This window comes from Plecotus auritus (genome assembly GCF_963455305.1).
Source record: "Plecotus auritus genome assembly, chromosome: 5".
NCBI lineage: Eukaryota > Metazoa > Chordata > Mammalia > Chiroptera > Vespertilionidae > Plecotus > Plecotus auritus.
In genome coordinates, this window is record NC_137776.1 from 172329911 (window position 1) to 172474089 (window position 144179).

Below are 144179 nucleotides of genomic sequence, written 5' to 3' on the forward strand. Positions count from 1 at the left end.
AGATCTGATATGAGAGCATTCATATTTTTTTTTTGTAATCCTCACGAGAGGATATGGTTATTGATTTTAGAGAGGGGGAAAGGGAGAGAGAGAGAAGCATCAATTGGTTGCCTTCCATATATGCCCTAACCAGAGACTGAATCCGCAATATAGGTATGCATCCTGATCAGGAATCAAACCTGCAACCTTTTGGTGTATGGGACATGGGACGGCGCTCCAACCAACTGAGCCATACCAGCTGGAGTGAGCAATCATATCTTGATGTGATGACATGAGGATCTGACTTCATGGAAACTGAGACATCTGTGGTCAACCTTGAAGAACTGGCAGCTATTGAACATGACAGTATGAGAAGACATCGCTTTAGGCTAAGGGAACAACCTAAGAGGAGCTATGGGAACAGAAATGTACGAAGGCTCCTGAGAGTTTGGAGAGGGCAGCGACCTGACACACAGCCCTGGCATTTCTTTGTAAACTGGACTGCAAGAAGAAGCCTTGTTCAAACCTATTCTTCTGAGTCTTCATGCATATTTCTTCCCATCCTGAGGCAAAGGCTCCATGGGGGAATTTTGAGGAAGATTTCCTATTACTGAATTACATGAACATCTTAAAAAACACACAAAAAAACAGCTGTATCTTTATCAAAAAAACAACATAACATTAATTTCTCACTGGTCTCGGGAACTCATGTAAAATGCATGTGATGATTTTTAATTTTCTTTAGTGCAGGTGGCATGCTGCAGTGGGGGGTGGGGTGTGGAGGGGAGGGAATTTGTAGCAGAATTAGTTAAGTCACGCAGACCCATGCGTGGAATGACCTTGCTTGCATGCCAAACTTCAGGCGGAACAATAATGAGAAGGTAGCAGAACTAATCAATTTGGAACGGGGCCCATTCCTTCCATCACTCGGGCCACTTAGAATGCAGGCGGTGTCCTGAGTCTTTCCTCAGGCTTGCCCTCTGAACACAAATACTATGCTTTGTCTTACGCAACTCCACAGAAAATGTAGGTTTGCCACTGAAAGTAGAAGCAGAACGAGTCTCCATGCTAATGTAACTGTTTGTCCTTTTGATACCCTTTTCTCTTCTTCAAAGTCTCCCCCTTTTCCAGACCTTATGGAAGATTTAGGGCATCTTACTAAACCTAACCGTGTCCCCTTGGTGGACCCCATTACCCAAGAGTGCTTCAGAGTCCTTCCCATAGAACATTGGTTCGCTCTCTCTGAATGAGTACTGAATTTCCCTGAGCCTCATCTTACTCTTCTGTGAGACGAAAACAGAAGTGCTAGGGTTTCTGTGAAGATTAAAGGGGGGAATGTGTACAACGCACTTACCCATGTTTTATGACCATCCTCTCCCCAGACGTAGCTGTTTTTGAAATGTAACTTTAGCACATGTTCATCTTAGGCAAGTTTTTTAATCTTTCTAAACCTCAATTTTGTCCTTTTATACAATAAAAATAAGTGTCTATCTTGTGAAGTGATTGTGAAGATTAACTGTGAAATAATATTCATGATATAAATATTTAGTCCGTTGTTACTCATCCCTGTAATTTCCACAGCTTTTTACAGAGTACATATTACTTGTACAATTTGAGAATCTTAGGGATTGAAAAAAAAAATCAATAATCATAAATCCAGGCAACAGGTCTGGAGTCTGGTAGCTTTTTTTAATATACACTGTTTCATCTGTGTTGTTGTTGAAGGCGCTTATCACTCACAGGGGTGCTTCGTCACCAGTCCCAAGGACAGACAGGGGACCCTGCTTTCCTGAATTGCTGGAACCAGGAGGTTTAAGAGGCTCCTAATCCCTGGCAGTTAAATGGCATCCAATAGTTCCAGTCAGTGCACTACACAGAGAGCTATTGCGATGAACATGAGTGCCCACAAGATCTGCTAAGAATGTGAATTAGGTTATAGAGAGAGGAGCTTCTCTACTTTGAGACTCTTAATCCATAACATTTCTAGATAGGAACAAAGTTGTGCATCAAATAAAAACACGAAGTGCCTCTGTTCGCCACTAACAGTGGCCTCTACTGTGTCAAAAGACTGGGCTGGGAACAAAAGAATGTTACAACAGCCTGTTAGAGCATAACACAGTTTTTCATAAGGGGGTTTCAGTACCTGTAAATTCTCTAGAACACACACACACACACACACACACACACACACACACACGCACGCACTTTCTGGATTATGTTAGTAATGTCATGTCTCCATCATGAACAAATAACAAGATGCTTTTTTACTACCTGTGCTTTTCTGAAAATTTTAGGAATACTGTTGAGGTTGAAGAGGCTGAGAAGCCTCCTAAATACTAACACAGTAGTAAGTCTGGGGACAGATGAATCACCAAGTCCAGTTGCTTCAGGAGAAAGAAACCAGTACCCACTGAGCTTCTATTCTGTTTTAGGTTATATGTCAGGTTTTTGTTTTTCATACTTATATGATCCTCATATAACAATTTTATATTTTATATGATCCTCACAACGCCATGAGGTCAGAATCGTTGGGGGCATCTTATAAATTAATTTTCAGATGCTCAAAACACGGGTTGATAATGATTTGGCTCCTTGGGATTTGTAGCCGAGCATAAAGAGGCAATGTGCACAAGATGCGTTTTCTAAAGATGGCATTTCTGCTAATTGGAAGACCCTTTGCTTAGCTCAACAACTGTGATAACTGTGGTTGGGTAAGTATTGTTGGAAGGAGGAGCTAGTTCTGAGCTGAATTATGGTGTCTCAAATTCAAAATGCTTAGAGAAAAATACTGGAGAAAAGAGCTCTAAGTCAATTAAAAAGGTTTTTTTTTCATGCATTAAGAGGAAGAAAATGGAATCCCCAGTGACAGAGGGCCAAGGGATTTTAGAGAAGTTATATCTTTATATGGGAGGACTGCTAAATTGCTTGCTTAGGGATGTGTGATATATTCTCCTCTCTGTCTTTTTCCCCTATGATGATTTAAATAAAATATGTGTTGCTTACCAAACCTCTGGTGCAAGTGAATTAGTCAAAGGATTTTAAAGAGGAATATATGTCTGAATTTAGCTGGATGCAGGAAGAGCCACAGAAAAGCAATTGCACTCATGGAATGCACAATGAACCATGAGAGAAAACTCACATTTATGTCTCAGAACTGACATGTGGCCTTCACATGGGGGACCTATTCTTAACGTCCGGCATATGATTAAGAAAAAAAATAATAAAACCGATCAAAATATATTGAGTTGAATGGAATGGAAAGGAAGAAAGAAACTGTAGGTTGCAAAGAAAAGTCAAGAATTCAATCCATGAACAGAGAGGACATTTAAACACCATCAGAGTTTTTGCTTTCTTCATCAGCAAAATGAGATTTTTGGATAATATACTTTCAAAGACTTCATTCAGTTTCTGCATCCTTTATTTCTATGGCCACTTCAATTTGTTTCAGCCATGGGCAATGCCACTAATCTTAAGGTCCTTTCCATTGTGGTAAACAAAACGCTAGAATCCCCTAATCTGTAGAAGCCCTTGTGCTCAATATTTCTAGTATGAGTCAGAATTCGTGTCTTGGTAGATCAATTTCTTGGTTCCTGAGACTTTTGAACAGAAGGACCCAATTATACTCTATAACATTAGTATCAAAAAATAAGCTGTAGCCCTGACCGGTTTGGCTCAGTGGATAGAGCATCAGCCTGTGGACTGAAGGGTCCCAGGTTCGATTCTGGTCAAGGACATGTATCTTGGTTGCAGACACATCCCCAGTGGGAGGTGCTCAGGAGGCAGCTGATCGATGTTTCTCTCTCATCAATGTTTCTAACTCTCTGTTCCTCTCCCTTCCCCTCTGTAAAAAGTCAATTATATATACATTTTTTTAAAAGATAAGCTTTATACCCAGAACTTCTTCCATATCTTTTCTTGGCTTTCAGAAGTGTTGCCACAGAATAGTGAGACCCATGAGTAGAGTTTTAGCATGAGAAATAATACCCAAAGTTCTGTCTGCAAAAAAAGTCTTGCTATTTTAACTGACTACATTCTATCTAATCATTCAGCAAATATATTTGGAGAAAATACTATAAGCCAGGTTTTATGTGAAATGCCTGAACTACAAGAATGAAGGGGGCATACATTACTTTTGCCCTTTTATTGCATAAGTCTAGTGGTAGAGATAGGCAAGAAATCAAACAATTGCCCTAGCTGGTTTGGCTAAGTAGATAGAGCATTGGCCTGAGGACTGAAGGGTCCCAGATTGGATTCTGGTCAAGGGCACATGCCTGGGTTGCAGGCTTGTTCCCCAGTAAGGGGTGTGCAGGAGGACCACCGATGAATGATTTTCTCATCATTGATGTTTCTATCTCTCCTTCCCTCTCCCTTCCTCTCTGAAATCTATAAAAAATATATTTTTAAAAGAATCAAACAAAATCAAACAATTGCAATTCACACTATGGAAAGTCATATTATGGGCAAGTGCAACGTGGTATGAGACCACAGAGAAGAGAACCAAGACCAAATTTAGGGATCAGAGAGTCCTTGCTAGAGGATATGAAGTCTAAGTAGAGACCTAAAAGATAACTAGGACTTAGCCAGACATAGAGAGCAGAGAAAACACCTCCACACAGAGAAATCACCTTCCAGTTGTCTAAAGGAAAGGTGGCAGCACTAGGCAATGTAAAGGAGATCAGTCAGAGAGAATACAGAGCTGGTGAGAAGTCCTGAGAGATGAAACGAAACTAGAGCAGTGGCCAGTGGCCAACTCTTTTAGTCTCTGGGAGCCACTTTAAGATTTTGGACCAATTCCTATGCTCCACAGGGAGTAATTGAGGGGTTTAAGCAATGGAAGAGATAATCAAATTGACATTTTTAAAGACTCACCCTTCCTGGACATTGGAAAAAAAATGTTTTGAATGGGAGCAAGAGTAAAAAAACAGCGCAAGGAGAGATGATGGCACACAGGCCAGCATGGTGGTTGTGAGAATGGAGAGAAATGAACACTTGAGGTTTAGAAAGGACGTCCATTATGAATGAGATTTAATCTTTTTAATTCTTCTTTTGATACTATTTTTCTGATTTGTTCTGTATTTTCTGGATTGCACTTTTTAAATAAACGACATGTTACTAACCAAGAAGAGGATAACATCTGCCAATGATTTCTCAATGCCAAATATTACTTACCTCTCCTATCCCAATAGTTTAATTGATGTGTTGATATTTTCATCCATTCTTTCATTTCTTTATTCAAAGGTATCTTTGTTGAGTACCTACTATATGCTAGGCATGGATCCAGACATAGGAGACTCAATACTGAAGTGATAAAGACCTTAGTCTCAAGGAGCTTACAGTCCATGAGTATTGCAGATAAAGTACATGCATAAAAGAAAAAATGTAGCCTCAGATACTGCTATCTCACCTTCTGTGGTGAGATAGAGTAACTAGAAGTGGCTACTTCACATTGGAGGATTAGGAAATGTCACTCCTGAAAGGTGACACTTCAGCTGAGACTTGAATTCTGAGAAACTCATGTCAATATCTGGGTGAAGGGTGTTCTGAGAAAGAAAGCAGGAAGAGGAAATGCCTTACCCGGAGACATCTCTCCTGACCACCTCATGTAATGTCACAACCTATCATTTCCTGCCACTTAATCCTGACCCCATTATACTTTCTCTCTCTCTCTCTCTCTCTCTCTCTCTCTCTCTCTCTCTCTCTCTCTCTCTTTGTAAAGGACTTGTCACTACCTAAATGCTATACATCTTACATTTTCATTTTCTTTATCATTGGTTGTCTATCTTTCCTGATTGGAATGTAAGTTTCAAGATGTCAGGGAGATTTGTATTTTGTTCACTGGTATATCCCAAAATACTTAGAAGAGCTCGTGGCATATACCTAGCGCCCATATATATATATATATTTTATTTTTAAAGGTAGATTATTTATTTTTTTCATTTCTGATTCTTTTGTTTCTTTTCAATTTTTTTATTGATTAAGGTATTACATATGTGTCCGTATCACCCCATTGCCCCCCCACCCCACTCCCATACATGCGCTCAAATATTTTTGAGCAAATGTATGAAAGAGTGGCTATTTAGTGGATAGGAGCAGAAATAGAACAGTGTGACTGAAGCATCATGAATGTAGGGAAGTAAGGCATGATGGGAAATAGGTATGGGGAAATAAATCACGCAGAGCTGTGTGGACCAGAGCAAAGAGTCTCGTTCTTATTTTCAAAACGCTCTACCAGAGGGTTTCAAGTAGAGAAATGAGGAGATTGGATTTGCATTTTTAACAGATCACTTTGGGTGCTGTGTGAAAAATGAATTTTCGGGAGCGAGGAGAAAGTAGAAGCAGAGAGATCTGCTAGGGAGCGCAGACTTCAGTGACTCATAAGCCCATTTCCTCAGCCTTAATGGATTGCTCAGGGTTCACTATCCTTCAAGTACAGTTTGCATTCACTTTACAGTAATGCGTTATGGGGAACCTGCCAACTTCCCTTCTTCTGGCGTGGCCAGAGGTAACAACAGCCTGGAGCCGGGTGCAGAGTTAATCTGAGGGAGCATCTTTTATGCCAAGAAAGCATAAACATACTTCGGAGATGCAGCCTTGATTAAAAATACATGGACACTCTGTGGATCTTAGCTGAAGACATATGGCCTTTGATTGCCTGGTATTTTCAATTCATACAAGAACATTATGGTGCTGCATTATGGATGAGAAGACACATTCCACTCTTTTAAATGGAGGGACGTTATGTGCTTTTTTCCTTCCCCTCCCCATCCTCCATCACTCCCCCACCCCCACCCCTTAGTCAGAGATTGAACTGTTCAATTAGGTCCTGATTAACTGTACCGGCAATTTTGTCACAGGAGCGCTTTCCATGCCTGAGAGCTAGCTGTGTCCCAAAGATGAGGAAGGCTCCATGCCCCCAACTCTCCTGGCTGGCAAGTTTCCTGCCTTTCATGACCTACCTTCTGCCGCAGCTCTCACACCAGCACGCCAATCTTGAGCAGGTGAATTAACCAACTTTTGTAGGAAGCATCTTCCACATGAAATTTCTGTATTTTTCACTTAAGTTTCACTGAAATATTCTGATGCCTTCCTCAGCATGTGAAGCAGGACTACATAATGGTGAAGAAATACGCTCCATCATAAAATGAATAAACCAACAAACCAGCCAACAGACCTAGATCTGAATCCAGAAACTAGGTGTGAGATCCTGGAACAAGTTAATTGATGCCTTTGATCCTAAATTTATTTTCTGTGACCGGGATCATTATGGTATTCTGTTAGGTGGGAATCATGAAACCATGCCAGGAGGTGATACTATATCAAGTGCTTAGCACAGTGCCACTGATAAAGTAACTGCCCCAACAATTCTGGCTACTAGCATTGCTTCAATATTTCTTTATGTGGTTTACACATATTAGGTGCTCAATTAATGTTTCCCTTCAATAAACCACTTATGGGCAGTCATGATGCATGAAAAGCTATAAGTGCCAGTTCAATTCCCCCTCTTTGTCCCTAGCAGTCTTGTGGATCACATCAAGCTAGACCATGGTTCCTCTGTCCTCCTTTAACTTGCATTTATGCATCCCTTGTGCATTCATTTAGTATGGCATAGGAATGATACCAGTGCTGTTGGAGTCAATTTGCCTGTGTTTACATTTGGGCCAAAATACATGCTAGCGGTGAGACCTTGCAGAAGTCACAAAAGCTGCTTGAACTCTAGTTTCTTCACTTAGAAAATGAGAATAATGGTGCCACTCACCCTACAGGTTGCTATGAATATTAAATGGATAATATACATAACCACTTAGCACAGAAACTGGATTAATGTAAGTGATCAGCAAGTATCATCATCACCATCATCATCATCATCATCACCATCATCATCATCATCAAGTTATTTTGCTCTCTGATACATAGACTTGAAGACAAGTGGCCTATTTTATATACATTTGTAATTCCTCTTAAAGTCCCCTGTACAGTGCCAGGGACAAAGTACTTGCCTCAAAAATTCTGGCTACTAGCATTGTTACACATTTCTAATATGTGTAACATTCTTGAGGTAACACTAGGCATGCTCTGTTAGCCATGACTGGCTAAGTCAGGCTTAGGGTGACTAGCCATGATAGATTCCCTGGGACTGTCCTAGAATTAGAACTATAAAACCTGTATGGTGCAAAATACCTCAATCTTGAGCAAACTAAATTAGTTAGTCACCCTGGGAGACTAGAGAAGATTAGAGCTTACAAACTGACCTGTTAAAGGACGGGACATGGGAGGACAGTGGCAATTAGAGTTGAATGTAGAAAAGATGATAAGCTTTATCTATTAGGAAAGCAGGATGTGTAAGGGTTATGATAATACCAAACCATATACTAGGCAAAATCTTGATCCTAGAAATATAAAGTAGATCATCAGATTTGTCCTTGAAAAGGCAGGGGAATATGGGTACTAATACTTACTAAACATTGCATCCTTATGTATGTGAAAGTATGTCCTCATTTCTATAAACCTATCAAACCAAACCAATAAAAATTTTAATTTAATGTATATCATGTGTCAAGTTTCTTCTGCACACTTTACATGACTCATTTATTTTCTTTTAAGAAACAATATTATACTTGCTAGAATATCTGCTTTGTAGACCAAAATCTCTGGATTTAAGACCTGAAGTATCAGTTTCTTTTAAAACTCCCTCAGTGATTCCAATATGTGCTTGGCTCTAATTCTAATTTAATTGATCTGGGGTGAAATTTTTAAAATATTTAGAGGTATAATAGGCTGAATAGCATCCTTCCACAATTTATGACCTCCCCTGGAATCCCAGAATGTGACCTTTCTTGGAAATAAGGTCTTCACAGGTGAAAAGTTAAGATGCAGGTGTTTTGACCTGCCAATGTTAAGATGAGACTGTATTGGATTAGGCGTGCTCTAAATCCAATGACTGGCATCTTTGTAAGAAGAGAGGACACACAGACAACGGAGCCCAGGATTGCCAACATCCCCAGAAGCTAAGCAGAGACAAGTAAGAAATTTGTCCTAGTCTTCAGAGGGAGCATGGCCTTGACATGGCATGGCATGACTTTGAACTGAAACTTTTAGCCTCCAGAATTGTTAGAAAATATATTTTTCATTGTTTTAAGATACCCAATTTGTGGAAAGTGGTTATGCAAACTAATATAACAGGTAAATTCTAATATGCAGCCACATTTGAGAACTACTGTTCTAGGAAGTTTAACCCCAAATCACATTAAGTCATCTTGTCTTGGACTCTTCATTCAGGTCATGGATATTCTTTCTAATCTCTCTCACAGTTGCCCTCAAAAAGGTAGAATTCTTACACTACAATGAAAGGAAACAGAGGTTTCTAGGTTGCATTATTCTACATTAGTAACTTTTTAAAGATCTCATGTGACCCTCATAGGACAATATGGACACTCACACTTTGAAAGTCATGTACCCAATCCAGGTCTGTCTCTATAGGCTTATTCCCCTCTCTTTAAAAATACTCCCTCTATGAGAATTCCAAAGAGAAGATTTTCAAACAGAAAAGCACAATCACTAGAGTTGAGAAACTGCTCTTGAAGCTTAGTAGCTCGTGACTCATACCTCTGAAAGGAGCTAATACCTTAATTTCATATTTCTCTGCTCAAATGCAGACCAAGGCGTAAACTGAAATGAAACTTTACACTAATGGCTTCTTAATTATACCCATCTAAAAGCAATTACCTGAGTTTTAGCAGATACAAAGTTAGGGTTGATGGGACCAGCAGATGAGAAATACCACGAAAGGTCATCTACAGAAAAAGATCAGCAAAGAGAAGATAAAACACAATGAGGAGAGGGGGTGGGGGGTGGGGATTCCAGAGATAAGTAAAGGTTGATAAATTCCTAATAATAGTGCTTGCCTGGTTTCTAAAACAAGGTCTCCCCTTTCTCCCCTAACTGTTAGAAGTGAAGCCAAAAAAAGAAATGTTTTATTTTAAGATCGACACTGACTAGATGTGATGCTTTGATACCTGAATACAATTACTTTATGCCATATGTGGAGCCAAAATGTACTAAATTGTAGAAACAGGATTCTAAGGCAAAAGTGATTAAATAAACATATTCATATGTTGTCCATTTACAAGTAGCATAATAACATGAGTTCAGTTTGCAAAATCACACAGTATTGTGTGTGCACACGTGTGTGCCTGTGTGTACATGTGTGTGCATAGACAGAGGATATTCAGCACATGCTCAGATGTCCTCTTTGAGTGAGAGAGCTTGAGGGCCTTCTACTTTACTTCATATGCCTTTCTGATTTGTTTGGATTATTTTCAATTAGCTTATTTTCATTATGGATAAAAGAAAAATACTAGAAATAAAAATGAACCAACTAGTGTGGAAAAGGGCATGTTAACTTGATTGTTTTTATCTCCATTAAAACCTGAGCTTACATGCATTCTAGGAGCGGGCTTGACACGCTTCTCAACATAGATCAAGGTCTCAAACTGAGACCCACATCCCATGGTGAGTATGTTTTATTTGGGTCTGTATGAACATTAAACCTCTTAAAATGTGACTGCCTTTAGACATATTCAATTTAAATTGCTACATTCTTCCTCCTTTCTCTCTCTCTCTCTCTCTCTCTCTCTCTCACACACACACACACACACACACACACACACAGGGCCTATTTCACTTATTCCTTTTAATTTGCCTAATGCTTGGCACTTGGGTTTGCCACCCCCCTCTGCACAGGCAGAGTATTATTGTTTAATCTCCTCTTGGAGAATGGAGTGAATATATATATAAAGCAGTTTTGATGACAGTGAGTGATTAAGAATCCAAGTCCTCAAAGATTTCCTTACTTTTTATCTCATTCCTCAATCATCTGAATCACCTACTGGCTTAGAATCCCCCTTTTCCCCAAAGGCTGATATCATATGTTCTCCATGGCCAGGAACTAGTTTTAGATTAAGCATCATGAGCGCAATTCCAGTCATTGACGTCCATTCAGAAATCTCCCTTTTTTGCAATGTTCCTACTAGATTCAGCATAAGGAGGAAGAGTTGGTATCCCATCAGATAAAATTCCATGTCCAATTACACTATTTACACTCATTTTCATTTTTTGTGAGCATATTCAAAAGGCAATGAAACTTTTCTATCAACAACAAAATTAAAAACAAAGCTAACACATTAGTTGTTCCCTATATTCCCTGCTCTGTTGGCTGCTGTAAGAATCCTTTGCAGTGTCTTATAGAAAAGGACACTGACAGTCATTGAGATAAATAAATTTCTGAAGATTGCAACTTTATTATTTTTTAAATATATTTTCATTGGTTTCAGAGAGAAAGGGAGAGAGAGATAGAAACATCAATGATGAGAGAGAATCATTGATCGGCTGCATCCTGCACACCCCCAATGGGCACCAGGGGGGAAATTGAGCCCAAAACCCTAGCATGTGCCCTTGACCAGAATAGAACCTGGGACCCTTCAGTCCACTGAGCCAAACCGGGTAGGGCAAGATTGCAGCTTTAAGTGCTAGCAACAAATGGACAACCTGAGTTAGTCTGATAGCAAAGCATGACCATTTCCCTAGATAGATTTCTGAAACAGATCCCCTGTCCATGGTGTGCCAGAGCTGGCTGGCACTGGCTTGGGAGAAATGATTGTGTGCACTCCTCAGTTCAGGTATGTCATGTTCCTAGCTTGAAGTCAGCCACGGTGGAAGTATTTACACACTGGAAATTGACACCTGCTAAAATCAGGGCTTTTTATTGTCCAAGGAAAGTCACTAGTTAAATGTTTATTGGCATATCCCCACTCCTAAACTAGACTGGAGTTCCTCTCATTCTTCTGGTTTTTATCGAGGCCACACTATTTTTTGGCATGTGATTGGCACCATAGAGAAATATGGTACTAAGGTGATCCTCAACCTCAGAAATCAAATGATTAGTAAAATTTGGCATGGAATGACACCCAAGATCACAATATCGAACAAATATCAAAGCAACAAGGGAAAAATCACCCCACTGTACAAGAAAGGAAAGACTGGGGATTTTATAAGTAAGTTACAATTAGGAGGTAATATTCTAATAATTATTCAATGGGATCCTCCTTATTTAATTCTCTAACTTTAAAGTTAAAGGAAATACAACTCAAATGGACATAAGCAATAAAAGCTTTTTCTATAGTTGCTTTTTGGTCTTTGTTCGTTTGTTTGTTACCATGATATGTAGTAATGCACTCCCGTTTCCCTTTGTCTGAAATGATTATTTTCCTCCCTTATAGTCATACCTAGTCTTTTCATTCCATTTTATCTGTTAATTCTGAGTAAATGGTACCTCCTCAGAAATACATTTCATGATCAAGATACCCCTAAAGTGATCCCTAATCCCATGTGACTCCCCTCCCCAAAAAATGTTGGCCAAGTCTGAACCCCCAGTGCCTCAGATTGTGAATTTATTTGGATATAGGGATTTGCAGATATAACTAGTTAAGTTAATATAAGGTCATTAGAGTGGGCTCTAATTCAATATAACTGTTATCCTGATGGAAAGAAGTGTGGACATAGAGAAGATACATACACAGAGAAGACAATGTGAAGATACAGGAGTGAACGCCATGTGCAGATGAAGGCAGAAATTGTGGTTATGTGTCTACAATGGTACTATCCCTAATGCTGGTGATGGATTGCCAGCAAACCACCAGAATCTAGGCAAGAGACACGGAACAGCCCTCAGAAGGCACCCTTCCTGCTGACCGCTTGCTCTGGGACTTCTACTGTCCAGAACTGGGAGACAATAAATGTCTGGGATTTATGACCGCCCCCCCCCCCCCCAGTTGGTGGTTTCTTAATTATGCCAACCTTAGGAAATGAATCCATGATTTCAGTTTATCATTCTATCTTCCTGTTTACTTATTCATTAGTTTTACTCTATTTGTCCTCACACTGGAATCCTGGGGCCTCTTGTTCAAAGTTGTCCCTGGTTCTAGATCATTGGCTGCCAAATAATAAATACTCAGCACATGTTTTTGGAAACAATAAAGGGAAGATTCCTGACTCACATAGCTTAAGAAAAAGCTAAAAGTATAACTTCAAGTGACATTTGATCAAGCAATTTGATAAAGTCACCAACATCTATATCTCTTCTCTCCCTTTCTGATTGTGGGTTAGCTTCATTCTATGTCCAAATTCTCTAGAAGAAACGGAATTATCTTAGTCATCCCATACTTCTTCAGTCAGGATTTTTAGTTGTAAGCAAACATGATTAACACTGAAAGAAATCACCTAAAATAAGAAAGGATTTCAAATGATTCTGGGTGGAAAGATAGACATTTGCTCCTCAGGGCCTCATGTGCCCCATTTAAATACAGCAGGAGAGAGAGCATAGACTTTGCTGACACAGAGGAAGATGTGGAACTGAGTCTCATTTGCCTTCATTGAATTGAATTGGTGGGTCATGAGCTTGTCCCAGGCCCAATGACCTCATTACTGTGACTAGGAACTAAGGGTGGTAAGGTTACACCAATGAATGGAAGCCATGGAAATGGAGGGTGGGGGTCACTGTTACCCAAAACTCAAGTACTTCTTAGGGAGGAGAAATGGGTAGTTAGAGATCGAAGACACAACCAAGCATGCCCAACACACTCTCCAAATACAGAAAAAGCATTTTTAAACTGGCCTCCATCAGCATTAGATAGGCCAAACAAACAATCATCTGAATGGATGTCTTTTTGTTGTTCTTCTCTTTCAGTTTCATTGCCTTGTTTACTCTGCATAACTCAAATTCAAATTAAACGGACACTTGCATCACTTACATTCTTTTTCTTTTTTTCAAAATGGGATGACTCATTGAATGGATTTGAATGGCTTCCAAAAATTTTCCATACCACAAGAGCACCCAACTGACCCTTTAAAGATAGGAAGCCCCATTTAAAAATGGACAGATTCCTGAAAACAGGTCTTACTATGTAAACCGATCAGTAAGTATGGCACTATCTATAATCCAGAAAGAGAGAAGGCAGAACATTGCTTCAAATTTATTTTTTGTTATTGCTGTGAAGGGAGAGTTATTCCCTTTACCAATTGGTTTCATGTTTTTTAGTTTTCTTGATTGATGCTCTGGGTAAAAGCTTCAAATGAACAAAATTTCTGCTAAAAGCTGTACTTATGTGATTCTCTCCAACCGCTAGCATTTAAAGGCTAGAATGCACTGGTTTCTAGGGTATAGAATAAAAGGATTTAAGAACACAATTAGTAACTTGTTCCAGCAATTAGATCTGAGTTTAATTACAAACTAACCTCTTGATAGACCATTTGACAGTCAGCGTGAAGTGAGAAAAAGAGATCGGAAAAGTGCTGGAAGCAGCAGCAAAAGAACTTTCCCACATATTTGTTTTTGTGCACACTATTTTCAGGCCTGGTGCTGCTTTTGTGAGGGAAAAGGTAACAGATTTTGTTCTTTACAATGGTTTATTTTTTAACTTGGCAACAGGGTTTTATTTTTGCATGCTTTCTCATCCAACTATCTGAGAAGCAACTTAGGATCCTGGACTTCCTGCTCATCTGGCATTAATTGTACTCGATGTGTTTCCTCTCCATCCCCGGAGACATGTCTGTCTTCTTAGAGGGGAGGAGGGAACTCAGTGTGCTCAACACCTAACATGTTAAAGCATAAAGGGGCTTAGCATCCATCTGATCCAAATCATGCATGTTTCAAACATGCACACCTGAGTTCTGGAGAGGCTGTAAGTCCCTCAATGTCACAGAACTGGGCTGGGGCTGAGATCTCAACCTGGGATTCAATAGGTTAAGTGGAACCAAGTTCACTCTTGGGAACAAAGGGAAGGTGCATACTTCCTGTGGTTGTATTGGAGTAATTTATTTCCTTCCTGTTAGCATTTCCAAAAATGTAGCCCTTGTAAAGATAAATAGGAGGCCGTTCTTTCAACGCTGCATTTTTCTTCCTTAAGTACCAGGACTCAGATCCATTTAGTGGGTGTGTTACACTGATAGGGCTTTATGCTGGCCCTGTGCACAGAGCCAATTACATTAGAGGCAGGACCGAGCTGGGTGGGAGAAAGCATGTGGTTAAGAATTAGGAGAATGGAACTAATGCCCTATTCTTCTGTCTACTAGCCATAGGCAGGCCTTCTCCCCTCAGCTATTTTACTTTCCTTGACTTCTAAATGGGAAACATAATGACTTATCCAATGTTGCTTTTACTCAGCAAACATTATTGAGTCCCTATTATGTGCCAGAAACCTTACTAGGTTCTAGAAATAAGGTGGAAACCAAAGCACCTGCTCTCACAGCATTTACTACCTGGGAGGGCCTCTCTCAAGGTGGATATTTGATCAGAGAGATGAAGAAAGTGAGGGGGTGTGTCGTGTCAAAACCCAGAAGAGAAGCATTTGATGCTAAGGGATGGACCCCTATGAAGTTCCTGAGGCAGGTCAAATGCAGAGCAAGAAAGCCATGATTTATACATGGTTCAAATGCTTGGTGTCTGAAATAACAATGAAAAAGTTGTGAAAAATCTGTGCTAATAATGTACTGTTACTTTCATGAATGGGACCATGTTCTGTTATGATTATATCTGAGTGATTCATAGTTATCTGAATTTTCCCCAATTTTCTAAAGTAAATGCATAAATCTTTAATAATTTATTTCTTTAAAAAAAGTCATCCCATATAATAAAAGGCTAATATGCAAATTGTTTTGACCAGGGGGTGGGGCTGGATGGCCAACTGCCCGTGGCCCCTCCCCCCGGCTGGCCCTGTCCCCAATCAGCCCCCAACACCCTGATTGGGGAGGGCTGGGGGGACCCCACATGTGCACGAATTCATGCACTGGGCCTCTAGTTTAAAATATAAGCTTGGATCCAGTAAACACTGTGTTTGAGAGAGTAGACTCTTGAGTCTAACTGACTCTTGAGTTTGAATCAGGGTTCCACCATTTGCTACCTCTGCATTTTAGACTAGTTTTGATTTAAACCTTGAAAATATATCCTGAAGGGTTTTCTGAGGATTTAGTGATGTAATGAAAGTCAAGAACATAGCACAGTGTACATTCGCGGGAAGGGCTCTGTAAAGGTTAGCTCTCATAATAGTATAATCAGGGTAGTATGTTCATTTGTCCCCATTTCTCCTGTAAAAGCGTACTCCACTCCCATAGAAAAAATTTCCTTAAGCAAAGAAGTCATTAAAATAACCACCACCCACAGCCTGCTTTCTAAAAAAAATAAAATAAAATGCAAAAACAGGTTCAATTCAGGAGACAGGTTTGAAGTGAGCAGCCGTCCAGTCCCTGCTTCTGTGTGTAATTTGAAAGACTGTATAAAATTGCCATTTTTATGGCTTACTTCTAATCTTTGTTAAATTTGAGTTTCTTTAATTCTTTTCTCACTCTGGAAATACTTACTTTGAAATTTGAAATGATTTTAATGAAGATGATACAATTTTTATTTTTACCCAAAAGAGGACACAGATTGCAGGAAGATAGAGACTTTGTTCTAAGGGCAACATCATTATCTTTGTCCCAGATCTGATTGACTTGATTATAAGCCTCTCCTCTTCCCCTTTGCCCTCAGGGAATTCTGTTTCCAAGCTGGACCACTAGGACCCTATAGGAAAACAACCTGCCTCTGATAGCAACAGTGTCTTCAGGTCTGTTGGAGCTTCTATCTTGGTTCTTGACTGTTTTGGGTACTGGAGTTTGGAATGAGCAAGGTAGACAGCACCACAGCCAATAACAATCTGGTTAAAATGTGCCATTATTGGATTTCTATGGTCCAAGTGGACACAGCATCAGTTTTCTTATTTGGTAAAAAATATGGAATGATACTACCAATCAGATTTGTCATTCAGCACGTGGCTACTCATCCCTTTGTACAGGTATTTTTATTCAAGAATTGATTTAAGGGCTGAGCTATTGGTCTGAATTACATTTTGTTCTTCATCATCTATGTAAATAAGCTATGCATTATTATTTGCATAATCCCTAAAACAGTAGGTATTTTCTTCTATCTGTGTAAAGTATAAATGCACATTTGTCCTAAGACTATCTCTTCCCAATATGTTAAACTTATTTTCAAGAGGGCCAGTGATGGGGACTATTAGCAAATATATTTTACTTACTTTCTGGTAGAGCTTAAATTGTCCCTTCTAACAGTGTCCTGTGGTTATCATACACTTGAGACTGTATGGAAATAAACACCATTTTTCCTAAGTTTACAGCACCTCTTAAGGTTTATTTAGAAATATGGGTTGTATCACTGGGAATGGCATGCCTGTCATTTCTTTACTAGATTTAACGTTCATTTGGGGACAGAGAAATGGTTGTTGAACTACTTATTTCCTTATCCCAAGCCATGTGCCATGGGGCTCAGTGTTGGTTCCCTGGTGATGATAATTATACTCGCTTATTCACACCCTGCATTGTCTTATTAATTTGACTTTTATCCTCCCTTTTGCTCTTCTCAAAATGTACAGGCCATATTTGCTTTCTGGATCAGGAAGGGAGGGGTGAAATAAATTAACATGACAAATCAGCTAAGCCTAGTGAACCATGTAAAATGCTTGTGGTCATGCTTTTTATGGAATAAGGGAATGGGATGGTTAACATAGAGTCTGGAACCTCACTGCCTGGACTTGAAAGTTAACCCAACCACGTATTTGCTGTGTGGCCTTGTCAAATAATTTAACCTGTCTGCACCTCTCTCTTCCCGTCTGTGAAATGAGGCACAATAATGCCTGTTTCATCTCTAGTTAGAAGTGTTAAAGAAAATAAACCAATGTCACCCCAATACATCTAATTAATATATATATATATATATATATATATATATATATATATATATATATATATATATTCTAGTGTTATTTTGTCTGAATGGAATATCATGAGTACAATGTTTCTAGCTTGATACCATTTTCAAAGGATAGAACCAAACTAAGGCTCATCACGGAAGCAGTTAACAAGTGATATGACCAGTGTTTAAACTCAGTTCTAGAGGTTGCTAATAAAAATGACAGGTATGATGGAGGAAGAATGGAGAATAACCACAAGCACCCATTGGTGTGCTGAAAGCTCTGGGAGACTATCTCATTTACCTGCAACAGCAAAATGAAGTGCTTTCTGTCACAGTCCGCATTTTATTAATGGTGACTTCTGGTCTCAGAGAGTAAATATAACCTGTCAAGTTAGTGGTGGAGCTAGGAACTAAGGCAGACAGGTGTGCCTGATCTCAAAGCCCACTACTTTGTTTCAGCTCAACCAAGATGCTAGAAATCCATTTCTTGACCTAAGAAAAGGCAAAGGGTTCAAAAAGTAGTGTGTGGGGGAGGATAGGGAACGGGGGAAGAGCTGATAAAAGAATGAATATAAACAGCATTTTGAAAGAGAGCCATTTATAAGCAAGATTATAGAATCTGTTTGAAGATTCCCCCAGAGGACACATTATAAAGATGACTTGCACGCAACTTAATGAGAGGTTAGATGAAACGCATCAGGCTCTGTGTAGGCGGGATGCACACGGAAAATTAAATCCATGCTGGAAATGTTAATAAATGCATACACATGTTCTTGTTTGTAATGTGCTCCTTGTTTTTCTCATTTTCTCCATGTTAGAACAGTGAGGACATCTCCGTTGCGTCTCCTGGGACCTGCTATTTCCCCTTCTGGTTGTTTTGCTTTCTTTCTCTATCTCCTCCCCACCCCACCCCTATGCCCTTTGCATGTGATTTCATAGCCTGAAGATTCCCAGGGCCCAGGGGTGTGACTATGCACAGAGAATGAAGAATGAGGAGAGAAGACTCTTGGGGCTTCCTGACCATGCATCTCACGGTAGCCATAGTGATGTTAAAACCAATAGCCTTGTGTCACTCCCTCATTAAAGATTTGAGGGTTTCCTTTGGCGCACCATACAATGAAGTCCAGACACCTCTGCAGGATGTTTAAGCACCTAGTGTGATGGCCGCTCTCCAGTGCCACCTGGCCATGGTGACTTTTCAAGCCCTCTACCTTTTACCAGACATGCCCATTCCCACTGAAAACCTCCTTCATTCATTCTTCATATGCAATCCAAACATGATCTTTGTGAAGTCTTTTTCCTTGCAATTCCCCATAGAAAGGCGGAGGCTCTTGGTTTCCCTAGTACCTTACACTCACCCTTTCCACACCCTTAATATTCTTAATAACAAATAGTGGCCATTTATTAAATGCTTAACATGTAAAGAACTGGGCTAAATATCTTACGTGAATTTTCCACTTTAATTCGCCTAATAAATGCATTAGACATGATCTATCCCCACCTAACAATGAGAACTCAAAGACATTTAGGACATGTTTTAGAACATGCCAAAAGGTAGAAGAGCCAGGATTAATGCTCTGACCCTTCTAACTTGAATACCTGTGCAATGATCAATTACCCTGGCTCATTGTTTTATATTCACGCATAACGGTTACTCACATATGAGACTCATTTCACTACCTCTACTTGATAGATTTAAAGGCAGAAATGTTTGCTTCGTCTTCTGAAGAACGCAGGGTAGTGTAAGGTAGAGAGCACCTACTTTACAGTTATGGGACCTCCTTGGGATCCCAGTTCATTTATTCGTGTGTGCAACTTTGGACAAATTACTGAATCTGTGAAAATCAATCTCTACCTCTTTATAATGGGCATAGCAGTGTCTATGTTTCAGTGCTGTGAAGGAAAAAGGTTACAGATCTATCATTCTGAAGATATTGCAGCCACTCAGTAGAGGCTGGATCCTTTTTATTTTCTTTTGGCATGTCTGCCCAAGATCCTAACCCAGCATGGAAACCCAATGAAGTAACTGTTTTGTTTTTTTAAAAATAAAATAAAACAAAAGGTAACTTTAAACTCAAGACTATGACCAGGGAAAAACATGGCCCATCCTCATAATAATTGATTTATCAGCTGAGTTCTCCAAAAGCCCTGGCAGACTGACAGCTTTGCCACTCAAGGAAGGGGTTGAGAGGGGGTATGAAATGGGAATCTTTTGAATAGGATATGGGAAGAACTCAGCACAGATGGAAAGGAAGGCAGAAAAGCACTCCTCAGGGAAAGGAGGGACTTCAAACATTCCCAGAAAGCCATTTTTATTGTTCAGTTCCAAGAGTTTCGTCAAAAAGACTCTGGAGTTAAGCCTGGCTCAGTGGTTGAGCATTGACCTATGAATCAGGAGGTCATGATTTGATTCCCAGTCAAGACTCTTGCCCAGGTTGCTGGCTCGATCCCCAGTGGGACTCCTACAGGAGGCAACCGATCAATGATTATCTCTCATCATTGATGTATCTATCTCTCCCTCTCTGAAATCAATAAAAATATATATTTTTGAAAAGAGCCTGGAGTTAAGATCTGGATACCGGCATGTTACCATTATGCAAAAGACAAAGAGGAGGAAGCAAGTATGCACTATATTTCCAGCCCTGCGATGAGATAGAGTACAGGGTAGAATCTTTAGGTCCCAGATGTCAATCCTATCTTCTTCTAGCTAGTTTCCAGAATTGACATCACTCCCCCCACCCCCGAAAAAGGAAAAAGTAATATACACCTTGGCACATTCAAATGCAAAACAAAAGAAACACAAACATTTTATCATATAGGACTTACATATAATGGACACTTATTCAATAGATATTATATGTGTTTGGTTTGGTTTTTCCTACATGCCTCACTTTCTTACTGAAAGAAAGAAATGCATTTACAGTTCTATTTGAAATTTAGTCAATTGCTAAAATGTTTTTTGACCTTAAGCTTTGATATGAAGCTTTCAGGAGCTGTGGACAAGTTCAAGTTACCACTATCCTCCCAAATGATAGAAAGAGCAAGTCCAGCTTGTTTCCCATCGCTGTTCCCTTAGGTCCGTGGTTGGCAAACTGTGGCTCGTGAGCCACATGCAGCTCTTTGGCCCCTTGAGTGTGGCTCTTCCACAAAATACCACGGCCTGGGTGAGTCTATTTTGAAGAAGTGGCGTTAGAAGAAGTTTAAGTTTAAAAAATGTGGCTCTCAAAAGAAATTTCAATCTTTGTACTGTTGATATTTGGCTCTGTTGACTAATGAGTTTGCCGACCACTGCCTTAGGTCACCACCAGACATCCAAGCCCCTTGGGTCATCAGCCAGGCAGGTATCATTCACAGCAGATAACCAGAGAACAAGGATAGAGAGACAGATCAGCACTGCGACATATGCACTGAGCAACATTTATCTGGTCATTCTTTTATTCATCCATAGAACCCACTCAGTGATAGACTGCATTGGAGCTTGTGGAGAAAGAAAACCCAAAACCCATTTTTTTTGCTCTTACAGTAAAATTTGACTATACTCAGCTCACAACCTTTTTCTTAGCTTCTGAAATAACCTTCTCTTTCTGTCTTTATATGCTTCATTTTTTCTCATTTGTAAAATGTGGGGAAATAGTATGTACCTCATATGTATGATGAGAAGATTAAATAAAGAAAAATTGAAAAAGTTGTTAGAGTTGCTAGCACACAAGAGTATTTAATAAATGACAGTTGTAATACCAATGGTGATGGCAAAAGCAACAGCAACAAAAGTAGTTGTTCTAGTGGAAAAAGAGATTATCATTATTATTTTCCCCCATGTCCACTGCTAATTTTAAGCCCTCTTTTCTGGAACTAGCAAGGGGACAAGGAGCCTACTGCTCAATAACATCACAGAAGAGACCGGCAAGGGAGTTGACATATAGGAAAGTCCTTCCTTGAGAAAACAGAGGCCATCAGAAAGAAACCTCCACATTGCTCACTAACAAATCCACAGCCCATGTACTTCTGTACCCACCTTCTCCTATCAAAAGTCAGTCCCTCTATATAAGCTCCAGATCTTAGCAACTCTCATCTTTTCAAGGGTTTTCCCTCTATATGTATTTCCTTTTCCCTCTCGGCATCATCAATCTCTCCCTTCGTACTGAGTCATTCCCATCAGTATACATGATGCAGCTTTGCCTATTAGATAAAAGTAACCCTCTCTTGACCTCACATCCCCCTCCACCTACTGTCTCATCCTACCCCCTGGCCAGCTCAACTTCCATTCATTCTTCAAACCACTCCATTTAGGTTTCTGTCACGATCATGCTAGAATACTCTATGTGGTCAAAGTCACCAATAACCTCCATGTTCAAAACCAACAGATATATTTGTCAGTATTCTCCTTAGTACCTTTTAGCAGTCAGCGATTCTCCTTTATGCACACTATCCCCTCTCCTTTCCACAGGTCTCTCAAACTGAACAGAACTAAATAAGTTTTCTTCCAAAACTTTCCCCCCCTCGAGTATCCACTGTTGGGAAATGAGTCCAACATAGACCTGGGTGCTCAAGCCAGAAATAGAATCTCTGTGATACTCATTTCCTCTCCCTCTCTCCTCCTCTTTCCATTTTTCTGCTTCTCTCTTATCACTTACATCCAACCCACTATCAATCCATCAGTAAGTAGAATTTCTTCTAAAAATGAATCCTGAGTCTATTATTGTTATATGTTTATCTTTACTGCCACTATCCTTACCTGGGCCATCTTCAACTCTCCTTAGAATATAACACTTCTTAACCATTCTCCTCTTCTCCGCTTCTTCATTAGTCTCTTTCTTCCACTGTCTATGCTAACTCATATCTCTCTAAGCATGACTGGATCTTTCTTTTGCTTGATGTCATTTGAAGGACACCCATTAGCCAGAACACAAGTCCAAGCTCCTTAAAATGACATTGATGGGTATTCATAGCCTGCCCCCCAGACTAACACTTCAGTTTCTTCTGACACTTTTCATTCCCTAGTTTATGTTCAGGCAACATGGGTAAGCCTAAGGTGCTAGCTATGTTCTCCCGTTTTTCCTCATTAAATCAAATTTAGCTCCTCTCCCAAGAAATCTTTTGAGACCCTCTTCAAAAGGAGAGTTCATTATTAATTTGTCTCTACAACTTCTGTATCTTGTGTACATTTCTGTTATTAGTTATTTTTAATATACTTGTGTCCTCTAATATAGCGGTTCTCTAATTTGGATTCATCACAGAAGTTTAAAAACAAAAACCCAAAACCAATGCTTGGGTCCCTTACCTAGAGCTTCTGATTGAATTGGTATGAGCGCCACCTGAGAATCAGGAATTTTCACACATCTCCCCGCAAGTCTGATGTTCAGTTAATTTGGAGACCCCTTGAGGCTTGGGATGCTCTATTTTATTTTTATCCCTGTATTTTAGGTATCCTACATTCTGTCTGGCACATAGCTGAAATTCAATTTATGTTGTTAAGAAAGTACTTAACAATGAATGAAAAGTTTAGGATATAATATGATATATAATTCCCAAGTGAAACAGGTAAAGCTAAGTTAAGGAAGGTGAATTTTCAGCAAGATCTGGAAAATGCTTAAATGCTTGCGATAGACTAGCAATAGCCCAGTAGTAGTGTTAAAATCTGAAAAGGGCAAAGAAAAGCTAATGAAACCGTACATAGGGATAGTCATAGTTGAGACTAGAGAAGCCTGAGGCCACATGCTAAGCGAATGGAAGGAAATGGAGAGGGAAACTTTGATGGCAAGACTTTACAAGTATGCAGATAATCGTAAGGGGTCAAGATGGGTATCCAGGGTGGTTTTCTTAGAAAAGGTGGTGCTGAATTGACATAAGGATTTATGGAAAGACACATTGAAATGATGCGGCCGGCCCACTTTCCAACTGTGAGTGGGGATTTGCATTCAAGTGAACAGAATATTGTTTTGTAACCAACTATTAGCAGTGGTTATGATAATCTCATAGCTAAGAAGGTGGTGAAAAACATGAACTTAAGAGAAATATTCTATGGTTTTGCCAGCTAACCGTGATTTGGCAAATCACTTAACCTCTGTGACTCAGTCTCCACATACTTAAAGGGAGGATAATAATTATGCCTTTCTCGGAGAAACTATGAGAAATAAACATGTTAAGGAGGGTTGGCCCACTACTTGGGCAAAGTCAAGGTTTCCATATGAGAGTGTTAAAAAGGAAAGGAGAGATTGAGTTTATTTCAATTATGAGTATAAAATCTGATTTTCATTGTGTAACTAGATATATAGATATGTATAAAGATGTGTTTGATCTCACTCAGACACACACACGCATACACATACCACTTTATAATTGTAGTAAAATCACCAAATTAGTGAACATTTTAAATGATTTTCTCTAAGCTCTTAATTATTATTGAATTTACAGATAATCTCTACATAGACTAACCAACTGTTGCCTAGGAGAGGTCATTAAGGTTCCACTGATTAGATAAAAATAATTTGCAATTAGCATAGAAATTGTTAGCATGAAAACCGGCCCATCTAAATTTCTTGAGTGCTCTTGAAACTACTGTTCTCTTAAGTACTCTAAACACTCATATAATCCGATTGACATGGCTAATTAATTTGATTAGAAATTTTAAGTCCCCAAGTTTTTTTTGTGTGTTTTTTTTTAAATATCAAAACTTTTCTGTTCAAATGATCACAAAGTATTCCTAAAAGAGGACAAAATTATAGACAGGCTTAAACTTTTCTATAAGCCTCAAGATTTCACTAAGGCCCGGCCAGTGTGGCTCAGCAGTTGAGTGTCAACCCAGAAACCAAGGGGTCACCAGTTGGATTCTGGATCAGGGTCCATGCCCAGGTTTCTGGCTCCATCCCCAGTAGGTAGCAGAAGGCAGCCGATCAATGACTCTCTCTCATCATTGATGTTTCTATCTCTCAATTCCTCTCTCTCCCTCTCTCTCTAAAAATCAATAAAAACATTTTTTAAAGATTCCTCTAAGTACATCAAATTAGTAGAGGCAACACACGTTATTTATTGTTACCCAAGTCCTTCTTGTGGCTCTGTATCTCTGCCAATCTGCGTTAAGGCTCCCCCTCTGTGATGCCCAGGAAGTTTCTACCCTGCGGATCTTCAGAAGCCCGCAGAAGTCTGAGTCCTAGTTCAGTTACAGAAGGAAATAATGGAATCTACCCTAGTCCTGCAGACAGACCTTTGGTGAAATGCCTTTTGGTCATACACTACGTGGTAATGGAATTCTCTCAGAACCAGAGACCACCCCCCCCCCCCCCCCCTGCATCTTGAAATACTAACAATTAGAGTTCCTAGCTGGAGGCTTCCTGTGAGGGTCACCTGAGGTCATTCCTGGAATAGATGATAGGAGCAATATATGATAATCATTATTAGCTCTTATCATACAATTGTTGATTTTAGACTTTAAACTTTGTTTCTGCTGATACATTGCAGGCATTTTGAGGGAAGAACAAGTTATTTTTTCTGAGCAGGGGTCTTCTCTTATTCTCCTAGTTCCTGGATTGAAGCACATGATTGACAAATATATCTTGATTCTGCTAAAGTTTCTAGTCTGAATATGTTCCTGTAGGTAATGCACTTTTCCAACATAACAAACACTGTATATTTTATGTAGGCTATGTAGAAAATGTGTGGGGCTGATATATATATATATATATATATATATATATATATATATGTATATATATATATATATAATTTATAAAATACATTTATGTTTATATACAAGACATATACATAGATATACATGCACATCAGATTCTGAAAACAGATACACAGATGAAATATACAAAGAGATGCTTTATCTTGGCTAAGTGTTATTAAGGTCTAAGTTTTAGTGTACCTATTTTATAATTGTATAGGAAGGTTTTTATAATGACTACACACACATACTGAGTTAAAATATCATTTTAGACTCCCCTATCTGCAACTGTGTCGCTATTTTTACCCCCGACCTTGTGAGTGAACCCCCACCCTCACCACAGATAACGTGCTGCAGTCAATTTGGACCAGCTCACGGCAGAATCATACATTTTCAGTTTTGCAAGCCAGGAGTGAAACAGAACCATTAGTAAAAATTAAATTATATAAAGTTTAATTTTAAAATAATAAATTGTATTAAAAGCTAATACATCCTCAAAACTCAACACCTCTTTTTTCTACATTTCATTGGCATCTAAGCTCCTGGTGTTATTTATGTCTACTTTCTGTGTAGGGTGTGGTGCAAAAATACTACACATCAGCATGTTCTAGTCCATCTGTGCCCAGTGATGTCTTGTTGGCAGCTCAGAATGAGAGTATTTATACCACAGAAACTGGCCATTGCTTAGGTCAGTGCCTTTTATTTTTCCTGGAGGGTCAGATGGTAAATATTTGCCATCCCACCCCTAAAAGGGTCTTTTCTCCTGTGTGTTGCATATTCTTCTTGGAGCCATGAGGGCTCGTCGCTATATAGGTAGTTTTGAAAGAAAACAGCATTGGTGCATGGATATATATGAAAAAATATCCACCCAAACCTAGTTAAATTACATCCAATAAAGAAAGTACAGAGTGGAAGGGGGAGATTTCCCTGGAAACTGTCATAGAGCACACGCACATGCTTTTGAAGAATGAATTTAATTTCCAAGCTTCACAGAAAGCTCTTTCCTGCCTTGACTCCCCTCTAACCTTCCCTGTCAGCCTTTCCCTCACCCCTCTACCTGAACTTCTCAAAGAGCTGTAATTCCATCCTGTTACCTCCCTCTCTATTATTCCACTAATCTGCTTCCGCCCACATAATTAAGGCAATCACCGCCTTCTGCCTCCCACAGAGCAGATCTAATGGTCCCTCAGTACTCTGGCATAGCGACCTTCAGCCTACAGGAGCTGGGTAACAATCTTAGAGGCCCTTACCACCTCTCTCTGCCTGCCCACCTCTCTCTGCCCTCCTGGGTCTGCCCCTCAGTCTGCCCACCTCTCTTCCCTCCCGGTCTGTGCAGGCCACTTCAGCTGCTTAGAAACCATTCTCCAACTTCATAGTTGTTCTCCACCCACTAAGGTGTTTATCACCTTTGATCAGAAAATCAAATTTCTTTCCACCTATATTTTTCTCTAATTACTTCCTCCAGTCCTCTCCCGGGCTCCCGGGAGACTGAATTAATCTCATTAAAAAATCGTGTGAGAAGCTGAGTTGGTTGGAGTGACTTCCCACTGTCCCCTACACCAAAAAGTTGTGGGTTTGATTCTGGTCAGGGCACATACATAGGCTGTGGTTCCAACCCCAGGACGGGGCACGTAAGGGAAGCAACTGATCGATGTTTCTCTCTCCCTCTCTCTCTCCCTTTTTCCCTCTCTCCCTCTCCCTTCCTTTGTCTCTAAAATCAATAGAAACCAAGGATTAGAAAAGAAATCATTTGAGGAACTGTTGCAGGAGTTGTGGGTGTTAGTCCAGGTTACCTCACTCTCAATTCTTACTAGTAAATACCCCCTAGGAGGGAGCAAGCGTGTTCTATGAAGCCCTGGAAGAAAGAACCAGGGACCATAGATAAAAAGGGGAAAGAATAAGTTTTCAGGTCTAAGTAAGAACTGACACCCCATGGTGATCTAACCACCCCAGAGCTGACCCGCCAGGATGCTGAGGGAGGGGACTCCGAGACTGGCGGTTCTTTAAGAGCCATGGCAGAAATAATTGCAGCGTGAAGCAGGAGCTTAGGTGGAAGCTTCTGCAAAGCCCCTTCCACTCCGAAATCACCCCCTTCCACGAATCTCTGAGTTGTAGTCTGAAACACCAGCCGTGGGACCCATAGTTTTGACTTAGCATTCATCTCCCACTTCTCCCCGCCCCCGCTCCCCCCCGCCATGCCTCCTGTAATTTACAGCATAATTTTGTATCCCTGCTTGAAAACAAAGTGGGGCTTCTTTATTATTGGGTCCCCACTGGATTTTGGTTGGTTCATCTTTGAAGTAACCCTGCATTGCTTTCTTTCTTCTGATGGAACAGAAGGGTAAACTGTCCCCAGCAAGACAGTGATATATTCCTCAAAGTAGAAAGACAATAAGACAAAGTAAAATCAACAATAAGAGGGCTTTCATCAAGCATTTCAGAGACAGAGAATCACACAGAAGAGGAGAGATGAGCCTTGGATATGCAGAGATAACAGCAGTTCTCACAGTGCCTCTCATCCCTGGCTCTTACACGCCATGTGAAGCATTCTTATTGCCCTCATTTTTCATCTAATTGTTATTTAGCATTCATATTTGCAAGAAGGCTAGGGTTCATTTTTTATTAGCAATCCTTCATAATCTGTGGTGGGGAAGGCAGAGACAGGGACCCCTCTCGTTCTGATAAGATGAAATAGGCTCAGAGAAATCAAAGGCTTTGATCCAGTTTCAGTCACTAAGGTGAATGTTTAAGCTCTTGACCACAGAGTCTGCAATTGGAGCAGGGGACAGTGAAGCCAGACACAGGGAAGGGAGCCCTGTGTGATGGAAAGAATACTGCTTTTGGAATCCACTGGGTTGAATGACTTTGGGGACTTCTTTTTTTTTTTTCTCTCACTGAACCTTGGCTGTTGTCTTCAGTAATAAAAAGAAGAAATAAAACCTACTGCATGGAGTCATTTTGAGAATATGCTAAGGTTGAACATGTGAAACAGGAGTTGGTATTCTGTAAAATGTAGTTCCCTTTCCATTGCTTCTGATGTGAGCTTAGGGTGTGACTGTATCTCTACCAGCTTGAAGATGGGACCCCAGGCAGTGTAATGGTGGTACGTGCTGGGGAAGCAGAGGCACACATGGCTTGGGCCCTGCCCTTGAAGACCTAACTCCACACTTCCCACATGGAGTCCATGAAAGAATGGGTGTGAATTCTCTGCTTTTCATCCAATTGCCAGGTGGAGTCTGATAGCATCAATGACTTGCTTGACCAACAGAGAAAGGGGGAAGGAACACTGTGCCAATTTCAATATCGCGACCCACAGGTTGAGAACTGCTGCTGTAGAGCCTAAGACCATCGGAAAACACAGATATTTACATTACGATTCATTAACAGTAGCAAAATTACAGTTATGAAGTAGCAACGAAAATAATTTTATGGTTGGGGGTCACCACAACATGAGGAACTGTATTAAAGGGTCGCGGCATTAGAAAGGTTGAGAACCACTGTCTTAGGGCTTTTTGATGCTCCCCATGAGGGCCTCCACAGGAAGCCAGATGAAAGACAATGCATGAGCCAAGGATCTCATGGGAGAGTTCAGAGGCCATAGCTGGCTGTGACTTACGTGTTCCCCCCATATGCCATTGTCTAGAATTAGTCACTAGCCTGAGTGTAACTGCAGTGGCAGCTAGAACATAGGAGGCTTCCTGCGGGCCCAGAGGAATGAGAGGGACGAGTAAGCTTCTGTTCAGTCTCTGCGCCACCACCTTTGTCAGAGTTAATGCAGCCTTCCTCGTGCAGATGGTGCTGGATCAGAGAGGAGGGGCATGTAGATCCATCTTGACTTGAGAATTGTGCCAAGCCACTTTTCTTGGCAGAGTCCTTAACTTCTCTGACTTTCAGTTTCAGTTGTAATGAGGATAACAATATCCATGTTGTATATTGAGTAATATAAGTAAAATAAAGGTCTCATAAAAGTACTCAAAAATACTCAAAAGTTTGTTTCACTCGTTCTTTCAACACGCCTCCTAAAACACCCTGTGCACCAAAGACGGGAGACCTCTCCTTCTTTGAACCTTCGGCAGATGTTGTCGGTCAGTTATGACACTTTATTTTCTACTCGTTGTTATTGGACTCAAAATTCTTCCTAGTAGGCCTTTCCAGGCAGCCAAAACTAACATAGTAGAGTTCGTTTTTTAGGACAAAAGCCTATTTGTGATCTTTCATTTAACGCACTCACTTGGCAGAAAATCTTGCTCTTTGGTGTTCATTATTGTTCTGTGTTTATGTCAGCATGCTGCTTCTCCAAAGCGCTGTTAACTCTTTGGGGACAGGGATCCTGCCTTTATTATGTGCCTCTCCTATATGGTCACAATGCTTGGCACTTAATAGAATAACCGTTTCTGATTTAAATATATAGCACAGAAACTAATAACTACTGTTTATTGAGAACGTATTATATTTAGATACTTTACATGCACACATTTATTAAATATTAATAAAAACCTTATGAGAAAAGAAATACTATTATGGTGATTTTATAAAACAAAACAAAACAAAACAAAACAAAAAACAACCTGGGCCTTGGCAAGGTTAAGTAACTTATCAATGTTATTTAGCTAAGAAATGAGAGAACCTGAACTGAAACCCAGAGCTCTCTGACTCCACAGCCCATGGCCCTGACCACTGTTGCTATGTCATCAAGTCTAACCACATTTGCCTACTTCTCCCAAGATCACTCTTGGTTAAGGAAAAAGACATAATTCAGGGGACAAGAAAGGAAATGAGGGACATGGTGGAAATAAGGGAAATGAGGGAATTAGGGCGAGAGAGGGAGACAGATCATTGTGAACAAAGGAAAGAGAAGGTTTGCATGGAGCAAAGGAAGAACAGAAGAGGATACTTTAAAAATGAGATGTTTTATTAAAGTTTGGGACTTGCGCAATTTGCTTTCAGACTAATAAAAATTCACTTCTTAAAAAAAAGGAAGAAAATAGTACAAATGTTTGTTTAATAATAAACTCCAAGTTGAGTATGCTGTTTGTCAAAGGCTTTCTGCCACCATGATTCTTTTACTTGATATTTCTTCTTTGTATTTGCAAAATAAAGACAAGAAGCTAAAGTGATTTTATGAGTGCTACGTGTCAGACACAGAGCTAGATGCTTTTTGTGTCTTCGTTTATTTAATTTTCAGTAAAACCCTGAAGGGTTGTTGGTAGCATCCATTTCCACCAACGATAAAACTGAATGTTAAAGAAAGGACCTCCTGCTGCAATACCCACAGCTAGTAACTGGGACACTGTGTTCTGTCTGAGACTAACGGTTGTATTTTTTTTCCCCATACAAGACAGTGTTCTCTAATATCTATAGCTATTACATGATTATGTTACTGGTTCACTTATTTATTTTTATTGGCATAAAGATAACATCATTCAGAATTCTCTTTGCCTATAGATCAATTCCTGGCAGTTTCATTCAGTATTTAATGTTGAATCAAGTGAGTACAACATCTGGGCATAAATGGCTAAATATGTTTTATGCATAGAGGAAGGGATAGCTGCAAACTAGCACCTGCTGCTGGTTATGGAAAAAATCCTGATTCAGGGGTCAAGAATGGAAACGAGAGACATGATGGAAATAAGGAAAATTATTTCTGAAGACGATGGTGGGAGTTGCATTGCAGTCAGTGGAGTGAAATTCCCTAGAGCTGACTGGTTCTAACTGTCTCTATAGGTGAACCCTGGTTGGTTTGGAGTGTAGGAAGCTTGCAATTTCCACTAACTTTTTGTCTTTGAGCCTCTGCTCTGTTCAGAAATGGAAGGGCAGTGCAATGGAAAAATGATTAAAGGGTTGGAAAAGGGAACTTGGGAGGAGAAATTAATGGACTTCTGCTTGACCAAGAGAAAGATGAGGGGTTGGCTTAACAGGCTTCAATAGCCTCAGAGGATCATATACTAATAAGAAGGAAGGTGACCAAATTCACATCAAAAGAGAAAAGCTGGGCTGAGATTATAGCTTCTGAGACTTAGAGGGGGATTAATGAAGAATTGCCTGGCTTCAGGTCCTCGGGCACAAAAGCAATCTGCACAGAGGAGGCTGTCCTTCCCCCACTCCCGATAGAATCATTGAGTGAAGGGATGTTCTCATGCTTGGTATCAGGGTTAGTGTTGTTTTATAATAAATTCATTAAGTACTTGCACCTCTATGATGTGCCAGTCATTGCCACATATTGTGATAGGCATTTTTTCCTTGCTATTCACTGAGAAAGGAAGAGTTATCTATGTTTGTACAAATTAAAAAGCTGAGACACAGAAATAGAAAGCAATTTTCCCTAAGTCAGACTGCTAGTAAGTGACAGGGTTAGGACCGAGAACCAGGTCTGTCTGGCTCCAAGTAACAACGGCAGCAATGAGAACAATCAACAGTCACAGGTGACTTCTTATGTGGCAGGTAGATTGTGTTCAGGGCCTTCGTGTATGATGTCATTTTAACTCCCTGACAACCTTATTTAGAAAGATTTTAAATTCATAATTTTCAAGTGAGGAAGCACGGCCAAATGGCAATGTTACCTGCCCAAGGAAATACATCTAGTAGGTGAAAAGCCTGGGTTCAAACTCAGGTCTGTCTTATTCTCAAGACCCTGTCCTTCCTTCTGTAACATGTCAACTCCCAACCCCCAAGCTTACATATGAATAGGGTCACTTCCCAAAATACTAATCAGTATTTAATATATAATAGAAAGTTAAGCAATGTGATGAAGGAAGAAGAAAAGACTGCTTTTTGGAACAGACATGATAGGGTGACCAGAGAAAGCATAAGGAAAGAAGTAACATTATAATGGAGCGTTTTCTGATGGGTGGGGTTTCCTCTCAAATACAGAGAAGGGAAGAAAGGAGAAGGATTAACGAAGAGGTGAAAATTGTGCAAAACTGTGAAATGCATGAAATGAAGAGGTTGACAGAACATGCAGTGTGTTGAGTTGGAGTATGTGAGTTGATTCTGGGAATGGAGAGCAGAGAGCTTCAACATGACTAGAACAGATGAGGCAGTGGTATATGGGTTCCACTTTCTTCCTGGGAATGCAGAAAGACCACACTTCCCAGCCATATTTGTGTCTGAGTAGGATGATATGACTGAGTTCTGGCCAGTAGATTATGGAAAGATGTGAAGTGAGCCCCTTCTACATCTCTCCATGAGATGGCTTATATGCTTTCCAGCCATAGTCTTTCTCTTCCAGCCACCTGGTGAGAAGTGGATGTTTTTGAGATAGTAGAGCCACTGGATAAGAGAAGCTTGATTCCCTGAGATCACAGATTATCAGTAAGCTCTCTGGGAGAGTCCACCAACAAACTTTTATGAACAACAACAACAAAAAAAAACACAGTCCTTGAGATATTGGAGTTGGTAGTGAAGGGCGTATTCCTAGTTTGGGACTTCATCTTTTTGATGAGCGTTTTCAGAGTGCATATGCCATAACATTTATTGTAGAAATACTTCACCCTAAATGACTTTTTCTTGCTGTTAAATCCATCTAAATAGTCTGTATTTTGCATCCTCTTTTAGAGACTCATAATGCATACCAGTGTATCAAGGGCTCTGTGAAGTCCTGCAATAAAGAAATCTGGTAAACTGTTTAACTCAGTGCTTTGCAAACACATTTTCAGTCACAACTATGGTATCTTATAAACTTTGTGCTCTATAGAATAGCATAAGGAAAGTAGTTCTGGTCAATATGGACCTGCTGACACTGTTTAGCCAGGTTTGGAAAACAACCATGAGCTGGCAGAGTTACTCCTTCTCTCTAAGTCCTCCAACTTTAGCCTGTGATCACTTTATCTCAACTGCTCAACTTGCCTGTAAAGAAGGTGAGGTTGCTAATCTGATTCAGAGTTGAAAACCTTGATTGAGGCATGCTCACTGCAGGAAGGGCCACTGTGCATTCAAGTCCACATGAATGGTCTCTTTCAGTATAACTTTTGTTTCCTACACTAGCATGACGGGAACTCTAGAGGAGCCTGACTTCTGGGTCAAGTGACCAAGTTTCTTTCTCTCTCTCTCTCTCTCTCTCTCTCTCTCTCTATCTCTATCTCTATCTCTATCTCTATCTCTATCTCTATCTCTATCTCTATCTCTATCTCTATCTCTATCTCTTTCTATCTCTCTCCCTCTCCCTCTCTCCCATCTACACTCCCTCTCTCTCATTCTGAGTAAGAATTCCAAGAATATCTGAGAACTACAATTTCAAGATTTGTATTTTGGCCCTGGTGCGGTGTGGCTCAGTTGGTTGGAGTGTAGTCCCATATACTGAAAGGTTTTGGGTTTGATTCCCAGTCAGGGCACACACCTAGGTTGCCAGTTTGATCCCCATTCAGGGCATGCATGAAAGGCAGCCAATCAGTGTTCTTTCTCACATCAATGTTTCTCTCTCTCTCTCTCTCTCTCTCTCTCTCTCTCTCTCTCTCTCTCTCTCTCTCTCTCTCTAGCATATCTATCCTTGGGTGAGGATTTACAAGAAAAGATTTGTATTTTGAAGGAAGGGGGATGTATAAGAGTAAGAATGACTTCCCAGCTGAAGTCTGAAGAGGTAAAATGACTTCCCTAAATGCATTGGGTAAACTCCAGAACTCCACCGTTCCAACCCTTGTCCCCTGACGTCCTCCTAGTTGACCACCATAACTGTGCAAGATCGCAGTGACCAACTTCTCCCCCAAGGACTGAGTAAGTTGTCAGTGTCCTCCCTTTATCCATACTGAATTCCATGAGATTATAGATCAAAGAAAAGAATTTCCTATTATCATCTTTATCATTAATACTTTCAGATACTCCACTATGTTTTCGCCTGCTTTGAAATAAATCATTTTTGCCTCCTGGTGTATGGCCAATGATAATTAAAGCCAATTAGAGGAGCCATCGCTTACACATCTGTCTTTTTAGTTATACTTTTACATGAGGCAATATAATATTGTCAGTTTCATTCCTTTTAAATATAAATGATTGTGAGATAAATTAGGCCCAATTATGGAGAAGGTTCATGTATTAGTAGAGGCTGGACTATTTAATAATAATAGCTTACATTTGTGCATGATTTTTGCATGTGTCTCTTCTGAGACTCAGATTAACCTGTGAAATAGACAGGGCAGGAAATCATCCCTTTTTCTGGGATGAGAAAATCAATTGGAAGCCAGTATTAAATGCGATATCAGGTGTCAAATGTCTGGCCTATAGAAAGTTCTCAGTATGTGTTAGTTCTCTTGAAAAAGTATTCACCTAGGATGGTATTCACCTAGAATTCAGATTTTAATTTTAAGGGGAAATGAGCCTCATTCACTGGTTGGCTCTAAGAGGACAGAGTTTAAAATCCTGTGTTGCTTAAAATCTTTATCTCCACTGCCTGGTACTGAGCGTGGTGAACAGAAGGTGCTTTGAACATATTATTTTTGAAGACCGAATGGGTAAAGACTGGTAATGTCTTCTTCAATGTTTGCTCATTCGTCCCACTGTTCGGAGAGCTTTTTGGATTCAACAAGGTCCTTGGCCTCAGAGCCCTCCCAGGGAGCACATGATGAACTGGAGGTACAAGTGTATCAGCACATAAAGGCATATACCAAGGGGACTGGCCCAGCAGGAACCCAGAGCAGGGCAATTCAGCACCTGTGGGATCTACTTTTCAAGAGGTCTCATCTGTCAAGCTCCCTGGCCTGTCCCTCTAGCAGCTGTCTCTCCGGAACCTTATTCCAATAGCAAGTCCAAGGATCTCAGCATCCCAGGCCTTGATAAATAAGCTCCTCTCTCTGGAAGTCTCAGTGACAGATAATCTGTCCACCCAAGGACATTTCCCAAGCGGGACGGGCTGTTTAAACTCCTTACCAGATTGCAGCTGGCACCCGCCACGTTGATTTTTCCCTCTCCTTATAATCATAATGGGATCTCAGCAATAAAGATGGATTTGTTAATTTCCATCCCCTTCTCACTTTCTCTTTTAATCACTGTCGAGCATAAATTAATTTCAGCTTAAAGAGCTCACAACAAGATTTTGTCATTGTCTAGGGCAGTAAAGGTCAAAAAACAGGAGCCTCTGAAATATACTCATCAGCTGTTTGCCAGGAATAAACTTCAGTTATTGACACGTAATTATTTCCATTTTGTACATGGCAAGCTGGAGCCAGAGAGAGAGAGATAGAGAGAGCGGCTACTCAACTTGATCACCCACCTGCTAGTATGTTGAGTGTTACATATTCTCCTGAATCTCTGAGTAAGTGGATTAAGTTTCAATATCAGGTTGGATATCATTTGCCCATATCTTCAGGGTAAGATACAGAGTTAAGTGTTAGGTCCCCAGGCCTGTTTAAATCCCAAATCAGCTTCATATCAGTTGGGATGCCAGAGGAAACAGCCTGAATTTTTACTTGTTAAAAATGCAATAATTCTATCATCTTGCAGAATCATCCTGTAGAATGGATGACAGAAAGACTATAAACATCTAAGTACTAAGCCTGGAATGTCATAGGTATTCCACAAAGTGTAGGCAATTAGTGGTATTTCCTTCATAGGTCTGTCACTTGAGAGTTTACTATGAGCCAGGAACTGTGATAAACACAAAGAAGTATGGAAACACAGAAGGCCATTAAGGAATACTGTTTTCCCCCATCATGGGTAGAGGAGTGTGAGGAAAGTAGTGTGAAATGTCGTTCTCCAGTGACCTGTAAATATAGACAGTCTTCCCGTTAGTGGGGTACTGGAGTGAAGTTTAGAGTTACTGAGATCAGGCTTAATCCCCATTTCTGCCACTTCCTAATTTTGTGGGATCTTGGAAAGTTGGTTTCCTCAACTTTATAATAAAAAAAATACATGAAATTGTTGATAAAGATTAAATGACATGATATGTATAATCAATTATCTTAAGTTATATTTAGGAATACTGATAGCAGACATATTTTATATGCATATTACTAAACAATAAAATAATTAATAGTAATATCTAATACAGATAACATGTTTTATGTCCTTTGGGACTTCTCTGGTACTTATATACAGGGTTAGGCAAAAGTAGGTTTACAGCTGTTTGTATGAAAAATAATACAATAATTAATAAATAAGAATACAAGAATAAACTGTGTGTTTCACAATTGTAAACATACTTTTGCCTAAACCTGTATAATAACTCATTTAACCCTTACTAAAAACCCTATAATGAAGGTATCAATATTGTTCTCATTGTACACAGGAGTAAACAGAGAAAGTCAGAGAGAGTCTTTAACTTGCTCAACGTGATACATACAATAAGTAGCAGGACCAGAATTGAAAACCCATGCCATCTAGATCCACAGTCTGGACTCTTGATCATTTTACTACCCTGTTTTGAAGAAGGAGATGGTAGGTAAGTGGTATATAATTCCGATACACACACACACACACACACACACACACACACACTCATGCTGGTATCCAGTTTATGGCCAGAAAGTGCAAGAATATATATATATATATATATATATATATATATATACACACACATGCCTAAGTGACCAGCCTACCAGCTGACCAGCAAGTAGCTATGATGCTCACTGACCACCAGGGGGAAGATGCCCAATGCAGGAGGGGAAACCACAGGCATAGAAACATGGAACATTCTGATGAATCTCAGAGGGAAGTGGGGAGGGCGAGAAGCAATTAACCAGAGATCTTATATGCATACTAGAGGCCCGGTGCATGGATTCATGCACTGGTGGGGTCACTCGGCCTGGCCTGCAGGGATTAGGCCAAAACCCACTATCTGACATCCCCTGAGGGGTCCCAGATTGCAAGAGGGCGCAGGCCAGGCCAAGGGACCCCACTGGTGCACAAATCCGTGCACTGGGCCTCTAGTAAGATTATAATAAAAAAAATAAACCACAGATTGGGACCTTCTGGCCATATACCAATGCAACACCCTCAAAATTCTCTGTAAGCCAGGCATAAAGGTGATAGAATAAAATAAAAATTAAATTAAAACAAAAACTGCCAGTGAGAAAGTTTGATTTAATCCTCATGAAAACCCTAGTTGAGTGAACTAACTTGCCAGGATCCCACAAAATTAGGAAGTGGCAGAAATGGGAAGTGGGTATTGCTCAGATCTGCATTTTGCCTGTAAGGAAACCTGCCACTTAGGGGGTGAGTCACTTGTATCAGGACATACACAGGAAGCGCAGAAGCTGGATTTGGGACTCTGACATATCACAGAACTGAGGATATTAAAGCTCAGCTATACAGCCTCTTGTTTAATTGCAGCATTTACTCAAACAAAAGTAGCAGGGGGGGGGGGGCTACTTTTAGAATAGTCATTGTTAAGCCTTTAAAACTAATTTTGTCTTTCTAACATTTTGTCTTTCTCTCTTTCAGCTTAGCACCATTCCAACGACGGCATACACTAACAATTTGGAGATTTCAAAATAAGCAGTTTTTTAAACTATTGCTAATTGTGCTCTCAACTCAAAAGTATCCGGTACCTGCATAACTTCTCTCCAGGACCTGTTAGTAAGGATATGAAGGGTGGAATATATCACTCGGGAGCTGCTGGGCAGGGGAGATCTCTGGTAAGTGGAGATGAGGGCTTCAACAAGAGAAATGTAACCAGTAATTGGTGATCTGGGGGTTACTTGTTTTGGATCTATCTGGACTTGGCTGCTTATATTGAAGCAGAGTCCACAGGAGAGGCCATTAATGTTTTAATGCACATTAAAGCAATTACTTTTGGCTTGGATCCGTACATCCAGAATTCTAGTCCAGCTTTTTAAGGTGCTTTTGGGTGATGCCTGCATTCTACATTTCTATATACGGCAAGGACTGATAACAGTTTTTAGAGTTTAAAACCTGTGTTCACATGCATTATCTTATCTTAGTTCATTCTCACAACAACTTTGCTAAATGCTTATTATCATCTCCAATTTGCCAGTGAGGAATGAAGAAATTGAGACCATATAAATATGTAATTTCATTGAACATTAGACATCATGCTAAGATAATCCAGGGGCCACTGAGGAAAGAAAATAGGGGTGACTGCCTGAAAGTCTCCCCACTCCAGTCTCAACCAGAGTAACCCTGTTTAGAGCATCAAGCAATATATGTTGAGTATCTCCTATATGGCAGGCCCTATGGAAAATGCTGAGAAGAGAGTTTTGAGCAAGACAGAGTTGTGGGCTCTTTCCTCTTCGAGTTTCTTTGTAGTGGGGAGCTGTATAAATGTACTAGCCATTATTCAATTATATTTCTAATAAATGCTATGACACACAAAAAAGACAATAGCAGTTGTAATAGGAGCTGGCCTATCTAAGACAGGGTGTTGGGTCTTCATTGAAACTTGTTGAAGTTTCAAGTCTTAAGTAATTTAAAAGCCACTAGATTAAGAAAGTAACTCCACATTTAATGAGGGATCCTGGATCATTTTTAAAAAAGTAATCTATTCTTGGGGAAAAATCTATTACTACATTTACCCATGTAATTTCTCAGAATTCCTATTTTATTTACACCCCATACTACTTATTTACATATTTTATATACTTCCTTGCATTTCTGGTCATTATGACATTTTTCTTTTTTGTAGATGCCCCACCTCTCAAACTCAAGAATGGTGTCTTAACATATGATGGCTTTCAAAGCTTCTGACATTGAATTGGCTTACTAGCTCTTTCATCTCATCTTATCACATCCCATCTCATCCCATCTCATTTCACTGCATTTCTTTCTAATTAATGACTACTGATTTATGGGTGGGCACTGTGCTGGTTGCTGCACCTTAATTTTGTGGAACTTATGTTTCCAAGTAAAAGTGGGGAGTTGGTAAAGAGGCAGGAAGAGAGCAAAAAGAAAGGTCTATATGCAAGAAACAAAAAAAAAAATCTTTACAGTGGATATTTTAAAAATCAGAAAAATATGGTGGGAGGAGTGTTTATCTGTCTGGAGTGTCTGCAGAGATGTTGGCGTATTCACCCAACTCTTTGAGAGACTGAAGAGGGATGTGGGATGTGAGGCAGAACATTCTAGACAGGGAAACTAATGTGAGCAGAGATACATACGTAGGCATTTTGGGACAAGAATGTAGGTTAATTAAAGATTTTGGACTTTACTAGGAAATTAGATTTTATTGACTCATGAAGGTATGTGAGTTATCTATGAGAATTCACTTTAAAAATATTTGAGTGCAATTCAGTGATTAATATATTTTTAGATCTTTTATGTAATCATCTAATAACCAAGCACAACCATACTATTTCCATTCCTATATTTTATCATCCTATATTTTATCTGGGTCAGATAATACAAGGTCTAAATCAAGATAGTAGTCATTAGAATGGACAAATAGACAGATTATGGAGACATTTTTCTGCAATAATAATCTCTTGTTACTGGTAATGATAATGATCATTTAGCAGCAGAGAAGTCGCACCCCTGTGCCAAATGTTTCTAGGGTCTGTAGAATTCAGGCCAGAAATTAGTCAAGGAGTATTTTGTCAAGCTCGCTGCCTTGTAATAGTTGCCTTCAATGGGTACTTGTTGATGTGATTTGTTTACTTTCTGTGGAGTACAACCCAGTTAAATCCAAGCCATGTCTTCCTAGAAAGGCATAGATATATGTAGAAAACACAACAGGGGAAAATGTCCAACATATCTCTACTCCATCCTCATGATTCATGGCAAGAAACCTGATTTAAAAGATGGTGGCTTAGAAGGGAGTGGAGAGGAATGGTGAATGGGAAGATGACCTGCCAGGATTTTATTTCTCCTATTACTATCAGATCTGAGACATACAGAGGGAGAGAAATCACCAAAGGGAGAGGTTACTCCCTCTTCACAAATATGAATGAGTAAGTGGCAATTCCCGCTCATTAAAATTCTATGGAGATAAAAGAACAAAAATTTGTAGATAATTAGCCAATTTCTCTATTTGCAGAACTCGGCTGAGCATAAATAAAAAATGGTCTTGCTATTGATGCATGTGGTCATCATCTACAAATGGAAGAAATATGCTCATCACCATTAAAGAGGTTTTTCATGTCATTTGCTTTGAAGCATTAACAAAAAAAAAAAAAAATACAATGGGATGGAAGCAGGCCCTTCCTCCATTCACTGTCCCTGATTTCTGCCTCAGACACAGCACAGTCAGATACGATGCTACTGTCCTACTGTCTCCAATTTTGAAAACAGTGGACGGAGTCTAGAGAACCCTGTCATGGTAACTGCTAAACACCAGGTGCTTATTAGTAGGTATCAGGGCCACGATGGCCCCAGATTTAAAAGGCAGTGTCTCATTCATTTCAATTTAATCTCAAATTTGTAAAATGCCAACACTTTACTAGTTATATCACAATCATGCCACTTATCATAATCAAATCTCCACAGGCAAGGGAGAAGCTTTGTTAACTGCACGAGTCCACGCTCTTGCTTTTATTCTCCCTCTAGCCATGAGGGGCTAACATGTCTACAAATGGGCTCCTCCTTAGTCGTCAACCTTGGCCACAAGGAAATGATGTACTTTAATCTGAAGCCACCTCTGATATACCTCTATGCATTAATCATTGCTTTCTCGGCACTCTTAAAATCCACAAGTTATTACAGATTCCTTCTTAACTTATTGTTTTTATTATTAATCATGGCTGCTAAAAAATGAGGCACTGACTGTACCTTTTTATTGTTTATCTTTTCCTTAGACTCTTCCGGGGCATTGGAACAGAGCCAGGCTCCAAAAGCTCAGGGAGTTTCCCGCTAACAGATGACTTTGGTAGACTTTTTGATTCCTTTGATTCTTTCAGAAACTGCGACACACCAGGCCAGTTATAATTTATTCCACTCTAATAACTAACACACATGTGTCTTACAATAGTGTTACAAAGGCCCCAAACCACATAGTTTATGGGTGATATGGTAAAATAATAATTATGTGTATTTGACGCCAAGGTGCTAGTACGCTCTGCAAAGTTGGAAGCATGAATATCAATGCCTCTGGAGGTTTGGGCCTCAGGATACCCTTTATCATGACTACCAGTTCCACTACTCAGAACACTTGAGAGGTCTTGTTGTAGTGGAATAGGGCACAGTTCATATCTGTACGTCTGCAACACTTCCATTTTCTTCAAGTAAGGAACGCATGAATTTCCAGGGACTCTGTAAGTGATTTCTTTTGATCTATTTGTAAATGTCTACTTCTAAGTCACTTCCCCTATGCCATAATGTCTGTGGTCATTTATCCCAACTACAAGATAAACAGATAACAGTCTGCCATGTGATAGTTAAACAGCTTTGTTCCATGGACCCCGTATGCAAAATGAGGACATCTTCCCAATTACTTTTAGCTCTCATAATCTATAGCAAAACAATAAATAAATAGTAAGTGTCTGAGAACAGTCTCAAAATGAGAGTATTCATAAATTGTAGACAAGGAAATGAAATTAAATCGTGCCCCCATGGTTCTCCTGCAGTGGTATGGATAATCCCATGGCTTAATGACCTCCCAGCAGGAAGTTTCAAACTGAGATTAGGGAACCGTTTCCCAGAAAGCCCACATCGCCAGTAAATCGGCCATTCTCAAATGATGGTGCACAACTCATCCTGGGTTACAAAAGTACTTTGGCTGTGAGCTGATCTAAAAAATCATGTCTATTCAGTACATCAAGGTGAATGATGAACAATTCCATATATTCCCAAGGTTTATTTATGAATTACATTCTTAGAAAAATAGAGATGGTCACCAATGTTTGACCTCAATAAATTAAAAATTAGCACTTAGCTAAAATGTACTAATCCTCTACTTATTTTTTATATCTAACCTTCAGTTGGTGTTCCTGGAGTTAGTTTTCCTAAGAAAAAGAGAAGAGTTTTGATGCAACATTAGTAGACCATAATCAAGTATCTTTGAGATACTTTCTCCAGCCTTACACATCCAGTTTCCTCAGAACAGTGTCTGTTTCTTGCTGCTTCCTCAGTATTCAGAATAGTTCTTAGCACATAGTAGAATTTTAATAAATATGCATTAAGTAAATCAATACATATAAATATAGGGTTGTAAAAAGATATACAGGTGCATATTTAAATACATATTTTAAATCTGTGTATTACAAAATGTTCACAGTCAAAAATTCTTCCAATGTTCAAAACAAACCTGTCATTAGCAACACAGCTAATGTTATGCTTGTGTGCATTTTCAGATGATGGGACCGAGAGCTGAAAATACTTCCCCAAGGTTCAGAATCTATTTAGTGACAGACTCTCAGATCTCCCCAGTCTTCTTCTGGTGGCTTTTTTCACTAGCTTCCTCCCGCCTCTCAGATTTGGTGATTCAATGTGGAACCCAAGATGGCTGCCTGGATCCCCTTGGCCGTGCTTCCCTCTCTCTGGTCCCCTCCGGTGACATCCTGGGCCACTGCTGAGCTTCCTCCAACCAGAGCATCCTTAAGTGCTGAAAAATGCGGCTCTGCTGAGCCTACTCATCAGCCAGTTGGCACTTTTTCAAATGAGCCACTGAATGGCAAATGCACGGATAACAGTGGGATAAAATGAGCTCCTCTTATTGATTTTCCAAACCAATATGGCACGGGGGCTCCCTCTTTGTGCCATCTCCTCCCTCTGCCTGGAGGCATTCTCTGCCCGTCCATCATTTTAATTAGACATTACACCTGGCACAAATGCTGAGTTGATTAACCTTAAAGGAGCTGAATAGGCTTTCTGATCGTTAACACAGGGCCCCTGACATATTATAACTCATGTTAACATGTGCCGTTGCACAAACTCACAGCTTCTTCAGCCCACTTTCCAAAGCTGCCGTGCGGGATAATAGCATCTATAGAGAGTTCTTCACAAAGCATGCTCCCATAATAACGCCATGAAAAGCAAGATTTGAAGATGGATTGTTGTGCACTCTGCAGATATCCCTTTTAATGTTTATATAAATGCACTTTCTGTGTCAAGGGGGGTTCTAAGGGATGGACCTCTGCGTGGGAGTGTTGTAAAGCAGGGTGATCTCTGAATGGTCTCGGTTTCTCTGGGTCTAAGACTTCTGATGTGGAAAACACAGATTGAATAGAACCTCAGGGTTTCCATGCATTGTCTACAACTAGGCCCCATCAGCATGCTTCTCACCCACAGTGGGGGTCTTAGAGATCGGGCATAGAGAACACTAGCAAATCTGTATTCTTTAATCCTGGTTAAGTAGTTCCTGCCTCAAATAATTTATTTTTGGAAGGTGAGATAGAAGGTATGCAATAGAGACATCAAGGAGCCCTCTTTCTTTTCCCTTTTCTTCTCCCAGATAAACCATACAAATCAGCTACTGCATATCCTCCCCATGGGTCCCGACCTAAAGTCCTCACCTGTCTAGCGCTAAAACATCTCCCTCATGGAAGCCACCCCTGGACCCAAGCTCCTGTCAGATCAGGATGAGATGGAAAAGACATAAGTCCATGAGGAGGGAGAAGGAATTTTTAAAGATCCTTTATCTGTCCCATCAAGCTCCTGCCTTTTAGTCTAAGAAAAGGGTCATTTACCTATGGTGGGCCTGGGATTCAAGTGCTGGATCCATCCCTCTGGCTTGCCCTGAGGACAGTGAGCTTCAGGATAACAGGGGATGGGTTTAAGGGATTTTTTTTTTTTTTTCATATCTCAGATGCTAAGAACAATGCCACATGCACAATAGACACAAAGTAGGTGTGTCTGATTACTTAAACCAGTCAGAATTTCAAGCATAAGGGAAGACTGATGGAAAACATATTTGTATCTGAATGCTTTTATTTCTCAAACAGTACTATTCTGGTGGGAAACTATTCCAATTTTTCTTTGGCCCATTATTCTATTTATAATTATTTTGGGGTAAGGGAAGGAACTCACATCTGTGAGAGGTAGTCTGTCCCACCAGTTAGGCCTGCACACTGGTATTAGATCTGGGTTTTCTCAGCTGTGTGACTTCGGCCAAGTTGCTTGTCTTTTCTGAGCCTTACTGTCTTATCGAGTTGTGAGAATGAAATGTACTAATATGTATAAAACTCTTGACACCGAGTCTGGCACAGTCACTACTGAATAAACAGCACTTCCTTTTAATACACTAAACTAAGAAAGAGGGGAGGGAATCAAGGTAGAAAGAATGCAGTGAGTTGCTGTTGATGAACACTATAAATAAGCAGAGGACAGGAAAAGGTTAAGTCTCTTTGCTTTGCCTTAAAATATAGGGAGAAATCCATCTCTTTGGAAGTTACTGGAAATGAGAATTTGTGTCCTGACACAGTGATCTTATTTCTTATATTCTTGTCTGAGAATCAAAGGCAGGGCCCAGAAGATAGGCCTATAAGCACCTCTTTTTATCTGTTGAAACTTAAGGACTTCAAAGGTGGCCCACTTAAACAACACCTCTGACCTCTATTCCGTGTCCATTTCTGCAGAAAGGTCAGCCTCTCTCTGGCTTGTGGCTCTTGGCAGCAGAGAAGCATCCAGCCTCTCGGGAAGCTTCATAGCTTGGTGCCTGCACTCTGCTGGTTTAATAGGCTTCATCTTTGAGAGGTTCAGGAACTGGGAGCGCTTAAAGAACGTACATCATGCTATCACCCTTGCTAAAAAAAAAAAAAAAACACAAAAAAACCCCAAAAAAAACCGTTTCTTCTCAATTGCCACAGTACATAGCAAGACTACAGCACCAGCATCATCAACTAGGATGCTCTCTTTGGCATCTACCATCCTAGGTTAATGCTCCAGGGTCCCAGAGCTCATCATATACCTCTGTTCCAGCACTCACTGTTGGGCAATGAACATCTGGCCACTTCTTGCATACCTGATTTGACAATAATTTGGGATTATTCCATATTTTATTAGTCTTTGCTTTACTGTCACCAAGCATAGTGCTTGACACTGGGGAGACTTTCAAGAATGAATTTTTTTTTTAATAACTAAAGAAATGAACTGATTAACCAATGGGACATGGGGAAACACATTCATTCCTTTGAAGAAGAGCTGGGTTCACAAACTGGCTCTTCCGTCAGCTCACTGTGTGACCTGTGAAAGTCAGCAAATCTCTCCAAATCCTAGCTTCATCATTTATAGAATGAGGATAAACATACAAATTGCACTAGTTATTAAGTTATTGTCTCTCAGCTCCAGACCCACCATTCTATACTGTGCAGAACATTTATGTTCTTTGCCGTCTTGGGTTAGGGCTGCTGGAGGGAGCCATCAACACAAGCAAGGAAAGAAAAGACACAATCCTTGTGTTCTGTTTTCTTCCTTCAGTGAGTGTAACTCGGAGACAATTACTCAGGCCCTAGCACGTGATTCCAGGCTGCAGTGTTCCTACCACGTTCAGAAACAGCCTCAGGCACATTTTCAGGGACACCAGCCACTACTGTTGGTTCCTTCTCAGAGGTCCAACCTCAGCACTGTGGAGCCCGTAAGCTTCCTGGTTTTAAGAATTCTAACCCATTTCCTTTTGTCCCTACCCTAAGAGAGACAGACACCTCAATCTTATTTCATTTTTCCACCCCCTTTCCCTTTTCAGTTCTCCATAGTATGATGAACAATTTTTCACATTAAATTCTATCTCTTTAAGTGATTGCTTTCTAATTGCTCTTCTGATTGAACCTTGACTGATATACCCACCTTGTAGGATTGTTGTACCTGTCAGATATCATACTCATAGGGTATTAAATGCATTGTTCATCTTGTAGGAGTGACCTATGAAACAGGTTTATTATTATTACTAGAGGCCTGGTGCACAAATTTGTGCACGGGTGGGGTCCCTCGGCCTGGATGGCGGTCGGGGCAATTGGGCCATCTTGCCTAGTCCCGATTGGGGTGATCGGGGCCAGCCAGCCAGGGGGAGGGACTGTGGGAGTTTGGCCAGCCAGGAGGAGGGACCATGAGAGATTGGCTGTGGGAGCACACTGACCACCAGGGGGCAGCTCCTGCATTGAGCGTCTGCCCCCTGGTGGTCAGTGTGCATCATAGTGACCAGTCGACTGATCGTTCAGTCACTTAGGCTTTTATATATATACTAGAGGCCTGCACCCTCTCCAATCTGGGACCACTTGAGGGATGTCCGACTGTCTGTTTAGGCCCAATCCCACTGGGACATCCCTCTCACAATCCAGGATTGCTGGCTCCCAACCACTCGCCTGCCTGCCTTCCTGATTGCCCCTAACCACTTTTGCCTACCAGCCTGATCACCCCCTAATCACTCCCCTGACAGCCTGATTGATGCCTAACTGCTCCCTTGCCAGCCTGTTTGCCCCTAACTGCCCTCCCCTGCAGGCCTACTCCCCCCCAACTGCCCTTCCTTGCAGGCCCAGTCGCCCCCAACTTCCCTCCTCTGCTGGCCTGGTTACCCCTAACTGCCCTCCCCTGCAGGCTTGATCACCCCCAATTGCCCTCCCTTGCAGGCCTGGTCCCTCCCAACTGCTGGTTATCTTGTGGCAGCCATCTTGTGTCCACATGGGGGCAGCCAACTTTGACCACATGGGGGCAGCCATCTTGTGTGTTGGAGTGATGGTCAATTTGCATATTACTCTTTTATTAGCTAGGATAGAGGCCTGGTGTATGGGTAGGGGCCGGCTGGTTTGCCCTAAAGGGTGTCCCAGATCAGGGTGGGGGTTCCCTTGGGGCGTGGGGCGGCCTGGGTGAGGGGCCTGTGGTGGTTTGCAGGCCGGCCATGCCCCCCGGTGACCCATTTGGAGGCCCTGGTATCTGGGATTTATTTATCTTCTCTAATTGAAACTTTGTAGCCTTGAGCAGAGCCAAGCCTCCTGCTCACTCTGTGGCTGCAGCCATTTTTTTGGGGATTTATTTATCTTCTCTAATTGAAACTTTGTAGCCTTGAGTGGAGGCCTGGGCCGGCCATAGTGTGCAGAAAGCTTGGCTTCCTCCAGTGCCAGGGAAACCCAAGCCTCCTGCTTGCTTCGTGGTGGCAGCCATCTTGGTTGGGTTAATTTGCATACTCGCTCCTGATTGGCTGGTGGGCATGGCTTGTGGGTGTAGCAGAGTGATGGTTAATTTGCATATTACTATTTTATTAGATAGGATATTGTTGTTGTTGTTATTATTATTTTGGCTTGCTTTTTTCTTATGATAAAATACACCTAAAGTTTACCATTCTAACCACTTTTGAGGGTACAATTCATGAGCACTAAGTGCATTGACATTATTGTATACCCATCATCACTATCGACTTCAAGAACTTTTCATATTCCTGAACTGAAACTCTGTTCATTCAACATTAACTCCTCATTCTGCCCTCCCCTGAGCCTCTGGTAACAACTATTCTACATTTTTTTCTCCATGAATTTGACTATTCTTGGTATTTCATATAAATGAAAACACAAAATATCTGTGTCTGTCTTATTTCAATTAGCACATTTTCAAGGTCCCTCCATGCTGTAGCATCTAACAGAACTTAAATAATTTTTAAGGCCAAATAATATTCAACTGTATGTCTTATACCACATGTTGTTTATTTATTCATACACTAGTGGACATTTGAGCTGTTTCTATCTTTTGGCTATTGTCAATAATGCTGCTTTGAACATGAGTGCACAAGATAAGATGCTAGGAAAAAAAGCCAACTTTACCTCTTCATATGAAGACATGCAGAGTCTAATTTTAAAGACATCTAGGTACAGGGAGAGGAGCCATCACAGCCATCCTTGCCAATTATCTCCCATAGGGTCCAACTAGTCAAGTTCTCATCACCCTACATACACTGCTCAGGTGAGACTCCGACTTCAACACCTTTCCTGATCCCACATCTGGGAAAAAACATTCTTTTGTTTGACAGTTACCACTCATAAAACATTTGGTGAGTGAATTAATTTATTCTCTGTGAAAACTGATTCCTACTATTATTATTGTACCTATTACCTTCCATTGTGATCACCTGCCCTTCCTTTGGAATGGGACTTGATAAAAAAGGCCATTATCTCTTTCTCATGTTTCCTCCTCAGTGACTAGTGTGTAGAGTAGGCATAAAATTGTGTCAATGAACCCATCCTGCCTAGGGCAGTGGTCGGCAAACTGCGGCTTGCGAGCCACATGCGGCTCACGAGCCACGGTTTGCCGCTCTGTTGACTAATGAGTTTGCCGACCACTGGCCTAGGGGAACTTCAGCTTACCCTCTTTTGTACCAAAAATGACCTGCTAATATGGCCACAGACTCTATTCACGGACAAATTGGATTACATTGGTGTTTCAGGACCACAAAACGTACAAAACTCATGGTAGATGGTTCATCATAACAAAATTAGCTCAGTGAGTCTCCATCTCAAGCAAATCAAATATCTGTTTTATAGGCTTATGGATAGATACCATCATTTTTGCAACTGAAAGAAAGCACAAGTGCCAGCGAGGACGTGAAAAGGCTGAGGGATCCTCCTGTGTCACCAGGGACTGAGAGGTAAAAATAAATAAAAAGAGGCCCGAGTAAATGAACTGTGGAGGTTTGGCATAACCTAATCAATGTGTGGCTGAGTGGTCAGAAATAAATCCCCTCATTTCAGATTGGAGACATTATCAGAGATAAGGAATGTAATGAGAGATTCAGTCAACAATTTGTAGCACTGAATTTTCTGTTGGCACATACTTTGTCATATATGTGTGTGTCTGCGCACACACACAATTTTAATTTTTATATATTTACATGCTTTTAAGTAAGGCCCCTATTTTCAGCATTTATTCCACGTGAAAGAGATGCTTATGAGTTTCTACATCATTATTCATGTGTTTGGAAACATGGCAGGATGGAAATCAGGAATGGGACAAAATGGGCGAAAAATGAAAGGTTGAGGAATCCTTGGGCCAGAAGTTAAAGGTGGTTTCAGATATCAAGGACCTCAGTCGAGACCATTTATTTATCTCTCACTATGCACTACACACTGTTTAGCATCAGGGATAGTCAATCAATCTCAATTCATTCCTTTCAGACTTGAAGTTTATGCTATGATGACCTCCATTTTCCAGCAGACTGCCAACTCAGAGCTCTGGGATAACAGTGCTAAAGTTAGTCATTCCTCGACTTTTATTACCCACCCGGGCATTTGTATTAATTATAGTGATCAAACTGATAATAAACTAGAATCATCACTTCCTGGCTTATCAAATAGTTTGGTTAAATATTACTGTACTTTCATGTTCACCACTGTGCCATTTGGAAATCAGCATACCCATTATAGAGATGAGACAAAATGAGGCTAATTGGCATGACCAACATCACCGAGATACATTTATGGAAAAGACTGATCCATACCACAGGTTGATTTAATAACTCTAATGGAATATTAGAACATACGTCCTCCAAAATATGTTTTTCTACAATTTGTGTCCTGTAAATTCATTTCAGTGAAATCCAATTAAAATATTATAAATTAGTTATTTCCTTGCTATGATTTTTTAACCCTCCTTCAGTTCTTTCTCTATCACCATAGTGGTCTCTCCAAAATGCCTATTGGATCATTTTCCTTCACTGGGTAAAAATATCCAATGGCTTTCAGTGTTGTAGAGGTGAGCTGTTCAATGTTTCTAGCAGGGCATCTACATTTCCCATTTCTAAACTAGCAATGCTGTTGCTCAGGTCCTTGAGTTTGGAAGCATCCTCTGTCTTCAACCCACTGGGCAAATGTCTAAGCTGCTTTCAGGTTTCTACGGAAAATTATATTCACACACTACTTCACTCAACCAGTCACATGATAATTTCTTTATTTATCCCTTTACTCACTAGACTAAAGTTTATTGAACACCAGCTATGTCCCAGAAACCAACATATACACAGTCTTCCCTCAGTATCCACAGGGCATTGCTTCCAGGACTCCCCAGAGACACCAAACTGCACAGACGCTCATGTCTCCTATTCTAATGGGGTAGAATTTGCAAAATTACTGCACACACACTCCCATATAATTTAAATCATCTGTACATTACTTATGATACCTCACATAAATGCTACATAAATAGCTGTTATACTGTATTGTTTAGGGAATGATAAGAAAAAAAGTCTGTATATGTTTAGTACTCATACAACCATCATAGGTCTAGCTACATAGTACATGCCAGCGACAACATAACTTTTTTGGGAGAATATTTTAAACCTCTGATTGAATCATGGATGTGGAGCCTACAGATATGGAGGACCTACTATAGTACATAGGTACTAGTAATTTTATTTCATGCAGATTAAATAAGCTATTCAATATATGATTCTTTATCAGTATATGTAATATATAATATACATCACATAATGTATATTATATACATTAAGATATATAATACATAATGATATATAATATACATTAAGTAAATAATACCTAATATTATCCAAGGAAAAGAACCATTTATTAATTGTTACATGACAGATTTTCAAGCATGTGGGTGAGGAGTAGAAAAATCCAGATTAAGGTTTTCACACAAGCAAGACTTTTGTGTATTTTTTTTCTACTCACATATGTGTTCTGGCTTCTTTAGCTACTTCTTAAGATCGCGAACTCTTAGTATACATGGGAGTTCAAGACAGAGGCCTCCTCCTGTCCCCCCTCATTTCCTAACCCACTTTTAAAAGGTCCATCTTAAATGCTACGAGGGATGGAAGTAGGTCTCATTAGCAGAACAGTCCAGTGATGTCCAGCCTCCCCCACACCATGAGAGCCGCAGTGCCTGTCTCACAGGCTCTTCCGAGATGGGGGCGAGGGGGCTTCAGGATTACAATGACGATATTTATGTTCAGGGCTATTGGAAGAGGTTTTGAATTGAAAATATCAAAAGAAGGGAGATCTGTGAAAGCTTTCCTTGGGCTCCTGCTAAATGATAACTTTGTGTAATTAAAATGAACGAAGTATGTGACCGCGTTCCGTCTTTGCAATCACAGCACTTTCTCTCCTTTGTTTAACTGCTTTGTTCGTCTGGAACTGGCGTTAAAAAAATAACAGAAATAGAAGTTGAATGTATTCCTGCAGGGCTGTATTTTTAGTAGCTCACTTTGCTGACGGGGCCTGGAGGGTTGAGAGTCTAATTATGAACCAAAAAGACGGTGTTGGGGAGAAAAGGGACATGGGTGAGAATGGGAAGGAAGGGCACAGTAGGTGTCAGTGGGTGGGCTGCTTCCTTTTCCACTCCAACCAGAACAATCCACACATTCCCTGGTGGGTGGAGGATTAACTGATACCAGGAAACAGGAAGATGCTCTGGGTTTAAACGTCATTAGCACATGTGTTTGATGTGTAAGTTTTCTAACTGGTTGCAGGAAAAGAAGTAACCTCTCCTCTCTAAATGATATTCCACAATAAAATGCTTCCAGAATGAGATGATTCAAACTAAATAGACTATCATCGAGATGATAGACAGAATGACAACAGAGAGCGGGCAACTACAGTAGTATGAAGGAGCTGAGAGGGTAACCACAGGGAGGGTGTTGGCAGGAATTTTTTATATCTTTACTGATGATCACAAAGAATCAAATGGCACTTGAATACAGTTTATCATTAGTACTGATTTATGAGTTAGCTTGTATATTTATAGCTCTTTTATATCTGCCAATTTCTTCCCATCATCATTTTTAGTGTCTTACGACACAAAGATGGGACAAGAAAAGATTCCTGGCAGGTGGTGAGAGGTGGGTGCTATGCATCCTTAGAACTTTGTCTAAGGTAAACTGAGGCATTGGAGTAGTGATAAGATAGGTCAAAGGGAGAATCAAGAACTAAGAACTTGGAAAGAAATAAAGTAGGTCAAATAGAAAATAAGTTAAAAAAAAAAAAAAGGTTGCTGTATTGATCTAACTCCGTGAGGACAGAAATAGGCACAGGGAAATGTGCAAGATGTGCAGCAAAATGAACCAAGTTACAGCTGGACCAAGGATGAAGAAACCCAGGGGTGGAATCGGTGAGCAGGGTTTTCGTCAGAACAGCCAAGTCTTGATAAAGTCACCAAGTGTTTCTTAGTGCCAGATGACCAAGGTGCTTCACTCTAAAGAAGGCACCACATGTCCTGCTCTCTCTAGCCGAGCCTAAACTAAACTTATCCTCATTACAATAAAACATAGTTAAAGCCTCAAATCAATATTTCTTTCTTGGCCTCTTTCAAATACAGACTCAGAGCAGCCAGTTACCAGATGATTACTGAATGAATGAATGATGCAAAAAAAAAAAAAACACACACACACAAAAAAAACAACACACGAATTATGTAATACAGAAGAAAATATGTTTTTGCTATTGCTTTCTTGGTGTCACACTTAACCTATCATTGCATAATGAGCCACTCTAAGAAAATTAATGGCTTAAAACAATCAACCAATATTTAATGTTGCTCCCGAGTCCATGGATTAATTCGGTGGTTATGGATCTAGATAACCTGATTGATCTCAGCTGGGCTTGCTCATGTGTCTATGATCAGCTTTCAACGTGGGTAGAGACAGGTCTAGAGCCTTGTGTACATGTTTGACAGTGGCTAACTGTTGGTTAATGCTACAAAGGTGACTGGGCCACATGAGCGGTACCCCGCAGGCTGGCCCAGGTCGCTCACAGGACAGAGGCGGACTAAGAAGGGTGGATGTGTGCAAGAGTTCTGGATGCAGAGGCTCAGAACTGGAGCAATCTCATTTTTGCTACTTTAATTGCCCACAGGAAGTAACAAAGTAGCTGGATTTCCAGAGGAGCACCTAATAGAGTCCACTTCTTGATAGAAATTGCTGCAAAATCACCTGGCAAAGGGGTGGGAAGATAAATGACTGCTGTCTTTTTGCGAACCATCTATCATGCCTGGATTGAATTTCTTGACTCTCCAGTAAGTGCTCATAAAGATCATTCTGGCAAAACATCTCTATGTTGCACAAACAAAAACTTAGACTGAGCCAAATTATGCATCAACCAAATTATAAAATAACTGAATACATATCTTTATGTATACACTCAAATGGGAGTACATTAAGATTAAGTATAATTGAGGCAGACTATGCAGAGCTACATGCACAGTACTTGCAGTCTTACAGCTTTAATTGGCTTTCTTACTTTACCACGCACTAGCTCTTACTTATTCTCTCTAATTCTCAATTTTCTACTCTAAACATGGTAATCATACTAGTATCTGTCATATGGGCTACCATGTAGCAATACATACATAAGATAATGCCGGTGTGCTTTTAAGGCCAGTGAACAAGCCGAGGTGGTCAATATATATTGCCTATCATGATTATATCTAAAGATTATATTTTAAGGGAATATGAGAGGGATGTTTTTATGGGCACTGATATAAGATGCATATTTTTCCTTATTGTAATGGCACTCACCTTAATAATTGTGCATTGAGCACGATAAAACTTCTCTAGATATTTCTAGAGTAGACATCATCAACATCCAGGATTGCATGTTTCTCATGTACTGAACCCAGACTGCTAAGGCCTGTGAGCACTCTTTATTAACCTAGCCAAATTGTGAAGGTCCTGGAGAGAGCGAAGTTGTCCCTTCGAAAGAATGTGATGGTTTTCCCATCTAGACCGGCGGTTATTCTAATTGTAAAGAGGAATGAAAATGTGTAGAATGCAGACCTTAAATTGAATCCCTTTGTGCTTCTGGACGATTTATCTGCTGGATATGAAGTGACTTCCTGGCTCCACACGTAAGAGCAGGTACATTGAGGGGGCTTGGATCCCATCTGCCCACAAGGCCAGTGACAGCAAGAACAGAAGGAAAGGAGGGAAGGAGAGGGGATCATCGAGGATAGTGGGAATTATAGTGTTTTCCAATTGTTCCCATATCATCTGTTATCCCAAAATATACAAGCATTCTGAAAAAAATAAAGAAAGTTCTACATTTTCCATCTCAATAAGTAAAATTCATTTATCTAACAATAGAATCTGAGGCTCCGTGATGTTAAGTGACTTGTCAAGGAAACTATATCAGATCTGTGTCAGAACTAAGTTTCTACAAATCCACAGTTTCAATTTCAATCAGTATTAACAAAAAAAAAAGGAAAACTCAGGGTTAAAAAAACGTATTTTTTTTCCTTATCATTGCAAATTTTGGATGACTGCCTCTATCTTACTGTATATCTGTATGCATGTATGTTTTTGTGTGATGCATGGTGTGCATATGTGTGTATGTGTGTGTTTGAAAGAGTGAGAGAGACTTCTAACCATATAATTGTGTAGTATTACTGAAAATGCATGAACACAGGTTCAACCCCAAACCAATAGGTGTTTGGTGAAATAAGATTTCTATGCTTGTGGTTGAAACCATTTAATCTGCTTTTCCTTTTCTGAAGGATTTCCCAGAAATGGTGCTTATGTAGAAAACAATTTGTTAAAAGATGTACAAGACACGCCTCTCTGTCACTGGTTTCCCCAGGAGCACCTTTTTATTTGTTGATGCTGCCGTGCCCAAGTAGAACTCACTTGAGAAATGTTACATGACTTTAGGGAAGTCACTTCTGTCTTAGTGCCATTTTCTCCTTCTTTCCCAATGAGGGGGTTGGAATAGAAATCTCTAATGTCTTTCCCAGGTATGAAATGGTACCGTTAAGTAATGCCTAAAAAATACCATTAGTTGAATTGGAGAAAAAAAATGAGTCAGTGCCAGCTACAGAACAGGATGCTAAGTCTGTCTATTTGTGTGGTTCAGATTACCAGTGCGAGGGAAGAGCAGGAAGGCTTTTGCTGTATGTTTAAGCTGTTAGGACAGACTGAATCACTAAGCATAGGCGAAGGAGAAGGACAGTTATTTTAAGGGGCTATCCCTTTGAATTGAGGTATGGAGACAGGGAAGATTTTAGTACCAGGATATTCTTGGGCCCCAGAGATCAAGCCCAACCTGCAGGAACTGCCACAGAAAGGGGGTAGTTGGAATGATAAGAGGTGGTACCCAGGACTAGGGCGAGCTTAGAGTGCAGAGGGCCTCTGTGAGGACTGCAATCAGGAGCTGATCCCCACCAGAGTGTTTGCTGTTCTCTCTGTATATCAGTTTTATATATTCTTTTGAATATTCATTTCCATCCTCTATTTGGCAAGAAACATAGCCAGCAGCAGCTCCCAGCCTTACATTCTTCCTCTCACTACCTGAAAAGAACCGGCTCTTTTTCCTCTCCTCCCAGCTCATATTCTCCTGGGGAATGCCTCGAATTGGTCCATGTGGCTCAGGTAACTGGACGGGTTATCTGTGGCCAGAGGAGCAGAATCACCTAACACAGATATGACAGCTGATGCCTCTGATTCTCACAGAAGAGAAAAATCACCAGGAGCTGGGAAGTGACTCTGATGATCAGCATCAGTAATTTGAAGAGATGGCCAGAATTTGCCTAGGATATGTCCAGGAAGTTAGTGCAGATAAAGTAGAACAGGTGAGTTGAGTGCAGTTGGGTTTGATCTCTGGGGCCCAAGAATTATAATCTTCCTGATATTATAATCTTCCCTTTCCCTATACCTCAATTCAAAGGGGTAGCCCCTTAAAATAACCGTCCTTCTCCTCTTCCTCTGCTTAGGGTCCCATTCTGTAATTGGCTGCAGAAGTATTCCACTGGGTTCACTAGAAAGTCAAAGATGTTCATGGCATAAAAACATTCAGGACACCTGCTGTAGAATATGTGTTTATGTAAAGGGTAAAAGATGAGGGTTCCTAAATATATTAACTCTAGAGCAGTGGTTCCCAACCTGGGGCAGTTTGATTTTTAAGGAGGGCAATTCGAGAAAGAGTTATTAACAGTGAATTTTTTGCATTTCATATGGTTCTAGGGGCCTCATATATAGTATATAAATATATATTGTGACATATTTATGTATTTCAGTTCTCTATTATATGTTTTGAAACTTTATTTGCTATTTTTTCATATCACTTCATATTATTAATGTTTTTTAATAATTTTTTAGTGATTTCTTCCTCAGTACTTCAACTGTCCTTTTGTTCTTTTGTTTTTCACTTTCATGGATGCCATGTTCTTTGGAAGCCTGTTTAAACCAGGTTAATGGCCTTTTAGATTCCTGCAGGTGAATAAGAATTCACTTTTTGAATAATAAGAATTATATGTCATGGGAGGGCATCAGAATTTTAGAGATGCTCCGGTGGGGCATGGCCAAAAAAAAGTTGGGAATCACTGCTCTAGAGGGTATCCAAGAGAGCCAGTGGCCAGCAGTTGAGCCATTATGTGTACATTTTCTAAGTTGTATTGTTCCATGGTCTATTGAAAAAAAAATAAGAAAGAAAAACATTCTCTTTAACCTTGATGGGTCAAAAATTCCAGAACTGAGCTTTGCCCCAAACCAGAAGAGCAGGCAAACAGTTTCAGAGTGGTGAAGGCATCTTGCTTATGGGGAGGTAAGTCTTGTCTCTCTGTGTTGAATATAATTAAAAGAGATGGGAAAGAAACATGAAGAGGCCCTGTATCTCCTCTCAAACATGCTGCGGTGATGGATCAGAGAGATGAGAACTGACACCTTCCATCTCTAGGACACCCAGAGTAGAAATACAGTCAATAAGACAGCATGTTCATTGATGTGCAAGGTGTCTTCTCCTATCAAAGGGAAAAAGATGAAATCTGACAGCACTCCCCTCATTAATTCCTCACCTCTTTCCACCACTGGCTGGAGGTGGAAGAAGCCTTTGGGTAAGTAAGACTTGCAGTTTGTATCCATGGGATGTTTGGGTGGAATTTTTATCTAGGTCTTTAAGCCAAGGGCTTTTGCATGTTCATTTACAGCCTCTAGCTAAAGAATAGCAAGGAAAGTTATTAGTATGTGAAAGAAGTAGAACTCCTTAGGTTAAGAGACTTGAGGGCATAAGAATCTGATGCATCTTAACTGTTTCATTTAAGAGACGTCTCCTTAATGGATCACAGTCTACTGGGAATTGGGAGAACTCATGGTTCAGGATTTTACATGTGCTCTGGGGATGCTGAGCATTTTGGGTTCTCAATTATAACTGCAATCCCCTTAAAGGCAAAGATAATTCTGTTTCTCTAATATCTGTCCATGTCTGGTAGATAGTAGGCCTTAAATAAATGATTGATATGAATAAATGATGGTTGAATAAAACGATACGGAGCTCTAAAAAAACCCTACCTAGTCTCCTAAAGAATAAAATACAAGATACTTAGCTGATTGATAATGCCCTATATTATCTGGCCTTCTGACTAGGTGTCCAGTCCAATCTTTCATCACTCCTCCCTCCTGCCTTGCTCCACAAAGAAAGAAACCATAAAGGAACATGAATGTGTTAGCATCTTGGTCCATGCTGCTCCAGCTCCCAGGAGGCAGAAAAGGCTACTTCTGTTTCAGTGGGTAGAGAAATTTCTCTATGAGAAGCCAGTACTGGAGGATGGATTCTGAAGGCTAAGAGGGAGCCAGCCTCATGCAGGTCTGGAAGTGGGGGTGGGAAGTGGAGTCCAGATCAACAGAGAAGAAGTCAAGTACTAAAGGCACTGAAGCAGGAATGAGCCTGAATTATAACAACAAAAAAAAACACAGGAAGACAGCTGATGTGGCCGCAGGATAGTGAATGAAGGAGCAGAGCAATACAAGACAAGGTCACAGGTGAGAGAGTTAGACAGGGGCCAGGTCACCTAGAACTTGGAAGGCTGTGAGACTGTGCTGTAAGAGGAATGAGAGAGGAATGAGAAGGCCCACTGTACGAGCAGGAGAGGGCATTATCTAGTTTGTTTTTGCATGAAGACAAGTGTGGATTTGGGTGGTCCAACTAGAGGGTGATTTCAGCAGTGCACCTGGTTCAGATTAGGGAGATAGCAGTAAAGCAGGAGAGAAGTGGAGAGATTTAGTACATATTTTGGAATCAGAGCCAACAAGATTGTCTGATGAGATGGAGGAATAAAAGTTAAATGATCAATTAATGAGAAAAGTGTTTACATTTACTGGTGAACTAAAAAAACAAAACCACACACCATATAAATAAATCAACACTGAAGTGGCACTTTTTTCTCCTATTCTATTGGCACGTGGTTTTAAAAATGGTGAAATCCTAAAATTGCATGCGTTTTGCAAACCAACTTATTGTCCAGTGATCAAGGATCAGTTAAATAAATTATAGGGCATGCATATGTTCAAATGCTCCATGGCCATTAAAAATGATGTTGTGGAAGAACACTTAATGACATGGAAAATGTTCACAGAAAGTTTTATCTGGGCCCAGCTGTCAGGCCCATGCTTCTTGTTAAATACCAAGTGGATTTGTGGTGAAGGAAAATCTTTAATATTTGCTGCAGAATTTCCCTTAGGGAGGAGACTATTTTTTTTTTTTTAAAGAACTATGCCTGGCAAATTCTTGGAGTGAAAGTGAGGCCCCAACGACATGGGCCTTCAAAATGAAAGGGTAATGCAAGAGGTGAACTAAACTCTTCTGCAGGAGAAATTGAAATGTTGGGAAAATAAACACTTTGGGCCAGTGGCCTTTGGTGGGGAGTTTGGAAAAAAAGCTGATGTATTGCTTTTGATCTGCAGCAATTCAGGATGGCCCAGAAACTCCAAATGCAGGGGAGCGGGGTGTGTGTGTGTGGGGGGGGGGGGTGTGGGGGAAGGGGGAATGGGCAGGGCAAGCCATAGACTTAGTCAGAATCCTATGAGAACAAAACTCCTCCCTGTGGCATACTCCCCGGCCTTAGGAACTTGCAGAAAACCTGGCAAGGATTTGGAATTTCCATGGTATATGACAAGCTATTTTGAACCAATGTTTCAAAAGGCAAAGAGATCTCCACTCAGCCATTATCAAAACAGGATCTCGGGTTATAAAATTGAACTATATTCTCAGAATAAAGACTTAGAATGCAACCAGCACAAAAGGAAGAGTCTTTAAAGAACATGCAATTCAATCTTACGTTAGTAAGAAAGAAACTAAGGTCCCCATAAAGATAAAATGCAAAAAAAAATTATATAGATGTGTATCTACAGGTTACCTTTAAGCATGAAAAGTATAAAAGTTGACCCCAAATTCAAATTCAAGTTGATTTCAAAATGCAATGCAGTGTCTGCCACTTGGTGCTCAGGCTCCTCACACAGCAGAAAACATATTATTCGCTCCCCATGTGTAGATGACTTTTGCAAACTCATAGAAAGAACCATGGGCGTAGTTTTCCATTTGCTGTTTTCACTCTCTGTATTGCCTGTGGTGCCAGGCAGCCCTCAAACAGAAAGCCCATGGCTCAGTGAGTAGTTCATGTTGGAGCTACCATCATGTGCTGGTATCCTGCCATCACAGGGAGATGAAGAGGACGCTGGCTGTCATTTCTAGTTAGCAAGCACGAGGAAGGCAGCCTGGCGAGAGGAAGCGCACTGCACCCCACTGTCCTGGAAGCCAACTGTGGCTCAGTCACTTTTGAGTCTGGTGAACTTGGGCAAAGCCTTCAAAGTCACCAGTCTTAGTTTCTTCATCTGAAAATGGGGGCCATGAACTTGTTCAACTTGTATTTGATAAGCAATTAAAGAGCGAAAAATTCTTTCAAACTTTAAATATTTACTCATATATGTAAAAAAGATGTTCTTAAGTCTAGAGGGGCCCTGTCCTTTAAGCTACCTGTGTTTGCCATGAAAATTCCTCCACACACTCCTGCCACTGGTCACTGCAAAGCTAATTCCCTTTATTCTTGCATCTTTAAATATAGTGTCTTTTCCCCATGTCTTCCTCCACTGGGGCTATCATATTCTGCTCACTCCCTTAATCCTTTAAGTGGTAAGTTACTGTTTGCCCTCTGATTTCCCAAGCCACATTATTGGAATGTCTTCTTGATTTGAACATTTCCCACATGTGTCATAGCAGTGTGTCATAGGAACAGCTGTCAGCTACTGTGCTGAGTTTCACATGCCTCGTCTAATTTAACCCTTCACCACTTTGGGAGGCAGATATCAAAGTGGTGAAGGGTTTTATTTCTCTAATAAAACCATAGTCCTATGAATATAAGATGGATGTATAATTCATTTTTATATCTTCAATGTGACCAAAATGGGACTCAATACATATATTATTACTAGAGGTCCAGTGCACAAAATTCGTGCATGGCGGGGGTTGGTCCCTCAGCCCGGCCTGCACCCTCTCCAATCCAGGACCCCATGGGGGATGTCCAACTGCTGGTTTAGGTCTGATCCCACAGTCGGACATCCCTCTCACAATCCGGGACTGCTGGCTCCTAACCGCTCACCTGCCTGCCTGCCTGATTGCCCCTAACCACCTCTGCCTTGGCCCCGCCACTGTGGCTTTATCCAGAAGGACATCTGGAAGACATCCGGTCTATCCAGTCTAATTAGCATATTACCCTTTTATTAGTATAGATTACTATTATATATGTATTCTGTATAATTATAGTATTAGAACAATTACTATTCATTATTTATTAGTTATTACTAATACATGTATGTTTTTAATAATTATTACTATTTATTAGGTTCTTATAACATTAACATATTGGATACCAGGCTAAGCATTTTTCATGCATTATCTCAATTTGGCATGATTATCCCCTCTTTTATATGTGAGGAACCTGGACTCAAGGAGGGACAGCTACTTTCATAAAGTCACTAGAGACCAAAACAGGATTCAGATCCAAGTCTGTCTGACTTCAAAATCAGAGTTTTCAGTCGCCACTCTTCCCTGACTCCTCTGTGAGGATCTGGGTAGAATCTTGGACCATCATTAACTAATGGGATGATCTTGGTCCAAATTTAAACATCAGGGAACCTTATTAAGACATTCTACATTCCACTATGCAGAGTGGTGTCTGCCTTGTGACATCCCCAAATCATGTTTACTCTTGGCAGTCCACATGGTGATTCTCAGACCACCACCATCTGCCATATGCCCTGTCTGACGATTTATTATTCAGGGAGAGATGCAAAAAGCAAAAGTATCACTTCTGCTACAGGGAAGTTCACAGTAGCTCCGAATTCGTATCCATCTGCCAATAGCCCCATGGCTGGTGCCATTTCAAATACACTAAGGATAATATGACTCATGAATATCTTGGTTGTTCCAGAAAACTGCTACTGCTTCTGATCACTGGCTTTGAAGAGGATGGTCAGTGCAGAGGCGCATGTGGCAGTGAGGGCTGAAGCTTCCTGGTCCTAGCATTGATTAGGAATAAAAGTGCTGCCCAGCCTCAGCCTGGCAACACATTCTCATGGCCATTAAACACCTTCCGGGAGAAAAGAGAATGTGCTGTACCCTTCAGAGGGGCTCAGAAACCCTGGTGAGATAAACAGCTCTCATTGCAGCAGAAACCAGAGAAATGCTTCACCAGGAGCCCAGGGAAAGTAATGAAAAAGAAAACCAGGGCAGTGGTATTAAATTGTCTGGAGATAAATGATTTTCTGAGCCTCATGTTGGCATATGTGGTATAAAATAAACCTAATTCAGAATAGTGATTGTCGTTTCATCTGTAAGGACCTGTTAAATATGCTGATCAAAATTCTGCATTTTGCACAGATAAGAGTGATGACTTTTTGATAGAACCCAACAAGAGATGGAAGAATCCGTAGACTTGCTCACTCAATCATTAATTCATTGATTCACTGAGCTATTCATTCACGTATTCCTTCATTATATCCCCCATGTCTAAAGAGAAGTGGGGCATCTTGCAATAGAAACCTACATATAATAAAATCAGATGTCTAAAGAAAACAAAACACGAGCCAGTAAATACAGGACGCATGCCCAGAAAATCTGTACAAGTCTCGCCAAGTTCATATTTTCACATTTGTTTAAATTGGAGAGAGAGGGAGAGTGAGAGAGAGAGAGAGAGAGAGAGAGAGAGAGAGAGAGAGACATTGATGTGAGTGAAAAACATTGGTTAGTTGCCTCCTGTATGTGTCCTGACTGGGAATTGAAGCTGCCACCTTCTGCTGTATGGAATGGTGTGCCAACCAACTGAGCCACACTGCCCAGGGCATCTTGCCAAGTTCTTGATCAAGAGCCAGGAAGGAAATGGAGCTGACATACTGCAATCAATGGGGAAATTATTTTCTAAAGATGCATCTCCCCCTCTGTCAAGAAAAGAACACTCCTTTGTTGAGAATTACAACAGTATCATTGGAGGAGAGAAGCATTTAGAAGATTCAGAATGATTCCAGTATTTGTCTCCATGAAGAACAGTGGGCTAAGGTAAAAGTACTGAAATGAAGCATCATGCCTCTGAGCTTCCTAGAGGAAACAGTAACTAACTAACTAACTAAGTAACTAACTAACTAACTAACTAATTCTCTCTCTATATATATATATCATATAGTAAAAGGGAATTAGAATTATTTACTTTATGCTTCTATGAATTTTGAAAGAAATTGGCCACCCAAGCATTTATCTAAGCATTTAAAAGACATTCATAATTAGTAGCACAGAATCTAGAGAGAAGATACCTTTTTTAAAAAAAAGTGTTTTAAATTTTAGTTTGTTTTTTCGCCTTATCTATAGGAAACAGAGAGGAAAAAGTACAACCAGCATTCATATAACCATCATCCAGATTTGATAACTAACATTTTGTCATACTGAATTTGTTTAATTTTTGCTTAAATGCTCAAGCATAATAAATATAGTGTTATGCCATTTTACACTTAAAAATTTAGAATACATTTCTAAAAATGAACATTTTTCTACAAAACCTGAATACCATGATCATATCTAATAAATTTTTAAAAAATCCTAATTATCATTAAATATCATGCCTGCATTCAGATTCGTTGTTCCTCAAAATTAAATCACTGTTAAATTCAAATGTATCCAGAATCACATCAAGTATAATACCTAAAGGTGAATTCATAATATTTGGTTTTCTGAAATACCAGGGTTCTGGGAAATAGGAGTGATTCTCCTGGGTGGAAATGTCCTCCTCTGATAACTATGGCAGGATTTATTAGACTTCTTCTAAAAAAAGGAGGTTGTAGAAAAACTTGTAGGAAATATAACCTTGGCTCTTTTTTTCTTAAAAAAAGTAAGTCATACAACCTTTGTCCTTTTTATAATTTGTGGCAATGTTACGTAAAATAAACAAATGTACAATTTAATGAGTTTTGACAAAAATATACTCCCTTCTTACCACCACCTCGGAAGTTCTCCATATTCCTTTGGAGTCATTTTCCACCCAATACACAAAGCTGATTTCTGTCACCATAGAAAAGCTTGCCTACTCCTTAATTTCACACCACATATGCATCACACAGCACACATTCTTTTGTATCTGACTCTTAAATTCAACGCAAAATGTTTATGAGATTGTTTTCCCCTTATCTGTCGTACATCATTACTTTGATCGGTTTTCTTGCTGCAAATGATTTCACTGTATGAATATGTCACCATTTATTATTCTTGCTGATAGGCCTTTGGGTTGTTATGCATCTTTTGCTCTTAGGAATAAAACTTCTATGAATATTGTATATAGTTTTGTAGATGTACATTTTCATCTATCTTTGTTAAATGCCAAGAAATGGAACCACTAGGTAAGTGTATGTTTAATTTTATAAGGAACTGCAAAATTATTTTCCCACGTGGTTGAAGCCCTCGTATAGTCTACCTCAGGGGTGGGCAAACTTTTTGACTCGAGGGCCACAATGGGTTCTTAAACTGGACCAGAGGGCCAGAACAAAAGCATGGATGGAGTGTTTGTGTGAACTAATATAAATTCAAAGTAAACATCATTACATTAAAGGGTACGGTCTTTTTTTTTTATTTCAATAGTTTATTCATTTCAAACATTTTAACAAGAAGAATGTAAACACTAATTATTATAATTTGAAACTTCAAAAAATGGAGGAATCATAGCACAATAACATACCTTATATTGAAGATGGCAAAGGCAAAATAAAATTGCCTAACAAAGGAAAGGTACAAAAGCCTTTCAAATTAAACTTAAATATAATAAAATAATTTAAAACTAAAACAAATAGAAAAGAACAAAATGTGTAAACAGTGAATTAAACATTTTCTTTAGTGCAGCTTCCAAATTATGCCCGGGACGTAGATGTAGATGGCAATGTAGACTGGGTTGAAAGGTTTTTGGTCTTTAAAACATCAGCTTCAGTGGGAACAGTGTTGTTGGTCTCCTTTTTAGCTAATGCTCTGATACTGTGCTCTCCAGGGGCGTGTCTCCCTACATCACCACGATAACGTGTCTACGCATTCCCAGGGTGATGTCGGGGGACGCGTCCGCGGGCATTACAAGGAGCCTCTGGAAGATTGAGAGGTTGTTCCTTCTACTGAATGGGCGGATATAAATCCGCCCACTCAGAAGAAGGAGCTGCGGCCCTGTTTCCCGACGTTGCCATGTTAACACTGCTGCTGGTGAAGGAGCGGAGGGAAGAGCAAGAGAACCTTCTGCTCTTTCGGCTCCGCGGGCCGGATAGAACAGCCGAACGGGCTGGATCCGGCCCGCGGGCCGTAGTTTGCCCAGGGCTGCTACAATGCATGAGAAGTCCATTAATCTACAGTACTATCTACATTTGGTAGTTTCAGTCATTTTTTATTTTATCCACCAAGTAGGTATATAATGGTATCTCAGTGCATGTGTGCTTGAACGTATTTTCACTTTTTAAAAATTATAATTCCAGTGCCCATTTAATTGGGCTATTTATATTTTAATATTGAGCTAAAGGAGTTCTTTATATATTTAACTTCTGTAAAGTGAACATTTTCTCCCAGTTCGTGGCTTGCACTTTCAGTTTTAAAATGTTTTAAGACCAAAGGGTTTTTAATTTAATAAAATTTGATGTATCTTTTTATGATTAATGCTTTTGGTGTTCATGGCATATTCGCTTACCCAAGAGCAGGAAGATACTCTCCTTTTATTCTAGAAGTATTATAGTTCTTATTTTTACATTTATGGTTTATCTCAAATTTTTTAGTGTGGTATGAGATAGGAGTAAAGGCTCATTTTATTTTTCCAAATTGTTCCAGTACCATTTTTTTTTTTTAAAGAAACCATGTTTTCCCACTGAATTCCCTAAGTGACTCTGATAGCCTGACTTTCAAAAATTCAATGTAGCAAATATGTGCAGATTTCTGTCTAGATTCTTTCCTTTATCAACATATTTACTAGTTATAATAAAGCAGCATATTTATTATTGTAGATTTATACTAAATTATGAAATCAGTCACAACAACTTCCCCCCACCCCCAAATGCATTTTCTAGGATTCTGTTGGCTGTTTTAAGTTGTCTTTCTAAATTTTAAAGTGATCTTATCAATTTCTATAATGAAAAGCTACTGAAAATGTGACTAATATGGCAAAAAAATCTATAGATCCACTTAAGGAGAATGCAAGCCTTCAAAACATTAAACCTTTAAATTAATGGTCATGGTATGTCTCTTCATTTATTAGGCTGCTCATAATTTTGCTCTGCAATGTTTTGATTTTCAATGTAGTAATCTTCCACAGTTTTCAATACATTTAATCCCAATTATTTCAATTATTTTACATTTTGATGCTAATTATAAGTAACACTTTAAAATTTAGTTCCCAAATGTTTTGTTGCTAGGATTTTAGAAATGTATTCATGTATACATTAAATTGGTATCCTGCAAAATTCCCTAACTCATCTATTAGTTTCGGTAGCTTATTCAAAAATTCCTTATATTTTTCTGTTTAATATCATGTCCTCAGTGAACAAAAATACTTTTGTTATTTAAACCCATTAAATAGCATTTAAAAGGATAAATGTCCCTTTAAGGGCTATATTAGCTTTATCCCACAATTTTCATATATTGTATTTTCGTCAATATTTCACTGAAAAATTTTATTTGTCTTTTGATGTGTTGCCTCATTTGAAAGTATTTATAAATTTTCTAGATATCTTATTGTTTTGTTTTATTTTTTAACTTATGATTTAATTCCATTATAGTCAGGAAACATAGTTTGTAGTGCTGCAATCCTTTGAAATCCACAGATTTTTCTTGATGGTTCGGTACTGAGTGTGTCAGTGACTGTTCCAAGGGCACTTGAGATAAACACGTGTCCTGCCGTGATTGGATTCGATTCTGTTTCAGTGTCAATCATGTCAGATTCACTCAGGATGCTGTTCAAATCACCCCTCATTTTTACTGCAATATGTCTAATTTTCATATTAATTACTGAAAGAAAAATATTTAAATCTTCAACTATGAGTAAGCTTTAGAATATTTCCCATATTCTTCAATTGTGATTAACTTTTAGTGTATTTTCCCCATATTTCTGTCAAATATTTTATCAAGAGCTTTAAATCTCTGTTGTTAACTGCATACACAGGCAAGATTTACAACTTAGGGTTAATTAACGACTAACATTGTGGAGTGATCTACTTTATCTCTGGAATAACTTTTTGCCTTAGATTTTATTTTGCTTCCATGGGCATATTATTTAATCATTTCAATCCATTTTCTTTCAACCTATATGTCTTTACTTATTGAATGTGTCTGTTGTTAACAGCATTGAACCATCTCCCATCTAACAACTGCTGCCTTTTGTTTAGAGTGTTTAGTTCTTTTATTAAATTTAATATAAAATTAAATTACAATGTTTAAATCTATTATCATTCCATTTAAATTCTCTTTTACCCTGTATTCCTATAGACCCTACTTTTAGGTGTACAGTTCAGTGATTCCAGTACACTCACACTGCTGTACAGCCATCACCACCACCCATTTCCATCTATCATCTATCTATCTGTCTATCTATCTATCTATCTATCTATCTATCTATCTATCTATCATCTATCTATCTACCACCTATCTGTCTATCTACCTATAAATCCAGAGTTGACTCTTGAACAATGGCAGAGTTTAGGAGCAGAGACCCACTGTGCACTAAAAAATGCACATATAACTTAAGCAGAGACCCACTGTGCACTAAAAAATGCATATATAACTTAAGTCGACCCTCTAGCTATATGGGATCCTCACCTTCAAATCAGAAACACAGGTGATCCCTGAGCAACATGGGTGTGAACTGCATGGGTCCACTGTTACACAGATCTGTATGTGAAATAACTTTTATTAATTCATTTTGATATTATAATATGCTCTTTTACTTTTAACAGTTTAACTTGAACTAATTAAACATGACTTAACATATAATAACCTTATAGTGGTATACTTTCATTTATGATTTCTATTCATTATTATTGTCATACATTATTTTCACTTTACTCAATTGACTTTAAAAGAAATTAAGGAACACTTTTATACTGACTTACATATTTATTATTTCTAATGCTCTTCATTTTAGATCCAAGCTACCATATTGCACCATATCCCTTAAATTAACAATTTCAGCAGTTCATGTAGTGTATCTGCTATAAGGTTTTTTTGTGTGGTTTAACTGAAAATGTCTTTATTTTGCCTTCATTTTGACATACACTTTTTAATGTGTTTTTCCCCTCAAAATGTCAAAAATGTCATTCTATTATCTTTTAGCCTCCTTTTAGTATGATGAATTACCAGCCCTAATTGTTATTATTCTTTTCCTGTATATAATGCCTCATTTTTTTCCTTTTATTGAGACACAAAACCTATCTAGTTTCTTCCTGCTTTTGACTGCTTCCTATTGTCTTAAAATAGTTATTTTCCCCCACTTTTATCACTATAATCATCTGGACATTTAGTTACCATAACACAGAACCCACACTGATTCCTTTTTAATATTTACCCATTTATTTGCTATTTTTGACAAGCTTCCTTCTTGCATGTGGACCCGTGTTTTTGTCATATCATTTCCTTCTGCCCAAAACCATCTTTAATATTTCTTTTAGAGCATGTGAGCTGATGAAAAATATTCTCAGCTTTCCTTGTTTGAAAAACTAGTTCACCTTTCCTTGTCGAGGATGTCTTTTTCTGAGTATTGACTTCCCACTTGACATATATATTTTCTTCAGCACTTCAAAGACATTGTACTTTGTGGTCTGGAAAGCAAATCTTTAGTAATGAAGTCTGTGGGCATGCTTGTGTTTGTTCCTCTGTACATAACGCATCTTTTTCTCTGGGTGGTTAAAAACCTTCTGCCATTATTTCTCCAAATATTTTTTCTGCACCTTTCTCTCTTCTCATTTTAAGGTTGTAATATCAGACTGCAGGGAGTCCAACAGGTCACTTTGGAACTGTACATTTTTCTCGCTCTGTGCTGAAGTTTTGATGGTTTCCTTGAATTCAAGTTACTTATTAAAAATCCTTTTTGTCTCCCTCCACTCTCTGCCATGATATTTTACCTGTTATTAATCCTATTAGGTAATTATTTGTTTAAATGTTTATGATATTTTATTTTTCATCTCTAGAATTATTTGGCTGTTTTTTATACCTTCCAGCTCCTTCAATATTGTCTCTGTTGTCCTTTAAGTCCTCAAGCACACTGAAAGGATACCTGTGTAGAAATCCTGGTCTTGTAATGAAATTATTTCACTCACCTCTGGATGTGTTTCTATTTACTGTTCCTCCTCCAGCTTTTGTGTCACATTCCTTACTTCTTGACACAACAATAGTTTTTCAGTAGAAGCTGGATTTCATAGTTTTTTGTTTTTTTTTAAAGCATTGGACTTTGTTCTTCCAGGCAGTTAAGCTACTTGTGGAAAAGATTGATCTTTTTGAGGGAGTCACTTTTGAAACAACAATTTTATTTTCTTTTTTGAAAAAAAAAGTTTTTATTGATTTCAGAGAGGAATAGAGAGATAGAAACATCAATGATGAGAGAGAATCATTGATCGGCTGCCTGCATGCCCTTTATCGGGGACTGAGCCCGCAACCCGGGCAACACGTGTCCTGACCCAGAATCAAACCGTGACCTCCTGATTCATAGGCCAGTGATCAACCACTAAGCCATGCTGGCTGGGCTAAAAAATATTTTTGAATTGAGGGATGGAGTAACTTCCTACTCTAGGACTAGTTAAGTGCGACCACTAACTGTATTCTTTATTCTGGCCAATTAGAACTTGAATGTCTCCCATCCTTCTGTCAGTCCCGAGAACTCTTCACCTTACAGCACCCATCATGCTTTGATTAGATGTTTGGAGTTTCATCCTTACACATATCTTACTGTACAGTAAAGGACTCAATGATATCCCTATGCATATATTTCCCCCCCCCCCCAAAGGAAAACATGGCTCTAGTATAGTCTAGTAGTATTATTTTAGAGTTCTGCTTATTATATTAATTTTTATATTTTTCAGTGCTTATAATTATAAATACTATCTTTTCTTCAGTTATATTTTCTCTTTATTACTTTTACATATGAGAGTGATTGATTTTATCTACTAATTTTAATTTCTATAGTTTATTAGTTGATGAAATATTTCAAATAAATTAATGAATGAATCTAAACTAAATAAAACAATCATCTAGATCTCTATTTAAGAAATTAAATAATGAACTAACCAAATACCACCTCTCATGACACCTCTCATGAATTTTGGCACCTCTCATAAAAACAATTGGTGGTTGGCATGATTTTTTTAAAAACTGAATATTTCCACATCATTAACCCTATTCATTCTTTGATTTCATTTCAGAAATACAAAATCTGAGAATCAGAGAGGTGATATAACTTATCCAGGATCCCACAGTGACAGAAAGGCTAAACTTGGATTTATATCAAGGCCTCCTAACTCCAGACTCAGTGCCCTTTCTAACACACTCCACTGTTTCTCATCAGATGTCTGCCTCCTTTGAAGATTCATTCCAGCATTATACAACTAGAAATTGTAATAATGCATTTGAGTTCTCTTTGAGATTATGCCAAGCATTTTTATTTTCAGAGGTGGGGCACAAATAGTCCTGAAAGTGCTGGCTGTGGTGATATTCAGCCTCTAGAGAAAGAAAAAGAAGGATCTGGAATTATAGTGAGATGGAATGTGACAGACCCACATAACTGGTAGAGGTATGGTGCATCTCATGTGTCCAGGTGTATTGAAGAACCTGTCACTCACACATTGGTTTATGGGGTAGGGGTAAGTTAATTCAAGTTAATATGCAGAAATGTTTCTAATAACAACCTGTCAAGAGTGTAGAGGGACATATCAGGAGAGAGAAATGAGAAGAGAAAAGGAATACCAGAAAAGAACTGAGAAATTAGTTAAGGGGACAGAACAATTCTCTATTATAATCAGAAGAGAGATAACTAGAATTACTTTCTCACTAGCAATTCATTTTAGAGTTAATATTGTGTATTTAAGAAGCTGAACTATAAAATAAAACATATAGCAGGGTTTAGATCCCACTTAAGCTAGTTAGCATTTTGAAGCATTAGTTTCTTTTAAGATAAAAATAACTATATCTAATATAATTTGGAGGTTGTAATTAGCTGATATATGTATTTAGAACATGTAAAAAGCCTATCTAATAAAAGAGTAATATGCAAATTGACTGTCACTCCAACACACAAGATGGCTGCCCCCATGTGGTCAAAGATGGCAGCCTCCATGTGGACACAATGTGGCCACCACAAGATGGCCAGCAGGGGAGGGCAGTTGTGGGCAATCAGGCCAGCAGGATAGGGCAGTTGAGAGGGACCAGGCCTGCAAGGGAGGGCAGTTAGGGGCAATCAGGCTGGCAGGGGAGAAGTTAGGCGTCGATCAGGCTGGGAGGGGAGTGGTTAGGGGGTGATCAGGAAGGCAGGCAGAAGCAGTTGGGGCAATTAGGCAGGCAGGCAGGTGAGCAGTTAGGAGCCAGCAGTCCTGGATTGTGAGAGGGATGTCTGACTGCCCTGGAGGGGTCCAAGATTGGAGAAGTTGCAGGCTGGGCTGAGGGACATCTCCCCCCATGCATGAATTTCATGCATCGGGCCTCTAGTATTATATAATCATTCAAAGAGTAGAGTGGTAGATATTCTCTATGTAATCTATATATAATTATGAAAGATCCAATAATTCTATAAATAAGATATGGTATCCTTAAAATTAAATGAAGAGACAATATGATAATAAATGGTAATGTCTGAGAGGATATGGGGATTTCATTCATTCATTCAACGAACATTTTTTGGTTACCTATCCTGTGCTGTTAACTTTTAGGGTCTTCTAGAAAAAACAACAACATTCCAAGTAACTAATAATCTTAAAAGTATAACACCTGAAGTAAAGTTGAAGGGCTTGGAAGTTAAGCCTGGGTACAAGAAGTCTCAAAGGAAGCAAGTGGCAGGTGTTACATAATTTAAGGAAGGACAATGCTGTGTTCTGAATGTCCCACAAGCATAGAAGCCTATGAATTTTAATGCATAAAGATTTTTTTAAGTTGGAGCTGTCCAAATATGAAAAAACAATGATACTAGTATATGCTAAAATTTACTACATGACACGATCTCTGCTAGATAAGAGGATGGCATTATTTCATTAGATCCTCATTATAACCCTGTAAGATAGGTATTACAGATAATGAAACTGAGATACAGAGATGCTATGTATCTTACTCAATGACTCAGAGCTGATTGTAACAGATCCAGTTTCCTACTTATCTTAGACCAGAGATCAAGCTCTTCATTTCCAATATACGCATTCTCACTTGGGAAGATGAGCAACATGTCCCTTGGGTTTTCAAGTATAGTTTTGAAAGACCTCTTGACCACTTGGGATGGTGTGAAGGACTGAAAGTGAGCTAAAGAAAATAGACATTAAGGCACCTTCCAAACTTAAAATCATAAGATACAATGCCTGAAACATAAATTTACCATGATTTACTGCTCTGTGATCTTAGGAAAGTAACTTTATCTTCAGAGATTGATCATTTATCTGTAAAATGGTGATAATATTGGTAACTGGCTCTAGGAATGTTTTAACAAGTGAGACAATGACTATTAAGTATTCATGTGTATTTATATTATAAGCTTATGCTAGAGGGAGCCCTGGTTCACTGTGAATGCTATGTGTTTACAGACTATGAATATTCAGTAAATGTTAGTATTTGTCACTTTTTTATTATTAGGAAATTCATACCATAAGAACAGAAAAGTACAAAATAAACCCATTAAAATGTGTAGGAAAGGGCTGACAGAAAGGAACCCAAAGTCATGTCTCCATCTCCTTAAATATAAAATGATTGGGTTTGAATGCATACCATTAATGGGAAAAGCACCTTATTAGAATTATTAATCATTCCAGGATTAGAAACAGGACCCAAACACAAGGGAAAGACTAATGCAATTGATGTAATAAATTGGTCAATTATGTTATTTGGGAAATATACAATAAACAACTGTTTTGCCCACAAGTATATGGTGATTTGATTTTTTTAAAAATATGGCACACTGCAATTCAATTTGGAAAATGTGGCCCTTTTGAAAGGCAGAAAGAAAATGGAACAATTAGATGTCTCTATAGAGAAATAAATGAACCTTGACCTCTACCTCACATAATGCATAAAAATTAATTTGAGATATATCATAGGCCCAATTGTGAAAGACATAAGCTTCTAATTTTTTTTAAAAAAATCAATACTGGGTAGACAAAAGTATCTTAAATAGGACTCAAAAGCACTGACCATAAAATAAAAATGGAAAAAATAAGGTCTTTTTCAAGATTAAAAACTTCTGCTTCTCAAACAACATCATTAAGAAAGTGAAAAGACAAATCACAGATTGGAAGTAAATATTTGCAATACCTATATCTGGCAAAAGATTTATATCTAAATTACACAACAAACTTCCACAAGTAAAATATAAAACTATACATCCAATTTATAAAATAAACAAATGACTCAAGTGAGCACTACATAAAGGAAGTTCTGTGAAAGGCAATAAACATAAAAAGGCACTTCTGATCATGAGCTTTCAGGAAAATGCAAATTGAACTATAATGAGATGCCTCTTTACAATCAGAAAGATACCTCTTATCAAGTGTAATTACTACTTTGAAAAAGATAGGTAATATGAAATGTAGGCTAGGATGATAAGGAATAACTGGAACTCTCTTATATTGAGAGAGTAAAATGGTAAAACCACTTTAGAAAACTAAACGGCAGTTGCTTTAAGTTAAACAGAAATGTCTACCTTATACCTAAGGACCCCCACTCTTCATTATGTACCCTAACTAATGAGTGCAGGTGTCTTCACAATGTGCGAAAATGTTTACAGATTTAGTCATAAAAGACAAACTCTCTAAACAATCCAAAGGCCCTTCAATAGCCGAGTGGATAAATGAAGTTGGATATACTTATATAAAGAAATATTATAGAGCAATGAAACAAACTGTGGATAACAGAGATAAGCCTCAAAAACATGTTTAGTGAAAGCAGACAAAGGAATAGCACATAATGTAGATTCCATATGCCTTAAAAGAAAACCAAATTAGTTCTAAAGACAGAGCTAATTTATGAAGCTAGACTTCAAAATAGTGGCTACATCCTGTGGTAGGCAGAATAGTGACCCAACAACAATATTCATCTATGAATCCCAAGACCTATGAATATGACTGGTAACATGGCAAAGGGGAATTAAAGTTGCAGATGGAATTAAGGTTGCTAATCAGCTGATCTTGAAATAGGGAAATGACCATGGATTATCTGGGTGGGTCCAATGTAACCACAAGAATTTTCATAAATGGAAGAGAATAGAAGAGAATCAGAAAAAGAGATGTGACAATGGAAACAGAGTCAGCCAGATGACATGTGACTGACTTTAAGGATGGAAGAAGAAGGTCATGGCACAAGGAACATGGCAGCATCAAGAATCTGGAAAAAGCCAGGAGACAGATTCTCCACTAAGCCCTCTAGAAAGTAATGACATTCTGCCAACACATTGATCTTAGTCTAGCGAGACCAGTGTTAAACTTGTGACAATAAAGTAATAAATTTGCATTTTTCAGTCACTAGGTTTGACTTAACTTATTATGCAGCAATAAAACACCAAATAGACTAGACAGGGTTGCAAAGGAACCTCACTGGGTGTCGTAAATGCTATTTGGGTCTCTAATGGTTATATAGATATGTATCAATGCAAAGAGTCCTTAAGTTGTACAAGTATGATCAATAATCTTTATGCCTGTACTCTATGTCAGCCCTTAATTAAAAAAAATCAGACTGGTCAGCATGGTTCAGTGGTTGAGCATTGATCTGTGAACCAGGAGGTCATGGCTTGATTCCCAGTCAGGGCACATACCCAGGTTGTGGGCTCGCTCCCCAGTGGGGGTCGTGCAGGAGGCAGCCAATTGACGATTCTCTCTCATCATTGATATTTCTATCTCTCTCTCCCTCTCCCTTCTTCTCTGGAATTAATAAAAATATTTAAAAAAAATAAGTCATAAATCAGGCATTATTTTATTTAAATTAACATTAACTTATGTTGCCGAACATTTGGGGGAATGGTCGTTTTAATTTACTGTTGAATGGATTGTGAATTTGTTCAGTCACCTTGTGGGCAGTAGGGTAGTAAAGTTGAAGATGCATTCCCACCTCGCAGCTCTATTTTTAGATGTACTCCTTTACAGAAGTTATTCTGTTTACATCAGAAAGACACATAAGCAAGAATGTTCACTGCAACATCGTTTATAAAGGTGAAATAAGGAAAACAAATTAAGTACTTATCAAGAGGGAAATGAATTAGTAGACTTGGTATATTCAAATGAATAAAATAGATTTGCATACATCATGAGTAAAGAGAGAACTCAGTATTTAATGTTGAATGAAAAACAAGCATTTTTCTGTGTGAGATATAAATGTCTATATATGTAATTTAAGAGCATTTATAAAAATGTACAAAGCATAACATGTGTTGTTTTACATATATATGATATAGAGACATGTACAAGAAGAAAATATACACATTCAAAATAAGGTTGAACTCTGAAGAAGACAAGATGGAGAAAGGTAACTTGAAGGGCACTTTGAGTGAATGTAGGATATTTTCTTTAAGATATTTTCTTAAATATTTCTTTAAAATATATTGGGAAAACAGGTAGAAGGAAGAGAATGGCAGTCAGAGCTTTGGGAAAGGAGGCCTTTCTTGCGCTAGGAAACATGAAGTCTGAGGGTTCTTGTAGGAGTGGTTCTCAAACAGGGGCAATTCTGCCCACCAGGGTGCATTTACTAACATCTGGGACATTTTGCATTGTCCCAACTAGAGGAAGGTGTTGTTATCACCTGGTTCATAGACACCAGGGATGCTGATAAACATCCTACAATGCAAAGAACAGCTCCATTCAGAAAAGGATTATCTAGCCCAAAATAGTGCCAAGGTTTAAAAAATTTGCTCTATTTTTTTTTCCCTGCAGTAACCATCATAGATGAGATAACACCTAGAAGAGGATTTTGGCCTTTTAATGTGAATCTAATTTTTATTATTTATATTTTGTACTGGGGTTGCTGAAATGGGTAGGATAGGAGGGTTTGGTGGTTGCAGAGTAGAGAAACTTTGGGGAATAACTGCTAGTGGAAAATGAAGCACAGAGCCAGTAAGAGGTAAGGAGATGAAGTGACAAGCATTGGGCAGAGGGTCCAGTCAGCTCAATCTTGTCATCTGGGTCCATCTAACTGTGTAAACTTGTGATTAATTAACCATGCTAAGTGTACAAGCAACACTGAAGACTCAGAAAACGTGACCAGAATTAGTGCTGACTTCAAGTACTCTATAGAGGGAAGTTAAGAAGAGTGGGTAGATGGGTAACCACTTATTTGGGAGCATGAAGACTTGGATTCTAGTCCTCGCCTATCCAATAATTCATCTATTGATAGACAGGTCCATTTATAGCCGAACCTTCGTTTTCATACTTTAAAAAACAAGAGTGGGTGCCTGGCTGGGTGTGGCTCAGTGGTTAAGCATGGACCCATGAATCAGGAGGTCACGGTTCAATTTCTGGTCAGGGCATATGCCTGGGGTTGTGGGCTCAATCCCCAGTAGGGGGCGTGCTGATCACTGATGTTTCTATCTCTCCCTCTCCCTTCCTCTCTGAAATCAATACAAATATATTTAAAAACCAAAACAAAATAAAACAAAAAAATAAGAGTGGTGAATTGGATGATTTAATGGTTGCTGCAAAGAGCTATCCAGATCCTCATTCAGGAATAGAGGACTTAGTCTCTCAGCTTTTGGAGGACAGAAGACAGCTCTCAGTTCCCAGCCACCTTTGGGAATTGCCTCAACTGAAGAAGGCTTCCTCCCTAAAGGCTGTACTTGCTTCTTGGAATGGCCTATATCCAATGACTGATTAACTCCTGGGAGTATAAAGGTCTGGCTCTCCGGCTGCAGCTCAGAACAGATCTGAGGATCATACTATCTTTAGAATATCCCATAAAGGTTGGCTAAGGTGTTCCACTGAGACTGAACCACAGTTTGACTTTTCCCTCTGCTCCATCCTAATCCTATTTCCTTTCCTTCTCTTCCACAGTTGCTGATACCCAGAGCACTTTATAATTAACATTACATTCATTTCCATCTCAGAGTCTGCTTTCTGGAAAAAACCAACCTCTAACAGATGAGCGCCTGGTTCTCCTCCGTCTATCACATTTCATAATCCCATGCCAATATGTGTTAATGCAAAATCTATAATAGCATGTCATGAGAGATAACCTTCCTTGTCGCTGCTGACTTCTGGGAATAAAAGAGCTATAATTTTAATCCAAATGAATGTTTGTTGTACACTTTGGTGCAAGACCATCTAACTACTTTAAAATACTAAGCAGCCATATCTCATCATCAGCATATTAATAATATTTTTCCTTAAATACTTAGACGCCATTGACTCATTGCGAGTGAAATTGATACAATAGATCATTTAATTATCTATTTTTTACAGATGGAGAAACTAAGGGTCGGACACCTTGAATGGCTACTGATTTTTGCACAGCAAATAAATTAAAGGTCTAGGACTAGTACTCAGTTATTCTGATTTTAAAACCACAGTTCCTCCACCACATGGTGCACAAACAGGTAAATTCACAGATGATAGAATTATAATCATTTTCAGCTTGACTTCACGAAGAACAACCATATACTTCTGATATAAGATTCTTTTCCTCTGAAGGTGCAAGAAAACTTAGACTCAAACCAATAATTTGGAATTAGAAGGGACTGTACAGGCTATTCAGTACAGCAAATGCACATAAGCTCTTTGTCGCACTACTGCACTCTATTTAAGTGCTTGCTGGAGCATCAAGTGGTGGAGGATATTGATGCACATCTGGCTCAGTGGAAGGAAGTGTGATAGTTGCTTAGTGATGTCTGCCATGAGCACAGGTATCAGCACTTGCAGCTTCAATGCCATGGTCTGAATCGTGGACCTAGTGAAACCCTTTTATTCTATGAATAGGGGTACTTAGCCTCAGACGGAGCAGACATTGCAGAAAGAATGCTTTGTATAGAAATTAATATACACAGGGGTGTGGTCAAGTCTAGAATCCAATCACCTGACTCTGAGGACAATGCCCTCTCCTTGCTATCTATGCTGTTCAGTCCAATGTCCACTTGCCACACGTGGCTATTTAAATTTAACTTAATTACAATGAAATAAAAGTAGGAAATTTTGTTGATCAGTCATATAATCTATATTCATGGGGCAGCACAGAGAACATTCCCATCATCAGCAGAAGTTCTATCGGACAGCATGACCAATGCGCCTCTGCAGCTATTCTTTTTTTTTTTTTTAATATATTTTATTGATTTTTTACAGAGAGGAAGGGAGAGGGATAGAAAGTCAGAAACATCAATGAGAGAGAAACATCGATCAGCTGCCTCCTGCACACCTCCCACTGGGGATGTGCCCGCAACCAAGGTACATGCCCTCGACCGGAATCGAACCCGGGACCTTTCAGTCCGCAGGCCGACGCTCTATCCACTGAGCCAAACCGGTCAGGGCTCTGCAGCTATTCTTATGTTCACATATTCCTACAACTTAGGGAATACTCAGCAAAAGTTAATTGAAGGTGATAATTGACATTAAGAGAAATCTAAAAGTTATTTAGATTTAGCTTATGCATAGACTGCATCAAAATTATATACCTCCTGGGATAATTTATGTCCAAGGTTAACATTTTGCCTTTTAAAAGTACATAGGGGTAAAAGCTACGTTCCAACATTATGTATGCCATATGCTTTGTGCCTTTCTACTTTAGACTCAAAAAAAAAAAAAAATACAGTGTGAGATGAAACTTACATGGGAATTTCTCCACAGGGTAAGGACAATGCCAACCAGTATGTTACTTGGGGTAGAAGAACAACATGATTTATTGAATTGATTTGTACTTACTGATTTTAGTACTGATCATAACCATCAGTATAGGAAACATTTCTATCCTATATAATAAAAGCCTAATATGCTGTGTCTGGTCATCCAGTGACCGGTCGACTGTTCAACCAATCAAAGCATAATATGCTAATGATATGCTAAAGCCGCTCAACCACCTGCTATGACATGCACTGACCACCAGGAGGCAGACTTGACTGGTCGACCAGTTGCTATGATGTGCACTGACCATCAGGGGGCAGACGCTCCGACCGGTGGGTTAGCTTGCTGCTGGGGTCCGGCTGATCAGGGCTGGGTGAGATGGGGCCAGACATGCCCTGGAGCCCTCCTGCAGTCTCTCCCTAGTCCCGATCATGAACCGGTGGGGTCCCTTGGCCTGGCCTGTGCCCTCTCACAATGTGGGACCTCTCAGGGCATGTCGGAGAGCCACTCCCCTCAGGAGGGCGCCAGACTCAGGGCTCATGGCTGGTGAGCGCTGCTGCGGTGAGTCTCCTCATCAGGACTGACTGGGTGCAATTCCGTGGTAGGTGCAGTGGGGCCAGGATAAGTGGGAGCGGCAGGTAGGAGGCTGCAGGCAGTGTTGGACTATGGGTTTTGGCCTGATCCCCACAGGGCACCCCAAGGGACCCTACCCATGCATGAATTTGTGCACCGGGCCTCTGGTAAAGATATAAGGACATACACATAGGTACTTCTGAGTAAGTTGAAATCCACAATGTAAAAACGTGTTCCTTTGTTAAAGCTGCCTTTAGTGATAAACACTGATACCTCCAATTGCATGATTAATCCTCAAGATGACCCTGAGAGGCAGTACTATTTCTCTTTCACATATGAGAAAATTAGGTTTAAAAGGTAATTTTTACCAAGACATGTAAGTGATAAATGTCACGCACAGTTCTGCGTATCTGTTTTCAAAGCTCATGCTGTAATACCATTAGGCTACAGTCATGCTGTCTTGTCTGACTGGATATCCTACAGACTAACTAGTTTAACCAATTCTTGGACTTCAAATAATACTGGAGAAAACTACCTTTGAAAATCACTGCTGGAGATACTAGCCATGTGATTTGGATGCATTATTGAAACTATAAGGGGCTCATCTATTGTATTCTTTAAAGTTGTTCATACTGTCACCAAACACTATGTAATAGACTAATTACATGATTACAGGTACACTCAGATTAAGATGGAAAGAAAACTGGACTCACTGTACCAGGATCTGATTCAATCCCTGGTTCTGTTCCTACTAGCTGTGCATTGTTAGGTAAATCACTTGCTTTTTTTAAACCTTAATTACCTTCATATAAGCAAGACTATATCATTGAGCATCCTTGACTGTGAAGAGTCTATTCTAACGACTGCGTGGCACATTGTTGGTGCTCAGCATAGGTGTAATCTCATTTGCTGACCTGTGAGACAGACAATCTTTTGTTCTTGTCCCAATTCAGAACTTATCTGATTCTAAACTGAGGTTTCCTCATGTGCAGCATGGCGATAATTCCTACCATACATCGGAGAGTTCTTTGAACGTTAAATCAGATGATGTAAGTGAAACCTGTAAGTAATATGAAATTAAAGGTTGGTGATAACTTACTTTATAAAAGCTTAATATTGCCAGGCCCTATGTTAATCACTTTATGAACATTATCTTGTTAAGTCATCCCAATGATCCTATCAAATAGGCACTATATTATGTCCAATGAAGAAAATTGAGTTATACAGTTAGAGAATAGCAAAGACAAGATTCAAGTGCATAGCCAGCACTTTCAACCATTATACTGTGCTGCCTCCACTGCACGGGGTGGTATGCATGGAGATAAGGGGAACAAAAGAAGCTCCATTTCCTGCTGAGCATTTTTAAGTACTTTCCAGAGACAATGGGTCGGGCTACTCCAAGCCATGCTCCAACTTCCTTACCAACCCCATCCCCCTTATCACGCAGGAGCTTGATTTCCTCATCTATCATTTCCTTTTTAATGACACCCTCCCATTCATCTGCCCTTCCTTCTTCACACCTCCTGGCATGTTGACAGTGGCTGGAGTTTCCCATTAAAGCAGTCATTCTTGTAGAAAAGGGAGCTGACATGATTAATGTCAGTCGGTGACTAAAGGCAACAGCATGCATCTCTGCACTCAGGTAATTGGGAGAATGGCATGGACCAAATACATATGGAACAATTTCCAAAAGTTTGGGGAACACCGAGAGATCAAATTCTACCATTTCAGGGTTTGTTTTTTTCACATACATTAACGTTCAGGGAATCTAGAATCAGGAAATGTTAAAACTGACTGTGGCATTTGCAAGCGTCTGTTTTAACATGCAGAGAAAAATGGCAGAGAGAGAAGGAGGGTAAGTTGCCCAAGGTCTCTGAGATATTTCAGTGCAACAGGCAAGATATGATCCCGTTTCTCACGACTTCAACCATTGCCTCTGAGATTTTCATTAGAAATCGTCTTTATCTGCCTCCACCGGGAATAGTAATAAAGTTGAAACGACTTCCATAAGTGAGTTCTCCATTTTCCCCTGGAGTGAAGCTCCTTAGGTATCTAGCTGATAGAATTTTTAAAAAGTGTCTCTCCTTTTAAAAAGAACCACTTCTTTCCTTGCCCAACATCTTTCTGCTGGTCCCCCGTGAACACGCCATTCTATGGGGCTCCAGAGTCTCTCTCTGCTTCACCGATCCACTGCATTCTTTATCCTTTCAAAAGCACAGGTAGCATTATGTCCTGAACATAGAATGGAAAGTGAGAAGTATCTGGACAAAATAACAAGGGAGAAAAAAATGGCACTTCTGCCACGCATGCCTTTTCATATATAAAATGAAAAATTATCCGTGCATTACCTGGGAATGAGTTCACAGAATAGGGTTCTTCCATCCTGTCCCTCCTATATATAAACTACATGTATGTTTAACGTAATTCCATTACATAAAATCAAAGTTAAATAAAAGGGATTCCAAATTTATCATATTTGCATCTACACCTATGTGTTTTCATGCTGAGCTAGCCATTTGACTTTGGACAAGTCATTTTACCTCTCTAAACTTCAGTAGCCTCAACCATACAATGTGGATGAATGACTTGATATTTTCTATTTTAAAATATATATTTTATTGATTTCAGAGAGGAAAGGAGAGAGAAAGAGAAGCATCAGTGATGCTCAACCACTCAGCCATGCTGGCTGGGCTGACTTGGTATTTTCTAACTTCCCTTATCTATATATAAAAAAGCCTAAAGCAATCATTATGACCAGATGACTGGCCAGTAGCTATGACACACACTGACCACCAGGGGGCAGATGCTCAACACAGGAACACAGGAGTTGCCCTCTGGTGGTCAGTGTGCTCCCATAGCCAACCTCCCATGGTCCCTCCCCCTAGCCAGCCAACCTCCCATGGTCTCTCCCGACTGGGCAAGATGGCTCTGATGGCCCCAATCGCTGGCCAGGCCGAGGGACCCCACCCATGCATGAATTCGTGCACCAGGCCTCTAGTGTTCTAATAATCTACAACAGCATGTGCTAATTAAAGACCCAAGTGCTTAAAGGAGAAATAGAAGAAGAAAGAAAAGCTGTAGATGTGATGAAGGAGAGACAAAGAGAAAACACATAATTCTGAAAGACATAATTCCACATTAATAGGTTAAAAGTGTGGTAAAGGAGAATAGGCATTTGTCCCTTATGCATTCTTTCATGATTCAAAAATGGATTAATCTTCTCTTATATAGTCCCAAGAGATTGAACTAAAGTCAAGGTGAGATGGTTCAAATGACATATTTTAGATTAAGTGTATACATGACTTTTCTAACTTTCACAGCTAACCAGAAATTGGAATCATCAAAAGACAGTGCATTGGATGCAAAACATTGAGGGGTGAGGGCATGCATGGGAGTGGGGTGGGGCGGGGCAATGGTAAGATATGTACAAATATAATACCTTAATAAAAATATATATAAAAGACAGTGCATTACTGATGAAGGAAATATTCAAGTAGAAACAAGGTGGTCTTTTATTTTTATTTTTACCAGATATATTCAGCAGGAGCTTGGTCATTTAAAAAGTTGGTTCTTAGTGCTATTGAGTAGAGGAATAACTTAATAGTTTAGGAGTCTGGGAGTCTTTGATTCCAAGATATACTTGATTCCCTAAGTCGGTGATCTTCGGATTCAGTAAGCAGGTTCTAAGTGTTGGTATCCATCAGAGTGTGTACCCAGACAAACTCAATTTTCTGTGTTTTGTTTTGTTTTCCCCAGACCTTGCCTAAGGAATATTAACGTGGACTTTCTTAGTCACTGCCTAAATCCTGTATGCTTGGCTATGATTTCATCTTTGAAAATGATAATAAAAGTTAACCTTTATTAAATGCTTACTATATGCTCAATATATGACAACTTATTTATACATTATGCAATTGATTAAAATAACCCCTTGAATTGAATGCTACTTAATTATTACCCCCATTTTATAGATGACCTCTGAACATTATATAGGTCAGAGTTCAGTGGAGATGAAGAAAGTGATAGAGGAGACTATTATAACATTAAGTTTTTATCATAGTCTTATCAATTTATATTCACAATATCATTTATGAAAAGAATTGTGGCACAATAAAAAAAAAGCCATGAATTTAAGTTATGATTCTGCCACTGAGTATCAATATTGATAGTTACTTTATCTGTATTAATCTATTTCCCCACCTGCGAAATGGGAATAAATGTAACTTCTTATTTATAATTATTATAATAATTCATCAAGACAATGAAAGAGAAAATCGATGGCACAGTTTATTTAGACTTATATAAAATGAATTTGTTGCTGTTACATTATTGTTGTATTTCTGGCTTAAAATGCCTTCTTCACTCTTACTTAAGTGTCCTCTGTTCACACTGCTAAATCTCTTTGCCAAAAATCTTTAGAGATTTTTGAAATGTAGTCAACATGATATTTTTGAATGTACATTTTGGGGCAGAGTGTCCAGGTTCAAATCTCTACTCTGAAACTTGTCTACTCTATCTGGGTCAAATGATTTAAAAATACCTAATGTTATAATTTTTATTAATTTCTAAGAAAAAGAATAATAGTAAAACCTACATTTAGAGTTCAAATAAAACTAAAATTTAATTAGATAAGCAAAATGTTAATTATAATATACTAGTGGCCCAGTGCATGGATTCATGTACATTGAAAGGAAATTAATTAGAAGAAATATTTTAATATCACGATTCACTCTTTCTCTATGGTAGAAGTGTCAGAGATGAAAGAAAAGTAGTAAAATGTATATGGAAATAATATATAAATTGATTAATAAATAAACAATAACAACATAACAACAACAAAGATATGATATAAAAACAACACTGATAAAAACAATGACTGATAAATTGATTAAACTTATTCTAATATCTCCCTATATACCACATGAAGAGTAAAAACACTTTCAGAGTGCTTGACTAATTTCCCTTGTGATGAAGTATTTACAACTTTAATGTCACATGCTGTTCGAAATCGAGAGAAAGCAACATATAACTGACCATGTCCGAAAACGGGTTCAGGTAGGAATATTCCTACTCTGTCTAGAGTTTATCCTTGTGATTTATTAATAGTCATCGCAAATGCTGGCATCATGGGAAACTGTCTTCGGATTAATTTAAATGGGAGGCCAGTGTCAGATGGGGACAAATAACGCACATGCACAAGTCAATGTTTATTTTTAAATTGCCAGTGTGCATCATATGTACTGCTTGGTCACATGGTCAGATGGATGGATGGTCGGTCAATTAGCCATATATATATATATATATATATATATATATATATATATGTTAAAGAATAAATGTTTAATTGTGTTTGTCACCATTATTACCATCAGCAAAAGCATTTTTCATGCATATATTATAAAAGTAGTTTTGGTCCAATAATACATCATCTATATTTTATGTCTTTGTCTCACATAAAGCACAACTCTTACACGTGTCAATAAAATTTTGCTTATTTTTATATCCACTCATCTATTGATGGACACTTGGGCTGCTTCCAAATCTTGATTATTATAAATAATGCTGCAATGAACATAGGTGTGTATATATTCTTTGGAATTACTGTTTCTGGCTAAAAAAACAATAACCCTGTAATACATTTACACAATGGAATACTATTTGGTCATGAAAAAGAAGGAAATCTTATTCTTTGTGACAGCATGGATAGACCTGGAGAGTATTATGCTAAGTGAAATAAGCCAGTCAGAGAAAGACAAATACCACATGTGGAATCTAATTAAAATGAACTAACAAGCAAAATAGAGACAGACTCACAGATAAAGAGCAGGCTGACAGCTGTTGGGGATGGGGAGGTGGGTAAGTGGGTTAGAGGGATTGAGCAAAAAAGGGTAAAAAAAAAAAAAGAAAAAGCACTCATGGACATGGACAACTGTGTGGTGATTGCCTGGGGAGAGTTGCTGTGTTGAGAGGGGGGAAGTGGAGGTCAAGATAGGGAGGGTAAATAGTGACAGACAGAGGTCTTGGACTTGGGATAGAAAATACACAATATAATATACTGATGATGTGTTGTAGAATTGTGCACCTGAAACCTGTATAATTTTGTTAACCAGTGTCATCTCAATAAATTAGGTTAAAAATAAATAAATCTTTGCTTAAACATTTTTAAACATCCCAATAAGTTCTGTATCTTAAATCATAAACTCTCAGAATTTGAAAAGAAACTTGGTCACTGTTTTGTCTGATTTTCAATCTGGCACTTGAATTTCTTAACAGAACTATTACCTACAATTCTCTCCATTAATAATGACTTTTGATGGCCTATGGGTCCAGTAAATTTAAAAACTAACTATTTGTTTGAGCTGAGTAAATGAAGAATTTCCATTACTAATGTGTGTATATGCGCGCGCGCGTGCGTACACACATCCTTGAATATTGAAAATATCTCCAGAATATCTAATAATACTTTATAGGATATTGCAGTTTCAATGAGTTCAGGATGGTACATTTCTTCTCTACACTATTCTTACCAATTAGTTATCACATTGATACTTGAACCCCTTCAGTGGCTGGAGGTTTATTACCCTTCAAAGGTTGTATCTATTCTTCATTAGTCAAAAATTTTTAACCTGAGTACCATACCTCTCCTAGGTATTTTTAATGAAATACTACATATTACATTATATATATATATATATATATATATATATATATATATATATATATATATATCATGTGAAAAAATGAAAGGGGAGATACAGATAGATAGATATATAAAGCTAGAACGTGTGTGTGTGTGTGTGTGTGTGTGTGTGTGTGTGTATTTGTGTGATTCAGAATGAGAAAATTATATACCTGCTCTATTGTGACTCCTCAGACAACACCTGGACATTTGAATATATTTTTGTACATCGTATTTGAGAGAGAAATAATCTAGAATCTTACTACAGAAGACTATCAAAATATTTTCTCTTCTTTCTGTTAATGTGATGTATTACATTGATTTATTTTCCTACATTGAAGTACTTTTGCATTTCTAGAATAAATCCAGCTTGGTCATAGTGGATAATCTTTTTAGTAAGCTGTTGGATTTAGTTTGCAATGTATTAATAAGATACATTGGTTTGTACTTTTGTTTGATATCTTTATTTAGTTTTGGTATCAGAGTAATTCTATAATAATAATAGAATTAGGAACTGTTCCCTCTTCTTTTTTTATGCTTTTGGAAGTTTGTGAAGAGTGGGTATTAATTATTTAAATGTTTGGTAGAATTTGTCATTAAAACCATCTGGTCTTGAACTTTTCTTTGTTGTAAGGTTTTGAATATGGATTAAATTTCTGTAGTTGTCATAAGTCTGTTGAAATTTTCTATTTCTTCTTGAGTACGTTTAAGTCATTTACATATTTCGAGGAATTTGTCCATTTCATCCAGAGTATTTCATTTGTTGGCATGCAATTGCTTATAGTATTTTCTATTTATGTAAAGTTGGTAATAATACTCTTTATTTCTGATTGTAGTTATTTACTTTTCTCTTTTTTTGTCAGTCTTGGTAAAAACTCGTCAATTTGTTGATCTTTTTAAAAAAATTGGTTTTATTGATTTTTTTCTATTCTCTATTTTAGCTTTACTTTGGTATTTACTATTTTCTTCCTTCTGCCCTCTTTGTGTTTAGTTGGCTCCTTATTATCTAGTTCCTCGAGTTATTAATTTTGGTGATTGATTTTGAGACATGTCCTCTTTTTTAACATAAGCATTTATAAGTATACATTTGGCTCTGAGCACTGCCTTTGATATATCCTGTAGACTGATATTACTTTATTGATATTTTTATTTTTTGTACATAATTTTCCTAATTTTTTTAAGTTGCTTGTCTACGTTTCCCTTCAGACCTTTGAGCATGTTTATGAAAGTTGTTTCTTTGTATAATAAGTCCTATGTCTGGGCTTCCTTAGCAATGATTTCCGTCAGTTTATTTTGTTCCTTTCACTGAGTCCAGTGTTTGTTTGTTTTTAATGCCTTGTAATTTTTGTTTTGAAAACTGAACAGCTAATGTAGTTACTATGGAAATAAAATACCTTTTCCCTCAGTTTTCTGTTTTTCTTTTTCATTTTCATTGTGAAAGGCTACAGGAATACATTACTTAGTGAGTTTTCCAAACTATTTTTGCAAAGACTGTATTCCTTGTCATGTATGGTCATTGACATTTCTGTACCTTTAGTTCATGTTCAGCTAATAATTTGACAGAAATTATCTTGAAAGCCAGAAGCTTTAAAATATCAACAACAAAAAAAGAAGCACACACAAAAAGTAAAACCAAATACCTTTCTCATTCTTTGCTGACTGACTCTGCTGAGGCATTCTAACACTTAGCATGGGGCTTCGACTTAGCCTAAGGTTCTATCTAAGGTGAAATCTTAGGGTCTTCTTAGGTCTTTGAGCATGCATGTTGCCCTGGGTATGCATGTAGTTTTCCACATCTAGATAAAGATGGGTGTTACTGAATGGTCCTAATTTCCCAAACAAGATCCCCCAGCTTTTCTTTCTGAGCCTTAGGAAGCCTATCCTATGTCTCTCCCATAATCTTTACCCTAGGCATCTGTGGGTTGTTAGTTCACCTTGCAGCATTTTCTGGCAATGCTCACAACATTTCCTTCCTACATTCCAAGTTAGACAAAACAAAGTTGACCAACATAGTGTCAGTCCTTCCTTCAGTAGCTCCCAGAAATGTATTTTAACCCAGCTCCCATTTATATTTGTGGTCTTAGCCTTCTGATAGTTGGGGGAATTGGATAAAACTCTGCCATTAAATTGAAGGCAAAATTGAGCTTGTCAGCTGATCACATAGCCATTTTATACTCTGAGCTCATCATTTGCCATACAATAAGATTCCACTAGTCAATATTTATGAAGAATAATATTAGGAAATTATTTTTTAATAACATGGCCAACTAAAGTTGAGAGCAATTCATACCTTTATTCTATCTTCAAGACTTGCTAGAAGTGAATATATTATAAATTCTAAGATTCCCTGTAGTAGATATATAATTAAAGGTAGCATTTAACAAATGCATTTACTTAACAAATTTTATCCCTATCTTCTCACACCTTAAGGAATATCTATTTAGAATTCATCAGAACAAAACATGGTAATTCAGTAATAATGCAATCCCATTGTCTCAAGATGATGTTCTTGTAGAGTAAGTAAGTTCCTAGTCAGCAAAAAAAAAAAAAAGTAATAACTCAAATATTCTACTTTCTCACTCCTTGTTTAGGTCTTTCTCAAAGCTAGGGTTTATATGATTTGGCCAAGAAGTTACGTTTTATTATAGCTACTGTGCACCAATACTGACATCTGGTGGTTTCATGATCTAAGTGGCAGGTCTGACCCAGCTAAACTCCCAAGGGGACATGCTAGGCATGAAGGTGGACTGGTGATAAATCAGGTTACCTAGAGGCCGAGCTTATCAGATGCATTCTCCTTATATCTCCCCAATGCAGACTGTGGATGCAATGGTACAAGAGCCATTCTTTATGTTCTCCATTCTTACCTGGTGCTTTACTCTGCCATCTCACCCTTGTAATCCCATGGGATGAATTATCCAGACTAACTAATTTCACAGACAGTAAATTACAGACATAGCCAACGAATCTCGGTCTCATTAGGGAAGGTTAATTTAAGTAGACAATCAACAAAAATACAGGAGACAAATTCAGCTTAAATACTAGTAGAAGATTTCTCTACATCTAGAATACACAATAAATTCAGAACCTCAACATCTGCCATTACCAGAGAAAACACTTAGGAGGGAAAAAAAGAGAGAGAGAAAGAAAAGAAAATTGACTCATGGCGATTTCCTCTGATGAATGTTGAATTTCCAATTAGCATTTTAATTACTCAAGCCAGACTCTCAGCTGTCTTGAAGATAACAAAACTCAACAGCAAGTTGTCATATTAATTCTGAGAAGGAAAAGTGGCCCCTGACTTTGAAGCACAGTCACTCAAGTTTTGCCCATCCTCCTCCCTATAAGCTACCTGATCAAGTGCTCAACGAAAGCTTTCATCGTCACATTAACATGCTGGCAGCACTATTTTGTACTTGTTCCAGGAAACACAGTCTTCCCTCTTCCTTGCCATATGCCATTGGGCAAGATTTTACAAACATTTGGGCCTATGCTAACCATGTGAAATAATAAAAATGTTGGGTAAGGTGGCATTGAATGCCTTCTGGTCAAATTCCATGGCGGATTCCATAGTATCTGCAGTTTTTTCTTTACTTCAGAGCATTGATTTTTTAAGTAAGTAAGCACATTCAAATGTCCTTTGTTCCACCTTACTGTTTTTACATGTCTTTATAATTTATGAAAAAGATGAAGTTTTTAATGCATTCTCTGAAGGCCTCATGAAACAAAATTCCATGCACATCCATACAACTGATTTCAATTTTATGTAACTTTCATTCATTTGTTCATCTCTCTAAAAACATTCAGTATTAGACTGGACTGGGAGAAGGAAGTATCTAAATCACTAGACTGGAAAACCTCACTATATTCAATGGTGGTCATGCCACAAATGAAGAACTGTGTTCAGTTCATTAACTCAGTAAAGTTATCTGGGGAATGGTATCTGGATTGGTAAAGGTTTAGAAATTCTAACTCATAAGGAAAAAAAGTAGATTTAGGGATATTTAGCATGGGGAAGGCTTGATTGAGAAGGGAAAAAGCTGTAATAATAGCCGAGTTTAATAATATAGACATATATTTTAGCATGTGAAAGATACAGAGAGGGGAAGTTTGGCTTAATTCCCTTATTAGAACTATCATCTTTGAATGAAAATATGTAGCAAAATCTGCATGATTTTCAGCCAGAGCAGTTATATAGAATATTTCTACACTGGACAGGAGTTTGGAGTAGACAGCCTCTGACATTTTCCCCCTCTCTAAAATAATGTGACTTCTAATTATCCTGCAATTAAAAATGATGATGCAAATCTATATTTATTGACATGGAAAGATGCCCACGACATATTGCTGAGTGAAAAATAAAACAGATTTTAGAACAGTATGTTCAATATTATTCCATTTATATAAAATTTTGTGCACATTTCTGTATCTATCCAAAGAGAAATGTTTAATGGAATGCTCACTCAAACATGAACTGGCTATCTCTGGATGGTGGATTTCAGATGATGTTAATTTCTTTCTCTTTATATTTAAGTGGTTTTTACTCTTTACACTAACTCCTTATTGTTCTTAAAACAATAAAGTTAGAGTTTTAAAAATGTATTTGGTGACTGCATAACTTCTTGAAAATATGTCTGAATTAGCACAAACTGTCAATAACTGAAATTGATTTGGAATCTGGGTGACCCGAATGACCATCCTTTTACCCACTGGGTAGCCTTTAGAAAATAATTTTACCTGATTTTAGTTTTCTTCTCTGTAAAATAAGGGTTAAACACTATCACACAATGAGCATTGATTAAGGTCAGATATAAAATGACCTTAATTAGTCTGAGTGCATCTAAAATGCTTGCCATTGAGCCCTAACTGGTTTGGCTCAGTGGATAGAGCGTTGGCCTGCAGACTGAAGGGTCCCAGGTTCGATGCTGGTCAAGGGCATGTACCTTGGTTGCGGGCACATCCCCAGTGAGGGGCGTGCAGGAGGCAGCTGATTGATGTTTCTCTCTCATTGATGTTTCCAGCTCTCTATCCCTCTCCCTCCCTCTCTGTAAAAGAAAATAAAAATAAAATGAAATGCTTGCCATTGATAAGTGCTTCACTGCTTCACAAACATTAGCTATTTTGTTAAATTAACAATGATATTATTTTCTAATTCATTAAAAAGTATTTATTATGCATCTGAAATGATTCGCAGTTGACAATATGAAGAAACCTGTTTTGGGTTTTATGGAAGATTTTTTTTTTTTTTTTGCAGGTGCTAGGAGCTGTCTTTTAACATATCCTTGAAAATAAGCTATTGGGCCAGAAAACCAAGATGGCGGCATAGGTAAACACCTAAACTGCTGCATTGCACAACAATTTCAAAACTACAACTAAAAGACAAAACGGACATTATCCAGAACCACAGGAAGGCTGGCTGAGTGGAAATTCTACAACTAGAAGGAAAGAGAAAAGCACACTGAGACTCAGAGGAGCTGCAGAAGGCAGAGGTACAGAGATGCACGCATGGAGAGGACTGGCAACTGAGTATGTGGCTGGCTTTCTCAAGCGGGAGGGAGACAAAAGCTCCTGACTGTGCTGAACTCCAGTTCCGGGTGAGACTCCGGGGACCCAGACTCATTCGGGGAGAAACTGGACTGTCAGGAAAGAGAACAACACACTGAGACTTAGAGGAACTGCGGAAGGCAGAGGTACAAAGATGCGCGTGTGGAGAAGCCTGGCAACTGAGTACGTGGCTGGCTTTCTCAAGTAGGAGGGAGACAAAAGCTCCTGACTGCTATGAACTCCAGTTCCAGGCGAGACTCTGGGGACCCAGACTCTTTCGGGGAGAAACTGGACTGTCTGGCGGCAAGCGAAACTTGAGGGTGGCTTTCTCTCAGAGGTGCTTGCAGCGATTACCACAGGACACAGAGACCCAGGGGCCTCTTAGGGCAGGGCTGACTTAAGCCAATGCTGTCTGCTCCACCCTGAGACTCTGCCCCATCCAAGCTGAGCACAGAGGCTTTTGCAAGTCTTGTCTCATAAGGGTGTCTCCAGCACAGAAGTTCTCCCAGCGTAGACACAGCTGATCCTCACAGCCAGTTGGCCTGGAGGTCAATTCCTCCCAGTGATACCAACAACAATCAAGGCTTAACTACAACAAGACTGTGCACACAGCCCACAAAGGGGTCCACCAAGAGTGTCCACCTCAGGTAATTGGGGAGGCTGAGCCACTGGGCCCTATGGGACACCTAGCACACAAAGCCACTCTATCAACACAGGGAAGCAGCCAAAATGCAGAGACAAAGAAACAGGTCACAAATGAAAGAAATGGAGGAAAGCAAATGACTGGATATACAGTTCAAAACCATGGTTATAAGGTTTTTCAAAAATTTTCTAGAAAAGGCTGATAAATTTAGCGAGACCCTCAAGGATATGAAAAAGGACCAACTAGAAATTAAGCATACACTGACTGAAATAAAAAAATAATATACAGAGATCCAACAGCAGACAAGAGGATCGTAAGAATCAAGTCAAAGATTTGAAATACAAAGAAGCAAAAAACACCCAACTGGAAAAACAAAAAGAAAAAAGAATCCAAAAATATGAAGATAGTGTATGGAGCCTCTGGGACAACTTCAAGCATACCAACATCTGAATTATGGGGGTGCCAGAAGAAGAGAGAGAACAAGATACTGAAAACCTATTTGAAGAAATAATGACAGAAAACTTCCCTCACCTGGTGAAAGAAATAGACTTACAAGTCCAAAAAGAGCACAGAACCCCAAACAAAAGGAATCCAAAGAGGACCACACCAAGACACATCATAATTAAAATGCCAAGAGCAAAAGACAAAGAGAGAATATTAAAAGCAGCAAGAGAAAAAGAGTTAGTTACCTACAAGGGAACACCCATATGATTGGCAGCTAATTTCTCAACAGAAACTATGCAGGCCAGACGGGAGTGGCAAGAAATATTCAAAGTGATGAATAGCAAGAATCTACAACCAAGAGTACTCTACCCAGCAAAGCTATCATTCAGAATTGAAGGTCAGATAACGTGCTTCACAGATAAGAAAAAGCTAAAGGAGTTCATCACCACCAAACCAGTATTATATGAAATGCTGAAAGGTATTCTTTAAGAAGAAGAGGAAGAAGAAGAAAAAGGTAAAAATAAAAATTATGAACAACAAATACATATCTATCAACAAGTGAATATAAAAATCAAGTGAATAAAAAATCTGATGAACAGAATAAACTGGTGAATATAATAGAATCAGGAGCATAGAAAGAGAGTGGACTGATAATTCTTGGGGGGAAAGGGGTGTGGGGGGTGCAGGAAGAGACTGGACAAAAATCGTACACCTATGGATGAGGACAGTGGGGGAGGGGTAAGGGCAGAGGGGGGGTGGGAACCGGGTGGAGGGGAGCTATGGGGGGAAAAAAGAGGAACAATTGTAATAATCTGAACAATAAAGATTTATTAAATAAAAAGAAGATAGAAAATAAGCTCTTGGTTCATCAGCCCACAGACAAACTTGTCCAATATTAATTTTCTCTCCTTAAAACCCAAACTCGGAGAACCTATTCTCTCCATTTTCAACATTAAAATTTTTAATGGGATTATAGAGGCAGAATCAGAGGCATAATGATGTCCCTTGTATTTTCTTTGGGCCTCAGACTAGGGCCTCTGTCAACTCCAGGTTTGCATGTACATGTGACAAACAAAGCATTAGCCATGATGAAGTGGCATCCCAAAGGCATAACTTGCAGTTGGAGAAATATGGGCCTGCCAGGTCTTTGCATCAAATATCAGGAGTCGTCTCTCTCATTTCTCACCAGCTTGAACTTGGTGTCCTTTCTTCCAAACTGCTCCTTTAAATTTCATCATCACTTGTGCTCATGGTGAGACTTAGGTAGGATTTATCAATAGCCAGCAAGAGGAGCCCTTCACTTCTACTTTTCCATCAGGGCTGGCCTATAGGAGGTTTTATTACACCATAAATTAGAGCAGGGAAAGCTAATATACTCTATCCATTTGTCAAGAAAAAAAAAAGAAAGAAAAGAAAGCAGTAGCTCTTTACACTGAAGTTCCCCGTAGCAAATCTGTCACCTCAGTGAGTGGGTTTTGAAATATCAAAGGTATTTACTGTCAGATGCAACCCTGGAATGGAATAGCGAAGTGCAGTGCGGCTTGTAGGGCTGCCTCAGCACAGCATGAGTTCTCCAAGCAGATTGCTCCAGGCTTCCCAAGATGCCACTCATGTGCAGAAGGAAAATCTCCAAGTGGACTGAGTATGGCGAGGGTGTGAGGACCAGAGCCATTTCCCTCAATGTGTTCTGATATGTCCTAGTCCCTGGGAGAGAGCAATGTCCCCTCCAAGGAAGGTCTTGAGGTTTAGACTCAACTATTTCAGAGACTCTACTTGATAGAGCCAGGCAACATGAGGCCTCAGATTTGTTTGCTTGTTTTTCTGCCCAGCCTAGGTTCCAGGAACGCTTTTGCTGTGGTTTCATGTCTACTGTGTGAATTTTCAGGACTTATTCAATTTATATATCAATATGTCCTCACTGTGAGTCTATGTGCTTGGACCTGACTCAGGGCCTGGAAATTTGGAGACAAATAAGACAAAAATCCTGCCTTCCAGCAAGCTCAGATCTTTACCTGGGTGACAGGTACTCCCTCAGCATACAATACTGTCATTGCTATTGTTGGTTCTGTGTAGGATGAAACAGAAAACGAGGTATACATAATCTTAATTCCACTTAGGGGAACTGGAGAAACTAACAGAAAAATGAATTAGTTAAACTTGAAATTTGAAGGGGAATAGAAATTTTCCTGAGGTGTAAAGAGAGGACATTCCATAGAGAAGGAATAGAATACGCAAAAGATCAGAGAGGGCATAAAATCTGTAAATCCACCTAGTTGACTCAGCATTGTTATGATATAAAAATGGCAAAGAAGTAACTTAGATGGAAAATGTAGAGTAAAAGTATCTTCTCACACCAATCAATCTGTGTTTCTTAAAATGGGCTACAAGAGATGAACAGATTTGGATGAAGATTTCTGAGACATTGGATAAGCCATGTAACCTCTTAAATCTCAGGTTCACACACACACACACACACACACACACACACACACACACACACACACACACACACACATCTTAAGGGTTTTAGGATAAGGGACAAAGTATCAATCAAGCCCTTTATCTACATCTTCTCAGTGAATCTTCATAACCCTGGGCAGTAAGTGTTACTAATGTTGTCCTTTAATATGCTCAGATAAAAATGTGGAGTTAGCTTTGACCCTTTTCTTTCTAACTCACATCAAGTTGAACAGCAAATATGTTTAGTGCTGTCTTCAACATGACCCAGAATCCATCCCCTCCTCACCAACTACACTCTTGCCAGCATGGCCCAAGTTACCATCACCTCTCTTTAAGGTAATAAATGGTCTCTCTGTTCCCTGCTTGCTTTTCTTCAGTCTATTTTTAATAAAATAAGTGTGGAAAAATCCTATGGAAATATGTGAGATCATGTCACTTGTATATTCTTTCTTTATACACTTTTGGCTCTCCCAGATGATTTTTTTTCTGTTAAGCATATACTTAATTTATATTGCAAAATATATTTTATATAGGAAACAGTGTAAAAATATATATGTGCACTTCAACAAATGTAATAAATTAATACCTTATACTCACAATAGTTTAAGATATAGATTATTAGCATTTGTTTTGAAGCTTTCTATGTTTTCTTCCTTATCTGAAATGTTTATGCTATCCCCAGCACAAGTAGCCACTATACGGCACTAAATTTTGTGTCCACTGACCACTTGCTTTATTCATAGTTTTAGTAGAATTGCTAGATATTAGGCTGTATATATATTTGACTCTACTGGGTAAGGTCAAACTGTTTTCCAAACAAAAGGACCAATTTACGCACCCACTAGTGATGAATGAGAGTTCCTTTGGTTCTACATACTCGCTAATATTTGGTATTGATAGACTTCTTAGATTTTGTTAATCTTATGGGTATAAAAAGGCAGCTCATCATATGTGTACCATATTCCCAACACAACGAGTATCTTTAATAATGTCATGGGCCAGCTACATTTCCTTCATAGTGAGGAGGAGGACCATGCCTTTCCCTGTGGCTTCCGCTTTTTAATTTGTGGTTAGTCTTTTTCATATTGATTTGTTAAAGATATTTATACATTGTGCAAGATAAACCTTTGTCCTTATGTGGTTACAAATGTCTTCTCCTTTGTGTGGCTTGTCTTCTCTCTCTCTCTCTCTCTCTCTCTCTCTTAGTATATTTGTACTGATTTCGGAGAGGAAGGGAGAGGGAGAGAGAGAGATAGGAACATCAATAATGAGAGAGAATTATTAATCAGTTGCCTCCTGCATGCACCCCATTGGGGATCAAGCCCACAACCAAGGCCCTGACTGGGAATCAAACCGTAACCTCCTGGTTTATAGGTCGATGCTCAACCACTGAGCCACGCCAGCCAGGCTGTCTTTTCACTTTCTTTATGGAGTTTTACAATGAAGAATGTCCCTAATATTTAAAAAGTCAAACTTATAATTTTACTTATGCTCAGCTCTTGTAGATTTTATTTAGGAAGCATTTCCCTACCTTGAAGATACAAAACTATTAACCATTTTCAAAAAAGTTTTACTGATTTAGTCACTTAGTTATCATAAGTCTTTCAATTACCTGGAAATGATTTCATTTATGATGCAGGATGAATTGAACATCCCTTTTCATTTTCTTTTCCATGTGGAGAACTGCTTCTCACAGCAGCACACCTTTTAGACAGACTATAATTTTCCTATTAATCTGCTTTGCCAGTGGGTTTTTCTTTTTTAAAATATAGCAGGTGTCTTTGTATGTGTAGGTCTCTTTCTATTCTGTTTATCTGGTAGATTTTTAAAAACTCTCATTTATCTAGTTGAGGAAGTTGCCTTTTAGTCAGAGTTCAGTAAGAGAAGAGTTTTCGTTATGAACAATTGTCAAGTTTTTAGAAAGCTTTTATCACATCCATTTAGATTTATTTATTATTTTATCAGTTAAAATGATAGAATAGATTTAAAGATTTTCTCATATTAATCAATTCTAGAACAATCTCATATTAATTACGATGCATTTTTAAAAATTCATTGTTGAATGCACTTTGCTAATATTTGATTTAGAAGTTTTGCATGTTCCTGAGTGGTATTGGTCTGTTAGGTTCCTATCCTATATTCTTTCTGTGTGGTGTCGGTTGTAAAATTATATTTTATATATAAAAAAAAAAAGTTGGGAAGTGACGCCTCCTCTTTATTTAATCTCTGAAAGGCATTTTGTAAGATTGGAATTATTGGCCTCTTAGATATTTATACAATTCACCTGTAAAAACAACTGGACCAGTTGCTTTGTTTGTGGGAACAGATTAAACATTGTTCAATATCGTTAACATTATTAAAAATCATTCAGATTTTCTACCTGTTTTCTATCTTTTATTCATTCTAGTTTAGTGAACTATATTTTGAGGATTTTATTCATGTACATGCTTTTCCATTTATTCAAAATCATTGTTTTTTTATACATATTGCCTCTTACTTCTATTAATCATTGTTGAAACTATAGTTATGTCTTTGCCTTTTTTCCTTCTCATTTTCTCCTCTCCTTTTTTCTCTCTCTCACACACCCATGTACACAGATAGCTTTGTCTTTATTGTTCAATCCTAATTTCTTTAGATTTCTCATGCCATTATTTTACTGAATTTTAAAAATTAATTAATTTTTACCCCTTTTGCTTTTTAATATAAAGATTTTGAACTATAACCTGCTTGTAGGTATCATTTTAGCTATAACACAAACTTTGGATAGGATTTTAATAGTTATTCAGATCTAAATATTTTTTAATGTTTATTATAGTTTATTACTTGACCTATGGGTAATTTAGAATGTCATTTTATTTAAATTTGTGAACACACATACACACACACACACATATATATATGATTTTTTTGGATGTATGTGTGCATGAGTACACATCATGCATATTTATTTATTTATATCTACTTTCATCTTCTTACATATTGACATATAGCAATTTTGTTTGGGTCAGAAAGTTTAGTGATATAATATTAATTTTGTGAAACTTAGTGATACTTTTTAAATATAGAAAATGATTAATTATTTAAAATTTTCCAGAAAATAATTGTTGGGGCATTTATTCTACTGACCAAATTTGTTATTTATGTTGTTTAAATCATATTCGCAATCAATTACTGAGAAATGTATTACAATTCCTTGATATGATGTGGATTTGTCATTTTTTCCCCACAGGTCCATAACTTTTTAACTTTACATAATTAAAAACTGTATTATTAAGTGGCTTTAAGTTTAAAATTGCAGTATTTTCTCACAAAGTGAATCTGTTTTGTCTACAGAATAACCTATTTACCTCTTCTAAATATCTTTTTTTATCCTTAGTATCCAGGTTATCTGAAACTTGAATATCACGCCATCTCAAAGGCTGCGTCTTCCTATTATATCTTCCCATTATGATTTTCCAATATGTGGGTACATTTGTGTTTTAGATTTTCTCTGGTAAAGAGTCTATAAGTGGATTTTTAAATGCATTTTAATCTTTTAAATGAAGAGTAATTTATTTGCATTAGTTATGATTATTGATAGAGTTGGAGTTGTATCTTTTTATTGTGTGCTTTCTATTGATTTTAATTTTCCACATTTAACTCTTATTTCTTTCTTTCTCCTTTCCTTTGAAATGAGTCAATTTTCTTCTTTACTCATTTGGAAGTAATACATGTTACTGTTCTTATACTGTTACCTAACAAATTTTAACGTACCCATCTAAGCTAATAAAATATAAAATTAATCAATGTATTAATCTCTCCATTTAAAAAATCCCTGAGCATATAAATAAACTTTAATTTGGGTCACATTCCTTATGATTTATGAACTTTTGATGAGTAGGTTCAGACATCAATCTATGTCTTGTGCTTTTGAAACCATTTGGGCATTTTTCCTCCTATGTCATCCAGTGATAGTGTTGTTCTTTGGTGTTTTGCTTAATGTATATAATCTATCTGACCTCACATTATAGCCCCAAGGCTTTTTCGTTTCCTTCACTTCCTTAAAACCCTTGTTTTAGGCCCCCAGGAACTTACAGATGCTCTCTGAAGAATATTGTCTAGAATGCTCTTATTTATCCCTTGTTTTCATACTTTTATATAGTCTCTGGCCTCAGATTTATTTCTCTGATGTTTTTTTAAGATGTATTAAACACAAAAAATATAAGATTTATTTATTTTAACTCAGTATACCACATTTTGTGTACTGACTGAAGCCTCTGAGGCCACCTAATCTGCCAAAACTATATGTCTTTGAGGACCGGTGCACAAAATTTGTGCACGGGGGGGGGGGGGGGGGTCCCCTAAGCCCAGCCTGCACCCTCTCCAATCCGAGACCCCTTGGGGGATGTCTGACTGCCAGTTTAGGCCAGATCCCCAGGACATCCCTCTCACAATCCTGGACCGCTGGCTCCTAATCGCTCACCTGCCTGCCTGCCTGGTCACCCCTCACTGCCTCTGCGTGCCGGCCTGATCACCCCTAACTGCTGCCTGCTGCTATCCTGGTCACCCCTAACTGCCCCCCACTGCTGGCCAGGTTACCCCCAACTGCCTCTCCCTGCTGGCCTGGTCGTCCCGAACTGCCCCGCCCTGCTGGCCTGGTTGCCAACTGCCGCCCCCCCCTGCCGGCCGGGTTGCCCCACACAGCCTGCTTGTTCAGCGTTTGGTCGTCCCTTACTAAGCCCCTGCCGGCCTGGTCACCCCACACAGCCTGCTTGTTCAGCGTTTGGTCGTCCCTTACTAAGCCCCTGCCGGCCTGGTCACCCCACACAGCCTGCTTGTTCAGCGTTTGGTAGTCCCTTACTAACCCCCTGCCAGCCTGGTAGTAGGCAGCCATCTTGTGAGGGCGTGAGAGTCAATTTGCATATTACCTCTTTATTATATAGGATGAGAACTATAAGACCAATTTCAACATAAAGCAAAACATAATTAAACAAAAGAAAATCAATTAATTCTTGAGACTGTAATCAATGGTCAATAAATATACTACTAAGTTTGAATTGAAGTGACAAATTCATAATATTGCTTTTTCAGTTTTCTGGAACCATGTCCAGAATTGGGAGAAGTTGACAACTGATTGAATATTAAGCTACCAGGATGTGTAGATTAATAAGCAATTTAATAAATTCATCTACATTAAATCCCTGAACTCTGAAGTTCTTTCCTCACGGGAAAATACAGGAGACTTCACAAACAAGCATAAGCAAGCGACATTAGACTTTCAGTCATTGGGCAGATAATTAAGGATTAGAATCCCTGGCTTTTCTCCTCATGTTTATTAGGCGTTCTTCATTAATCAGAATCTAAGGGCTCCAAAGCTGTCAGCTGGCGTGACTCCCTGTACAGCTTAGAAGCCTTTGCTCCTGGTGTGACAACTTCACTGAAAAGATAGATCCTTGGAAGGTCCTTATTTGGGTTTCCAAGACTTAGAAACCATGCCAAGTGCTGTTCCCTGGTAATCTCTATAGCAGTGGCTTTAGTGAGACTTGAATTTTAGTTCTAGTCCTGCCATTTTAAATCATGTGATCATGGATTATTCTTTTCTCCTTTATGCATCTGTTTTTCCCTCTTTTTAGGTGAAGGATTTACTAGTTAATCTTAGTCCTTCCCAATTTAGAGCTTTTATGAGTCTGAAATTTTCAAATGACTGCGGCCACTGTGTTGACATAAACCTCATTTTGTTTTCTATTCATGAGCAAGAGAGTGAGGACGGCCATGAGTTAGCAAAGGGAAGTCATTCAATTCATGCATTTACATGGTGGTTGAGCAACATGGAACAGTGAGATAAGAAGGTCCAGCCTCATAAATATGTGCCCAGGATCTCCCCACCCAGATTCTTCAAGAGGCTCAATGTGTCACAAAATATCTCTCATGAGCCTGGGAAGGAAAACCAAATGCATTATGTGTCTATCATATTCTAGCCGATAAAATATCAAATAACATTCTTTCCCAAACCTGTGAGACAAGCATTCTCATCCAAATTTTGCAGAGGAGAAAAACCAAAGCTCAGAGAAGCTAAACAGCTTAACCTCCTGAAATGAGTAGCACAAAGCACTGTCAGGGGTAGAATGGCACACTCACCCCTATGGTCACGTCCTGTCTGTCACCTCTCCCTGTTGAAGGGCTTGAGTTCTGGTCCTACTTCTCTCCTTGCAGGGTACTGGGTGTGGGGAAGGACCATAACCCCCTCTTGTTCTTAGTTCTCCCCAAATCAAAGATGAGCAATAGTATTATTTTATTCCACATTATTGTTTGTATTATGATTAAATTAGAAAATATATGGGCACAATAATTGAAAGGTTTAAGTACACAATAACTAAGATTAGTCCTTGGGAGATGTGTTCTAGGATCACAGTAGGACTCTGATGTAGATTGGGGACCACACACCCTGGAGCTAGATGACCACAGTTAGGAGTCACGTTCCCCACCTGCAAAAGGAGGATAATAAGAGCAAATGCATGGCAGGGTTGTGGTGAGGTCTGAAAGAGTGAAGTACAGGACCCAGGCCTGGCACACAGAAAATGCTCAGTAAGGTTAGCTGTTATGAGTCCTACTATGTGCCTGGCTCCTGGGAGCATTTTAATAATGCTCTGCTCCTCTCTGCTCATGTAAAAAACTACTTCCATGTGGTTGTGAGCACTTGACTCATATAAGAACCTGGCACATTTTTTTTTGGCAAAGCTAAGTGGCCTGTAATTCTTCCTTTTTAATCCTCCTCTCTTTCTTTATTAATGCACTTATTTATTGCATCTTTCTACAAAGGGTATCACCTGCCTGCCTATGGGTGCAGGATACTCTGGGAAAGTGAGGAGGAGGAGGAGGGGTTCGAGTTGGAGGTGGAGAAAGAGGACAGCTCTCCCAAGTAGGAGATCTGAGTCTTTCTTTCCACACAAGACTGTGCCTTAGGGATGAGGCGGGGCATGAGCTGCAAAGGATTTTGTTCAAGGCAGAAGCAAAGCCCTCCGGGGATTCAACGAAGCTTCTCTTTTCCTTTTATTGGAGTTCTGCGCTAGAGCTATAAACCCTCCAAATGAGTTGAGATCATTAGGGAAGCTCCACTGATCACTGGTGAAAAAATATAACAATTAAAACCAGAAGCCTCAGAGTGGGAAGCCTGGGGAGAGGCACAGGGGAGGAGAAGGAAACGGGGATGGCTTTTAATACTTAATAACAAATACTAATAATGGCAGTGAGTATGGGACTAATTAAAAGTTTCTAAAAAGAGAGATTGAAAGAGACAGAGGAAGGAATCCCTCCGTAATATTTTTCCTGCCTGGAATCAGGAAGTACTACAGCCTTGGGAAGGGAGTGAAGAACAAGGTGTCTGGCATTTGGGTTCAAGGTGGTCTTGAGTGACTTGAATGACCTTGGCAAGCACCCGATCTCTCTGAACCTTACTTCTCTCATCTGTAGAATGGTGCCAGGCTTTTTGTCTCCTCCTGTTTAGAGACACCTGTGAACTGTATTATACTCCATATATGAACAAACTGTTGTCTATCCTCTGAGGAGAAGCATTGCCTGAGAGTTATTACAAATGACCTCTAAGTTCTCTGCAACTTGGCAATTTTATGTTTCCACCAAAATAGATAAGTAAATAAAAGATGTGATATCTGAACTGGTATTTCAAATAGATAGAGAAAGTAATGGGACTTGAAGTTTAAATGACATTCTTGAAGGACTTTTGCCCCAAAAAGTTCCATTACCAATCTGTAATAGTCTCTGAATTTATTCCCATTAGACATTCATTCCTTTGGTGTAATCTTGCATGTCTTCATCTTTCTCTGATGAAAGTGCAAGTGTATGATAAGTCATCACCTACCACTAGCAATGAACTTCACATTAACGGGCAAATTCTTTCCTAAGGAGGCAGTTTTATGGTCTGAAGGAAAGGAAATAATTGACAAATTGGAAATTTGTAATGGCTCATATAATGCAGGCTTGGGTAGGAAGAGTGTGGCAATTGAATCTATCTCAAAAATGTCACCGGTCATGAAGCCTAGGTTAAAAAAAATTAATGACTATTGAATACCTACTGTGTGTCAGCTGCTTTAGATGTGTAGGTCAGTTCTACTGCATAAAAAAGCAAACATCTTATAGGCAGAGAATTTAAAATGCAGAATGAATACACAATTCACCAGAACTCAAACGACAAATAAGAGTGAGAGGCAGGAATGGACTCCAGGGCCCTGTTCTTTGTGCCCCTCCCCCCAGGCTGACCTCTCCCCTGCTTTCCACGCTCTAGGTCCCAGGAGGCCTTCAGGGTGACAGTCAGCCACAGCCCTGCCAATGAGTCTCTAGACACAGCCTTTTCACAGAGTCACCTGACTTTCCAATTTGTATTTTTGCAGCTTGAATCCACACTCAACACATTTTCACCTTCTATCTCCTTTGAAATTCCCTAATAACTAATTGATTGGTGGATGCCTCTTCCTCACAGGAGTTTTTTTTTTTTTTTTTTTTTTTTTATGGCATTCAGTTTTATGAATCAAAAAATTTACCTGATCATGTTTTAAAAGCAAAGATCCTGAGGTCCTACCTCAGAGACTGACTGAAACCTGGGTGACTTTTAAGCAGCATGGCCCCAACAACCCCGCCATAGGCTTTTTTGATGTAGCTACTTTCGGGGGCTGCTCTTGGAGCACAGCATAGATGAACTCTGACTTCAAGTCCGGGTCCTGCCATTCACTGTGAATTTAATACCTTTTTCAAACTGCTTCTGACACTGAGTTGAATCATCTGTAAAACTATTGGGAGATTATCTACCTCATGGTGTAATCTTGAGAATAAAACGAGGCAGTATATTAACTCTGGGCTGAGAGTAAGTGGTTTGTAGCAGTGGGGTAGAGGCAGAGAAGTATAGGAATGCTGGAGTCAACTCTAGCCGGGCATGTGCAGGAGGCAACCTATCAATGTGTCTCTCTCACATCAGTTTCTCTCTTTGTCTCTCCTCCTCCCTTCCACTCTCTCTAAAAAAATCAATGGAAAAATATCCTCGGTGAGGATTAACAATAACAACAAAAATGAATGCTAGAGTCAGGCGGTTGGCCCATTCGCTTGCTCTTTAATGTTGAATGAATTGCTTAACCTCTCTGCCTTTGTTTCCTCCTCTGAAAAATGGGAATGCCACCAGGGAAAATGGGAGCATAATGTTACAAATGAGAACATAGTTGGTCCCTTTCTCATCAGGTCATTGTGAGTATTATACACAGTGATACCTACAAAGAGCTTAGAACCCTGACTGGCACTGCCTTTTATTATTAACATTTCATAAATAATAGTTTTCTAAGGGTAGGAAATCCATCTGGCTCTCTGTGGCATGAGGCCCAGTGCTGTGAGCAGAGCAGGCAACGTTACCAAACGCCGTGAAATAAAATAAAAAGCCAGTGTTGCGAAGAAGGGGGCGGTGGGCCCACAGTCAGAGAGATTCTTAGATGGTGTCCAACGTTCCCAGAAGCAAGCAGGTGCCTGGCAAAGGCTTCCTCCGGCAACTTTTCCCCTGTCTTCCCAAACCAAAGCACATTCCAAGGGGGTTTTCATCCATATGCTTCTCATTTACTCGTTCCTCTTAAAATCATCCAAATATTATTGGATGAAACTATTTGATGCCCCAAAAGTAATACGGAAGAATCACAACATGATTTCTTAAGAAGCTTCTTACTGCCAGACAAGAAGCAGCATGTTGGTAAATAAACATGTCAATCAAAATGAAGTGACGCGATAGTATCATCCTGATTTCTCCCCACCGCCCAGCGTCCTAATGTGCATTCACTCACTGTCACTCGGTTTTCCAGTCTTCCCTTTTCCCTTCCCAGGGTCTGTGCATTTCACTTGCTCCGCCCCTATTTCAAGAACACCTTGCGGGAAGGTAGAGTTCACTCTCCAATTGTGCAGCAAAGATAAACAGGCCTGACACTTGTTTCTACACATATCTTCAGAGGAAGGAAAAATACCAGGAGGTGTTCTGGTGTTCAAAGGCAGATAACTGCATATTTAAAAGAGCTGAATAACATGCCTACTCTTCCCATTTTTATTAGGAGGTTTTAGCATAAATGTGGCAGGAAAGGGACATCCTTTGAGAGATCTGTGTATGCACCTGCACGTGTGAATGTCTCCTCTATTGTGAACTGTTAGTAAGATTGGAAGCTAAGTCTTTTTTTAAAAAAAATATGTTTTATTGATTTCAGAGAGGAAGGGAGAGAAAGGGAGGGAGAGAGACAGAGAGAGAGAGAGAGAGAGAGAGAGAGAGAGAGAGAGAGAGAGAGAGAGAGAGAGAGAAGGGAGAGAAACATCAATGATGTGAGAGAGAATCATTAATCGGTGCCTCCTACATGCCCCACACCAGGAATCAAGCCTGCAACCCAGGCATGTGCCCTGACCAGGAATTGAACCATGACCTCCTGGTTCACAGGTCGATGCCCAGGGAGGGAGGCAATGAACCCTTTAGACAGAAGATGGTGATAATGTGAGGGAGGGACGATTACTCTACAGACATGCAGAAAAGGACGAAACTAGTTTTGGTGGGTTTGTTCATTGAGTGTTTTAAGTGAAAGCCAATTGATAGGATTTTAACACAAAATTTGGGTGAGCTATGGACTGGCAGTATAGCGAGACTAAAGGCTCAGAGGCACAAAATGTCAGGCAACATTCAGGAAATAACTTGTTCTATTGAATTAGAATGAACTAATCCAAATTTGGTGCATTTGCCACCAGTGATAGGAAACTCACTATTTGTCTCAATAGTCCTTGGCACACATGGAATAATTTTTTTTTACCTTCAGTTGATACTTTTGTGAATTAATTAGATGACACAGAATAAATATATGTTGTCTTTCCTTAAAATACTAAAGACATTTAAGGAAAATAACTATTTATTGATTCATTCAACTCACTGATTCCATACTCCAAATTCTGAACTAATTACTGGGTGTCGATGGTGATCAATCTGACTCAGACCTGGCCCTTATATAACAAGTAATGAAAACACACTGTGATGGATGCGTGATGAGAGAGCTTCAGATGCTGAGGCATTATGTTGGGAGGCATATCATCCTGATTAGTGGGAGTGGCCTATTCCTGGTCTCCAAAATTATGCTGTCTATTGTTTGGACTAAATCGCTCTTCCTTCAGTTCCCTCTCATTATCTTGTTCACTTTTCTGTGACCCTGTTCTAATCCGCCTTCTCTTTTTAAATATTTTAAATAGTACCAGGAGCCCCATCGGAACAGGGCATATTTATCACCTGATGCTTTTAATATGCTAGATTTCTATTTATGAAGTTTCAACTTGTAGCAAACATATATGTTGAGTGGCCATCTTTCATTTCTTCATTATTTTGATGTTTAGATTAAGGTATAATTGACCTATAATATTATATTAACTTTAGGTGTACTGAACATAATGATTTCAATATTTCTATCTATTGCAATCTCATCTCCACAGTAGTCTAGTTATTATTTTAATTTTACCATCCAATACAACCCCAAAAGGTCACCCAGGCACACATACATACAACACCCACAGCCACACATACATGTGTACACATATTTTTGTAATTATAAATTTTTACAATGGGGGAAGCTTCTATTTTCAGAACTTTCCTTTTATATTACTACACCCCCCCATGTAATACAGCTTCCTTTCTCCAGGCTGTTTAGATCACTTCAAATTCTGATTTTGTCACCCAACATATCTGTACTATCATGTCATCTTCGTATTTGATGATCATGAGCCCTCACTCTTCATCCAAGACATTGGCAGAAAAGTTGAACAGGACATGACGAAGGACAGAGCCTGCGGGCTGTTGTTGCCAGCCCCTGTCCTCAAGATTGGTGTTGATCCATTCATTGCCACTCCTGTGGACCATCTTTCAACCAGGTACAAAACCAGTTTATCCTACCTCCACCAGCCCCCATTCCTCACTCTTTTCTACAAAGACATCCTGGAAGACTTTGAGAAATGACTTGTGGAAAGCTAGATACGCTGTGTCAACTTCTTTCCCTGGTCCGCCACAGGAGGCTGTACATACTCTGGAGTTAAATGAGGTCAGTCTGGTTTGTCTCGGAGAGTTCACGCCATGACCAAGGTGATGCGGTCCTCTCTTTGCAGGATTAAGATTTCAGAATGTGGGGGCTGTAAAGGATTGCAGAGATGCACGCATCTGGCCTCATCCTTCCACAAGTGAGTCTCGGGCTTGAAATAACTGCCTGTGGTCACACAGCTAGTCGGAGCTTGAAATGTAGTTATAATTTATATCCCCCTTTTCACACTGAGGAGGAGTGGAATTGACCTCAGTAAAAGCACTTCTCAAAATACAGTCTATGGAATATTACTTCTAGGCTAAAAAAATGTTCCCATGTTCAAATGCATCTGAAAACCTCAGGCATTGCTGTGTGAGTGGTTCATAGTTTATTCAGTCATTTACTAATATTTGCTAATTGTGCCTTATGCATCAGACCCTGTATTAGGCACAGGGCTATGATAGCAAATAAGATCTCAGATAGATTTCTTTCTAGAGGGAGAGACAAATATTAAATAACCAATTACTCAAATAGAAATACTACTACGAATTATAACTTGCTCTGAAAGAAATTTATAGAGTTCTAAGAGATGGGAAGTGCGTAATATATGGCTTATCTGAGAAAATGATATTTAAATATGTAAGAACCGTCAGATAAGAAATACCTTGTCATGTTCAACAACATGAGAGAACAAGGGGAGGGTGTCAGCCTTGATCCTGGGAAGAACACACAGAGCTCAAGAAGGGATTTGCTGGCAATGTTAGAGGAAAAAATATAAATATGAATAGAAAGCGTATTGATGCATTTTGAGCAACAGAATGACCTAGCCTCATTAGCATTTTGAAAATATTCCACTTGCTGCTCTGTGGAGACAGTATTGTAGGGTTAAGAGGGAAAACCCAGGAACCTGTTGGGGACATTTGGGCAAAGTTCCGGAATAGGAAAAATAGCCTGCTGAATATGACCCATTGTAGAAAAGGATCTGGTAAACACACTTCTAGCCTCCATCATTGTTTTCCAATATTTTCCAAGTTAATTTGACCACAGACCATTACTGAAGTAATACCTATTTCACTCCATGAAATTCTGAGGAATACACTTAAGAGATGCTGGGAGGGGGGTGAGGGTTGAGGTTTGGGGGGATAATGGGAGGGGAAACATATGTAATACCTTAATCAATAAAGAAATGAAAAAAAAAGAGATGCTTCTTTTGGGTATCTTAGGTTCTAAAACCAGAACAGCTCTTGTCATTTGCTTGATTTGGAGTTTTATTTGCTTCTTTATTTTCTTTATCAGTTCATGAGTCATTTGTTTATGAGGGTCACCCTATAGTGCTAGCTGCTTTACTTTCATTCAAATTGCCAGGAATCAGGCTTAGAAAAAGACAAACCCATGAAGTAATCCCAATATGTAACCATGTTTACTTGTGTATCCTTTCATTCCTCACCTCCCTCAGCTCACACTGTTGCCTGTTCTCAGAATAGAATTCTAATTGCTCATTAATATGTAGGAAAACTCTTAAGTAAAAAATTACCTTCCAGACTAATTAAGCAGCAATGGATTTCACATTTGGATACATTTCCATGTGCTGAAGTAATCTTATTTTTAAATAAGGGATGAGGAATAAGAGGACTAGAAGGAGGCAGCGAGGTGTCGGTGTAAAATAATAATAAAATTCAACATGGGTCGTGTGATTCCTGTACACGAGCTCTGTAAGGCAGGGTTCTGATACTTTACTATGCACATGGATGACCCGGGGGCTTGGTTGAGTGCAGGTCCTAATTCAGTAGCTCTGAGTGGAGCCTGAGATGCTACCTCCCAGTGATGCTTCTAGACCTTGGACCACACTTTAAGTAGCAAGGGTGTTAAGCGCCATTTCAGTTTTGCATTGGAGTCGGCATATTACTTGTTCTAGCAACTGGTCATAGAAAACCCCAACTCCGACCATCTTAAACAAGGACACCACTTGTTTTCTCGCACACAATGCATCCAGTGATAGGACGGTGCCAGCTATGATCAGTCAGTATTTCTATAAATTCATCAGAGATGCAGGCTGCTTCAGTCTCCCCCCTCTGCTCTCCTCAGCGGTGCCCCCATTCTAAGGCTACTTTTCCTGTTCATGACATAGATAGAGCCATGCCAATGTCCTATTCAGATATAACACCATCCAAAGGAAAACATAACTTTTCTACAGTTTTCTTTTTTTTTCTTTTTCTTTTATTTTATTTTTTTAATTTTAATAAATCTTTATTCAGATTATTACAATTGTTTCTCCTTTTTCCCCCCATAGCTCCCCTCCACCCAGTTCCCACCCCACCTTCTGCCCTTACCTCCCCCCTACTGTCCTCATCCATAGGTGTATGATTTTTGTCCAGTCTCTTCATGAACCCCCCATGCCCCTTTCCCCCTGAGAATTATCAGTCCACTCCCTTTCTATGCCCCTGATTCTATTATATTCACCAGATTATTCTGTTCCTCAGGTTTTTAATTCACTTGATTTTTAGGTTCACTTGTTGAGAGATATGTATTTGTTGTTCATAATTTTTCTCTTTACTTTTTTCTTCTTCCTCTTCTTTAAGAATACCTTTCAGCATTTCATATAATACTGGTTTGGTGGTGATGAACTCCTTCAGCTTTTTCTTATCTGTGAAGCTCTTTATCTGCCCTTCAATTCTGAATGACAGTTTTCTTAATAATAATAATAATAATAATAATGATGATAATAATAATAATACCTTGACAAAGGGCCCCCAGCAGATACCCTTCGCATTTACTGGCCAGATCTGCATAAAATATTTGTCAACAGTGGACACTATGGGTATTCTAGCATCTTCCTTCAGCCCATGCCCAGGACACCTGCAATTTATTGGGCAAACCCATTTATGCCCTGATTTCTTCCTAAGAAATAGCATCTCTGAGCCTGATGGCCACCTCTGACTTTGCTCAGCCTGTGGGTCAAGCTGGAAATGCCAGACTTGAGGTCCTAAGTAACAACCTTAAACAAGTGAGGGTGGGAACTAAAATTGCTTAGGGGGTACATTCTGAGTCCTACATTACCTCTGCAGCAGCAATACCTCCCCGTGGCCCTCAGAGGAAACGGACCCATTCATCACCCTTGGTGGCTTTTGTTGCCTTCCCTTCTCACTACATGGCTCCTTCACACTCCTTCTGAGGATCATGTCCGGATAACTTACATGAACCTATAACCTTGTGTTGAGTTCTGTTTTGGGGGAACAAGTTAAAATATCACAACCAGACCTACTGGGGAATGGAAATACCCCAATTGTTTTAGATGAATGGGTTGAAATCAGGAATCCCAGACCAGCAGCATCAGCCTCCACTGGGAACCCATTAGAAATACAGGCATCCGCCGTAACCGGTTTGGCTCAGTGGATAGAGCGTCGGCCTGCGGACTGAAAGGTCCCAGGTTCGATTCCGGTGAAGGGCATGTACCTTGGTTGCGGGCACATCCCCAGTGGGAGGTGTGCAGGAGGCAGCTGATCGATGTTTCTCTCTCATCAATGTTTCTAACTCTCTATCCCTCTCCCTTCCTCTCTGTAGAAATAAAATATATTTAAAAAAAAGAAGAAATACAGGCATCAGTGTTCCTCCCCAGGCCCATGGGGCCGGGCTCTCTGGGGTTGGAGCCCAAAAATCTGCATTTTAACAAGCTACCCTGATGACATAGGTGCTTGTGAGGTTTAAATATTACTGGTTTCGATTAATTGGAATATATCCCTGGTTCTAGGGAAGAATCGCCTCCCATGAATCATCTGATCATGATGAGGATGGATAGATATCTGAATGAAAGCACATTTCCATTAAGGAGCGTTAGGTGTGATGGCAAGGCACAACAGATGCTTCAAAACCACCATTTCTGCTTTTTGACAGGGAAGTGCAGAGCGTAAAAGCAAGTTGCCCTGTGGGTTTTAACCCTGGCTTATGACAATAGTCACAGCGCTCCTGACCCGGCTGCTATAGCTCTGTGGTCACTGACAGGTTTGGGGCAAGGTTGGAGAGGGAAGGCTACTGGGGACAAGGTTTCCCTTGCCAGCATGTGTTCCTTTAGTGGCAACAAATCCCGTGAAAATGCAGATAGGGACAGAGTTCTGACATTTACATCTAGCATGAGACCCACGAACATAATAAGGGGAGAGGTAATAGTGCAACATGAAGCTTTTATTCATGTTAGACTCACACCCTAGGGCCATGGTCGGCAAACTGCGGCTCGCGAGTCACCTGCGGCTCTTTGGCCCCTTGAGTGTGGCTCTTCCACAAAATACCACGGCCTGGGCGAGTCTATCGTTAGAAGAAGTTTAAGTTTAAAAAATGTGGCTCTCAAAAGAAATTTCAATCGTTGTACTGTTGATATTTGGCTCTGTTGACTAATGAGTTTGCCGACCACTGCCCTAGGGGAAAGAGTTCATTGTATTGCTTTAATGTAAGGCTTTCCCCTGTCCTCCTATGGGCATAAAACTGGGCTGCCTCTGATTTTCAATCAGTAAGTGAGAAGGCAGCTGTCGAGTGCCTCAAGTGTTTAGAACAGTGGTCGGCAAACTGCGGCTTGCAAGCCACATGGGGCTCGCGAGCCGTGGTTTGCCGCTCTGTTGACTAATGAGTTTGCCCACCACTGGGATAGGGGCTTAAATCACAAGGAACAACAACAGCCTGTAATTATTGAAATCGAGAGTCTAGCCAGGAGTCCTCAAACTTTTTAAACAGGGGGCCAGTTCACTGTCCCTCAGACCGTTGGAGGGCCGGATTATAGTTTTTAAAAAAAACTATGAATAAATTCCTATGCGCACTGCGGGCCGGGACGAGTTGGCTGCTAAGCAGGACAGGCAGCAGCACCTGGCGGGCTGGATAAATGTCCTCGGCGGGCCGCATGTGGCCCGCGGGCCATAGTTTGAGGACGCCTGGGTGTTTGGCAAACTCATTAGTCAACAGAGCGGCAAACCATGGCTTGCAAGCCGCATGTAGCTCGCGAGCCGCAGTTTGCCAACCACTGGTCTAGAAGGACCGCATGAGCCATGGGGACCACGAAGTGTACGTGCAGAAGTGTACAAGACATGGACCTTCCCAGGAACTCAGATCTATTTGGAAAAGCCACACAAATAAACATATTTAGATTTAACATCTATTGAGTGATTGAAATGTTCCAGAAGCTCTGCTGAGTGATTTTACACATATTATTTCATTTAAAGACAAACACACCATCCACTGTGCTGTATGCATGAAACTAATATGAAATAATATTGAATGTCAACTGTAATTGGAAAAATAAAAATGAATTAATTTAAACACACACACACTTATTAATAAAGGATAGCACAGTAACAGCATAAAATCAAATACTAAATTGTGTCCGAAATGGTTCTGAGAAGAGACAAACTATCATGAGAGAGAAAAGAACTATAAAGAGAAAAGCTATCATTAATTTACTACATGATCCTGGCCAACTCATTGCTCTCATGGGACAGTTCCTGTGGAAAGTGAGGGCATTGGATGAGATGAGCTTATCCAAAAATGGCATTCTGTGGAAGATTCCTCCTTAGGACAATAGCTATGCAGCAACAACAACAAAAAGGTTGGGAGGAAGTGGCACCAAACAAAAGCACAGAGGAAACATTTAGAAATAGGATGGACAATATTGAGAAGGTGTGTTCCCCAAAAGACCTCTCAGAACCTTGAAGATGCTTATGCATTTTGTGAATCTCCTAGAAGAAAACCTTTTTCGTAGCATTTTGTAAAATTATTTTATTACAAAACCCGCTGTTATATGGTGCTCAGTAACTTCCCTTCATATCTCAGAGCCACTGTGGAAAATGCCGGAAATACGTCTCAGGTCGGCTCACATTGGCAACCTTTAATGGATGATTCAAGTTCACTCCAGGGACCAGCAAAGCCACTTACAGTAAGGAGAACAGCAAAGAGAAAAATTGCTGGGATCATGTGTCTCTTCTCTAAGAGTGTAGACGGTTACGTACCTTGTATTTGTCCAATAAATTTACGGTGTGTTTTCAGATACATTTGCTAATTTAAACCCCCTGGCAACCCAGATTTATCTTTTTGTTCTCCATTTTAATTTTTTTTCAGTGAGAAAACGGAAGCTTGTAATAGTAGCATCTGACTTCCCCAATGCACTTTCTCTGACCCTTCACCCCGACTGCTTCATTTTTGCTGAGCTTAAATGCTTATTAGGATTTCTGCATTGCAGAGTGTACTGGGCCTTGGCTTTCTGTTCTCCAACACACCTTGCTATGTATTCTAGACTCCAGAATAGAGCCCAGCTCTGGGTATGACTTGAGCATGTACTGGGAATAAAAACGAACCCAGAGGTGGGGAGGATGCTCACATGGAAGACTGGCTGGGCGGTGTGTATCACCTGCGTCTGGCCCTTGGGAAACCTCTGGCCAGCCACCAGCCTTCGGCGTGATGTCTGTATTTAAACGCCCCCAATGCTACAAGAGTGAATCAGTTGCATGCTTATAAAGATGTTTGAGAAATCAAAACTCTGCCTGGTAGGGAGTGTATTCTGAAGGCAGATGTCTAATGGGAGAAGCAGGAAGTTCAAGGCTGGGAAACCAGCTGGCTGGGCTCAGTCCCAGACCCTCTTCCTAGATGGCATCAGGCATGTCACGCCTCTTCTTCCAGGCTTTTGTCTCTTTGTATTTAAGAAAAAGGAGGGGAGCTTTCTAAGGCTCCCTCCAGATCTCACGTACATTTATTTTTTAATGCCAATTGACCAAGTCAAACTTAGCAATCAATGAGGTGACCGGTGTCACAATAGATAGCTCTCCTGGCCATTATTTGAATCGGGCCACTCCAAACCCTCCAACCCGCCCTGTTCCTGCCAGAGAAGATGAAAGTGTCGTTTCTGACCTCAGCACAGGCCTTTGCCTTGAACTCTGCCATGTCTTTCACTTGACCATTTCCAGCTAGTTCTTTGTCCCCTGGCGAGACCAGACTTTTCTGAAAGACTGTAAACTTCTCTGAATGATATTTGAAAATAAAATAGAATTGATTTCACAGCTCCTTGAACCTCTCCTATCAAGAATTGATTTTTTCCCTCTTCTGTTTTACACACTTGAAAGTGATTTGAGTGATGACAGTAGAAACTCCAATACATAAATGTTCTTCAGGCTTTGTCCCTTTCTCTTCAAAATTATCCCTGAGAAAAGAGTGTGCACGCAAGTGCATGTATTTGTACAAGTGTCCTTTCATAGATTCATCTGCATTTGCCTCTGTTTCTGTGAGCTCATCGATCTGCATGCAATGTACAGCTGTCTTTGTATTTCAATGTCTGTGTGCACTATATAGGCAGCAAACACATTTATTTATGCAGGTGTGTGTTTTTTGTGTTGTTTTTTTGTGTGTGTGTTTTTTTGGTATGTCTGTATCCTAATGCGAGTTTCCATATGTGTACTTACAAGCATGCATATTTTAGCATAGGAGTGTTTTGTATACATCTAGATGCCTGTTTGTAAGCTTGTGGTCTGTGCATAAATTAGCTTATATATGGACAGGTAGGTTTGTGTCTAGGGGCTGTGCAAGTGTGTTTACCCATATGCACAGGTCTGTGTAAGTGCCTAAGTAGTTAGATTGGCATTTCAAAGCACACCGAGCTTTACTATTCGCCTTTCTCCACAAAGAAAGAATAACCAAAGTCAACTTTTCTTGGATGCAGCAGACAGCTCCTGCGGGTTTGGACAGTCATTGTGGACCATGGAGTGCTCTCTCTGCCAGCCCAGTACTAGCTGTCACTTCCTGGGGCAGGATAAAGTCACCCAACTGGACTGTATCCTAATTGTCTGGCAAGAGAAGGAGGTGTGGCAGATGCTACCGATGGACTTGGTCACCCCTCTCTCTGCCACAGCCCAGGACCTTGGTTGATTCCCTCGATGTCACCACTGGAATATTGCACTGGTGCTAGGCCCCTGGTGCTGGACTATTTTTGACACAAGGGCTGGCTGAACATGGAGCTGATTGAAATTCTGGGGTAGCAGAAACTGTCGGTGCCAGACAGGCCCCGCACACCTATTTCCCATCCCTTGTCTGCCTAGATTTGTGTGAGCAGCAGATTTGTGCTTCCTGTCAGTCAACCTGTCCACTTGTAGCTGCAAATGCCGCCAGAGTGGTCAGTTTGTGACAGTGATGGCTGGTAAGGGACGAATTGGGCTCATGTTCAAATAGGCTGTTGGCTTCCTTTAGTGGGGAGAAGGAGCCCCGCATGGGGCCTGTGTCATTACCTGGGGGGGAATGTGGCACTTGTCAGGTAAAGGTAGAGTATGACTCAGAGACTCACCACAGATAATGAGGAGAGGGTGGGCTTTTGTGGACTGGGGAGGGAAAGGGCGTGAAGGTGAGGGGCTTGGGTTAAAGAACGGCATACTAGATTGGTAGTATGTACACCTAGGCTCAGGTCTTAATCCTTCCCCTAGTGGGCTGCAAGACTTTAGACAAGTTCCTTTAGACCAGTGGTCGGCAAACTGCGGCTCGCGAGCCACATGCGGCTCTTTGGCCCCTTGAGTGTGGCTCTTCCACAAAATACCATGTGCGGGCGTGTACGTACAGTGCAATTGAAACTTCGTGGCCCATGCGCAGAAGTCGGTTTTCGGCTCTCAAAAGAAATTTCAATCGTTGTACTGTTGATATTTGGCTCTGTTGACTAATGAGTTTGCCAACCACTGCTTTAGACAAACCTCACAACAAGGACACCATGGACCCACCTCTAACCAAACAACCAATCCTGTGCACTCACCTCTTAGATATCGCTCTATTCTATCCTGTCTGCCACCACCTGAGCCCAGCCTGACCAGCATCCTCTTTTGCCTGGTTTTGCACTGACTTCCCTAATGGTCTCCCTGCATCCACTGTGCCCCTTTGAAATCCATTCTCCACACTGAAGCCAGAGTGATCATTTAGGAACCACATGCTCATGCCTCGTCCCCACTTAAAGCCCTTTATGATCTTTCCATCATCTTTAGGCTGAAGTAGAAGTCCATTGGCCTGTGAGGATCTCCATGGTCAGCTCTATCTCCACAGCCCCACCTCTCCACCTTCTGCTCCTCACAGTGAGTTCTAACCATTATTAATTTCTTTCATGCAAGTTATGTTCCTATTCAGCTCTCAGCCTCTCTCATGCTGTCCCTTTACCTGAAATGCACAGTTTTCTACTCTGTCCATCTGACCAGCTCCCACACATCTGTCCAGTTTAGGCTTAAATATATTTCTTTTGAGAGGACTTGTATGGATGGATCCCAAGGCAGATGAAACATCCTTGCCAAATCACCCTCTACCACATTCTACTTCATTTGCATAAAACTGATTATATAGCACTAGAAGTGATTGCTTAATTGATAGTCTTCCTTGTTAAAATTCATGCTGTTTTAGGGCAGAGCATAGGTCTGAGTATTCACTTCCATTGCTCTATTGCCTACCACAGTGCTGAGCACATAGAAAATGCCCCACAAATGTGTGCAAAGTAAACTAATAAATGAATGCCAATTAATCATCCATTACATATGATTATAATAAATTATTGCATGTGAAGGACTTCGTAAAAGTAATATAGACTTTGAATGCATGTTACTGAAAGTAGGGGCTAGTTTTTGTGTACCACTGAACTTCTTTACATGCCAATAAACTGTGGGGTACAGAGTAGGCTCTCTATCAATATTTAATAAATTAATAAATTTTAAAATAAGTATCTCACGTCATGCTATACACATATTTGGAATATATCAAGTTTTTAAACTTTTCCCACCTAAATACCTGTAACATTAAGGAAGGTGACCCTAGAAAACCTGGAGATGTAAGTCAAGCTGGATAACCATAAGGAAAAAAATCCCTTTCAAGTCTCGAGTTATAGCTCAAATTCCATGCAAATTCTCCATTCGCTACCACATTGTGTCTGTGTGTGTTTTTTTTGTGATAAAAATAAGTTTACCTTCATTGCCATGAGCACAACTACTAATTGAGAAATATATGCCATGTATATCATCTGGCTTTGCACACTTTCTGGCATATGGCCACTTACCATTGCCAATAGGCTTATTCTACATGGAGAATGAATGAAATCCCAATGGCTAATTCAGAAGCCATGTTGTGGCTAGAGATATGATGTGGAGCTGGTGGTCTGCCAAATATCAAACTCATTTTAGGGTAAGGTTTTGGGGATGTCTCCTACAAACTAATCCAGGAGCTAACCCAGACAGGAGTAATTGTTCACTGATATCACACAGCTAGTGGAATCTCTCTCTTGCTTCTCCTATAAATGTCCTCTCACTGTTATCCACTAACTGTTCTCCAATAGCATCCCTCTGCCTTTTCTCCTATCTGCCTGTTGTAATTGCACACACTGACTCATGCCCTTCCATTCTCTCATGCATAGAATGCAAAGCTTTTGAGGCCTGTTACATTAGTATTATCTTATCCTCATATACCTTCACTATGGAATACATTCTGCAAATGTAATTAGCCGGCAATGTATTCCCTCTGCCTAATCATTAGTGAAGTTGAATAACTTGATGAAAAAGAAAAAGAAGTAACTTGCTCTAATGCTGCATACAGAATAAAGAACTCTGGCCTTTTTTTTACCTCTCTAGCTTACTGTGAGGGAGGACCCAAGTGATGGAAGCCCAAGACAATCAGAAGTCAGATATAGAAATACAATGGGATTCGACAGAATTTTTAAAGTAGTTCTAAATAAAGAATACCAAGGAGCTTATCTAGAACAATGCAGTTGTTTGTGGCACAAAGCTGTCCCATTTATTTCTGAATATTGTTTTCTCCTCTATATACTAGGTAAGCAATTTTCAAAACTATTTAGCTATTTCTGTGGCAACAACTTGTATACTATTGCCATTCTTTGGGAGGCCTCCCTGAAGAGTCTGGGGTCCTACTTTGATTGTCCTGGCCTCAAAATCACTTTTTTTTACATTACATGGATGAACTTTATTTTATTCTTTTAAAATCTTTATTGTTGGAAGTGTTATATATGTCTCTCTTTTTCCCCGTTGACCTCTTCTAGCCCATCCCCAACCCCACCCCAGGCCTCCACCACCCTATTGCCTGTGTCCATGGGTTATGCATATATACATGCAAGTTCTTTGATTGATCTCTTCCCACCCACCGCCACTTTACCTCTGAGATTCGACAGTCTGTTCCATGCTTCTATGACTCTATATCTATTTTGTTCAACAGTTTACTTTGAACATACGAGTGAGATCATGCAATGCTTGTCTTTCTCTGACTGGGTTCTCATTCACTGATTTCAGAGTGTTTCTTTTCTATTTTTCTCTTCTGAATCAGCAAAGCAATTAGGTAACCTAGTCTTTGTTCTAGCTTCATTTCCCTGGGAAATTTCTCCTGCTCTTTGGGAACAGTCCAGGCCATGGCCCTAGAGAGTTTACTCTTGTGTCACTTTCAGAAATTGCTCCAGACGCTCTGAAACAACAAAGGCAGCTACACAACACATTGGCCACCTGACCTAGAGAAAGTAGCATCCAAGAAGAAATCAAATACCTTTATATATGCAGTGTTATCTCCTTCTACCACTTATCTTCACCTGAAAGTGTTATTCTAAGCTATAAATAAATGTGTGTGAATTATTTGAATATTATGTCCCTAAAACATACAACAGTGTGAGGTAGTAACAAGATTGCTGGCTAGAAGGTTAGAACAAACGATCTTTTCTATTTAACAAACTTTGTGGTTTCTACTCATTAATTCCCCTCTCTGAGCCTTGTTTTCTTTCTTAAATGAAATAATATGAAGTGTATGTTTCACCCACCTGGACTTGGAGCTAGGTCAGGATAAAGATTGTCATTTACTGATTACTGATTTTTGTCCACACAGTGCCAAATACAATATAAATAGTTGAGGATAAATTAGCGTTTATTGAATAGAATTGATGGGTTGTTGTGAGGTTGACTTGAAAAAATGTATGAGTGCAAATTATGAGTAATCATTATCATCACCATTATTATTAACTGCTACAATTGTGGGATTGACTTTAACTGTTACCTGAGAGGAATCTGCAATACCTCAAACATTTTAAATTCATGAAGCATTGCCAAAATATGTGCCAACTTTAGTGTTTTGTCAGTTTGTTCTGGTTGGTGCAAAATGTATCTTTATTTCTGGTGGTAAGCATGTGACCTAACCTAATGGTCAGAGTTAAGAATATCCATAAATTTTGTACAAGAGTGCAGATGATCCTTCCTGAGTCCTGAATTGTGGTCTTATGCAAACATGTCATTACCTAAAGAGAATCAGATGTGTGGCATCACCAAGGGTGAAAAAGCAAATTGGAAAATAATATTAAAATTGAAGCCAGAAGAGATGAAGTATAATCCTTGATCTACCAGCACTCTCTGTGTTACCATGAGTGGCAGGCAGAATTCCAAGCTGGCTTTCAGGATTTCCACCTCATGGTGTACATACCCTCTACAATCCTCCCCCTCCCCACATATGGCGGGACTTGTGATTAAGATGAGATTTCCTTCCCATGGGTAAGTTACATTATATGGCAAAGGTGACGGGATTTTAAGATGCAATGAATGCCCCTAAATAGTTGACTTTAAATTAATCAAGAGGGAGATAATTGTCAGTGGGCCTGACCTAGTCAGTTGAGGGCTCTAAATGATTGTCTGTAAGTTAGAGAGACTCAAAGCAACATAGAGGCTCTCCTTCTGGCCTTGAAGTTACCAAGCATCCTGTTCTGGAGAGCACCATGTGACAGGGAATCATGGGAAGGTGAGGGCTTCAGACCTAAAATCACAAGCAATTGAATTCTGCCAACAACCAGCAAACATGGAAGAGGATTGTGACTTCAGAGATCACAGTCCTGACTCGAGCCTGGTGGACTCCGAACAGATGACCAGCTCACCTTCACCCAGACTCCTGGCTGACAGAAGCTGTGAGATAATAATTATATGTGGTTATACATTGCAAAATTTGTGGTGATTTATCGTGCAGAAATAGAAAACTCATGCACTTTATCTAAATTGTCATCCTTGTCACCTCACTATTAAAAGAGTCCAGAATACAACCTCTTCCAAGGTTTTAAAATGTTCAAGAACTAACCCAATGCAAAATACACTCATCATTTGTATTCCTCAAAATTTTGTTTAAATTCCATTTCTTGTCCTAGATCAACTTAACATGCACTCAAACTTCCCAGCTGTCTTCTCCTCCTATTGATTCCTAATCAGCTCTACTACATATGGTTCATATCTTGGCTAAAAGGCTCACCAGCTATCCAGTGCCAAAGCTACAAACCTTGCGGTCATTCTCTATTCCTACCTCTCCTGATTTCCTCACATAGGATCAATGGTCATATACAAGAAATGTCCTTTATCTCTGGCCTCTCTTGTGCTTTCCTATTGTTTATCTGGACAAATCCTATGGCCTTCACACAAGACTGCCACTTCCCATTTGATCCGTTTTTTTTTGTTGTTATTGTTTTATTTATTTATTTATTTATTTATTTATTTATTTATTTTGCCATAAGTTATCTTTATAAAGAGAAAGCTGCTCTATTCACTCTCTTCCTGAAATATGGCTAAGAGCTCCTCCACATGGCAGTCTGTATTCTTCAAAATCCAGCTCCAGCCCTCTTGCCTCCTTTCCAGACTTGTTTCCTATGTGCCACACTTCACTTCCCATAAATGGGATGGGTTCAATCCTGTCCTCCTCCAAAAGAGGATATGTTGATGTCCTAACCTCTGGTGTCTGTGAATGTGACCTTAGAAATAGGGTCATTGTAGATATAAATAATCACATTCAGAGGAGATCATTAGCATTAGCCCCAATCCAGTAAGACTGGCATCCCTTATAAGAGGAAAATTTATACAGACACACAGAGAGGAGAAAGCCATGTGAAGAGAGAGACACACAGGGAGAGGACCACTGTGTGAAGACAGAGGCAAAGAATGGAGTTATGTTGCCACAAACCAAGAACGTGTGTGGTTACCAGAAGCTGGGAAAGCTGAGGAAGGGCCCTCTCCTAGACATTTTGGAGGCAGCATGTCCCTAATAACACCTTACTTTTCCACTTCTTGCCTCCAAAACTATGACACAATACATTTTTGTTGTTTTGAGCCATCAGTTTGTGGTACTGATGTTATGGGAGTTCCAGGAAATTAATACCATGGCTATGCCAACCCTTTCAATGATCCATGACTTTGAACAAGCTATGCCCTTTGCAGAAATTCTATGAATATATTTCAGGACCTAGTAAATAAAACACAGCCTCAGAAGAACCTTCTAGGAGAGCCTCCAACCAAGTTTGCTTTCTTTTCCTGATTTTTCTCAAAGCAAGTTTTCTAATGCCTGGACTGCAGTGGACTGAAAACTCTGAGGGAGCAGGGATGATGGCATTTAGTTCTCCATGTATGCTTGTTGAATACAATAAATAAGTACAAAGAAGAATACAACCTTTGGCAGCCTCATGCATCCAGTGAGAATTAACTTTGAAAACAAATATTCTATTTTTAAATGAATTTGTCCTTTAGACATCTTGTAAGATAGGATTGTTATTTCCAATTTAGAGATGAATAAACCAAGGCTCTATAAATGTTGGTTCCATTTACCCTTTTTCTCCCAATAGATAAATAAGCCTGAGGGGCCAGAGGCTGGGTTCCAAGTCTTGCCCAGATTTCACTATGCCACATTCATTTGGGGAACTGAGTAATTTTTTTCATGATCATGAGACTGATCAGCTGATAGAATTTATAATGGAAATTTAAAAAATAAAAATTACTTCAAAAGGCTTGAGGTGAAATATGTGATATAATCCATAAGTCCAGCATTTATCATAAGTCCAGCATTTATCATAAGTTCATTGACACAAAGAATAAATTATATGTATAGCATTATAATGATGTAATATCTCACAGTCCTCGATGACTTGTGGAATTGAATGGTCTGTCTGGGAGCAGTTTATGAAAGAAAAGAGAGACAAGAATGAATGTTGAGTCATTTGGCACACTGTTCAGGATTTCCACCATCATTTCCCTGTGTTATTGCCATTGTTTAAATAATGGACTATAAACAACATACACTCACTTAGACAAGGAGGAAACATTTAATGGGAAATAAACTCATTTTTTTAAAAAAACATAGGTATTTATTTTCTTCTTTTTTTCCCCTAAACTCATTCTCTCTGACTCTGTCTTCATATCTTCTTGTCTCTTAATGTTTCAGCCTTTACCAATTACCCAATCCAGTTGAGTTCAATTTCCCCACTCGCAGATTTGTGGTTAGGGGGCCATAAATGTATGGACAAACCACCATCAGTGTGTTGACGTGGGAAAATATGTTCTCCTGTTCTGTTCCCCCTCGAGATAAATGGGCCTGATGGAGAGCTTTCCTTCCCTATACGAATGGCTTCCTGCCCCAAGGAACTGAAGTGGGAGAATTAACCTGAACATGGCTTGGCCAATATTAGTCTCCTGAGTACCAGCCCAGTATGCAGCAGACATCTAACAAATGTTGAATGACTTCAGGTTTTCAGTTTCATTTATGCCCTGGTATAGAGGGAATGGTGGAAAGCAAATTTCTGTGCTCAATAAAATTTTGCTTTGACATTCAATATCATCATGACCATCTGGATATAATAACAACCAAAGCAACAACAATAATGGCAATAAGAGAATAATAATTGCAATGAAAAAGTAGCTAACAATTACTGAATACTTATTATTTATGGGTGCATTTTTCTCTGCATAAAACTAATTTCCTAATTCCACATGTGAAGTGAGAGAAGGTTCTTTCCTTCTGTAGCAGTGGATTTGTACCGTGGATGCACGGACCCTGTCCTTCTCACAGATGTGTTAAACTAGAGCATGCTTTACTGCCATCTCCCACCACTTCACTGGTGAGAAAAAGGAGGGCCCCATGTCTAGGGTAGAATAAGGGCTAATTATTTCCATTTCAAGTTTGTCAATATTGATGAGGAAAGCAAATACTACTCATGTTCCAGAGAAGAGTGTGAGTTCCCTATAAATGTTGAGCATGTTGTGGTCGGTCGGTCAGAATAGATACAATTCCAGCAGGCCTGATAGAGACACAGCAGGGGCACGTGCTGTTTTATTAGTCAGATTAATCCAGATGAGGCTGCAGCAACCAATGACCCCAAAAGTCAGTGGTTTGAGCCAACAAAGCTTATTCTTCCTTTACACCTTAAGAACATCCCACATTTGTGGAGGATTTCCGTTCATATTTGAACAAGGCTAACAAAGTTCAAAGTTATTGAACATTGCTGGAAGCAGCAGAAAGAAGAAAGAGACAGACAATCACACAACCCCAAAGCCACACATAATCTGGTCTCTAATTCTCTCTCTGACTTCATTTCCTACTAATCTACTCTCTGTTCACCGAACTCTAATCGGCAGCCTCTGACTGTTCCTTTAAAGCTCAGACATGCTCCTGGCTGAGCCCTTGAGCTTGTTGTTCCTTGCTTTTGGGATGCTCTTTCCCGGATGCATGCATGGCTCCCTCCTCTACTCCTCAAGGCTTTGTTTAGATGCTTCATTCTCAATATAAAACTTCACACTTCATTTTCTGCCTGCAATAATCCAGGCACCTCTTTCTTATTTTATTATTTTCCCCCTCTGGAACTTATTGCTTTTAAAATACTCTATCATTTACCTATTAATTTTGTTACCCGTCTCTCCCACTAGAATTTAAGATTGCTGTCTGTTTTGTTGATCTGTGTATTTCTAGTACTTAGAAAAATGCCAGTTGACTGACAATACTTCTTTTTGAATTGATGAATGAATGAATGAATGAATGAACGAATGAATGGGGTTAATTTGATGTGGTTTGAGCTCTTAGTAAGAGCAACCTGGGATTAAAGGACCAGTCTGTCCATGCACACAAAAATTCATCAATCTTCTTAAGTAACATCACTAAAAACCAATTCCTCTCTTACTATTCAAGCATAGCATATGCAAGTGAGAACCAAACTACAGTGCTCCAGCAAAACCCCATCATCTTGTGTGTAATCTACCGTCTCCAGGCTAAATACATTTTAGGGAATGGTCTACTGGCCACAGGGAGAAAGCCTCGTTTCAAGGTATCATTTGATTGGAGGTTCCGGACCACAGAAGGTATTTTACTATGACTAATTTACTCCTTAACCTCAAACATAGGGTTCTGGGGAATTTTAGCTAAATCCCCTTTATGTCTCTCCTAAAAGAGTGCACTGATATTTGTCATACAATTAAAGCTGGTTTCCTCTCTTCAGAGGAAAAAAAAAGAGAGAGATGAGCAATGTGTTCTTATTAAGAAGAAAGTAGAAAGATTTGTGTTGTATTATTAAAAAATAAATTGCATGTATTTTTTTAAAAAAAGAATATGAAATGCTTACCATATCCCTGTGAGAACTCTCTCTAGAAATCATGCTTAGCATGTGCTGATAATGTTGCTAGTAGAAGTAGATGAGGACTTGCTCAATGAACCTGCTGCCACTAGAAGGAACAAGTTGGAGTTTTCAGGGATCCCATAAGTACCATCCCATTATTTTCCCAAGTACAACTACATTAAGAAACAGACAAAGGAATCAAACAGACATCAAAGTGTCCATGTTATTAGAAATAAAGTTATATTAGAACAGGTAATCTCATCTGCAACCACAGTTGGGTGTTCTGAAATTTCATTCGTAATATGTACACCAGCCTTTTGGAAGGTCGAGGTCTACTCCATCACGCAATCTCCTGTAAATTTAGGACACAAGTGAACCAAGAAGGCTATTTCTTGACAATGAATGAGAGCTCCCCTGAGGTCCTGAGATAATCATGCTGAATTCCGTGTCTCAACTCTGCCAAGTAGGGAATTTACTTCTCTCTTGATAATGAGAAATCAGAAACATTTCTCAATTTTGTTCCCTGGGAAAAGAATTTTTCCCCTTATATGGCAATGTGAAGAATGGGGAATTTGTTTTCTTCCTTAGCAAAATTAGCCCCAATCAGAACTTACCATTCATTGTCTACAGAAGAAAAAAACAACTCCTCAACTTTCAAGTAATTACCTAACTACAATAGAACCCCTTGTGACTGACCACTTAATACTTTAAAAAAATGTGTGTAAGGATAGTGAGAATGACTGGGAGCCTTGGGTTTTTAATAAAAAAAGAAATTTTGGTAGCGAGATGAAACCATTTATATTGGCTGAAGTTTGTGTGATATCCAGATGTTATCAAATAGCTTGGAGTGGAGAAGGATTGCAAAATATGTTGTCAGTCAATATCTGTCACTGGATGCCCTTAAAAGCATGTTTCTTTATTATGAAGAATCAAAATTAAGCCAAGGCCAGGTAGACTGTCCTACCTTGTTTTGGCAAAAAAATAAAAAAATAAAAAAAAATAAGACAACTAGATTCAAGTGTTACCCATTTAACAGGTCAGGAGGCTGGCACTGAGATTCACTGACCGATGGAAAAACTGTCAGTGGACTAGCACTCAAATCTCCACCTTTGCACCCAATCCCAATCTTCTAATCATTTTTTTTGCATTCCTTTCTTGCTCATAGCATTTCCCATTGGTATTTCAGTGTACAGGATGAATCAATTTTCTTTGCCAGCATAATAGCAGAAAAAGACATAGTGAGTTTCAATTTCATGTACATGAAACTGAAGGCAGTCAATTATTTGATTCTATTAAATCACCAAAGGCAATGAACTATATGGTAAATTTCCTGAGGATAGGGACTGAATTCACAGCATTGCTTAGAGAATAGAGCCTTAACATGTACTTTTGTAATAAATGAATAAATATTCTGTCTTGGATATGACTGTGGTTTATGACAGATTGTGAGTGATTATTGTGTGAAATTTGGTGGGATTGTTGCTCTATTATCTTCATTTACTACATCTCTTATAAGAACCTCTCTCTTTACTCAATTCTCATGTTGCCTTATGATGGAGGACTTAAAACGTGGACAAGTTTTGAAGCCTAATTATTACTTACACTATGCCACTGAAACTTGTGAATTATTTAGTGCTCCATATTCAACCCTTGTTCTCATTTTGAAAAAAAAAAAAAGAGAGAGAATCCCCCCACCAACCCTCTTTGGATATGTTTTGCCGGGAGCTGGAGTGTGGGTGTAGGCACTTGGCTTAGGATCGGCAACCAAGAGGCCCTGCCCATGACTTTGACTCTTGGGGCGCTGATTCAGGGATGCACAGATGCAGGGGTGGTAAGGGTACAGTGGCAAATGGCAGCATCCAGGGGCCCTCACTGGCTGCGGCACTGGACTTCCAGTATGTGCAGCCCACAGGTGCATCTCCTGCTGCACAGCCTCTCTTGATTTCTGCACATCTTAGGATCCATGACTTGACTACTGTTGGGTCTGTAAACTATGCAATATTAGTTCAATAAGTGTTTTTATCACCAAAGTACCCATTCTCTTTCTATTTTGCTACCAAAAACCACAGAGATTAGTACCAGGGAGTGGGTTACAGGCAACTGTCTGCCAGAAAAAGAAGGAGGAATTTGGGATAGATTACCTGACCTAGTTGGAGCTGAAGGCAGCAGCAATTCTTTTAGAATCGGGGATGGGAATTTGGATGCCCATGGCCGGAAGCAGTGGTACAGCTAATTGAAGTAACACCTGTATGTATCTAGTATAAAGTACCCATTAAAGTAAAAGGTTTGGGAACTGTGTTGTCACAACCCTAAAATAGTATGAAGGACAGGAGCAGCAGAGTGAGGTGTCTGCTCCTAATAACACTCTAAAACCATAAAGATGTTTTTAAAATATATATTGAGTCTTAGAGCCTGTTGTACATTTAAGAAAAAAAAAACTTTTGTAAAAAATTAAAAAAAAATTAAAAAACGCACACTATGATGACTGGGGGAAGTGCTTTCATACCTTTAAATTACTGTTTGTTTTTCATCCTGCCACCCACATTTTCTCTAATACCCAAATCATTTATCAACCTAAAGCTTTGCCAACAGCCTTTTATTTTCTTGTGGAAGGATGGAAGCTGTTTTTTTTTGTTTTTTTGTTTTTTTGTTTTTTTTTTTTTTTTTTGCTTTTTGGAAAGTACAATATATTAACAGAATGTACTTAATACAAAAAATACACTGACCTAAATAAAAAGAGAGAGAGAAAGAGGAATGAAAGGGTGATCAGCTACTTGGAAGAAAAGAGCAAGTGACCTCAACTTCGTGGACTCACCATGAAACCGGGAATATTGAAGTCAGTAATGTTTTTCTTCTTAAAGTAATGTTTCCAAAGTGTTTTGAGGCACCAATGGCTTCCTAGCTCTGGAGATGTAAAGGGGTTTTTAACTGAAAAATTGATGTTGGACATTCTTCCTTTGGTAAGTGCAGTTTAAAGAGAGCCACCAAGGTCGGTGAGATAGACTTTGTCCGGATTCCTTTGGCCTCCCAGGGGCATCTGTTCAGCAAGCCCCAGCAACGGTGGGGAGAGCCAATTCCGTAAGAAAGAGAAACACAGGCAGCAGTTTCATCCCTGTCGCAGCAGCCTGGCGATGGGATGTGCTCCGTGTTCTGTGAAGTCTGTTTTTCCATCATCTCAATGTAAATTGCAAGGCTGGAAGGAACTTCAAAAGTTACCAAATCCAAATTTCTCCCGAGAATTCTCGAGATCATGCAAGCTAATTATAAATGTTGCTTTTATATTTTTACATTACACTGTCCTTTCCAGTGGATGACAGTGATGATTCTGCTGTGCATTAGCCATGGTAAGAGAGTGAGGTAACACTAACAGAAATGTTGTTGGGGATCGTCCTGTCAGATACTGTGCTAGCACTTAATATTTGTGAGCACCCCACTTTAACACAGGTGATTTCTGTTCATTTTACCGATAAGGAGTTCTTCCCCATCATCACCAAAAATGCCTTTTTCTCAGAGCCTTTTTCAAATCCTATGCTTACTTCACAGTTTAGCTCAAAACCACCCGTTCACTTTACCTGGTTTATGCAACAATCATTTTTTTTCCAGCAAATGTTTATTGAGCACTTTTTATATGTCAGGCACTATGTAAGGCAGGCAGTATATTTGTGGGCGAAGAAAAAATTATATTTCTAACCACGTGGTGCTTACAATCTAATAGAGTAGACGAAGAATAAAGAAAACAAGCAAATGAACATACGGATAAAATGGCAACATGAACTCTGCAGGGAATGAATTGTGTCCAGTGGTGGAAGTAGGCGGCTGCGGAGGTGAATGCCCTCTCTACCTCCTATGCCTAGTTGGAAGCTTTATGCAACTTAGCAAAAGCCATCCTTTGCCTAAAGTCCATGATGAACAAATAAGTAGAATAAACACACAAATCAATAAGGACTAGCAATGTGACAGCACTCCCTAGGATTTGTAGTATAGAACTTACAAAACTCTTTGACCTTGAGGAGATGACAAATAAAATAAGTGGTCACGGATGAGATGTGGCAGCTACGCAGAGAAGATGGAGAAAGGATGTTCTGGGTGGAGGATTAAGCAGATATGGAGCCTTTGAGATAGGGAGAACATAGGGTCTGAGAAACTGAAAACAGCTAAATGTTACTAAGGCGCCATGAATTAGAAAGAAATAATATTGGGGAAACAGGCTGGGACTAAAAAAAGATGCTGGGGCTTTATTTGAACTGTAACTGTACTTCCCTAAGAGATTTTAAGCCAAGAAGTGACATAATCAGATTTGGGTTTGTACTTGGGTGAATAAATGGGAGAAAGGTAGGGAGGGGGATACCACCTGCAAGGTCTACATTGTACAAGTCTAGTCAAGAGGTAACAGCCTGGCCCTAACCAGTTTGGCTCAGTGGATAGAGCATCGGCCTGTGGACTCAAGGGTCCCAGGTTCGATTCCGGTCAAGGGCATGTACCTTGGTTGCGGGCACATCCCCAGTGGGGGGTGTGCAGGAGGCAACTGATGGATGTTTCTCTCTCATCGATGTTTCTAACTCTCTATTCCTCTCCCTTCCTCTCTGTAAAAAATCAATAAAATATATTTAAAAAAAAAAGAGGTAACAGCCTAGATTAAGTACCGGTTGGGCATAAGGATTTTTCTTGCCCATCACTACTAGCAGGCTGGGATCTCCAAGTTGGCAGAGACTGTACTTTCCACACTGGACCTGTACCAGTTTGGGCATGTGGCAGGAGTGAAATACACATAAGAACAGGGAAGAGAGAACCTCACCCCACATTTCGCCTCCTCAGTGCTGCAGGTTGAGTTCTCCGGAAGCAAGCACTAAGATGGGGTTTGACCTGAAGGGGTTCCATATTAGGAATCAATCGATGGATATGGAACAGAGGGGAGGAAGGCAGGATTGGGCAGAGGGAGAAGTTGCTGCCACGCACTCCTAACAAAATTCCAGCTTACCCCTTGCAGAGCACTGCCCCATAAATTGCCTGAGGGAGCCCATGAATCAAAGGCGCAGACTCCTGAAAGACATTTCCTGTACTGGAAAGAATCCTGTCTCTGCACCTTCTAAAACGTGATCATATCTCTGAGTACTTAATGGGGCCATGGGTCCCTGAAAAGGATGTAAGTCAAAAATCAGAATGATGATTGGAATGGGCTTGGCAGTGAAAAAAACTGTTCTCACCAGAGATTTCATTAAGTGCGCCCCCTTCTCGGCTCCTCAGTGTCCCAATGTGCAAAATTAGAGGCTTGAAACAGATGGCCTTCACTGACCCTCCCAATTCTGAAATTCTGCGATTCTGAGAAAGAAAACCTAGTTCAGGAAATCTATTACAGCCATTGCTGTCCTGTTCCATTAGTCCAAATGCATCTAGACTCATCAAAATAGGTTTTGACTCACAGGGACCAAATGTCTTCATTTAGAAGAGACGGGGAAGGCAGCCTTGCAAATGACACCATTTCTCCCATCGCCATTAGGCTCCGAGCGCTCTGCCAGGGCCGTGACAACCCCACAGCACGCAGCCAATTGGAGCAGAAAAGACAATAACCTTAATGGGGAGGAATTGGGAGCAGGGAGACGCCACAGATTGTATTAGGAGAAATGAAATAATATTTAATTTCCCTGGTCATAAATAATCTGTCTGCCCACATTATGAGCATATCAGAGTTGACAGGAAAAATATTCACCAACATGGGGAAAAGGGTCATTATATTTTCATTATTAGTGGGTAATGAAGGTGGGGGGGGGGCTATTAGATATGCTTGTTTTTTCCCCCCGACAGATGGAACTGCAGTTGCAGAGGAGCTCAGAGGAGCTGGTAATCCGCACAATTTGTCATCAAGAGAATAGCAATGATTGTGGCAATTCCTCATTCATATGGGTAGGGTTTCAGGGCGTTGCTCCACGGGTTTCCTCAGAAGCACCTCACTACGTGCAAAGGGTTAGTCACTGTGGAGACAAGGGCACAGCGGCTCAAGGATGGGTTAAATATTTTGGCAGGTTACTCAAAGAGCAGAGCAGTGATCCCCAAACTTGACTTCCCTTATTGGTTTCAAATTTTGGCTATAACATCAAACAACCTGTACTATTGATGTGCAACTTCACTTGGTTTTATTTAAATAAACTTGGTCTTTAACTTAAATTTATTTTATAGAGTACTTTCAATAGCACTATCATAAGCAGAAGGTTCAAACTGCTTGCCTAAAATAGAAGTATGTTCAGTTCTCATTACTCATTGTAGTTATGTTCTATAAAGTCTCCACAAACACACAATTGGCAAATAGGGAACTGATGCACCTATGAGAAATACGGGGTTAAGTTCCCATAAGCCTCAGGACACACAATTTCATCAATACTTAGCCTTTTAAAAAAAATGTGTTTCTGTTTTAAGACAGCATATTTAATACATGCTGTTGATTTAATATATGCTGTTGATTCACTAGCATTCAGTTCACAGCCAACCATACTACACCTCATGCCTGAATGGAGTTTATCTAACACATAGCTTCTCTGTCAGGCACATTGTTTTGCTTAGGAACACAAGATAGCACTTTTAGCTCTGTGCTTAGGAGCCATATTAAACAAACAAAAAAAAATCACTACCAATAAAAAATCCACAAAAATGGGGAAAATGTGGCACTAAATAGACCATGAAAAGGACACTTGTTTACAGTGTTAGAGCTGAAACAAGAAGGCAGAGTGCCACCGTGTGCAGCCGTAGGTGGGAACACGTGAGTGGGGTGACTCAGTTTTTTCATTCACCGTGCCGCGTACGTTCACTGCAAAATGCTGCAAGTATTGATTTGGGGGCTGCAAATACATTCTAGCAAGTAGGTGAATTCTCAAATATGAAATCTTCAAATAATGAGTATTGATTATATCTTCAAAATTAAATCCAATGGAAACAACTAAATTTTATTGAATCCTAAGTAGATATTCTTGCTGATCCAAGACTCTCAGCATAAGGCCTATTTTTTCTTTGTTAAAAAAGAGGATGACACATATCTAGGTTGTGGTTCAATTCCCAGTTGGGGTGAGTACAGGAGGCAACAGATCTATGTTTCTCTCTCACATTGAAGCTTCTCTGTGTGTGTGTGTGTGTGTGTGTGTGTGTGTGTGTGTGTGTGTGTCTTTCTCTCTCTCTCAAATCAAGAATCATATTCTCAGGTGAAGATTAAAAACAAAGGAGGATGAAATTAGGTGTTAAAGATCTATTAGCCCCAAACTGGGGGTTTCTTTTTAACGTAACCTGAAGAATTGTAAGAAAGTTAAAATGAAAATAATTTTCTCATCATGTGATTCACTCTTTCTTAGTGTCAGATTTATGTACCACCTGCAATCATTTTGAGAACCTTTTCAGTCACCATAGGTATTATGTAGGAGCATTTGGAGGACACCAAGGCTACAAATACTATAAAAGTCACCCATATGTCCTGAACCTCAGGTTTTTCTCAGGATTGTGATAGGGAAAAATGGCTATTTTCCCTTCCCAGTCTCTGACCACAAGGTCATAGCTAACTCATCTGTATTGACAGCTTATTGGAGCTCCGAGCTTACTTTGCATTGCATTTTAGTTCCTGAGACAAACTCTTTACTTTTGAGATGTGAGAAGACTGAAGCAAATCATGGGAGTTCAACTGGTTGACACTGTCTCCCCTGTATGGCTAATAATTTTTCCATGCTTCAAAAACCTAGGGGAAGAAATATCTCTCCCCTTTCAAAATGTGCTTCAGAAATCATTTCATTCCCTTGTTTTCTTTTGTTGAGTTCAAGAGCTGAGCCTGAACTCAGCAGAAGAGTCATCTTTTGCTATCAAGTTCTCTGTTTGTGGTAAGGGACCTTCTGTGGACTTGATTCTTGCATTACAGCTCAGAGTCTCCTTCGGCTTAGATTTGCCTCCAACTGCTTTACCTTAGCAACTTGTATGAAGCCACACAACAAACACTCCATTTATATAGACAGTATGAATGAATGAGAAAAAGGTCTAAAATCACCTTACTTTTACCAGAGTTGCATCATTTCACAGATTCATATTGAGTTTATGGTCAAGTAAATATCCAGGGCTCTTTCTGTCTTTGTTCTTTAACTTTTCTTACTAAAACACACTGTCAAATCCAACAGGGTGAAGAAATGAAGGCCAAGGGAGGTTCTGTTCCTTTCCCAAGGTCATGCTAAGGTTGGGCCAAGGTTTCAGGGGCAGAAAGCAGGTCAGCCAATGCCCCAGACGAGTGCTGCTTACAGCCAAGATTGCTGTCCCTCACACTGCAGTTTCACAGGGATTGCTTTCACAGTTTTAAATTCTCCTGCTTTCATCTCACCTCTGGGACCCAAAGGCCATTCTCAGTGTGAGAAGAGGGATGGATTCAGGGAGTGAGAATGTGGCCCAAGTGAGTAGGAAGTGGCTTTTCTCTTCTTGGAGGCAAGTAGCTTTCCCTGGGGTGACTCCAATGACGGATGTCTACTGCAAACTCCCTGACCCTCGCTGTCTCTAGGCCAATAGGCCTGGGTAGCCCACAGAGGCCGTTTCCCAAGGGGTGGAGGAACAAGGCAGTGAGACTTCTGGTATGTCTCTTTCCTCTCTGATATGCCCCTCGATACCTTCCTTCCAAGGCCCTTGGATGCCTTCAATGCCTCTACTTTCTCCCTCTGTCAGCAGTCCTTCCCCCCAAATAAAGCATCATTGGCTTCCTCTCCAGATTGTCTAACAGCTGCTCCTGGTAAGTACCCAAGCAGCTGAGTGTCTATAGGAAATGAAGCATGACAGGCAGCTGGCTGTGGTTACTACAGAGAAATAGAGACACAAAGTTCTTCAGTGGAAACTCTGAAAGAGAATTTTGAGTTCAGCAGGGAAAGGGGGGTGGAGGGCAAAAGAATATAAGGAACAGAGGTCAGATTCAAGGCATAGAATACCAGAGACTTATTTGGTCACTTCAAATCATTCTCATCATCAGATTTTTTAAATATACAGATTTCTGGATTTCAAAAAAAGGGAAAATTATCACAAATAAAGAGGGATATTGCATAATGACAGAGAGGTCAATCCCCCCAAGAAGAAATAACAATCCTAAGTGTGTGTATGTACCTGACAATAGAGCCAAGTACAATTAAGAGTGGAAATTCATGAGGGAAAAACTGAAGGACTGAAAGAAGTAAGAGATATATCCACTATTATAATTGAAAAAGTCAATACTGCTTTTTTTTTCAGTAATTGGTAGATCAAGTAGAGAGAAAATCAGTAAGAATATAGTTGACCTAGACAGCACAATCAATCAACTTTATCTAACTGGCATTTATAGAATATTCCTTTAACAACAGCAGAATATGTGTTCTTCTCAAGCTCACAGGGGACATTCACCAAAATGTCACATTCTGGGCCATAACACTTACATTACAAAATTAAAAGAATAGAAATAATATAAAGCATGCTCTCTGACTACAATGAAACTAAGCAAGAAATCAATATCTGGAAGATAAATGTGAAATCCTCAACTATTTTGAGATTAAACAGCATATTTCTAAATAGCATATTGGTCAAAGATGATGTCACAAAAGAAATTTTAAAACATTTTGATTTAAATAAATATTGAAATATGACTGATATAAATGTGTGGAGTGCAATGAAAGCAGTGTTAAGAGTAAAATTTATAGCATTAAATATATATTTTAGAAAAGAAGAAATATCTAAAATCAAAAACATTACATTCCATCTCAGGAAAACAGAGAAGTAAAAGCTAATTAAATCTGAAACAAGCAGAATAAAGTAATTAACATAAATCAGAGCAAAAAAATCTATGAATCTGAAAACAATAGAAAAAAATCAATTCAACACCAAACTATTTATTTAAAAAGATCAATAAAATTGCTAAACATCTAGCCAGGCTAATTATCCTGAGTAAAAAAAAAGCAAACATTTAAATATCAGAAATTTAAGTTGGGTCATCACTAGCAATACTTTGGACATTAAAAGGATAATAAAGGAAAAGTATAAAAACCAATATGCCCACAAATTTGATAACCGAGATGAAATTTACAAAGCAATGAAAGTACTCAATACAAGAAAAATATAATCTGAATATAGCTACACATTTTAAAAATTGTATAATTAATAGCTTCTCCCAAAATCACCACGCCAAGCTGGTTTTATAGGTGAATTCTACTAAACATTAAAAAAACAACACAGTGATACCAATTCCCCACAATCTCTTCCAGAAAATAGAAGCAGAAAGAACATTTCTTAATTCATTCAATAAGCTTAGCATTATCCTAAAAAAGGATATGATAGAGACAAGAAAGGAAAACTGTAGCCCAATATTCCTTATGAAAAGTTCCTCAATAAAATATTACCAAACAAAATCTAGTAATGTATACAAAGAATTAATGAACAGCACTAAAGGGAATTTATCCCAGGTAGGCAAGGCTGGTCTCCAAAACTAATCAATATTATCCACTAATTAGCAAGCCAAAGAAGACAAATCACATGATCATATTACCTGCTACAGAAAAGGCATTTGACAATTTCCAACACCCCATTAGGATACTCTCAGAAAACTAAGAATAGAGGGCAGATTCTTCAACTTGGCAAAGGATATCTACAGAAAAACAAACAAACCAGCCAACCCGCAGAAAAACAAGTTATAACTCAAATTATACCAAATGATCAGAAACTAGACACTTTACCCTAAGATCAGAACAGGGCACGGATGTTGTCATACTTTGTCACTGCAAATACAATATCCCCAAATAGGTTACTCTGTTAGTCCTGTACATAATACCAATTTTTGAATGAAAATCTATAATTTTTAAAAATATATTTTATTGATTTTTTACAGAGAGGAAAGGAGAGGGAGAGAGAGCTAGAAACATCGATGAGAGAGAAACATCAATCAGCTGCCTCCTGCACACCCCCTACTGGGGATGTGCCCGCAACCAAGGTACATGCCCCTTGACCGGAATCGAACCTGGGACCCTTGAGTCCACAGGCCGACGCTCTATCCATTGAGCCAAACCGATTAGGGCTGAAAATCTATAATTTTAATGTAAATTTCCATACCTTTTCCAAAACTTTAGAGTTTATATATTGGGGTCATATTTAACAAGAATCTCTCTTCCACAAAGTCATAATTCTCTGAGATTGTGACTTATTTTTCCCGAGGCAGTGATCCAGTTTTCCCAGGGCCATCTCTTAACTGATTTGTTCTTTCCCCATTGGTTTTTAGTACCTCTCCATCAGATACTAAGATGCTACATATAAATGGGTCAGGTTTAAGCTCTTTATAGCCTTTATCAAGAATCTTCACATTCTTTTCCTTCACTGGTCTGTTTGGCCTTTACTATTTAAATCCATAACATTTTTTTATACTTTGATTTTGTCTCCATGTCTGATTGGAACAATTTTCCCTCTTTGCTTTTCTTTTACAAAATTTACTTAGGTCTTTGGGAAAGTTTTATTTTTCTATGTACATTTTAGAAAATTTGTCAAAGTCTTCAATTTTTTAAAGTAAATATTAAACTTTCTAGGTGTTTCAGGATTGAAGACAATTTTATAAATGCCATTCAGCATATCTTTAGGGCTTGGAAAAATTGGATAACAGGTAGGGGTCACTTTCTGGCCAGATGCTATTTAGAATGCTTTGCATGCTTTATTGCATCGATTTCTCACAGAAACTCCATGATAATGGCATGTGTTATTAGCCCTGTTTAATATAGGACATAGAGAAAAGTTAAGGGAATTTGCCAATGTCACTTTCTTAGAAAACATCACATGAGAGTCAGCCTAGTCTGTTTGGCTCTGAAGCAAGTTCTTAGTCATATATAGTTTTTCAGATACCCTGTACAATAGGTTCCATTTCCTCCAGGAAGCCAGTCAGCAACACTTCCATACTCTCTTATCCCTAATGGAAGTCATAGCTTCCTTCTTAGAACTCTCATGACTCTTTGGGACTATGTGTTTACAGCAGGAAGAAAAGAAGACATGATTGCCCCCAAGCAATATAGTTTATTCGTCTTTAGGAAGTTGATTATTGCTATTTATAGATATGCTTCTCTGCATCCTACCCCTAACCCACTGAGGACAAGATCCTCCTACATCCCACGACTGCCTGAATGTTTGATTTCAGATGGCACCATTGTTTCCAAATGGATATTATCTTTGCCTCCCATCCCCCTTTCCTCTTCTCTGTGGGGCTACATTATAGACTTGGTGCTGGTAGCAATGACAGTTGACATTATTATTAATTTAAAATTGGTGTTTCATTTCTGTAACATCCAATATCAATGATGTATTTCATTATTTTCACTAAGCCCTCAAAGGAAAAACAAAAAATTAGTGGCTAAAGTTAGGACACATAAAGTCATTGGTGGCCTCGTTTTAGCAGCCCACCAATTCATGAGCTGACTCATAACATCACATCACATCACATAACATAACATAACATAACATAACATAACATAACATAACATGTGTTTATTTGTGTTCAGGTCTTACCTTTCCCCAGACTGTGAGCTGTATCTGTGCCCGTGAGGTTTGTCTCCACTTTGTATATGATCGGTGAACTTAAATTCAGCCTTCCTGACGTGTCAAGAATATTAAAAAAATGAGAAAATTTTTCATTTGATATTATAACATTAATTTGTATAGTTCATATTCACATTACTAGTAAAATTAATATTATACTAGAACAAAATATTAAGTGAATTGAGCAGAATGTAAATCTGTAATTACTATAGGATTTTATATCCTATCTAATAAAAGAGTAATATGCAAATTAACCATCACTCTGCTACACTCACAAGCCACACCCGCCAACCAATCAGGAGCGAGAATGCAAATTAACCCAACCAAGATGGCTGCGGCCATGGAGCGAACAGGAGGCTTGGGTTGCCCCTGGTGATGGAGGAAGCCAAGCTTTCCACACAGCCTGCCCAGCCCAGGCCTCCACTTAAGGCTACAAAGTTTCAATTATAGAAGATAAATAAATCCCAACCAAAATGGCTGTGGCCATGGAGCAAGCAGGAGGCTTGGCTCCACTCAAGGCTACAAAGTTTCAATTATAGAAGAAAAATAAATACCAGATACCAGGGCCTCCACTTGGGTCGCTGGGGGGCGTGGCAGGCCTGCAAACCACCACAGGCCCCTCGCCCAGGCTGCCCCACGCCCCAAGGAAACCCCCACCCTGATCCGGGACACCCTTCAGGTCAAACCAGCCGGCCCCCACCTGTGCACCAGGCTTCTATCCTATCTAATAAAAGAGTAATATGCAAATTGACCATCACACCAACACACAAGATGGCTGCCCCCATGTGGTCAAAGATGGCTGCCCCCATGTGGACACAAGATGGTCGCCACAAGATGGCTAGCAGGGGAGGGCAGTTGGGAGGGACCAGGCCTGCAAGGGAGGGCAGTTGGGGGTGATCTAGCCTGCAGGGGAGGGCAGTTGGGGGGGCCAGGCCAGCAGAGGAGAGAAGTTGGGGGCGATTGGGACTGCAGGGGAGCAGTTAGGCATCAATTAGGCTGGCAGGGGAGTGGTTAGGGCAGGGGTGGGCAAACTTTTTGACTCGAGGGCCACAATGGGTTCTTAAACTGGACCGGAGGGCTGGAACAAAAGCATGGATGGAGTGTTTGTGTGAACTAATATAAATTCAAAGTAAAGGAGCAGAGGGGAGAGCAAGAGAACCCTCCACTCTTTCGGCTCCGCGGGCCGGATAGAACAGCTGAACGGGCCGGATCCGGCCCACGGGCCGTAGTTTGCCCACAGCTGGGTTAGGGGGTGATCAGGCTGGCAGGCAGAAGTGGTTAGGAACAATCAGGAAGGCAGGCAGGCGAGCAGTTGGGAGCCAGCAGTCCTGGATTGTGACAGGGATGTACATCCCTCTAGGGGTCCCAGATGGAGAGGGTGCAGGCTGGGCTGAGGGACACACACCCCCGTGCACGAATTTCATGCACCAGGCCTCTAGTATGTATATATAGTAGGTGGCTATCTCTGAATGGTGGAATCATAGTGACTTATTTTATACTCTTATTTGTTTTCAAATTTTATACATCAAACATTGATGTAGAAATGGCTAGCTATTCACCAAAATACATGCTCTCCTTCTATAGTGTGGTATTTATTAAGAGAAGGGTACTGAACAGGAACTACATTTCCCAGGCCCCCATGTGTCTGGATAGAGTCATGTGACTCCATGCCTGCTTATGGAATGAAAGAGGATGGAAGGCATATCACATTAAGTCCTGAGACAGTTAAAGGAACAGTGCCTTTTCTAGCCACTGTTTCCTTCAGAGGGAACTCTGAGGTTCTAAAAGATGTCAGAGCCACACAATGGAAAGGACCTGTGTCTCAAAAATTACCACTTGGAAGCTGCCTTCTAAATAGGAATATTTACATTGGCAGATTATCTAGGCAAAAAAATAATCTTCTAATGATAATGAACTTCCTTTTCCTTAGTTCTCCTAGGAATAGAACATTTAGGTACATTTTAGGGAGTTGATCCAGGGAGCAAGAGTGAGAGGTTAGTGAAGTGAGGCAGAGGAGGAGGAAAAGGGACTAACTACATGGTTGCCTTACTGAATTGACCATCACTGCAGGCAACTGGTGCTCAATACCAACTGGATGCACTCATCTCAGAACTATCTACCTACAGGAGAGGAGGGGAAGGCATTCATATATCTGTTCCCAGCTCCCGCTGGTCAGGATCTGATCCTTTGGACATTGACTCTGGCTTCCAGGTTGCACATGTTTCCAGACAAAATATTTCACATAGCTGTTCCCTGATATGTAGTTAGAGAAGCCCTGGGGCAAAAAGCTAGAGATGCCTCCTGTGTATTTGAGGCAAGGTGCAGCTAGGGTACACCTGACATGACTGGAATAAGAGGTGAGGTCCAAAGGGCTTGAAGTGGTGCACAGAGGTGTTTCATAGTCACTGAAAATGTATGTATGGTTGACTTATTGCAGTCTCTACAATATCTTATCTTAACTAGAATAAGCTATAGTGCCCTTGTAATCAGAAAAATTCACACACACACACCACTTTTTTGTTGGTTCTATAAAATTGCTCAGAATCCTTATTACACTTAATTCTTTTGATTCACTTTGGAAGCACAACTACCAAGTGAGACATACTATACTTCTCAGGGTCTTACTTCATTTCTTTCTCAATGATTCAACCACCAAAACCCATCAATTCCACCTCTAAAACAACATTCAGATTGTCCCTGCTTCCACACCTGTTGCCCTTGCTTCAGTTGGGGCCTTTTTCTGTCCATGCCTCAAATATTGCTGGAGACTCCAATATCCCCTATTTGTTGTTTCTATCTAAAATTCTGATGTGTTAAAATTCTGCTTAAAACTTATTTCAAGGGCTCTACATGAGGAATTCTCCATGCTTCATTCAGTCCCAACGCACATCTCTAGCCCAAACTCAGTCATGCCCGGGGCTGCACTGCACTTGGGGCAGACACTAGCAACACTCAGGAAACCCTAAGTCCTTCCAGGCCCCTCTGATTTTATACATGCCTCTCTATACTGGGAATACTCTCCCTCATTTTTACCTGGAGCAGAAGTTGGTCAATTACAGCCCTTAGGCCAAATCCATCCTCCCACCATGAGTTAAGGATGTTTTTTACTTTCTCAAATGATTGAAAACAAATTTAAAGATAATATTTTGTGACACATGGAAATCATATAAGATTCAAATTTCATTAGCACCAGTCTTTTGGAAACACATCCTTCATGCTTGTTTATTCAGTTACAGGTTGCCAATAGCTACTTTGGTGTGACCAACGCAGAGTTGAATGACTTGTGGCACTCAGAGCCAAAATTACCTATTACCTGTCTTTTTCCAGAAAATATTTGCCAAGAACTTCTACCCTCCCTGAAAACCCTACCCATGAAGGGCCATTGCACATCCCTGTCCCTACAACATTGATTCTTCCATCCAAGAAAGCACCACTTTCACTTAATGTAAGCTGTGCATTTATATATATTCTCCCCACCATTATCCCATTTCCTTCTTGGTATTTATCTCTGATTTCTCCTGCCCACCAGGATGGTGCCAGGTACCCAGCAGGGGCTCAGTCTATATCACATGCCCTGCTTCCAGATGCCACGCTTGCTTTTCTGGAACTTGGTGAATAAGAGCATACGTTTTGGAGTTGTGCTGCCTGAGTTAGATGCTGGATCTAGCATGCAAAGGTGTGCAACCGTGGGCAGGTTTCTCCAACCCCTCTAAGCCTCCATGCCCTCATCTCAGCGCCAAAGACAATAATATAATAGTAACTGCATCATAGACCTGTTATGAGAATTATATGCAGGAACACAGGCAAAGTGCTAAGCACAGGGCAAGCACATAGTATATTTGCAGTTGATATTATCTGTCATGATGATGACTACATATTTCCTAAAGCTTAAACGGAGCCCTGGGGGCTTCCGGGAGGCATTGCTGACCAGATAATATCCCTCTATACACAGCTCCATGGCATCACTTGTAATTTTTTTAGCTATTTTAATGTGCTCATGTGTTGTTAAAATAAAATGGTGTGTTTGTTGAGGCCAGGGAAACCTAAGCTTGAAAAAGTAATCTTTTCCTTTTATCTAAGAATCGCTGTCAGTCTTGCTTTGCTTACATCTATCTTCTCCCCGCTGGGTGTGTTTTCCTTTGCTCTCCATATTTCTTTCTGCTGGCGATCTATGTCTCCCACTGCTTTCCCCGATGGACGTGCTTGATGACTTCATTTTGCTTTTTCAGTCCCTTCACTCCAGTTTCACTCCTCCCACTCCAACTCGGGCGCCTCGCCTTTACTATTTTCCCTCTCTCTCCGCTGCCTTATCTGTTATTTAATTTTTATTTCTCCCTTTCTGTTTCTCTTTACCACCTGCCTCTTCTTATTTTTCCCTCTCATTCTGTGATTCTTTTTTGTTTTACATCCCTTCATTTCTTGAATTAAAAGTTTTTCTCTCTTTATTCTTTTCACTCCTTCCATCCTCTTTTCCTCTCATTTTGCTTTCTTTTTGTCATCTCCCTAGTATATCCCTGGTCTTTCTTCATTCCCCCCACTTCCGTCTGTCTCCCCGCTCCTGCCACCTACGCTGGGTCCCCTCCCAGGGTCCCGTGTGGGGTAAAAGCCGCCCTGCCCCCTGATGACTTGAAGCTCAGCAAAAAGCTATTAGTCACCCGGCAGAAGAAGAAGACAAGCTGTTGGAGAGAGTCGGGTGCTTGGGGAGCATCTCGAGGCCGGGCAGAAAATAGAGTGGCCAAGAAGGACGAGGAGGCGGTGTTTAATGGAATGGAAATAAAATAGGTGAGAGAAAATGAGATGGAAAAACAGAGCCGTGCGGCACAAGAGAATTTGGTTGGAACGAGATTGTTGTCAGATCAGCTGGGGGGAGAAAATTGAAAAACAGGCCTGTTACAGTGAATTCTTTGTCATCACCACCACGAGCTTTTGATTCTCGGCTCTCCTGCTTGGCTTCTCAACACTGTTCTGTTCTTTCCTAACTATGCTGTTTGACTCTCCTCGCCAGCCTTTGCTATTTACCCAATCCTGCCGGATTCCCGTTTGCTGATTTATGTTCTCGGGCGCTTGGGGCTGGCCACGGGTTGAGAATTAAACCATGTGACATGGTGGTTAGAAGCACAGATTCAGGAGTCAGAGAGGACTTGGAACACGGCTCTAAAAACCAGATTGTTTCTGTCATACAAGCTGAAGGGGGCTATGGTGTAAAATGACCTCCTCTGTCACCCAGGCCTTGGAACAGATTCACTTGGGCCACAATCTTATTTCTCCTCTTATTAGTCTTGTGTTCTTGGCAAAAAAAACCAACAACCTTCTATGGTCCCATTTATCTTTATCTCAGGGGTAACACAACACTGCTCACTCTCACAGACATGGCTGATGTGAAGATTAAATGAGATCATTGAGGTCAAGGGCCAGGTACAGTGCCTGGTGCATAGTCAGGCTCTATCAGTGCTTGTTGGCTTATCATGAATATTTTAATAGATCGTTCCATCACTCTCTCACTGTACGCTGAGGTCAGCCTCTCGGATTACCTTCTCACTCTAGACAGGTGCCCCTCACCCTGTTGAGCTCCCCTCCTTATTCAGGCAACTTTCCTAGACTGGCGTCTGGGAAAGGTGACAATTTGCTCAGCAACACAATGTGAATCCTGGCAGACTTCACTGCTGCCTGCATCCCCACCCACCCGTCCCCACACTCTCCTTTCTCTGGGTTCCTGCTGGGGCAACAGAAGAGAAAGGTTGAACCATCTCCCAGGAGAAGCAGCCCTCCCCCTGAACTCCCCACTGCCTATACTTCAAATAAACTCCCCGCCCCCACCCCCCAAATGAGTGTGGCTCTCAGGAGAGTCTCATCACAAAACCCTTTTCTTTCCTTCTCTCTCCTCTCCGCCCCCAATTATTTCATAACCCCCTCCCCCGCCTGCCCTTTGGAAATGCTCTTTACACCCACCCCATGCTTTTAACCCTGATATTAGGAGGGTGCAACCCAGCAGGAAAATTCCAAAGATGATTTTACCGATTCCTCCTAAATGCTTCATTTCCACACAATGGGGCAGCCAGCCCGTGAACCACAGTGAGACAGTGAGGTGGGCTGGGCACCCTGCGGACCTGGGACACTGGGACACGGAAGCCAGTCCTGTGCAGGTTGACTCCTGCAGGTCCCTGGGTTACACTTTGCCTCAGTGTCCTCGAGGGAACAATGCCAAGGACCCCTGCAGTTGCCTCTGGCTCTAGTGTTCGGAATTCCCAGCTCTACTCTGGTTCATACATATATCTGCATAGCCCTTCCTCCTGCTTTGTGTTAACTGTTACGTGGATAATAACATCCCTTTTTAGAAAATTACCACCTCTCTTGTCCTGTGTCCTCAGATCAGATTGTAAGTGACATGCAAATTCCAAAAGCATGCAAGTCTAAAGAGGGCTGTGGCGAGGAACCCCTTCCTGAAGGTAGGACACAGCAACAGGCTTGTGTGACAGTGAAGTAGGGGTGACTTCCTTCAATGCCAAGCCATCAAATTTCGAAAAGAAAAACACTGGATACCACTCCTTTAGATCTAAATTATTTTAAAAAGTCTGAAAAAGTGTTTACATGGAGGTACAATTCAAGAGAAAGAGGAAAGAGAAAGCACTGAGTTTATAACAAGCCTGGTTATTGTAATATGCTAACAAGGAGCCGCAAGTCACCCCATGTCAGTGGCAGCAGGGGTCTCACTTTGGTGTATATTTGTTCTGCTTGTCTAAGCTGGGAACTGTGGTTTCATCAGGTGGGCTCTTCTCAGATTTTGGGAAGTAAATGCCTGTTGTGACGCTGACCCCACATCTCAGATGTATCTGTGCCAGGGAAACAGTGAGTAATGAAAGGAAGGACATGGTAGTAACCGAAGAGACTTGATAATAACAGAATTTTAAGGCCTAGAAAGAAAAAGACATTCAAAGCGATATTGGGAAACCATGGGGGAAGGACGGAGTTGTCCATTAAATTTCGGAAAAGAAGGAAATAGAAGAGGGATGTCGTAAGGTGAAAATTGCAGTACAAGAAGAAGGAACGTTGCATTGGGAATAAAGAGAGCTGGCTTCTAATGGAAATCATACCACACTACCTTGCGAGCCTCTGCAAACCTCAGTAGATGCATATGTTAAAATAGGGAAACAAATGGCCTTCCCTACCTTTCCCATCACAAGAAGTTATTGTGAAAATTAAACAAAAAGAGAGCAATGAAAATAATTAGTGAACTGTACACATGTAAGGAACATTTTTAAAAATCCTGACCTGAGGATATTTTTTCCCCATTGATTGTTAGAGAGAGTGGAACAGAGGGAGGATTGGGGGGAAGTGGGGGAGAGAAACATGGACATGAGAGAGACACATCCATTGGTTGCCTCCCACTGGGTATTAAACCTGCAACCGAGGTATGGGCCATTGACAAGGAATCAAATCTGAGAC